The sequence below is a fragment of the Alnus glutinosa genome, chromosome 1, assembly GCF_958979055.1.
Source record: "Alnus glutinosa chromosome 1, dhAlnGlut1.1, whole genome shotgun sequence".
NCBI classification, from domain to species: domain Eukaryota; kingdom Viridiplantae; phylum Streptophyta; class Magnoliopsida; order Fagales; family Betulaceae; genus Alnus; species Alnus glutinosa.
The window spans coordinates 6,430,963-6,550,400 of NC_084886.1; the positions used below are offsets into that span (position 1 = coordinate 6,430,963).

At 36.6% G+C, this 119,438-nt stretch overlaps 8 protein-coding genes, 1 long non-coding RNA gene and 1 pseudogene across 10 annotated transcripts; 5 read left to right on the forward strand and 5 right to left on the reverse strand.

Annotated features, from left to right (window-relative positions):
• Window positions 1-16,664: 16,664 nt before the first annotated feature.
• On the forward strand, window positions 16,665-18,799 carry LOC133858502 (transcription factor MYB106-like). The gene is made up of 3 exons (XM_062293975.1): window positions 16,665-16,974; window positions 17,083-17,212; window positions 17,915-18,799. Exons 1-3 carry the CDS (start codon window positions 16,842-16,844, stop codon window positions 18,759-18,761), a joined length of 1,110 nt encoding a protein of 369 aa, XP_062149959.1. The 5' UTR covers window positions 16,665-16,841; the 3' UTR covers window positions 18,762-18,799.
• Window positions 18,800-33,029: 14,230 nt separating this feature from the next.
• On the forward strand, window positions 33,030-54,306 carry LOC133868910 (uncharacterized). Its single transcript, XR_009900408.1, has 2 exons — window positions 33,030-33,164; window positions 53,696-54,306. It is a non-coding gene; the product is annotated as an uncharacterized LOC133868910 (long non-coding RNA).
• Window positions 48,462-50,086, reverse strand: LOC133868903 (uncharacterized). The gene has a single exon (XM_062305904.1). It carries the CDS (start codon window positions 50,002-50,004, stop codon window positions 48,541-48,543), a length of 1,464 nt encoding a protein of 487 aa, XP_062161888.1. The 5' UTR covers window positions 50,005-50,086; the 3' UTR covers window positions 48,462-48,540.
• Window positions 54,307-64,874: 10,568 nt separating the features above from the next.
• LOC133868913 (uncharacterized) lies at window positions 64,875-66,605 on the reverse strand. Its single transcript, XM_062305913.1, has one exon. It carries the CDS (start codon window positions 66,469-66,471, stop codon window positions 65,026-65,028), a length of 1,446 nt encoding a protein of 481 aa, XP_062161897.1. The 5' UTR covers window positions 66,472-66,605; the 3' UTR covers window positions 64,875-65,025.
• A 1,656-nt stretch (window positions 66,606-68,261) lies between these two features.
• LOC133868919 (uncharacterized) lies at window positions 68,262-75,338 on the reverse strand. Its single transcript, XM_062305918.1, has 4 exons — window positions 75,154-75,338; window positions 73,728-73,850; window positions 68,891-68,993; window positions 68,262-68,794 (listed from the first exon to the last, which is right to left on the reverse strand). The coding sequence occupies exons 1-4, from the start codon at window positions 75,246-75,248 to the stop codon at window positions 68,552-68,554; spliced, it is 564 nt and encodes a 187-aa protein (XP_062161902.1). The 5' UTR covers window positions 75,249-75,338; the 3' UTR covers window positions 68,262-68,551.
• Window positions 75,339-75,940: 602 nt separating this feature from the next.
• LOC133868927 (galactoside 2-alpha-L-fucosyltransferase-like) lies at window positions 75,941-79,562 on the reverse strand. Its single transcript, XM_062305924.1, has 2 exons — window positions 79,131-79,562; window positions 75,941-77,601 (listed from the first exon to the last, which is right to left on the reverse strand). Exons 1-2 carry the CDS (start codon window positions 79,396-79,398, stop codon window positions 76,142-76,144), a joined length of 1,728 nt encoding a protein of 575 aa, XP_062161908.1. The 5' UTR covers window positions 79,399-79,562; the 3' UTR covers window positions 75,941-76,141.
• Window positions 79,563-81,285: 1,723 nt separating this feature from the next.
• LOC133858437 (uncharacterized) lies at window positions 81,286-83,649 on the forward strand. 2 transcript variants are annotated; one of them, XM_062293907.1, is made up of 3 exons: window positions 81,286-81,643; window positions 82,269-82,342; window positions 82,505-82,865. In XM_062293907.1, the coding sequence occupies exons 1-3, from the start codon at window positions 81,392-81,394 to the stop codon at window positions 82,587-82,589; spliced, it is 411 nt and encodes a 136-aa protein (XP_062149891.1). In that variant the 5' UTR covers window positions 81,286-81,391; the 3' UTR covers window positions 82,590-82,865. The 2 variants fall into 2 exon arrangements, with proteins under 2 accessions (XP_062149891.1, XP_062149890.1); XM_062293906.1 differs by lacking the exon at window positions 82,505-82,865 and adding an exon at window positions 83,133-83,649 and having other exon boundaries at window positions 81,292-81,643.
• A 2,409-nt stretch (window positions 83,650-86,058) lies between these two features.
• LOC133863505 (phosphate transporter PHO1 homolog 10-like) lies at window positions 86,059-89,284 on the forward strand (annotated as a pseudogene).
• A 948-nt stretch (window positions 89,285-90,232) lies between these two features.
• Window positions 90,233-91,252, forward strand: LOC133858438 (uncharacterized). Its single transcript, XM_062293908.1, has one exon. It carries the CDS (start codon window positions 90,311-90,313, stop codon window positions 90,950-90,952), a length of 642 nt encoding a protein of 213 aa, XP_062149892.1. The 5' UTR covers window positions 90,233-90,310; the 3' UTR covers window positions 90,953-91,252.
• A 2,317-nt stretch (window positions 91,253-93,569) lies between these two features.
• On the reverse strand, window positions 93,570-98,102 carry LOC133868933 (phosphate transporter PHO1 homolog 3-like). Its single transcript, XM_062305931.1, has 13 exons — window positions 97,460-98,102; window positions 97,006-97,333; window positions 96,869-96,917; window positions 96,533-96,604; window positions 96,202-96,331; window positions 95,956-96,076; window positions 95,619-95,865; window positions 94,943-95,047; window positions 94,799-94,843; window positions 94,554-94,703; window positions 94,194-94,472; window positions 93,976-94,112; window positions 93,570-93,837 (listed from the first exon to the last, which is right to left on the reverse strand). The coding sequence occupies exons 1-13, from the start codon at window positions 98,046-98,048 to the stop codon at window positions 93,738-93,740; spliced, it is 2,352 nt and encodes a 783-aa protein (XP_062161915.1). The 5' UTR covers window positions 98,049-98,102; the 3' UTR covers window positions 93,570-93,737.
• Window positions 98,103-119,438: the final 21,336 nt, after the last annotated feature.

Sequence of the window (119,438 nt, forward strand, 5' to 3'; positions counted from 1 at the left end):
AACCCTTACCCTAAACTCCAAACCCTAAATCGTAAACCCTAAAATAAAAATTCCTACACTTTGAAACCTTAAAAACCCTAACCCTAAACCTTAAACCCTAAACCCTAAACCCTAACAAACCCTAAACCCTAAAGCCTAAAAAAAAATATCCTACACTTTCTAAAAAAAGAAACCCTAACACTAAAAACAAAAGTCCTATCCTTAAACCCTAAACCCTAAACCCTAAAAAAAAAAAATATCCTACACTTTCTAAAAAAAGAAACCCTAACACTAAAAACAAAAATCCTAACCTTAAACCCTTAAAAAGAAAATTTCCTACACTTTCTAAAAAAAAAATTCCTAACACTAAAAACAAAAATCCTAACCTTAAACCCTAAACCCTAAGAAACTAAAACCCTAAACCCTAAACCCTAATCCTAGATCCTTTAAAAAAAAAAAAAAAAAATTCCTACATTTTCTATAACCAAACCCTAACCTTAAACCATAACGAACCCTAAATCTTAAACCCTAACAAAAAAAAATATCATACACTTTCTAAAAAAAGAAACCCTAACACTAAAACCCTAAACCATAAACCCGTATAAAAAATAAAATAAAATAAAACCATAAACCTATACCCTAAACCCTTAAGAAAAAGAAAAAAACCAAAATCATACATTTTTTTTTTAGAAAAAAAGCACCTAACCCTAAACCCTAACAAACCCTAACCCTAAACCCTTTAAAAAAAAAAAAATCCTACACTTTCTAAATTTATACCCTAAACCCTACAAACCCTAACCCTAAACCCTTTAAAAAAAAAAAATCCTACACTTTCTAAATTTATACCCTAACCCTAAACCCTTTAAAAAATAAAAAAAAAAATCCTACACTTTCTAAATTTATACCCTAACCCTAACCCTAAACCCTAACCCTAACAAACCCTAACCCTAAACCCTTTAAAAAAAAAAAAAATCCTACACTTTCTAAATTTATACCCTAACCCTAACCCTAAACCCTAACCCTAACAAACCCTAACCCTAAACCCTAACAAACCCTAACCCTGAACCCTTTAAAAAAAAAAAAATCCTACACTTTCTAAATTTATACCCTAACCCTAACCCTAAACCCTAACCCTAACAAACCCTAACCCTAAACCCTTTAAAAAAAAAAAAAAATCCTACACTTTCTAAATTTATACCCTAACCCTAAACCCTTTAAAAAAAAAAAAAATCCTACTCTTTCTAAATTTATACCCTAACCCTAACAAACCCTAACCCTAAACCCTAACAAACCCTAACCCTAAACCCTTTAAAAAAAAAAAATCCTACACTTTCTAAATTTATACCCTAACCCTAACCCTAAACCCTAACCCTAACAAACCCTAACCCTAAACCCTTTAAAAAAAAAAAAAAATTCTACACTTTCTAAATTTATACCCTAACCCTAAACCCTTTAAAAAAAAAAAAAATCCTACACTTTCTAAATTTATACCCTAACCCTAAACCCTTTAAAAAAAAAAAAATCCTACACTTTCTAAATTTATACCCTAACCCTAACCCTAAACCCTAACCCTAACAAACCCTAACCCTAACCCCTAAAAAAAAAAAAAAACCTAAACCCTCCTAAACCCTAACAAACCCTAACCCTAAACCCTAATCCCTTACAAACCCTAACCCTAAACCCTTAAGAAAAAAAAAAAAAAAAAAAAAAAAACAAAATCCTACACTTTTTTTTTTTTAAAAAAAAAAAGCCTAACCATAAACCCTAACAAACCCTAACCCTAAACCCTTTTAAAAAAAAAAAAATCTTACACTTTCGAAATTTATACCCTAACCCTAACCCTAAACCCTAAACCCTAACCCTAAACCCTAAAAATAAAAAATAAAAAACCTAAACCCTCCTAAACCCTAACAAACCCTAACCCTAAACCCTAAACCCTAAACCCTTACAAACCCTAACCCTAAACCCTTTAGAAAAGGAAAAAAACAAAACCCTACACTTTTTTTTAAATAAAAAAAAAAAAAAACCCTAACCCTAAACCCTAATAAACCATAAACCCTAAACCCTAAACTCTAACAAAAAAACTAAAACCCTAAACTCTAACCATAAACCCTTTAAAAGGGAAATAAATTCGTACACCCCATGTTGCGTGACATGCTCAACTTTTTTACACGTTTATTTGTTTGACGTATGATTTGTCTTGTCCTCTTAACCCTATACAGAGGAATATGGACAAGTCTTGGATGTCAGCACCTAGGGGTACGACAACGTATAACGACGGGTGTAGGGCGTTTGTGACATTTGCCGTTCGTAACTGTACGGCCGTCGATGGAAAAATTTACTGCCCATGCAAGTATTGTCGAAATAACCAGCGTCACACTCCTGATTACGTTCTTGCCCACCTGACTGGAGGTCGGGGGATGAATCCGGGATACCATTTGTGGTATATGCACGGTGAGACTACGACTGGGTCCGCTATTCCTGGTCAGTGTTCGAGTTATCACAGTGGCACAGAGGCCGCTGACCATAGCACTGAACATGGTGAAGTCACAGAACAGGAGGGTGTCGCCGTGGAACAGGATGATAACATGCACGCCATGTTGCGTGACGCCTTCGGCGTGCACGATGTTCCTGAAGCCGCCAGTACTCTTCCGCAACAAGTTGATGAAGATACGTCGTGCGGGGACGCATTGAAGTACCAAGAGCTGTTAAAGACTGCCGAGAAGTCCCTTCACCCTGGTACAAAGCACAGTAAATTGAGTGCTACTGTACACATGTATAACTTGAAGTGCGTTGGAGGTATTAGTAACAAGATTTTTTCAGACATTCTGGAATTCATCAATCAGTTGTTGCCTCCTTGCGATGAGGCATTGCCAGATAACACGTATGAGGCGAAGAAGTTCCTAAGTGGCATGGGTCTGGGGTATGAGAAGATTCCGGCGTGCCGTAACGACTGTATGTTATTCTGGAAAGACAATAAAGAATTAGATTCATGTACCGTATGTGGAGAGTCTAAGTGGAGGGCTGATACACATGTAGATGATGATGGTGAGATCATATCAGCGAGAAAAAAACGCCCGGTGAAGATCTTGAGGTGGTTTCCACTCATCCCACGGTTGCAGAGGTTATTCATGTCTGAGCATACTGCGCCCCATATGAGATGGCATGCAGAAGGCCGCACTAGGGATGGCGTATTGAGGCACCCGGCAGACGGTGAGGCATGGAGATCGTTCGACATTTTACATCCAGATTTTATGGCAGAGAGTAGAAACGTCCGGCTTGGTTTGACAGCAGATGGATTTAATCCATTTGGGAACATGAGCACATCCCACAGCACATGGCCCGTAATGCTTGTGCCGTACAATTTGCCACCTTGGATGTGCATGAAACAGTCGTCCTTCATCCTTTCCTTGGTTATCCCTGGACCGAGCTCACCAGGTATGGATATTGATGTTTACCTTCAGCCATTGATTGATGAGTTGCTGGAACTGTGGAATGTAGGGGTACGAACATTCGATGCTTCAAAGAAGGAAAATTTTATTATGCGATCTCAGTTGATGTGGACGATAAACGACTTGCCAGCGTATGCAGATTTATCAGGTTGGCCTAACAGGGGTGCGAAGGCATGTCCTTGCTGTATGCAATCGACGCGTTCTATACGCTTAAAGAACGGGTGCAAATTTTGCTATATGGAGCACAGGAGATATCTGCCGCCTGAACATCTGTGGCGGCTTAACAAGAGGACATTTGACGGTACCGAAGAATTTGCCAGCGCACCGATTGTGCCATGCGGATACGAGGTTCTCCAACAGTTGGACGGAGTTGCGTTTGGAGATGAGACCGCGGGTAAGAAGAAGAAACGGAAGAAGCGGAAGAAGGGTGCAGGGAGTTCCGATGTTATATGGAAGAAGAAAAGTATATTTTTCAGATTGCCGTATTGGAAAGACAATTTGCTTCGGCACAATCTTGATGTTATGCACATAGAGAAAAATGTCATGGACAATATACTTGGCACTATTTTGGATATAAAAGGGAAAACGAAGGACAACTTGGCAGCTCGGCTGGACTTGCAGGAAATGGGGTTGAGACCTAAGTTGCATCCGTTCACGGCCGCCAACGGTAAAACGTATATTCCCGCTGCCTGTCACACAATGTCTAGAGAGGACAAAGAAAATTTTCTGAAGGTTCTTCGAAATGTTAGGGTCCCGGACGGATACGCTTCGAACATTTCACGATGTGTTCGGCTCAAGGACCGTACAATTTCCGGCTTGAAGAGCCATGATAGCCATATACTGATGCAACAGCTTCTCCCAATTGCACTGCGTAAGTCATTGCCTGATAAAGTGGTTAGACCTCTTGTGGAGATTTCTGCATTTTTTAGAGGCATATGCTCAACAAAGCTATCACAAGAAGATATGGACCGACTGCATGGTGACGTCTGTATCACTTTGTGCAAGCTAGAACAGATATTCCCTCCAGGGTTTTTTACCAGCATGGTCCACTTGGTCGTGCATCTTGTGCGCGAGTGTAGACTGGGCGGACCCGTGCAGTATAGATGGATGTACCCGGCAGAGAGGTAAAATTCGGCGTAATATGTAAATAAATATTTTTATTTAATTGTAATCCTAATTGACGACAATTAAATTGTCGTGTATGTGTTTAAACCAGGAGTCTGGGGAATTTCAAAAATAATGTGCGCAATAAAGCAGCTCCTGAGGGGTGCATTGCGGAGGGGTACATAGCGACCGAGCTGGTAACGTTCTGTTCAAGGTATCTGAATAACGCACCAACATTCCACAACAGACCTCAGAGGAATCCTGATGGATCCAAGGGAGCGGGCACGCGTGTTACCATGAACCGGTTGATAATGCACCAGATTCATCGTTATATTGTGTTCAACTCTGAAGAGTTTCACAATTTGCGAACGTAAGTAGTCCTAACCTTATATTTAGCAGAATTCGAGTAAAAGTATTAATAACAATTATTACATAATTGTATACGCTGAATGTAGGATGCACAAAGACGCGCTTAGGCAATCATGCACTAGGGGTCGCATTACGGAGGCTCTTATTGAAGCACAACATCATGAGCAGTTCTGCGAATGGTACCGTGCATATGTAAGGAAATAGTTGTAAATTTTAAATTGGATAAATTTATGCGGGTTCAGGATTATAACCCAATGTGATGTTTACTATTTGTAATTAAAACATAGGTCGATGGCCTGGACGATCAACGTAGGGAGGAATTGGGCCACAAGTTGGTTATGCGTTGTAGAGGGCTAAAGGAGACAGCGGTGAAGTACAACAGGTACGTGGTAAATGGAAAATTATTTCGCACGCTTGCTCATGATGTGGGAAGGAGGACTCAGAATAGCGGCGTCTGTGTTCCTACCGTTGAAGGCGAAACGTACTACGGACAGTTAACCGATATATTTGAGGTCGAGTACTATGACAGGACTACGTACGTCTTATTTAAGTGCAATTGGGCAGACCCCACAATGGACAGAGGATTCACAATAGACGAGTATGGCCTAGTGTTTGTCAACTTCAATCACCTCGTCCACAGGGGAGAACAGATTCAGGACGAGCCGTACGTGCTTACATCTCAGGTGGATCAAGTATTCTACGTAGAAGATGGAAGGAACCCAAATTGGGTTTGTGCGGTTATGACCAAACCGCGCAACGTGTACGACGTTGGACAGGGGGATGGGAGTAATGAGGATGGTACAACCTACCATGAGTGCGTACCGCTCGTACTAGCCACTGCTGACCTACCAGATACGAATGACGAATTCGAGTACGACAGGCCCGACATAGATCCTATTGAAGCTCCCGTGATACAATGATTGATGTATTTGTTGTGAGTATAATTAGCTTGAACTCAATACACTTGACTGATATATATATTGTTTGTACAATTCGCTTGTACTGAATACAAATTTTTATTAATTGTATAAATTTCGTTGTTCTTTAGTATGTTCATTAAAAATATATTAAAAAAACATATTCTAATTAATTTGTCTGCATTTGTTCGCAGGTATTGATGGACCAGAGACCCCCTCATTATGCGTATCGGGCACCTAGCCCACCCGTGCCCCCCATGACCACGCCCACTGTTTCGACGGCATTGTATTCTGCAGCGTGGCCACACCACCCAGACGGGCCTTATAGACCATTGTTGCCGGGTACGGTGGCCGTGCCCACGTCAGATCACGGACAGAGCAGCACAGCTGGACCTTGCAGCTCTCCATTGTCGGAGCTGCCGACATTATCTCAGATAGGGTTCACCCAACCGGGTAACGCATATCGATGGTGACTGTGAGAGGGGATGGGGTCACAGGGTTATGCGCCGTACTTTCCGTATACGTATAGTGGACCTATGACGTGTAACCCTGATAGTGAGACACAGGATGGTGGATTTCCACTGTCACAGACCGGGGAGATGCAGATGCCGGCTATGGGGTTGGGACAGATACCGGCACAGGCGGCGATGCCTGGCCAGATTTTGGGGCCGAGACAGATGCCAGCATCGGGGGCGAGTCAGGGCCCGGGGCAGAGACAGATGCCAGCATCGGGGGCGAGTCAGGGCCCGAGGCATGTAGAGAGCCAGATGCCTTTATCTGGTGAGAGCCAGATGCCACTTTCCAGTGAGAGTCAGATGCCACTTTCCGGTGAGAGTCAGATGCCAGATGTGGGGGGGAGCCAGAGTACCCATGAGGAGGACGTTGCGATGTTGGGTACCGATCAGTTGCCCTCGGTAGTCCCCAGGATATGGATTCAGATGATGATCAGCAGGATCCACAAGCCGGAGGGGTTGGGGAGGAGGTTGCAGGCTACCCAGCGACCCAGCACATACGGATTTAGCAGATTCGGTTGATGGGTAAGTACATATTTAGACATCCTTAAAACTCAGATTCTCTTACCAAATTTTTTTTTTTTTTTTTGGTTTTTAAATAAATAAATATTTGATTAGAAATTGTTTTATATATATATATATATATATATGTTCTTTAATCTTATGATTAAATATTTAACATTAATGTTGAATATTTCTTTCATTAGGGTACAACCCAGACGGGACCATTTATTATGAGGTGATTGACGACCCAGCGAGAAACTGGGTCCTCCCGAGGTGTAAGAAGGTTGTATTGCAGTACAATGCTGCTATACAACCTGTAGGACGGGCCTGCAATCGATTTCGGCGGGCTGAGGGCAAGATGATCAGGAGTGGATCCTACATACACATGCGGGACGAATGGGCGAAGGTAAATAGGCAGATTAAGCAGGCAATGTGGGACGCGCTGATGGTATGTCTATGAATATAATTTAATTATTTATTTGAATTAAACTTGAGATTAATGTATTTCTTGAAGTTTTTAAACCTATAAAAATGTGTTGAATGTGCAGGAGGAGTTCTATGTACCTGTATCAGTAGACGCGCGCAGGGCACAACAGGAGGCTTTATGTGATATTGGCCGTAAGCACCGCTCGTGGAAGTCGAGGTTCAAAACCAAACTACGTATTAGAGACGGTGACACGCCCGAGAGTATCCGTGCGAGAATGCCGGACAATTTTTTTGGCAACTATGACGCAGAAGATGTAGAGTTCCTGCTGAGAGATTGGTGCCGTGAGCAAAAAATCGTATGTAGGCCAAGAAAATGTTGTGGTTTTTTAATAACAGTTTATTTAATTTTAGTTTTAATTTAAGTGTGTCAATGCTTACATTTTTATTTTCATGTTAAATGCGTAGGCAACCTCTGAACGGATGAAGAGGCTGCGCGAGCAGAATGACCTTCCTCATTGTACGGGATCTAAAAGTTATGGCAGATTTAATCACGAGGAGATATGAAAATATATATGTTTATGTTATATATATTTGTTGATAATTGTTTTTATTTTTATTTATACTATTTTTATCGCTATCTGTTTCTTATATATGTCAACTGCATGACGACAGACATGTACATCTGGCACGCCCCCCACTCGCGCCGCGTCGTTCGTGAAGACCCACACAAGGAAGGACGGCACTCACGTGAACGAACGTACACGGGTCCTATGCGTATGCTACTGATTTAATTTACTATTATTTTTAAAATTATGTGTGATTTGTCATTATTCAATATATGACTTGTTCATGTTGACGACGTACAGGAGAGGATGACGCAGAGTTTATCCAGTGATCCAGCCGCCACGCAAAGCGTCTCCGCAGACACGGTGCGTTGGGCACCGAACGACGCTTACGAACAGGCGGTTGGGAGGCCTGAGTATGCAGGGAGGGTTCGGCAGGTTGGGCCGAACGTCACACCTGTTCGGGGGACATGTTTCTCATATAGGCCTCGGTCACAAGGGGGACCATCTCAGGGCACGTCTCGGGATTGGGCCGAAAACACTCGGAAGATGGAAGAGATGCAAGCGGAGCTACAGGCTGAGCGAGTGAGGAATGACCTGTTGGAGCAGCGCCTGCGACAGGTTGAGGTCTTCATGTCCTCCATGGGAGCATCAGCACCATGTCTTGGTACGCCTTCACCTGCACACGTAGGTAGTACGTCGTCTGTTAGTAGTGCATCTGCAGGTATGATTTATACTGTGTGTAGGACAAAATTAATTTCAATTTGTTTTAATTACCCCTTTAATTTTGCAAGTAATATTATATACTTTAATTGTCTATATGATTTGCAGGTAATTCGACAACGGTTGGTACGTTGTCGCCTGTTGGACGACGGCTGACCCAGCATTCCATTGTCGCTACACCTTCGCCCGCTACACCATTCCTTGCGCAGCAATCGCCGGTTGGCGATAACACGCCTGGGACGGTACCTCCTCATTCGCAGGGACGCCCTTCAGATTTGTAGATATTTTGTGTAATTAATTTTTATGTGTAAATATTTGCTTAGTTAACGAATACGTTATTAACTTATGATTTGTGTAATATTATTTTGTGTAGTTTTTCGGTAAAATCAATATTTTGTTATTTGTGGTCGGAAATAATAAAATTTGAAATAACTATTAAAATTATTATACCAAATAATTTTAAATAACCAATACCAAAACTAAATTGAAGAAAAAAAATCCAAATTGGGTTTTTTATTTAATTAAATTTTTAATTTAATTAATTAATCGTATTTTTAATTTAATTTAAAAATACAATTAAATAATTAAATTAAAATTTTATTTAAATGAAAAATTCGATTTGGATTTTTTTTTTAAAAAAATATAACCAATTTGACACGTGTATCTAAATACACGTGTCAAAACACTTTGACACGTGTATTGAGATACACGTGTCAAATTATTTAAAATACTCGTGTCAAACGGTTTGACACGTGTATCTTAATACACGTGTCAAAACACTTTGACACGTGTATTGAGATACACGTGTCAAATTTGACACGTGTATCTCAATACACGTGTCAACTTGTACACTTAATGTCGTGCACATTTGACACGCGTCTTACGCGTGTCAAAGTGCACGTGTCTAAATGTTTGACACGTGTACAGCACTGTACACGTGTCAAACTGCACGTGTCAAAGTGCATACATTTTTGTAGTGGATATACATTTGAGATAATACTAATTTAAGTATCGGAGTGGAATTGTTGAGTCTTCCAACGCTAAGAGGTTCTTTTAGATTGACAAGTCACCAAATCAGAATCTATTCTGACATTTGAGACGCTCGCCACGCGAATAAATGCGCAATAACGCGCGTTCTGGAAAAACAAAAGCTGGTTATAGTAAAAACCATGCATTTGCCCCCAGTGGTAAAAAGAAAGAAGTACCTGCCTTCGATCAGTTGGTAGAGCAGAGAAACGTCCCCAGCAACCATTTGCTAATTAGGATGTGACTACGTACCGATCTGCTCGAAATGACTGTTTATTTAACTCAGGCCTTCATCTTTGCCAACCAATATTTCTTTTAAAGTACTGATCATCTGGCTCTACATCTCAGACACACCTGCCTCTAATAAAACCCATTGCCTAGCCTCCACCTTCCTTCCTTTACTCGATCGTTCTTATTATTATGAATGTCAGTACCGCACATGCATCTTCTTTAATTTGTTCTTAACTAGTTAACTTCACTTACGAGTTACGACCGACTTTGGACGTACGTGGATAACCTACTTTATCTTAATTACAACCTAAATCTAAATCTTAGGCTCTGCTTGTTTTGATGTAATTTATTTATTTATTTTTTTTAAAAAAAGTTTTATTTATTTTTAGTCAAACCAAAAATATTTTCGGTTGATCTGGAAAACCTCTTTTAATTAGCTGCATAAAATTGTTTTTTTTTTTTTTTTTGTTTTTTTTTTTATTATATTTTATTTTCGGGAAAAAATTATTTTTCAAATTTGAGCTTCTAATTCTCAACCTACAGTACTCGATCTCTCCTTCTCGCACCCGCCACTCTCTCCCGTAGTTCATTCTCCATTGCCACAAGAGGCTGTCGATTTTCCTTACGAACTGAACGCCAAAAACTGTTTTAAGCTAAAATCATTTTCCAACAGAAAATATTTTACATCAGAGCCCTAGCTAGCTTTAATTAGCTCAACATTTTAACATAGTGAATGAGAAAAACTAGTATACACATCATAATTAAGGATTTATGCCAAATGCTTGTTAGAGTATAACGTGAAAATTAACCAGATGCATAGATGGATGAGTAGTGGGTTTTAATATATAATATTTGAACTTCCATTTTTTAATTACATAAATTTTATGGAAGTTGTTTATAAGAAAAGCATGTCCCATAATTTAAATGTTCACAAAATTAACTAGAATGTTAATTAAACTTGATTTGAGACTATTCAGAAATCCAAAGCACCATATGAACACAAGATAATTTAATTGTCTGGATTTTACTTCAATTCAGTTTTTAAAATTAAAGGTAGAAACTGGCCCATTTAGTTGCCAGCAAAGAGGACACACATAAACACCCATGGCCTTAATTAGAGCAACCTCGCAACTTCCCCCTCGAGGTAACATTAATGTACTGCACTTAGAGCACTGGTTACAACAGTTTTTCAACTATTTTTCTTAAATATAAGAAACAAAACTACTTTTTACTTCCTTATAAAAAAAACACCCCGTAATACCTTTACTTTACCTTTCCCAATATCAATTAAATATTATTTACTCTTTTTTTATTCTTTTTTAGTTATAATTATTTATCTAAGAGGAGAGAGAACTTTTTATATGAATATAATAATGCATTGGGAATGCTACAGTGCATTGGGAACTGTAGCATTCCCAAGGAATAGAAAAATATAGGAAAGCTGCTAGGTGGCTTTTTATGACTTTTTTGAAATTTTTCCTAAAATTTAGGGAACATCCCTTTTAGGGAAGCTGATGTGAATGTTTTAAGAGTGCAATAACCCATTGGGAATTAAACAAGTGTAGAGCTAGAAATGATTGTTGTACAGTTTTGTACAACTTTCGTACAATTTTTGTATAACTCTAACAATTTTTTTTTTTAATGATAAACCATTAATTTGATCTGTTTTCCTATGTGTGGACCCTAAATTTCTAATGTTTGATCTCAAAAAAAGTTTGGGGTAATTACCTTTCCCCCTATCAAATACCAAAAAATGCGTCATGCCCCTATGAACTACCAACTTGACCAAAATAAAGCATCCAACTACCAACTTTACACATTTTGCCCCCTTCCGTCAGTCAAACCCGTTAACATGGACGAAATATGCCGGTTTTGGACGTTAATTTTGATTAAAAGACAAAAATGCCCTCAATTGATAAAAAAAAAATGGTTTATTAATTTGGTTTAAATTTATTAATAAAAAATATTAAAACTATTATATTTAATAAAAAAAGCAAAAAACCAAAGGAAAATGGGGGTGGTTGCCGGAGGGGTGACCGTGAGCCACCTTTAGGGGTGGCTAGCAGGCCACCCCGAAAAAACCTAGGGTGGCTGTGAGCCACCCAAAAGGTGGCCGGACCCACCTCTGAGGGTGGGTCACAGGCCACCCCCTCCGGCAGCCACCCATTTTCCTTTGGTTTTTTGCTTCTTCTTCTTTTTCTTCTTTTTTTTCTTTTTTTTCTTTTTTTTAAGTTGAGGGCATTTAGGTCATTTTTAAAATTGAGTCAGGGTATTTAAGTCTTTTTATGAGTTAGGCTGACAAAAAGGGACAAAACTTGTAACTGTGGTAGTTGAATGCTCTTTTTTTGTCAAGTTTGTAGTTCATGGGAGCATAGCGCATTTTTTGGTAGTTGATGGGGGAAAAATGTAATTACCCCAAAAAGTTTTTAGAATTGTGCGAAAGTTGTTTAAGAAACATTACCCATGAGTGTAATAACTCGTATATAATTTTTTATCACATGATACTTTAATATATATATATATATGTTATGACATTATTGAAAAATTAAACAATTCAATATCGAGTATATAGATAGATAGATAGATATGCATGTATGCATTCGCAAGCGCGCGTAAAAGGACAAAAATTAAATTATATGAGTTTATAAAAGTAAAATCAAACTTATATGAATTTGACTCATGTAATAAACAAGCTTTAAATTTTTGTTCAAATTCAATTAATTTAATAAACAAATCAATCTCTTTTAGGGTTCATAAAAGTCGAGTTTGAATTGTATATCATAAAAAACTTTATTTGTTTACAGCGCTAGATATATCATAGCATATGCTTTAATTATGAATTTAATTTTTTTAAAGGGAAAAATATAAAAAAGTTTCCTTGAACTAACAACCAATTTTAAAATAACACCATAAATTTTCAAGTGTGCTAAAGTTATCCATCAAACTACCAAAATGTGCAAAAAAATGCCACTTTTTATTATATTCCTATGATACCCGTATTCTCTTTAAAAACTAAAAATAACTAAACTAAACTATTTTTTTAAAAAAAAAAATTGATAAATGCAAAATCAATTACGAATCGCTCATTGTGAAATAAAAAAATAATTTAAGGTCTTCAAAGTAGGCAAAAAATAACAATTTAGTCATTGTAGTCAAATTCCGTCAAAATACTTGATAGATTATGTTAGTGCATGTCAGCGTCAACACCAATAAAATAATAACATGTGTCACTTTTTCTAAAAAAAATAAAATCAATATATTAAATCACTCCGGCCTGCAGTCAAATTCTGTCAAACATTTGACGAATTTCATTAGTATGCCACATCAGCACCAGTAAAATGAAAAACAAGTGTCACTATCAATAATAAAACTAAAAAGTTAAAGAAATTAAAAACTTAAAAATAAATTTTTTTTAATTAAAAGAAAAAGAAGAACAAAAAATCAAGGGGTGGCTGCCGGGTGGCCCTTGATTGTTCCTATCTTCTCTTTCAAAACATATTCCGAGTTTAATTTCTTTAATTTTTTTAGTTTTATATTAATAGTTTTTTTATTAATTAATTTTTTTGTTGTTTAAAAAATAGGTTTTTTTATTAATTTTTTATTTTAGTTTTTAAGAGATCGAATAAGGGTATTATAGGAATATAATAAAAAAATAACATTTTTGGCACACTTTAGTAGTTTGATAATTACTTTAACACACTTGAAAATTAAAATGACTGGAAAGCCCTTCACCTGTATGGCTACCCTACTACGTACTCCACACGTTTGGCCTCACCGGTCTGCAGTCACCGTATATAATATGTGTATATATACACACACTTGGTGTTGAATTTTTTCTGAATTAAAAAATTAAAGAACGAGATGAGTAAATGATACTCATTAATTATATAACCCTAAATTGATAGCAGAATGAATACTCTATTTATGTAGTGTTTAATTTTCTGGTGGTTCATGGCCTCACCACTCACCACTCACCACTCACCATTGATATCAATGATATGTTCGGTACCGGTGCTGAATAGATCGGTCGAGCATTTATTTATTTCTTGAGTTTTTTTATTTTTTTATTTTTTGATTTTTGATTTTTAATGAACGAGACGATCGAGTAAATGATACTCGTTAAGTGTAAACCTAAATTCGTATCAAAATGAATACTCTATTTATTAAGTTTTTCATTTTCTGGTAGTTCATAATTTTCATCCTGGCCAAACTCTTGAATTTTTTTATTCAATTCACGGTATTTGTTTTTTCTTTTAAGATTGAAAGTAATTATTATTTTTGTAATGATCATAAGCTTCAAATTAGAGTACTTTATGACAGTAATTTTTTTTTTTTTTTTTTTTTTTTTTTTTTTTTGTAATTCCAGTAATTATTTTCTTGTGAATATGTATAACTAGCGGTTTTATACCTGATTTTCAACTTATCTCACAGTAACTATTTTTTTGGTGCTTTTTCAATGGTTATCTATATGCTCTTAACCACTAGAAATATTTTATAGGAAAAAAAAATGTAAAATCAGTCTATATAATTTACCTGATTTGCAATTAACTTTATATGGTATCAAAATGAACTTAGAAGTTCATGAGATATGCAAAAAATACAAATCACTCACTGCAATAAAATTATATCAAATTAAAACACTTGATAGATTTTGTTATATATATAAAAAGAAGAAAGAAGAAAAAAATAAATAAAATCAAGGGCTGGCTCGGCAGCCACCGCCGGCCCAAGCTCGAAGGCCACCCCCACCTCAAGTGGCCTGCGAGCCACCCTAGAGACCTGGGGCATGGGGGTGGTAGCCACCCACCCCCAATGGCTCATAGGCCACCCCTTGGTTTTTTTTTTTTAAGAATTTTTTTTTGAATTTTGTAAGTTTTTAATTTCTTTAACTCTTTATATATATAAGGTTAAATATATTTTAGCCCCCCAAACTACCACCCTTTCTCTGGATGGCCCCCCAAATTACCAATGCTTAAATTTTGGCCCCCCAAACTACCACTTTCTGATTTTTTGGTCATATCCGTCTATTTATGCCGTCAATTCTAACAGAAATTGGTCAAAAATTCAAAAATACCATTCCCTTAACCGTGAGAATTTCAAAGTGTAGGAGGGGTATTTTCGAATTTCTGTTTAGAATTGACGGCATAAATGGACGGATGTGGCTAAAAAATCAGAAAGTGGTAGTTTGGAGGGCCAGAATCTAAGCATTGGTAGTTTGGGGGGCCATCCGGAGAAATAGTGGTAGTTTGGGGGGTTAAAATATATTTAACCCATATATATATTAATAGTGACACGTGTCATTATTTTATTGGTGCTGGCGTGACATATGATTAGATAGAATTAATTGCAAATCAAATAAATCACATGAACTGGTTTTATATTTTTCCTATTTCATAACAATGCGAGACCCTTATAATTATATCAGTTTTGTTTGTTATTTTAATTTTCTTGTCATAAACAAAGAACTTAATTTATCAAACACCGAGGAGGGAGCAAATCTGCTCCCTCTTCCTCTTCATTTTCTTTTCTACTCGCCGCTTCTATCCTCCCCCTCCCATTCTGATTTTTTTTTTTTTTTTACCAGATCAACAATTTTGGTATCTCCGCTATGCATTCGTCAATCTACCTTTGTGTTATGCCATTCATCTCCTCCATGGTCGCTGCTATTGTTTGCTGGTTGTGTTTTTGTTTTGAATAAGAGTTTTATTCTTCATAGATCTGCCCTCATGGATGATCTATAGAATGAAGGATCGTCAGGTGTGAATGGTTGTTCCTCACGGCCTGGATAGTTTGTTGTGATGTGTTATCCCTCACGACCTAGATAATTCGGTGTGAGAGGTTATCCTCTCACAGCCGGTTTAAATAAGTTTTTGTATAATATTTGGCTACCTTTATCTTAGATCTAGTCTGCTTGGATTGGAGCAGATATACTTTTTAACTATTTTTGTACATGGGTTAACCGGAGATAAAAGTTATAGATAGTACTTTATTGTAAGAATTTTGTTTGTATCTATGACTTAATTTGTGACCTCATAGCATGTGGTTATGGTTTGGCAGAGTTTTATGCTTTGTGACGTAAGAGTTTTATACTCGTGATCTTTGATGAATGAATACTCAGATCTTTCGTTAAAAATAAAAAAAATAAAAAAATATCAAACACCCTATTTAATTATGACTTGAACCTTTTTACGCTATTGCATAATTTAAGAGAAAAAATTTGAGAAGTGTAGGGGTTTTCATTTGGAGGACAAGTTGATTTGTTTGGGTTTTATACATTTCACTCAAAATCAAATGTATCCAAGCAAATTGTCGGTACGTCATAACGGTAATGTTTTCTCCGCAACAAATATACATATTTTGTATAACAAACACTGACGTGATCAAAATAATTTATTCATTTTTTATATGCAGGAAATGTTACTTTTTTTTTATTATTATTATTGTGAAAATTATTTTCACGTCAGCGTTATATAAAGTATATACATACATTTGTTGTGCGGGAAACGAAGGAAAATGGCTTCTCTCCCTAGAGTTGTCGATAGTGATCGAACGCAATCATGAACCTGTATGTGTGGCAGTCTCGGCATTAATTTGGCCAAAGGGAGCATTACATCAAGAGAGTAAATAGAAATCTGCTCTGCTCTTTCATGGAATTGATCACAACCCCAACCAAGCATGTATGACAACCAAACTGTCAATCTTCTAGCTCTATATTAATGAGACAAACGAACCCACATTTTTTTTTTATTATTATTATTATTTAATTACCTAACTGAACACTAAAATTAAAAAGATAAAATATATATATATATATATATTAGAGGATGATAGAATCCCCCTTAAGGTGGTCGGATGCCTCTCATCCTTTGAGTAGATGATCAACCAACTCCTCTGCTTCTCAACGATTTCCTTGTTCCCATTTGCTCTTTTTCCGACTCTCTCTCTCTCTCTCTATCTCTCCCTTCCCCACTCTTTGTGGGTACCGTACTACTTTAGAGGCCTAAATTAAGTTCTTTTATATACTTGGTCAGTGAAATGGGCAGGTCTCCATGTTGTGAGAAGGTGGGATTGAAGAAAGGGCCATGGGCCTCTGAGGAAGACCAAAAGCTTTTGGATTACATAGAAAAACATGGCCATGGAAGCTGGCGAGCCTTGCCGGCAAAGGCTGGTAGGTTTACGAGGACCCTTATACAGTAAATAACATAGTTTTACGACTAGGATGACTAATTGGTGCTACTTTTTCTTTTTCTTTTTCTTCTTTCTGGGTGGGTTTTAGGGCTTCAGAGATGTGGGAAGAGCTGCAGATTGAGATGGACTAACTACCTCAGGCCTGATATTAAAAGAGGAAAGTTTAGCTTGCAGGAAGAGCAGACCATCATTCAGCTCCACGCTCTACTCGGGAACAGGTAATAATATTCTTTAAAGAGAAGCTAGTCAATATATAGTTCCTACAGTTTCTAAACATTATAACTTACTCCAAATCTCCAATATCATCATTCGATCTGCTCGCACTCTTTCTTCCGTCTACGACTCGTCGAATTTTGACCTTTAATTTTGTGTAAGATTATAGTTGAGAAACAGAATCAGAAAAGAAAAAAAAGAAAAATGCATGTAAAAGAGCTCCAAATTATGGAGTACAAAAATTTCAAAATATTACTGGCTGCAAAACCCACTGTCACTGGGTGCATGTATCATTTCACTAATCACTACGTATACTACTCTTGATAACGATAATGAGATTGAGCTATATAGTACGTACATTGAGAGCGCCATTGAAAATATGCATACGATAAGATCCCTGCCCCATGCATTCACACACACACACATATATATATATGGTTTAGGGAAATGTTAGTTGGACTCAAACTATATATTTATCTGGGGTCCAAAGCTTAGTTTTAACGAATGCCTCTTTCACTTGTAAAGTGGAAGGCATGAAAGCCGAACTATATATTGTGCAAGACCAGACACAAATACGACCATGCATCCCTAGCTACCTTTTATCTCAGCCTTTACTTTCATTATCATCTTTTTCATTCTGGAATGTTCCATGAAAACGACATAGCACCTCTTTTCCAATATTACACGTACATGATTTTTCCTTTCAGATGGTCTGCTATAGCAACTCACTTGCCCCAGAGAACCGATAACGAGATCAAGAACTACTGGAACACGCATCTCAAGAAAAGACTTGCTAAGATGGGCATCGATCCCGTGACCCACAAGCTCAAAAGCGATGCCCTGTGCTCCGGCAGCGGCCACTCCAAAGGCGCAAACAGTTTAAGCCATATGGCTCAGTGGGAGAGCGCACGGCTGGAAGCCGAAGCCAGACTGGGAAGAGAATCCAAGCTTGTGTCTTACCCTATCCAACAACAGCTCAGCACCCCTTTTCCGGCTCAGCTCATCAGCAAAAACCCAACTCAACCCGCACTACCTCCATGCCTTGACGTACTCAAAGCATGGCAAAGGGTATGGTCGAAGTCGATGAGTGCCGGCATTTTCCCAATCGCCGGCGACGACCTCGAGTCTCCAACATCAACGTTGAACTTCTCCGAGAACGCACTCCCCATCCAAACTATTGCATTCAATGAAAGCACAAAGACTGCAGCACTTGATTTCGCTAAAAGCTCAGTTACTTGCGAAGGGGGGTTTACCAAAGAAGTCCGTCAAATGGCAGAACTCAAAGAAAGATCGGATGACGCGATGGTATTGCAGGACATGACGTATACTATGGAAAGTGCATGGTTTGAGGACTCTTTTAGGGATGGGAATGAAAACATGCCTCTCTCATATATCATGGAAGGTTTCACGAATATCTTGGCTTATAGTTGTGACGGACAGAACTCATCGATGGCTGGAGAGAACTTGGATAATGGGGAGAATAACAAGAATTACTGGAACAGCATACTCAATCTGCTGAATGCTTCGTCATCTGCAGGTTCGCCTGTGTTCTGAAAGTGTCGAACAATTTTCTGAGATCAGGTTGCAGGATAGTTAGGGGTCATGTTGCTCTGCATCACAATGTAATACTGATCAGGATCGACTTCTAAATTAGAAAAAAAGAAAAAAAAAAAAAAAAAAAAAAAAAAAAAAAGACTTCTAAATAAGAATTTATTTAATCACCACCTTTATTCAAAATGATTTCTTCTGAATTATCAAAAAAATTGAACACCGCCCTTTCCATTTGATGTATTGCTCGTTATCACAGAAGATTAAGAGATAGAAAGGGTTGAATTTAATTATTTTAGGAAAAATTTTACTTAGCTTTTTTATTTTTTATCACTTTTATAATCTTCTTAAACTTTTAAAAAGTATCAATACTGAGTTGCGTTTTTGTAAAAGTTTACACTGCCTTTGTTAAGGTTTAAAGTAAAATCAGACGCCAAATAGGTCAAATGTCCATTATATCTCAGTAAAATTAATAAAAAATATATATATAAAATTACCCATAATTTTTTTTTTCTAAAAAAAAAAAGAAAAAACAATTATGGCAGATACGAAAAGCTAGAGGAAACTCCAAAACCGATACCAACAAGTAATTAATGGGCCCACGGACCGATGGATTCATGTCACACTTTAACACGTTTTTTTTATTATTATTATTATTAAAAAAAATGTTACCTTTGCAAAAAAAAAAAACACGTTTTTCAATTTTTTTTTTTTTTTTAAAAAAAGAAATTGGGTTATTTATTTCAACGCAGATGTAGGCCAGAATGTTGTTACGAATACCTAAGAGTATTCCGCTTCCCAATAGTTCATTCTTTTTCTTATATATAAGAAAATTGTTAAAAAAAACACACAGTAAATACTCTATTGATTTTTTAAACATTGAAAATAATATAATTTTACCGTACCTAATGTGTAGAGTTCCAAAAGAGTTTTCCTATATATCTATTATTTTAATATAAAATATTTTTCTTTTCTTTTCCATCTCTCATCAAAAGCCTTTTATAGGGATTGTGTTGAAATTTTGTGAAAAATGTAAAAGTACGTACAAACTTATATTAGTAAATAAAGAATATTTAATTGATATAAGGAAAGATAATGAAAACTATCGTGGAGAAGTAATGATTCAATACTATTTAAATATACAACTTTTCACCACATTGCCACATTAGTAAGGTAATCCTCTACTATTTTTTAAAAATAAATTAAGGTGATAGATGTGGCAAAGTGGTGAAAGATTTTATATTTAGATAGTGTTGAATTATTACTCATTATGGAGTGTATTTGAATTAAAAAAAAAAAAAAAAACAATTGTGTTCTAAAATTTAAGTAAAATCAAAGAAGGTACTGGGAATCCTCTTTAAAAAGAAACAGATCGAAGAGAATTACGGACTTTGTTTGGAAAGAGTGTGCAATTGAAGATGCTTTAAATAGATCTAGGCCTTGGTGCAGGTTGTTTTTTGTGAGGGTAGTGTTCCCTTCCCTAGGTAGCTCTCAGTTTAATGTCCCTGATGGAATGCTGTGGGAGAGATCTATCTTTCTGCTGTACATACATATATAGAGGGAATTATCCATCGCAGACCTAAAAAAAGAAAGAGAAGTAAAGAAGAACGAAGAACCAACTCCATCATTGTTATGTATCACATGGGACAAAGGACGAGAACAAAAGATTTATCAAACAGTCATATATTTTTGTTATTTATATTCCGTTTGTTTCGCCGTAAAATAATTTCGACATTTTACGATGTTTAGTAGGGGCGAAAATAATGATCAATGAAAATCATTTTCGGTTTGACGGTAAAACTTTCTTTAATTTTTGGAAAACGATTTACGGTTTTAAAAACTGTAAATCGTTTTTTGAAATTAAACTTTTCGTCCTTACAAGCATGTTTGATATCCGATTGTCGGAATCAAACAATGGTCGGTTGTCGAAATCCAGGCGGCACCGAAATCCGGTGACATTCGGCCACCGTCGCCGGATGCCGAAGGACTAGATTCCGGCCGAATCTGGCCGGAATCCGGCCATGGTCAGAAGCCGGCCGAATCTGGCCAAAATGGCCGGGATCCGGCCACGAATCCGGAGGAGCCCGGCCGGAATCCGGCAATTTTGGCCAGATCCGGCCAAACGTGCTCGCCGAGATCCGGCAACGGCGACCGAACGTTGCCGGATTCCTGCGACAGTTGCATTTTCAAGAAAATTATTTTTTTTTTTAAATGATTTCTTCGAAAATATTTTACGACGGAAACCATTTTACATCGAAACAAACGGAGCATTAGTTATCATTTATCTATTAGAGTCTATCTTTAAGTAGGAAATAAATGAATAATATGTTATCTAGGGACGGAGCCAGAAAGTATTTTGGGCAGGGGCCAAGCCGTTAAGGCATAAATTACAAATATATTAAAATCGGAGTAGGGGTCAAAACATGAATAAGAAATATATAAAGATTGAAGATGAAATAAATATATAAAGACAAAATTAACATCAATTTCGTTTTGACAAAAAAATAATAATAAACAAAAGAAAATATACAAAATATGTGTTTCATAATACATTAAATTTCAGCCAAAACATCTATTAAAATGGAACCCGTCGTGTTTTTGAATCGCAAAAACCATCTATGATTGAATCTATGCTAATTGTAGCAGCAACTTCTCTTTCGATGTACACCATTAGAGAATCCGTCAAAAACTCATCTTCAATTTTGTTGTGAAGCCTAATTTTGACAATATTTATGACTGAAAATGCTCGTTCTGTAGTTGCGGTAGAAACGGGAAGAGTAAGTACAAGTACAATAACTCGAAAAACAAGTTGGTAGATAGTTGATTTTCCGGTACTAACCAACCATTGGCACAATTCAAAAATATTTGACAGTGCTTGAAAACTCGAATGTTGAACTACATTATGCTTAGGGTTAAATACTCCTTTAGTCCCTGAGTTTTGAAGACTTTATTTTTTAGTCCCTAAGTTTCAATTTGCATCACAGATGATACATCAGTTTTGAGAAATGACTAAATTAGTACCTTGGTTAACTTCTCCGTCTAAAAACTAACTGTCCGCCACGTGTCAACCTCAGAAGTTGACACGTGGCACTATATAAAAAAATTAAAAATAAAAATCTTTCAAAATTAATTAAAAAATTTAAAAAAAAATTGTAAATTTTTTTTTTTTTTTAAAAAAAAAAAAAAAAAAAAAAAAGGGGCTTGGCCACCCCCATTTTGGCCAAGGAGGTGACCGGCCGGTCTGGGGTGGCCGAACCAACCCCATGGGGGCCACCCCTGGGACAGAAAAAAAAAAAAAAAAAAAAAAAAAAAAATTCCTGGAAGATCGGTTTTGCCCTTGGGGGTGGCCGAACCACCCCCGTGGCCCAGATCGGCCGGTCTGGGGGTGGCTGAACCACCCCCAAAGGGCAAAACGGGAAAAATAAACCCTAAAATTTGGAGGGTTTGGCCCTTGGGGGTGGCCAAACCACCCCCGTGGCCTACGGGGGTGGTTCGGCCACCCCCAAGGGAAAAACCGATCTTCCCGAAATTTTTTATTTTTTATTTTTTATTTTCTGTCTAGCGGGTGGCCGAACCAACCCATAGGGGTGGTTCGGCCAACCTAGACCGGCCGGCCACCTTCTTGGCCAAAATGGGGGTGGCCGGCCACCCCCATGGTGGCCAAAGGGGTGGCTCAGCCACCCTTTTTTTTTTTTAACTTTAATTTTTTCAATTTTTTAATTAATTTTTAAAGATTTTTTATTTTTTTATTTTTTTATATAATGCCACGTGTCAATTTTTGAGGTTGACACGTGGCGGACCGTTAGTTTTTGGACGGAGAAGTTAACCGAGGTACTAATTTGGTCATTTCCCAAAACTGATGTATCATCTGTGATACAAATTAAAACTCAAGGACTAAAAAATAAAGTCTTCAAAACTCAGGGACTAAAGGAGTATTTAACCCTTATGCTTATAATGGTTAAGTTCTATTTCCAACTGTTCATTTTCAAGATCAGTAAAGTCTTGCAGATAAAACTTGTTTACCAACAGACAAATATCATCAATTCTGAAAGATTCAGGTGCGGCTCGAGGATCAAGAGCTGAACCGAGAATAAGCAACTCCACTGCATGCTCACTAAACCGGCGATTTAATTCTTACAATTGAGAATCTATTGAGGCACAAAAAATATTCGCTCGATAATGTTGCTCAATTGTAAAGTCGGCTTGTAGATGGCGAGCTCGACCTCGTCTCTCAACACAACGAGCATTCATATCTAGGACATCTATATTGTGTTTCTGGCAAAATGACTTCACATTAGTAAGTAAATCATCCCATTTATCATCTCTATATTGTCGGATATATGCTTTAGTGGATGAAACAAGATTCATGGCACTTAAAATGTCTTGATATTTTGATTGCAATTCTTGACATAGATGATCAGTGATCTGCATTGTTTCTTTCATGAGGTGCAAGATGAAAACAAATTCAAATGAAGTCATCACCTGGTAAACTGAATCTGCTTCTGCTCGTTGGGAAGAAGTAGTTCCCATATCAATTATTTTAAGAAGAACTTCACAAGCTGGACTAAAAATTTTGATCAAGTTAGAAACTGATCTCAAGTGAGAACTCCAACGAGTATCTCCAACCCGTTGTAAATTACTAATTTGATTAAGTCCCATTCCACTCTGAATCTCATCAATTTCAATTAGGCAAGCAATTTCAGCAGTTTGGGCAATCCGCAATTCTTCAAATCGATTGCACGAAGCACAAACGATATTGACAATAGAAGTCAAATTAGTAAAAAATTGATGAACAAAAATAATTTCATTTGATGCCGCCACTAATGCCAATTGCAAACGATGTGCGAAACAATGAATGTAGTAGGCATATGAACAATCATTTGAAACCAAAGCTTGCAACCCATTCCACCCACCTCGCATGTTACTTGAGCCGTCATATCATTGCCCTTGAATATTTTCAATCGCTAACTTATGTTGAGACAATATAAAATATATACCATTTTGTAGGGTTACTGCCGTAGTATTAGAGACATGAACAAGCCCAAAAATGCGTTCCCGCACAAAACCATCTTTGTCAACAAATCTTAAAATTATAGCCATTTGCTCATTCATTGACTCATCACGAGCTTCATTAACAATTATGCAAAACTTTGCATTACCAATTTCTTTGCAAATTGTCTCCTTCACTTTGGTTGAAAAAATATGTAAAATTTCTTTTTGTATCATTGGTGATGTGTAAGAGGCATTTTTTGGAGTTTTAGCTATCACTTCAGCAATTTGTTCATTATATGAAACTATCAAATTCAATATTTCAAGAAAATTTTCACGATTCGTTGAATCCACACTTTCATCCCGACCTCTAAAAGAAATACCCTGAAATGCCAGCATTTGAACAACTTCAATTGAAGCTTTTTAACTGCAGTCGATTGTTTGCAATTTGTTTATAAGTGAAATTTTCAAACACATTTTGTATGTGTTGAGACTGGTTCTTCAAGTCTTCGTATGATCTCTCAGCAATTCTATGAAATAAATTATGATCTATTCCTATATGATTGAGAAAAGCACAATTTTTTCCATCTATAACTTTCTTCCAATTTCTGAATCAATTTATAGTGAATACACGTTGCGTAGGATGTCTAGATGGCTTATTAAAGAGAAAGCATAGTAGACAAAATGCTGCATCTTTTTTCTTCGAATATTCAAGCCATGTAGGAAATAAATTGAACTATGAAGGTTGAAAGCTACGAAGATGATTTGGATTTCCAGATTTTGGATACTCTTTAAGGATAAATTGGTACGGACCAGCTTGAATGTAAGCTCGTCGAATTTCATCCCGTTGATTAACATTATACTCCTATATTTGACGACACAATCCATGATCAAACTCCAATGAACTAATATCAAATTCACTGACGTTAATTCTTCGAGATTTTTTAGAAGAATTTTCAGAAACTATGATATCAGAAGTTGGCGACGATGTATCACTAACATTGGCATTTGAACTTTGTGCATTTTTTCTTTTAAAAAAGTCAAGTATTGTATTTGGCTTTCCCATCATCTACAGATAAATTTACATGGTTATATTGGAGTCTTTAGAAAAGTAAGAAAAAAATATTTGTAAGTTAGTAATTAATGAACTCACATAAAGAATAATAGAATATAATAGCTTTCACATGTCAAATTTTTCAATTAATTGTTTAGACTTACAAATTATAATAACAAATATTCACAATATTTAATAATCATAATATTCTAATTACAATACCACTTATATTAGGAATTGAGCTTAGAAAACTAACCTCAAAAAGTGCGATCTGCGTTGAGTGATTTTACATCGCTTCTGTGTTGCAAATTAATTATTGTTTTGTATCGTAAAATCATATCAAATCAACCATTTTCAAAATTTTATCTATACACAGTACAAAAAAACAATTAACAAACCTATTAAAAAAAAATTGTAAATTTTATCTGCACACAATAAACAAAAAAATTAACAACCCTATTAAAAAAAAAGAAAACTTTGTACCTATCGCTGTGATTTTTTGTACCTATCACTGTATCACAGCATTTCTATCAGCTTTTTGGATATTGAGAACAAAAAAATAATTTTTTTCTTTCACTCTCTAGGGACAATTGGACAAATGTCAAAAGCTTAAAGCTTTTTCAATGGACAAGTCAAGTCAAAAAAGTACACAAATCCACAATATTTTTTCACTTTTCTAGTGTCTAGACACTTCCATAAAAAAAGAAAAAAAAAAAAAAAGAAAAAGAAGTTGGTTTTCACTCTCTCGGCTCTCCTAGTCTGAGTAGTCTCCTCTCCTTCCTCATACAGGCGAAAGCCAAATGGCCCAAACACAAGTTCAAGAATCAAGTTGAAAACAAAAAGCCATCAATAGTTATCATCACCAAAAAATATGAGTACAATAGATTACCATGGTGTCATGGACCTGGCGTATAAAGCGATAATATTGTGCTTACTGCAGTGCTTGGCCGTGGTGTCGGATTTGGTGTGCAAACTGGAAATTGCAGTGGGTCGGCTGAGGGATGGAGAAGAGTAGAGGTATTCCGTATTCTTGTTTCAAATTTTTTTTATTATTAAATATTTTGTTTCAAAATTTGAGTTGTTTGGCTGTGTTGAAACTGGAAACGCCCCCCTTAATTAAGTGCTTGCCTGCTTTTGATGTCTAGAGACTACAAGTTTACAACAAATCTGTGGATTTGGGATTTTTTTTAGGTTTATTTGGTTAATGAACAAAAATTAATTGGGTAAGGGCCAACAAATTGAGAAGGGGCCAATGGGCTAATTATTTGTTTTTTTTTTTTTTTGGAATTTTTTTTATCCTTATAATTTTTTTTTTCAAATAAGTGGGGGGCCATGACCCCTGCCGGCCCCCCCTTCCTCCGTCTCTGATGTTATCCCTTAAAAGTTTTGTATTATCTTTATTAATAGTTATTAGTGATAGGATAGTCATAGGATACATCTCTATAAGAGTAGTTTATGTTTATCGCCTTTGTTTGTAACTCTATATAAACCTATTGGGTTGATGAATAAATGAAGCAAAGATTATTAATATTCAACTCTTGACTTGATTTGGGAGGTATTAGGGTTCCTCGAACTACCCTTATTTATCCGTTATGTGTTTGAGTAATTAGACACGTAACATTGGTATTAGAGCCAGGTTACCACGTTTCTTTCGCCATATTAGAGAAGTAGCTGAGATCCATGAAATCCGTTCAACAAGAGATTTTGACCAACATGCGTGTGGGACAGGAGAGTATGATGAAGCAAATGGAGAAGATATCTGTTGAAATAAAAATTCATTCGTAGCGGTCATTTTTACCGAACACCCACAACGACGACAACCACTCTATTGACCCTCATGATCCAACGACCACAAAACCAAAAATTCAATCGCTCCAATTACAGAACCAGCAACCTCTTGACCAAAACCACAGGCTACCAATCATAACCCAAAAAATTCATCAGACCCACCTGTTACAAAACCTTTATCCCTCGACCCAAAAAACAATTACCGTCTCCAACCCACATAGAACCATTGAAGACCACCGACCGGTGCAGATCTGGACGCTCAATGACAAACAAGCGATTCCATCTGGTGAACGACCGCCTAGGAAGTGAATGAAAAAGGCCAAATTTCAACTTTCAGATGTATTGTTGCTTTCGAATATGTCTAGTTGGTTAGGTAGTATTTGTTTTATGTTGGTATTTTATTATTAGTTGTAGTTGTTATCTCCTTTGTTGCTTTAGGGTATTTAGTATTTGTATTTAGGTAGGAGTTGTTATAGCAACATATATGAGTTATGTTTTAATTCTAAGTATTTAGTGTCAGTATCTAGTGTTAGTAGGAATAAATTTCTTTTTGTTAGTAGTTAAGTTGTAGTCCACCTTGAAGTTTGTTCTTGTGGGACTCTTTTATGTGTGCTTCGTTTTTTCTTAAGAGAATCTAGAGAAAATGAAGGCTACCGGTTTGAAGATAAGTAACATATTCAAGATTCCAAGTTCACGACATCTCCAAGTTCAAATCCACTTCCTGAGATTTCAAAATTTCTTGGACCTTGAGGACAAGGTCCAATTTAAGGGGGATAGAATGTTACGTATCAGATGGGACAAAGGATGAGGACAAAAGAGTTCTCAAGCAGTCATGTGTCTTTGTTATTTAGTTATTATTTATCTATTAGAGTCTATCTTTAAGTAGGGAATAAAAGTATAGTATGTTATCCCTTAATAGTTTTGTATTATCTTTATTAATAGTTGTTAGTGATAGGATCGTCATAGGATACATCTCTATAATAGTAGTTTATGTTTATCGCATTTCTTTGTAACTCTATAAACCTATTGGGTTGATGAATAAAGGAAACAAAGATTATTAATATTCAGCTCTTGAGTTGATTTGAGAGATATTAGGGTTCCTCGAACTACCCTTACTTATCCATTATGTGTTTGAGTAATTAGGCACGTAACAATCATCATCAGTTAATCCATCGGATCATGCGCGCAAGAGGGCCAAACATAAATACCATGTGGGGTAAGTATGCCACTCTTGTCGTAGTACTGGTAATAATTAATGTCTACATTGACTGCATATCCTCCCTCGTCTCCTATTAATATGGCTGATAGGCTTGTGTTATTTGTACACATATATTTTGTACATAAGTATAGGATTCATGCACACATGTGGGATTTATGTGGAATAAATTCTATATGCATAGGTTTTACACTCATTGTGAATGTGTATATAATGTGTGTACAAATATCATCATTTTTCTTTCTGATAATGGATCCGGACTTGAACAGAGAGGAGCTGGTTTTTTAAAAAAGAGAAGGTAAATTTGTATTAAAAAAAGTGAAATAATAAATTTGTTTTTTTTTTTTTTTTTTAAATAACCAGCTCTTTTCCGATTCAAATCCACTTTCCTACATCTTCACTAATATTGTTGTGGTTTCTACAATAAATCAGCGTAGGGTCCAAGCAAAAAAACTCATTTATAAAAGATTCATTATAGTAGTCCACTACATAATAATAATTAGATAACTCTCAACCCGCCAGATGCCAGGTATCTAGGGAGTATATTTAGCAAGTCCCTAGCTACTTTAAAAAGGAACAGTACTCTCTCCAAAATGGGGGAGACTGTATTACGCCTCTCTGTTGAAAAAACTCTCTATTCAGTTCTCTTTCAAACACTATACAATTAAACTTAATCATTAATTGGACTGTTCTCGATCCCCTCACGGACCGATAAATTCCGATGACTATTTTCTTTATTTTGCATGAACCTCATCATTTGTTCGATCGTCTGAAAAATTACTTCAATGGTTGTCCCCTTATGTGGGGACGAGATTCCTCTTCTCTTTGAACAATTGGACGAGATTTCTCTAGTTTAAACTTTTTAATTTCTTGATTGTTTGTACAATTTTTTCTTTGGGAAAAACATTTATGAGAAATCTTTGTTTGTTTACTTTTGTTTTTCGAGTGTTAATTTAATGATGTTGCAGTTTCTTGTATAACATAATTAAATCTCACATCAAAGAAGAAGAATTGCGTAACGTGAAATGTTTGGGAGGGAGAGGAGTTTGGGAATGGGTTTTGGTGAAAAGAGGGAGAAAAATAAATAGAAGAGAGAAATGATAAAGAAATAGTGAGAGTGAGAAATAAAATCATAAAAAAAACTTATGCATTTATCTACGGTGCTTTTTTACATTTTGGTGAGCACCATAAATGAAATACAAAATGCATTTGATTTAGAGAACCGGATGCAGATGTTTTTTAGGGGTTTGGTTAGCAATTTTATATAGAAATACAAAATATGTAAGCTATTGTGAATGCTATTACGTATATGTCACTTTCTATTTTAACTATTTACTTTCACTACTTTATTTAAATTTTTTTTTTCTTTATTATTTCTTTCCAACGATAATATTTAAAAAATAAAAAATAAATTGTCTTTTCTTTAACGCTCATATTTTAAAAAATTCGTTTATTTCCAACCCTATGAAAACTACATGGCCAATAGTAGGAACTTGAATGGATGATTAGTTTAAGGTTGCATTATTTATGTTAAGTTAGTCTTGATTGTAATTTGAAATTCCTTGATCATTGTAGCTTTTGCCGGTTTGTGCCTAATCTAGCTTATGCGTGTTCATTTACCAAATAAAAAGCATCCAAAAGTTCCACCACAATCTTCCATATACAAACAATAAAATCGAAAACAACTTTTCATACCAAATACCATAACCAAAGGCAATGAATAGTTTTAAATAAGGGGTAATTATCTTTTTTCCCATGAACTATCAGTTATTGTCAATATACCTCCATAAACTGACACCCTCACCAGAAGAGAGCATTGAACTACCATACATACCAAAATCGCCATTCCGTTAGGGAATCTCGTTAAATCGGATTGAATATTCTATTTTTAGACGTTAAATTTTGTTTAAAGATAAAAATACCCTCAAACTAGTTTAATAAAAAATATCAAATGTAATCTATATTTTTTTTACAAAAAAAAAAAAAAAAAAGGAAAGAAAGGGGTGTGGCCTATGTGCCACCTCGGAACCTGGGGTGGCCATGCGCCACCCCCGGGTTGCATTTGAGGTGGCCCGCAGGCCACCCCAGAGCAAGCGCGGCCACCCCAAGCTTGCTTAGGGGTAGCCCGCATCCAGGGTGGCTCGCAGCCCCCCCCAAATTTTATTTGTTTAATTTCGATTGTATTATATGTAAATTTTGATTTTAAGTTAGAGTATTTGAGTTTTTTAGTGAAGTTGACTGACAGAATGTGGGTTTTGGTATGTAAATGGTAGTTCAATGCTCTCTTTTGGCGATGATGTCAGTTCATGAGGGCATATTGACAATGACTAATAGTTCATGAGAAAAAATATAATTACCCCTTTAAATAATGAGTCTTAGTATGACAATGAGGTTGGTAGGACCGTTGTTTTACAAACAACCATAAAGAGAAGGCACCATTGATAAATTTATGGGGTAATTACCTTTTTCCCCCATGAACTACCAACTCGACCAAAATAGAGCATTCAACTACCAAAAACAACCATTTTCTCCCCTTCCGTCAGTCAAATGGGTTAAAACAAACGGTCAACGGGTCATGTGCCGTTTTATATGGGGGCATGTTGGAAGATCATGGTAGTTCATGGGGGGAAAAGAGGAAGATGGTGGTAGTTCATAGGGGGAAAAGAGGAAGAAAATGAGGGTAAAACGGCGTGTGACTGACGGAATGGGGGAAAATGGTTATCTTTGATAGTTGAATGCTCTATTTTGGTCGAGTTGGTAGTTCATGGGGGCATCGCGCATTTTTTGGTAATTCATGGGGGGAAAAGGTAATTACCCCTAAATTTATACATGTCAACTAATTATATATAGCTCTCACTAAGCACTAACATATATCTAGTAAGGTTTGTGCTTAATGAATCCTTTTTATATATACGACATGAAAATTCCGATCTAGACTCTAAATTTAATAATTCAGAAAAATCACAATTTTATCACGCAGTTAAGATTGTCCAGATAATCAGTTTTCAATCCAAACACTACATTTATAAATACCAAATTCCAATAAAGCATTAAATAGATCAACATTAAGATTTTGGAAATGCAGTAGAAACTTTTTGAACAACTCTTTAAAAGTAAAATTACTCTGAGGATCAACAACCAAAGCTATCTACTATAGAAGCTTACGTTACAAATTGTTCTTATTTACAAAACATTTGTAACCCTAAAATCCCAATATTTCAACCCTGATAAACAACATTTTTACCTCCAAACATAGTGGCCGATTCTAGAACCTCTGGTCTTCTTTCATAGGAATCGCCTTCACGAACAAACATTGTCTGCTACAATCCCCAACTTTGATGGCTGGAGGTTTTCCTGTGATTTGGTTGATGAAAAACAAGGAGAGGAATCAAAACTGTTTAGGCTCAAAATTAAGGTGTTTAAGAACCTCTCTGAGAATAAAGAAAAATAGCCTTTAGGTTTTCTAAAAATTGTGGCTTATGATGCTTATATAGATGTAAGGCAAACTGAAGTTTTTAGGCTAAGTCGGCTAGATTAAAACAGTTTTCTGCAGTCTCAGTCGAACAAGTTTTAACCAAGCCATCAGCAAAGCTTCTCGGGTTTCAGTATTGGGACTTGATGCACTGGTTTGGCCGACCAAGCTATCAGCCGGGCCATTTTGTCCTAATTTTTAAACTTTTATTGATATCTCGTTTTGGCCTAATAAACATCGAATTGAAATTTTTTTTGAGATATACAAAATTGTAACCCTTTGAATTTGGTTTCTAACGCCACCAAAATTTCCTTCGTATGATGTTATAATCAAAAGATATGGACGTTTTACTCTGACTAGGCTTGTGCCAAACTATATTCATAAACTTGAATTCTTGGTATTTTGGACCAAATTTTACATCTACTTAATCCTTAACTCAAAAATGGGTAAGAAATTTACGAAAAAAAAAAAAGGTAATTAAGAAGAATTAATGAATGAAATAGTAGATGTAGTTTACTATGATTCTCAAGGTTGTGCTTGTAATGTGCAGGCTATCCATGCAACTTGTGCATTTTGGATTCCGATGTGCTTGGGGCCTGTTGTGTTTTCGAACTTTACGTAGAGGTGAAGTTGAGTGATGTCCTCGAACAGAATACCTACAATAAACAAGTACATATATAAAAAATAAATTAAAAAAAGGATTGAATATGAACCCAAAAAATAAATAAATTAAAAACGGATTGATTTAAGTGTAGAAAAACCAATAAATGAATGAAATTACGATTTTGTTTGTTTCGCCTTAAAATGTTTCCTGTGTTTTCAGTATTTAATATGACCGAAAATAATAATAAAAGCAAAGCATTTTCAGTTTGATTAGAAAAACTTATTTAATTTCAATAAAATGGCTTCCATTTTTTAAAACTATCAACCATTTTTTTTAAAATTTTTTAATTTTTTTTTTTTGAGCTTGTTCTTCTTAAATCGCTGGAGTTAACTGGACCACTGTTGTAATTTGTCGGAGCAACACTGAAAGTTGGCAAACAGCCATCAGAAGCCTTCAGGAAGCGTCGGAGTTTTTTGGACCATGAACAAAAGCTATCGGATCTCCACTAGGGTTCACTGAACCATCACCAAAAGCTGCGGACCACCGTAGGGAAGTTGTTGGACCTCCATTGGTGTTCATATGACTACCACTAGAAGCTTTCTGACCACCAACGGAGTTTGCCCAACAACCTTCGAAAGTTGCCGGAAGTCACAAGCTATTTTCCGTTGTTCCTCATTTTTCATATGAGCCAAACGTCGAAAAACATTTTTCAGAATTTTTTTTTTTTCTCAAAAATATTTTCGTTAAAACATTTTTTTAAAAAAAAAAAAAAAAAAAAAAAAAAAATTAAGTAAAAACAAACTAAGCATGCATGTTTCTTTTCTTCAATTCCAATGAACGAATGAAATTACATGTTTCTTTTAATTTCTTCAATTCTTACCGGGGCCAAAGATTGATTTCTCTACATACTGTTACGAACTTGCGAGCCTGTACAGCCTCTTTTGGGAAGCCCGTTATCATGACCCAGCCCCCTTCTATTGGGCTTTACTTAATTTTGCCTTTTTAATTCGTTTACTTATTTTAACTGTCCTTTTTCACATGTTCAATTAGGGACACCCAGCAATTCGCTTTCTTTATTCCGCCGCGCGTGGATGGCGACGTGGCGTCCAATATAATTTTCTTTATTAATTAGCAAAAAGACAATTAACACGCTCAGTAATTGCTCCACAACTTTTAACCCCTCTCTGTCTCTCTCTGAAGCTTTGCTTTTGGAGTTTATAGGGAGCTGAAGATTCTGCAACGAGTTCGGAGTTGCTGATTCTGCAACAAGTTCTCATCGCAACACGGTAAATTGGATTCCGACTTATCATTATTTATTGCCTTTTTATTTATTAACTGAGTATGGAATTTGGATAAACCAATATTAAATCCATTTTTGTGTTTGAGAAAGGGTTGAGAGCCTTTGTGAAATTCGAGTTACACAAGTCGAAATTCTATAATATGCTATTTTCGGGGTTTATGTTCTTGTTTAAATGTCTCTGCCTCTGGAACTTATCCAGAAGAACAGAAAGTAACAATATTACGTTATATCGACAAACTTCATAATTACGTCTTTCTACTACACATCTCTTGTCCATCTTTTTTTAAAAATTCACCGTTGAATCTGTAGATTCAATGGTGGATTTATGATGAACCAGAGATGTGTTGGTGATGAAAACAAACATTTCGTTATCTTTAATCATGCATGACCCGAAGTTATAGATATCATGATATGGTAGTTCAATGGTGGATTTACGATGAACCAGAGATGTGTAGGAGATGAAAACAAGCATTTCGTTATCATTGATTATACATGACCCGAATTTATAGATCATGATATGGTAGTTCAATGGTGGATTTACTATGGACAAGAGATGTGTAGGAAATGAAAACAAACATTTCGTTATCATTAATTATATATGACCCGAATTTATAGATCATGATACGGTAGTTTGTTATATATGCATTGTGCAATATTCATAAATCAGTAGAACTTATCTAAAAGAAGTTTTGCTTTTCGTGAACATTCACTTGTTACCCGACAAAAAGAAAATCCCATCTCCAAAATTGTTTACTTTTTAACCAATCTCTAACTCTTAATGAGGTAAGGTTTAGAAATTGATTTAAGAAAGAAAACCAAAGGCTTCCCATACAGAAATTTTTAGCGAGCCAAAAGGGTGCATAAATGTAATTTGCGTTTTTCCCCAACAATCAAAGTGGAATTTCTTCATAATCAAGAGGGCTATGGTTGCTCATCATTTTATCTTTGATTTTAGTAAGGCTTTCCTAGCCAAGCTATTCAACGATCATATAAATTCAATCAAACTGTAAGGAAGGCCTCAAAGAATACGTAGATCTTTAATTTCTTCTTTTGATATAATCTCTCTTCATTTCTTTACTTCTTTTTCATCAGAACTCTATATGATGGCAAGATTACAATTCCCATTTGTAAAGTTGGTATCTCTAGATTCTCTTCTTTGACAAATAAGCCTCCGTCTTAAGAAAGGATAGAACCCAATAGGCTACCATGCCTTGTGATATATGAGCTACTATGTTCTACTGTTGAATCCACTACGTACCTTCTCCGCTCAAATTGCATATTTATCTTCAAGACTTTTAGTGTGACATGAATGGACCTAAGTCAGTAGCAACCTTATGGCTTGGTGGTGTCTTGAGGAGCTCAAGCCATCTAATCTTTGTGTGCTTGCAGCCACTTATTAGGAACAGGAGTGAGGTTGGCTTAGGCCTAGATCATCCTTTTTTTTTTCTTTTTTTTTTTCCTTTTTTTTATTTTTATTTTTTATTTTTATTTTATTATTAATTTTTTTTTTTCGTTTTTGCCCACCCAAAGCAAGCTTCTGAATCTAAAGATTCAATAGCATGGCTTCCCCCAAGATGGTGCTTATTTGCATAATGTAATTTGTCAATATAAGGAAGCTAGAGAAGCAGTTAATGTTTGTATGGGATCCAGAGAGGAGGTTGGTGTTCAGAGGAAGCTCGAGGGCCTTACGGGGTGAGTCTTTGGAGGAATATTTGAAATGGTTGGGAGTGTTTCCTTGATTCAATTAAACAGCCCTCTCTCTCTCTCTCTCTCTCTCTCTCTGCCCTAGCGTCGGTGCGTGAGAGTGCGTCTAGCTAGGGATTCATTTCTTCTCGTCGCCTACCACTTCCTCTATCTTTCTTAGTCTTTCGTTTGGCACTTAGGTTTTGAGTTTCCGTTTTACTAGTTTGTTGGGGTGTGATTCTCGCAAGGGAGTCTGTTAGAGTGCTCTTTGGTTTGGGTGGTTATTTTTCCGGCGATGTAATTTTTGGCTTGGCTTGGTCGTCGGTGCTCCGGGGGTGTTGTGAAATGGATAAGAAATTTTTAGTGGAGTCGAAGTCTTTTGCTTTCTCTGTTTTGGCTGGGGCGTCGGCGCTGAGGGTGGAGGAGAAGAGGAAAAAATTTCTGGCAGTGGTCATATTGAATTCTTAGAGCTCTGAATGGCTTGCGTCGATGTTGGAAATGTTGTTGGGTTTACCGGAAGAGCAAGAAATTGTAAAGTCGTTCAGAGAGGGATTGAAACTTCTGATTGCTTGAAGAGGTGGGAACAAGGATGGGCACTTTTTAGAGGTTTCTTCTTTCGGGTTGGGTGGTCGGAAAGGGTTCATTGTTATCCCCAAGGGTCGTGGAGGGTGGGGTTGGATCAAATTCTTTGATGAGCTGAGAAAGGTTGTTGATTTTCTCTCTGGCTCGATGGGTAGTGGGAGTGGTTCCTCTCCTTCTTCGGAGAAGAAGGAAGTGAAGGTTGTTCAACCGAGTTTGGGTTTAGCTCCGAAGTGGACTGGACCCTCTTTTGCGGAGGTGTTGAGGTCGGTTTCGGCCATTGCTGTGAAGGAGTTGTCCATCGTGGGTGGCGTCGTTCCAGGTCAAGGGCTTCGTTGCCGGAGCCTTGTGAGCTTGATCTTCTTCCGACAGTGTGGCATGCATAGTCTGTACAGAGAACAGCAGTGGATTGCTTCTCGATGGAGTTGCATCAGCTCAACCTGTTGGACAAAGACCGTCCTCTTCGTCCGTAGGGTAAGAAGCGTCCCTCTTGTTCAAATTTGAAAATTGAACATTCGAGGTTGCGGACGTGGCGTAAGTTGGGTAACGGGTTTTTTTTTTTGGCTTTGGGCCAGGCCGTAAGGAATCTTCTAGACCGTTTTGCCGGGTCGGGGCTGAGTCGTAAATCTTCTGGCTTCCACGTGGCTCGTCTCATGCCGAAAGCTAAAGTCTCCCATCCGTCGAGTTCGTCGTCGAAGGTGTCATCTGGGCTGATTCTGGTTCGACCTCCTCCTGGGGGTTTAGAGGTTGCTGCTTCGGTAGCCACAGAGGGCGCGGGTCCGGCGATCTCGATTTCTATTGGGGGTTCCATTAGGTCAGAGCCCTCGTCGTCGACAGTTACAAGGACGACGTCGTTTATGCCTTCCACTGGGGGTGAGTCGAGCAACGTCCATACAGTGCTTTCAAGCCAGACTCCAGCCTCTAAAGAATCTTCTGAGGGTATGGGTATGGTGTCATCGGGTTCTGTCATCCTCCTCTGTCGGCACCGGAGTTGTTGCTTCTGGTGGCTCCGGCAGCTTCTTTGGGTTCTGTCTTCTTGTTGGTCGGTTCTGAGTTGAACTCTTTCCCGGTGTCCTCCTCCTCTCTAGTCCTCCCTGCGGTTCCTTCTGTGCAAGCCCACGCAGCTTCTTCTTTACATGTCTTTGCAAATCCAATAGAAGAGAAGAAGTCTGCTGAAGATCCTAGTCGGATTTTAGAGTTATCCACTGGTTCGACTTTGGAGAGAAAGTCCGAGATGCAGTCTATTGGTGGAGGAAGGAGGTATCAAAGCTTCAAGAGAAGAAGGATCAGCCTATTGTTTGCGATCAGAATTGGGAGAAGGATTGTTGGAGAATCGAGGCAGAGCTCTGGGGGAAGATCTTCGAGGTGTATCCGTTGGTGACTAAAGAACAGAGACAGAAGCATCGGGAGATTTGGGGTGAGATGATTGAGAATAAGAAACGTGAGAGTAAGAGGGAGCTTCGGAATCTACAAAGTTTCGTAAATTACGGAAACATCAAAGCTTCTTCGAGGTGTAGGAGAGACAAGGCCAATAGGTCGTAGGGTTGGGTTGTTCTCAGGTTTTCTTGGTTTTTTGGGTGCTGTTTGGTTTCTTTTGTGGGTAGTATTTTAGTTGTTTCTTTGTTTTCTAGGTTTTGTCTTGGGGGCTGTTTCGTGGTTTTTTTTTTTTTTTTTTTTTTTTTTCGGGTTTTTCGGGTCAGCTGTGGTTTTTCTGTGTATACTTTCTGTATACGTAGAGACGTCTTATGCTTTCTTTTCACTAAAATCTACTTATCAAAAAAAAAAAAAAAAAAAGTTAATGTTTGTGCATGTGCTTTTGTAGAAAGTTATTAAAAAAAATTAGAAAAACAAAAAAAAAAAAACCCTCGAGTGTCAAAGGGTTTCCTCTTCGTCGGCAAAAACCTTGTTTGATGTGTTGATGTTTTGGTTGTTCTCGTTGATTTGATTATTTTTATCACAATAATAGTTTTAATTTTTTAGTTGATATAACTTACTGCAGTTTGATTGTTGGATATTGTGTTTGGGGTCTAAATTGGTTTTTCACTTGATATTAGAGTGAGGTACACTCTGTTTGGATTAATTTCCTGAGTTTGATCCTGGACCCCTGCTGTTATGGAATCAACCTTGCAAATTGCTTTGGGCATGAGCAATGGTATGAAAAGTGAGAACATTGGGGTTCCCACTAAATATGCGAATAATCTCTATGAGTCTTATGATTCTGATTCTATAGAGTTATTTGAGGATGACTCTAAAGAGGTTGATGATATGCAGTTATCCAACAACAATCTCTTTGAGAAATTTTCTGGGTTATCAAATATGAACATAATAATTTCTAAAAAACTGAGATTGATTGTGAGAGAGATTGCTTGCCTTTTGAATTGAAAAGATCATGTGAGATTTGTGATGCTTTGGAAGCGGAAAACATCTTGTTGATGAATAAGGTCAAAACTCTTGAGAAGGAATTGATTGAAACCAAGAATTTTTTTAATAAACTCTCAAGATCATTTAAAAAACCTACTTGGTGTGCACCAACAAAGTAAGAAATGAGACTCTGTAGGTGTTTATACATGCTTGTATGTCTATGAATGAGACCATGTTTGTCAAGCCTGTGAATGCGGATGGAGTTAAGGCTAAGGTAGCCTGTATGGATTAGGGAAAGTCTAGTTGCATACATGATCGTGTGAATCCCAAATTCATGACTTCCTCTAGGAAACAAACTTCAACCAAGTCTGTTCCTAAGAGTTTCCATTGTAGGATCAATGGTCACATTAGACCAAACTGCTTTCTCTCGAGATCCCAAAGGCCTTGGACCAAATGGAATGTTCCTAGGCAAGATAAACTTGGTTATGGGAATCAAGTTAGATCCCTTACTAAACAAGTCAAGCTCATTAGTGAGAGACTTGATGAGTTGTCTAATTCTTCTTCCATGGATGAGAAGAATACAACTCAAGGGAACTATGATCATACTGTGACCACATCTTAGCCTCAAAAGTTTGGGTGACGAAGGGTGACCACGTGTGTTTGGTTGCCCACACTGCACTTAAAGTGCTTAACACGTGTCATTGGTACCTCAACAGTGGCTGCTCTAGGCATGTGTCGGGGGATAAGTCGTTTGAATATAGGGTTAAATACCTAATTGCCCCCTTGTGGTTTAAAACTTTATTTTTTGCTCCCTCAGTTTTCATTTTCATCATAGGAGGTACCTATGCTATGGGAAAAGACGGAAACGGTACCTCCGTTCATTTTTCCGTCTTAAACTAACGTCTCGCCATGTTATCCTACACGTGTCGGCGTACCTGTGCGACACCTATCCCTAGAGCCATGTCAGCGTTGACGGGGCTACTATATATATATTTTTTATTTAAAAAAAAAATTCCCCCTTTGAGCCACATCCACCCCCATTTTGGTCAAAGGGGTGGCTAGTTTTGGGGGTGGTTCGGCCACCCCCATTTGGCCAAAACCTTTTCTTTTTTTTCCTTTTTTTTTTTTTCCATGGGGGTGGTTCGGCCACCCCCATATCGGCTGGTCTAGGGGTGGTTTCAAGGCAAAAGTGGAAAGAAAAAAAAAGAAAAAGAAAATAGGTTTTGGCTCTTGGGGGTGGCCGAACCACCCCCAGGCCAAATGTGGCTCCCCAAACCAAATGGGGGTGGTTTCGGCCACCCCCAAAACTGGCCTTGGGGGTGGCTCAGCTACCCCCTTGGCCAAAATGGGGGTGGCCAATCACCCCTATGTGGCCCAAAGCCACCCCTAGAATTTATTTATTTTTTTAAGTCATTAAAATAATATATATATATATATATATATATATATATATATATATATATATATATATATATATATAGTAGCCATATCAGCGCTGACATGGCTCTGGGGACAGGTGTAGGATGACATGGTAGAACGTTAGTTTAGGATGGAAAGATGAACGGAAGTACCATTTCCGTCTTTTCTCATAGTACAGGTTTCTCCTATGATAAAAATGAAAATTGAGGGGGCAAAAAATAAAGTTTTTAAACCACAAGAGTGTGTAAGGTATTTAACCCTTAAATATATTGATAAGTGCAACGGTGACAATGTAACCTTTGGTGATGTCAGTCACGAGTAAAGGGCAAGGGCACAATTGAGATTCCAGGGCTTCCTCTACTTCATGATGTGCTCTATGTCAAGACCCAAGGGTCTCAAGGCGAATTTGCTTAGTATCAATCAGATTTGTGATGATGATCTCGTTGTCCAGTTCTCCAAGAAAGAGTGCAATATTTTCAACAGCAAAGGGGAATGGATCATGGGAGGACTGAGGACAATTGATAACTGTTATAGGGTTGAGCCAAGCACTACCTGGAGTTGCAATAAAGCAAAATTGGATGAAGTGGAGTTGTGGCACAAATGCTTGGGACATCTCAACTTTAAGGACCTTGGACCGCCAAAATTGGGTAAGATAGAGAAGACTGTGTGTGGACAGTGTTAGATAAGAAAGCAGATCAAGTCCCAGTACAGGAAGACAAATTTCATCCACTCTTCTAGACCTCTCGAGTTACTCAACATGGATTTGATGGGTCCATCAAGAACGAAGAGTATAGGGAAAGAAGTACATTATGGTTATTGTTGATGATTTCTTAAGAGTCTCATGGGTCATCTTACCCTAATAGAAGTTAGAGGCCTTTGAGCAAGCCAGAGTTCTATTCAAGAAGATACATAATGAGAAGGGCTATTTTATCAAGAGAATTCAAAGTGACCATGGCAAGGAATTGGAGAATGTAAGTTTTGCAGATTTTTGTGAGGAGAATGGCATCATGCAAGAGTTATGCCCCAATGACTCAGCAGAATGGAGTGGTTGGAAGAAAGAATCGAGTAATCCAGGAAATGGCTCAATCCATGAAGCACTGTAAGAATTTGGCCAATTATTTTTGGGGAGAAGCCGTCAACACTGCTTGTCATATTATCAACATAGTCTATCTAAGTGCTCATTGTCAAGTACTTCCATGTGTTAAGAAGTAAGTGCTACATACTGAGAGATAGGGAGCATCTTGGTAAGTTTGACGGTAAGAGTGATGAAGGAATTTTTATGAGGTATTCTTCATCAAGTCGGGCATACAAGGTTTACAACAAGAGGACTGGAAAATGATGAAATCCATAGATGTGGTGGTGGATGATGACTCTTCGGATGCAACTTGTGATGAGGAAGTGCCTGTGGAAGAAATCAACAAAGACTTGGCTGAGAGTTCAGACACTGAGAAGCCCGAGATGCTTGCTAGAGAACCTCCATCCCGAGAAAGAGTGAATCATCCCAAGGAGAACATTCTAGGTGATCTGGATGAAGGAAAGAGACTGAGAAGCCAAGTGATCAATCAGGTATCTCACATGTGTTGCCATCTACGCCTAAACCTAAGAAGGTAGAAGATGCGTTGAATGATGAAAGTTGGGTGGAAGCAATGCACGAGGAGGAACTCTATTAGTTCACTCGGAATGATGTTTGGAGCCTAGTACCTAAGCCTAATGACCATAATATCATTGGTACTAAGTGGATCTTCAAGAATAAATATGATGAACATGGTATGATTGTGAGAAATAAGGCTCATTTGGTGGAACAGGGGTACACTCAAGTGGAGGGTATTGATTTTGGCGAGACGTTTGCCCTAGTTGCTCGCCATTAGTCTATTCGAATTCTTTTGACCATTGCATGTCACATGAAGTTCAAGTTGTATCAAATGAGTGGTGAAGATTGCATTCCTGAATGAGCTTCTACAAGAAGAAGCTTATGTGGCTCAACCAAAGGGATTCATTGACCCGCACCATCTAGATCATGTCTGTAAGTTGAAGAATGCACTCTATGGCCTAAAGCAAGCGCATTGAGCATGATATGAGAGGCTCATTCCCTATCTCTTAGACCATGAGTTTTCTTCAAGACATGTTGATCGGACCTGCTTCACTAGAAAATGGGGGAATAATTTTGATTCCGCAAATATATGTGGATGACATTGTGTTCGGCCACAATTGATTCTCATGCTCATGAGTTTGCTACGGAAATGAAGAAAGAGTTTGAAATGAGCATGATTGGGGAACTGACTTACTTTTTGGGCCTTCAAGTCAAGCAATTCGATGAAGCCATGTTCATATCCCATGAGCACAAGTGCCAAACTTGTTGTCTGTTGCTACGGAAATGAAGAAAGAGTTAGAAATAGTCAGTGATTAAATCATTGCAGAAATAGACAATCACTAAAGGATATTGATGTAACTTGTGCTAAGTTTTAGGGGGAGTGTTTGGATGAGGGTATCTAGGCCCTAGTATGAATAAGGTTTGACTTTTGATTTGATATACTTGTCAACCTTCCTCATGAGGTTTCTTTCATAGCCTATGCCCTCATCAAGTTAAGGTCTTAACTTTGCTTGTGAATTGGATCACACACTTTCACACAACTCATGATGCTGGTGATTCTGCTTTATCTGCGTTGAGTTGATTCTCTCCATCTTACACTCTCTTAAGTATGAAATCGATACATGTCATGGACAAAAGTGCATGAGTGACGATTCAAAGTACCACATGATATTAGTGATACATTGTCCTTGGTGTCACTTATTGTGGTGCATTATCACTAAAGCTTATTGAAGCTGGTGCCTGGACATGGAGAACACATGTCTGGACGGAACATGTTCGCACATGAGCAAGGTTAGGGAGCTCATAATTAAAGCTGATGTTTGAACATGGATATTGATGTCAGGACATGATGGAGATCCAAGAGTGCATGTTCCATGTTGTGTTCAATGATGTCCGGAAATGGTGGCTTGATTAGGCATTAAACCCTAATCATGTTTGGACATACTTATCTCATGCTTGGACGTCGCCATGCAAAACTGAAATCAAATTTTCATTAAAAGGCTGATTTTGGTTCTTACTGAAAGGCTTTCTTCCGCACGATTTTCAAGAATATAGAAGAGTTCAGAGAGTCGTTTGGTACTAAGCACCACTGTCTTTGTGTTCATAATACAAGGTGCTTAGGGTTATGTGCCAGGAATCCTTTCATGGTCTAAGCTTTGAAGCGAAGGTTCTTGGAATAGAAATCAAACCACGTTGCTGCTGCAACATTGTTCAACAAACTGAAGTCTACCGGTGGGTCGGTAATGTTAGGGAGATTGATACATCGGGGGAGTCTATTTATTGAGCTTATAATATAGAATGTTGAGACACCACTCAACCCAATAGCTTAAGCCTATGGGTTTAGGCCCAACTATGTTATATTAACCACTCACACTTCTTATATTTTTTCAATGTGGGACTCAATCCTTTTACACTTACACATGTATACTCAACAGTCTTCTCATGTGTGAGTCCATCACCACATTGTTATACTCCCCCTCAAACAGAGGCCTTTTTTTTATCAATTTTATGGGCCCTTTCCAAGATCACTTGTGGGCTATGTGGGTTTTGCCCGCTCCACGCACCTTTCTACTCCATGGACCATCGTTTGTGCCCCGTGCCATGAATCCTTGCTCCTTACTCCAGAGGCCCTTGTTCATTGATGCAATCAAATAATAAAAAGGAACAAAAGAAAAGATATGGGCTACTTCGAGAGAGCCGTGATCTCCAATGGCTACTTCGAGAGAACCTTGATCTCCAAAACAACCAAAAAGGTCTAAGTTTTCATAATATTCAGCATGCTTATTCCTTGGGTAGGATTACACTTAAATAGATGACGGCTAGGTCATAAGACATAACCATTAGGTCTAGCCGTCATAACACAATGTAGGAAAATAAACTAAGAAGGAAATAACTAATGGAAAATACATTCTTTATTAAACTAAATACTTAAGGAAATAATATATGGAGAATTAAACTCCTTATTCCAGCCGGCTTGGGGTTGCTTGGTGGCTACGGTAGTGCCACCTAGCCCTAGGAAAATCTGAACGTATCATTCATGCTCACAACTTGCACCTTTTGTTCATACTCCAAGAAGTCTTGTCAAGCCCATGCCATGAACCTTTGCTCTTCACTCCAAGGACGCTCATCCATGCTCGCACTTTGCACTTTTTTATCCGTACTCCAGTGACCTTTGTCCGTGAATGCGCTACTCCACCATACTGCACACCATCATCGGCTCTAATACCACATTGTGGAGTCTTTTTAGTAAGTCCATAATATAACATGTTGAGACACCACTTAACCCAACAGCTTAAGCCTATGAATTTAAGCCTAACTATGCTATATTAACCACTCACACTTCTCACATTTTTTCAATGTGGGACTCGATCCTTTTACACTCACACATGTACACTCAACAGGCAAGGGAATCCAAAAGAAGATAGGCTAGTGAGGAACTGGAGGCTACTGAGGAGGCAGGGAGGGGAGTGAGGAGCTCGTCTGTACATAGAGTGTCTTAGCATTACAAATGCATGGTAAGTGTCAATGTTTGTGTATCGTTCTTCTTTTAGTGATGTTCAGAGTTTGGCTATCTCATAGAGGTTTTACCTTTGAGTGTCAAAGGGTTTCCTCTTTGTCAACAAAAACCTTGTTGTTTGATGTGTTGATGTTTTGGCTGTTCTTGTTGGTTTGATTATTTTTATCACTACAGTAGTTTTAATTTTTTTAGTTGATATAATTTATTGCATTGTGATTGTTGGATATTGTGTTTGGGGTCAAAATTGGGTTTTCACATTGGGAATTTTGATTTCGATGAGGAGATTCATCGGAAGACTATGGTTGCGCGCCAAAAGACCAAAGGTATGAGGGAGCTGTTGAACTTGAAAAGCTCCATTACCTACGGTGATGTAAGCGCACCCTCTTAGCGTTGGAAAGGGAAGGCTCACATGATGTAGTGTTGAATGCCTCATGTGGGTCTTGGGTTTTAGGGTTGAGTGAGTTTGTTGGTTTTCTTTCTTTTTTTGGGCTAGTTTGGTTGTTCCTGTGTATACTACATGTGTACTTAGAGGCGCATTACGCTTTCTTTCTTTTTTTTTAATATATTTTTATTACTTATATAAAAAAAAAAAAATTGATTTCATAAATAATGTAAAGAAGTTGTCAAATAAAAGAAAGACACATACTGCACTAATTTTATTTTTTAATTTCTAGATACGCTCGATGGTGAGGGTTTACAAAGAAGCAGTGCGGACTGAGTTTACAGGTGTAAAGATATATTGCGGAAGTATTGCAAATATTGGAGGACAAACAAGTTGATGTCCTGTTACAAAAAAAAGAAAAAAAAAAAGAAAAAGAAAAAAAGCTTATATGCAGGTGCAGCATTGAGTCATTATCCTTTTTGCATTAGATAGATATACGCAACGTCCATGGAGTACAGGAGTAGTAACTAGGGACTGAATTGTTTCAGTTGATGATGTTTTGCAATAATCTTATTGCTTTGTCAGGTCAAAAAAGTTTCAAAGATGAGTAGATTCACTGAAACAATGATTGTGGAATGAGGAACAATGAAAATTCATGACTAAGAGGTAATCAAAGTCACTGTTTCAGTTGTCTTTACATATACTCTTCACAAAACAGCAAAGCGATGTCATCCAACAGGAGTTTGCAATTGAAAAGGTCGGGGGTTTTTTGTTCCTTGGACATAATTTTATTTTTGATAGGTAATAAACAAAATAGCATTAAAAAGCGAAAAATGCGCCCCTAAGCATACATGAAGTATACAAAAAGGACACCACTACAAAAAAAAAAAAAAAAAAAAAAAAAAAAAAAAAAAAAAGAACACCCGAAAAACCCAAAAGAAGAAATTCTACATCAAACCCCCAACTTCTTGCCCCTAACCCGGCTAGAACCCACTCCCCTAGCATCGAAATTAATAGAACATTCTAGATTCTTGACCTCTCTTTTCCCCTTTTTCCTTTTTATCTCATTAACCTTCTTAGGAGGGGAATCAGAGTCATAGCGCTCATCCTCAATCAAAGTCAAAAAATCCAGAAATCCCTTCTGATCAGATCCCACAAACGAAACCCCCATCGTGCGAAAACACGACCTACTATCTTTCACTACCTTAGGGTAAACAACAACGCTTTCCTTCGGATCAATCCCCTTTGAAGATTCCCCCACCTCAAAGACCCCAGATGACAAACCAGGTAACTGGGGGCACCCAAACACAGAGGAGAACGGCCTTGGCCACTGAGGAAACAAGACCCACTGAAAAGGGGGAATGGAAGCCGAAACCCCGGGAGGACCTCCAAACTTCCCAAAAAGAGGAACCCCACCAAAACTCCTTACCAAGGCAGGGGGCATCCAAATGCACCACTGCCTGCCGAAGGAGAGATCCTGAAGGAGCACTAGAAGCAACGTCGACGGAAGCATGCCCAGCACCGCCTGACGAGGCACCAGGCTCACCATACTGAAATTCCTCAACGCCCGACTTCACCAAGATAGAGCCAGCCGACGGAAGAACCACTGCCTGCCGATGGATGAGCCCTGAACCGGAAAAACTTGAAACCATAGAAGACCGCACCCCAGAAGGAAGATCACTCAGAAGCACCGGAGGACGCAACACCAGTGCCGGAAGGGGGGGAAGAACGGTAGCCTGATTGAAGGACTCGACCACTGGAACGAGCTGCCGATCCCTAGAACCAGCCCCAGAATGTGACAGACCCAGATCCACCCCAGGATCTGCCGCCGACGTCATGTCCGGCCGAAGAGCGCTCCCATGGACTTCCGCCGAACGCTGAAGACACCCCGGACCCGATCCCCGCCCCGAAATCACACCAAAAACTGAAGACAGCTTATGGCCCGAAACAGCGTCCAACTTGGCATTGGGCTTAATCACTTTAGCCTAGCCCGAAACCCTTTAAAAACAGACTTAACCCTCTTAAGCACCCGGCCCGCCACAAAACCCACCCTATGTTTAAACCCAAACAAAGACTTAGAGCCCAACTTTTTCGAAAAGCCACAGGCCCAAACCAGCGCCTTGGAGAAGCGGCCCAGAATTTCAAAAACCTTCTCGAACACTCCAAACACGCCATCCCCTTGTAGAGAAACGTCACCCTCAACAGCTGAATCCCTAGACAAGCCAGCCGGTCTACAGACACAACCTCGAGACCTGAAATGATCATCTACACTATGGTCCATACCCAAGGGGCCAACCGCTTGCTCCTCCAGAACGGAGCAATCTCTCACCTGACGGACCGCCCCCATCTCCATTCCTCGCAGCTACGTCTTCTCCACGTCGTACCTGACTGGCAAAGGCCAATCTCCATCAATCTTTGCCGCAACCCTATTTCCTGAGACGGTTGCTGCTGTACTCACCACCTCCGCAAACGACGGACGCCCTGTTCCTTTCCCTAGCTTAACGCCCGACGGAAAACCGCCAGAGGAAGGTAGACCGCCAGAAGTCAAAGACCCAACCGTGGTTCCCAGAAAATCCAGAATTTTGCTCAGCTCCCTGGAAACACGGCTCCACCCTCTCCCGTCCCGACCTTCAGGAAAGAGAATACGTCCTCTTTGGCCTCCGTCGAAAACAACTACCTCCAAGAGCCGCCCAGACCTGTTTTCACCTCTCCGAGTGATGGTTTCCTTAGACCCCTCCCTAAAGGATTTAACGAAATCCTCGATCCCAAGATTACCCAAAACTTCTTCCACCCTCGACAACATCCACGCAGCGCAGCTCAACCCGAAAACAGCAGAGCCTGAAAACCCTTTCCTCTTTTCCTCCAGCCGAAGCTCGGCAGACCCTGTTTCCACCGAGAATCTGAAGGACTTCGCCTCCACAAAGAACCGGCTCTCCATCAGGCCGAAACCAACACCCCTACAGGCAAAGCATCCCTTCCAACAGAACGAAAAAATTAAACCCACCACCCAGGAAACTCCAAGAAAAGGCAAGAGAGAACGACGGAGAGACCCCTTGGACATAATTATTATATGCAGGTGCAGCATTGAGTCATTATCCTTTTTGCATTAGATAGATATACGCAAGGTCCATGGAGTAGTAACTAGGGACTGAATTGTTTCAGTTGATGATTTTTTGCAATAATCTTTTTGCTTTGTCAGGTCAAAAAAGTTTTAAAGATGAGTAGATTCACTGAAACAATGATTGTGGAATGAGGAACAATGAAAATTCATGACTAAGAGGTAATCAAAGTCACTGTTTCAGTTGTCTTTACATATACTCTTCACAAAACAGCAAAGCGAAGTCATCCAACAGGAGTTTGCAATTGAAAAGGTGGGGGTTTTTTTTTCCTTGGACATAATTATTATGGGATGGATTAAGTGAAGAAGTTAATCTGTAGGAATTCCGATTGTTTATTGTTCACCAAAAAAAAATCGGAGTAATTATGGAGTTATCTTTGCTTTAGGATAAAATTGCTTGGCAGTAAGAAATGACATGCTTTTAGAATTTGTAGCTCAAATTAAACATTTAAGATGGGTGAGTGGTTGTGCAAAGAAGAACTAGAAAGTAATAACATTCACAAGATGTAGAGGCAAAATAGGAGGACATTCGAAGTCTAAAATGGTTGGTCAAGCGTAATGACTGCTGCATTAAGGAGGAGCAGCTTGATTCACCTTTAGGGTGGTATGTGGGCAAGGGAAGGCAGGAAAAAATGTAGGTTGAATCAAATGAGATAAATATGATATCCTGTCGGTAGCAGCCGAATGACCCCAGATGGAGTTGGTTGCCAATTATGGATTGGATTGGTTGACTTCAAATACTAGGGGCAGAATGCTTGTTTGAGTTTATGAGTAATGCAGTGCCTGCAGCACCTTTGAAACCTTAATTTTATGAACATGAATTAGTCATTTTTTGGGGCCTTCTTAGTTGGAAAGCCATGCTGGTTGATAAAAGAATCATCAATGGTACTTGGACTTTAAATTCAAATCTAGTAAAAAACTGAGCTTCAGAAGAATTTTGGGTGTTTCTTTAGTTGTCTGGTAAAATTATTTGACATATAACTTTTGTTTGACATTAGATCCTTCTATCCTATTTTATGCTTTACCTTAGAAAGTGTTTCTAAAGTTTTCAGTACACATGGAGATGGAGTGTAGTCAAGGGATAGAGTACCAACCTTTGCTTTGTAGCTGCATTTGACACATTCAACTTGTGTGTTATGATCTTTGAGTGAAAAATAGTTGGATTGAACAATTATTGAGATATGTTGACATACACCAATACTATACATTTATCTTACAAGTGAGATCCTGCCCATCTTCTAAAATTTCTTATGTTACTGCCTTCTGAAACTGCCATTCCGATCCCAGTCATTCCACCATGCCCAATACCTACATAATACAATCTCCATTTATCTACGTTGCCTTCCATCTGAACCAGACATGGGGATCCCACTCCTTTATTATCCCATCCATCTTTTTCTGAAGGCTTAACAACTGGGTCTTCTTGAAGCCTCTTCCAATTCTTCAGTCCATCTGGAGATACTGCCAGCCCAATACTCCTCATCCCATCTGCAGAAACACCCTCATATGCCATCAAATAGTTTCCTTCTCTGCGGCTTCTCACAACACACGCATTCTTGACCCCAAGCTCGTCAAAAGAACCTTCTGACCCCCCTCCCATGATCTTCCCCAGCTTCACCCATCTAATACCATCTCTGGACCTTGCAATTCCAAGAGCAAACTGCCCATTTTCGACATCAAATGAATGATAATACATCCTGAGATCATCATTGCTGTGCACAACAACCTGAGGTGCTGCAATAAACAAAGAATCCCACTCCTTGTCAGATCCCACATCTAACAGGGCTCCGCTATGATGATCCCCTTCAATTCTGGCCCAATGCCTACCATCCTGACTACATGCCAGGCCTGGCAGAGACTTTGAAATTTTGCCAATTCTATGACATTCATCTTTCTTGTCTCCACTCTGAACTCTTTCTGGGTTTTCTAAAATGTTTAGATCCCCTGGTAAGTTAACTTCTTCAGAACTATATCCTGTATAATAAAGCCAGTAAACAGCACTGTACATTGGGCTGGACATAATAACCATCTCAGAAGGCCTAATGCTTTCTGTGTCAAAAGCCCACCAATTCTTGCTGCAATTCATCACCAAACCTGCATCCCCACACGATCTAACATGTTCTGCTCCTCTTTCCCAATGGATTCCGTTGCGTGAAACTGCTAATCCAATGGAATCGGAAGTGTTGCTACCGTCAGACCTTCCATGGTACCACATGTACCACCTTTCCTCATTGTCTCCTATGAATCTTTTCACAACTGGTGAGCCAATTTCTGTACCATCCCAGGAATTTTTTGGACCCAAGCCAAGCACCAGACCTCTTGAACAAGTAGATGTGAGTGCTTGATTTGGCATGGGAGTTGCCAAATGTTGAGATTTTGAACTTGAATCCCGTTCAATGGCAGGATTCTTATTCGTTGCGTTGTTGCTGTCAATGCCTGGTTTTGTAGAGCACTGAGTGAGAAACAATGTGCTGTTTCTAGACTTAGGACATGGACCTCTTTGGTGGCTTGGAAAGTTACTGCACAAAGATGTGCCAGAAGCATAAAGAGCAAGTGTTTGTGGTTGTGTAGAAAGCCATGGAGGTTGGATTAGATATGTTGCATTCATCATTCTCCCTAAAGAATAAGATGGAAGGGAATTAACTGTTCTGATCCTTGTGACTGCTGCTGTGTCCATTATAGGACTACAGGGGGGCTGAAAGGAAATTGGATTGATATCAATGGCAGAATCAAATACAAACTGGTTGGTGCTACATTCGTGTGGCTTTTATATGTAGTGGAGAATTTCTTTTTGGGCTATTTGAAAATTTGCCCATGATTTTCTGTATCTATAGATAAACCCTTTCATAATGCAAGTTCTATTCAATTACATCATTGACCTCTGAAGCATACATGATTATTACTTGTTAATCTCTTTTAACCTGAAAGTCTAGTGTAAAAGAACATTCTATTATGTATCGAGCTAACATTGACTTAGAGTTTGTGCATTCCAATGTTTTACATAGAGGGTAAATATTGTTGAAACTTTAGATTCTGTAAAAGGTATTAAAAAATGTCAAAATGCTAGGGTTCATCCAGAAATTTGTTAAAACATTGCTTGTATGTTAAGGGGAATAAGAAAATTCCTTATTTTTTTCGTGGTCATCTTTTAGCTAACCCTATCTGCTATTCTTCCTATGATTTTGGTAGCCCTCTTCACATTGATAATATTGGGTGCTTCTCTACCTGTCAAATGGCCAAGGCAAGACCTTAGTTTGGGTTGACTGGGATAGATCAGTCTGTTTTAGTTAAAAACTTGCCTCTTGATTCAACTAAGAAGAAGTATATATTATGTGCATAATGTTTTGCTTAGTTGGTATGAAAAACGTTTCACATGTCTCTAGATCTTTTCTGAATTATAATAAACAAGTTATTATCTGGCAAGTGTGATTCCCTAGAAGTTAGTTTGAAACCAATATCAACTTGGTTCTTTTACTCTTCTCTTCTCTTTTTCTTTTCTCGTAGTGAGAGAAGACTTTTATAGTTAATTGCTGGAAAGAGAGAATAAAATTGACAGAAGGACAAGATACATATAGGGGGAAGCAAACTTTGATTTGCTTATTTTGGTTTTCTCTTGCTTGAAATTATGAACAAATTGTGCAACAAGCATCACATGCCAAATTCACACACTCTGAATTTGTTGCATCATGCATGGCTATGTTCAAGTCAAATCTTCTGGAGCACTAGACCATTTACAATTAGAAATAGCTTAATACATGTGCTTTTTGTTAAGGACAGAGGTTTCTGGAACCATTTATTCTGGATGGATCACATCATACTTGCAACATCTTAAGGCCCGAAACTAACCTGTTTTGATGGGATGAAGCTTGCAAAATGATAATTCTGCCTTTGTTTTTGAATATGTAATTTAACAAAAGCTTGGTCTTATACATCATGCTATGCCACGTCTCAATGTGGCAATTACATTTTGTCCTTTTATTATATAGTCCCTTTTTATTTTTCCCTTTAAATTTTGTTAATTAAGAGATTATAATTTTTTTTAATGAAAATGACAATTTGCTCCAGTTGAAGTTTCATTTGTCAAATGTATTAATTTTTTTTGAAAAGTGTACTTACTTTATGTCATTTGAAACTGTGACCAAAATTAATATGATTAGTACAAGATAGATGATATTTCTTTTCCCCTGTTATTAAAATCATTATTTAAATCAATAAAAAAAAAAAAAATTGTATTTATAAAATCTCTGTTATTCACTTTCATTTTACTTGTTAAATTGTATACTGCATGGACATACTTTTAGCTAATTGACAAATTTGTGTTGGTGATGATCAATGATATGGACATGCATGTTCTGGATATTTAAAGGATTGTGGCAACTAATCGTTTTTTTAAAGCTTAAATTCATAAGCAATGGTTTAGAAGTTCCAACTTGTTTGTGCCTCGAATCATTCTGATGAGACTTAGGGTTGAGGAATGATGTTTGACCTACCTTTCATGGAGTGTGAGTCGTGGAAGGATGGTTAAAAGTTAGGAACTAATTGAATCAGATTGCAGATGTCAGCAAAGATTTCTGCTACGGTTTGTAGGTTGCTCTTCTTTTTTAAATCAAGCTTAAATGGAAAAACAAATGCCTTGAATCACTCTGATGAACCCTTGACTTAGGGTTGAGGAATGGTGTTGGACCTAACTTTCATCAGATTGCATATCATGCATTGAAGTACAAACAGCGCAGTAGAATCTGATTTCTTTTTCTTTCTTTCTTTCTTTCCAAGTAACATAACTTTTATTCTACTGCGCTGTTTGTACTTCCATGCATGATATGCCTGGGGAATGCATATATTCCTGGTTTTTCAATTTTGTAGGTGACAATTATTCATGCAAAAAACAAAGATGAATACCAAATATTTGAGGACTATCATTCTTGGTATTGCAGTTGATTTGCTTCTATTGTGTTTAGCATTTGTAAGTTAACATATCTTTTATTAGTACTCTGTGTATTATGTAGTAATTATTTAGTGTAGTACTTATTTTTTTGGGTCGTTAGGGTCGTACTTGATGTTCTAGAAATTTGTAGCATCTAGATTCGGCTTGAAAGTTAGACGGCCTTAAGAGAGTAATAAATAGGTAAGTGCCCCACCATCGTGCTTTTGGCAGCCCTATGGGCACTCCTTTTTTATGAGTCCGATCGGCTAGCTATTTAAAAAGCCTGAAAGTCAAACACTCAAAATTTCTTCGCTAATTTACTTTAGTTATACCAATGGGTCCAATCCGTCCTTCTGCCTTAGAACTTTAAGTACACAATTCTTGTTGCTCTCAGTTTCTCTGGTGGAATGATCGCTCGTTCCTGAGGCTGACTTATTTGGTGACTTGACTTAACATTGGAGTGTCTTATGGGCAAATATGTTTAGCGAGCAAAATGACTATTTTATTAAAAAGAAAAAAAGAAAAAAAAAATAGTTTTATTAAGAATGGAAGAATGTAGAATAAAATAGCTTTGGTGTTAATGTATACATATACTCTACATTTGAAATGTTCATGAGGGAATGACTATTCCTCTCAATTTAAGGAATAGCCACTCTCACGGGTCATGAGAATGGTTATTTCAAGATTATTTCATTTCACTTTCTTCAATTTTTAATAGCAGTTATTTCTTTTTTCTGATATAAATTATATAATGGTCATTCTACGGACCAAACCTAGCCTTTAGAGTTTTGTTGTCTTGGTGCATTGCTAATGGCTCATGTATTTTGGGTTTAAATGTACAACTTTCTCAGGGGTAGGGAGTCCGCATATCGCCTTTAGAATTGAACGTTAGTACCGTTTAAATGAATCTGTTAGTTTCTTTAAAAGACGATGTCATCTGCTTTAAAATTTTTGCCATTCAATTTTCATCGCCCAGTTTTCAATAGCAGATATTATGTACTTCTATTTTACAGCACTTAAGCTGGATCTCCAAAATCCACCCCATCAGCTTATGTAAAGCAAATGCAAAATGTATTTATGCTACAATGTCTCATCACTTGTGGGTTGACATAGTAGATCATTGCATTATTTTTTGGGTTAATGACTTTTTTAGTACTTGTGGTAAGACCCATTATCAAACGAGGAATGCTACATATCATCTCTTTGTCCTCACAAAATTGATGTGGCTCTTAAAATCACCATTGGATCAAAATCTAACAATGATCTATCATAAATTCAATGGTGATTTTAAAAGCCACATCAATTTTGGGAGGATAAGGAGATAATATGTAGCATTCCTCTTAACCCTAATTTTATTTTTAATTATTTCTCTTTTCTCTCTTGTTTTTTATTTATTTATTTATTTATTATTATTATTTAGACATTTCTCTCTCCCTCTTCCTAGGCTTTTTATCTCATTTGGTATCTCTCCATGGCGTCCAAGAGCAACAATTGACCAGCGTCGGCCACGAAGTCATCAATGTTGCTCCCAGCGAATGTGGTTCTCTCCTTGGGCTTGAGCATAAGCCCCATGGCATAGGCCTTGGTGCCTCTCATGGCGCTCTGTGACGACCCTTCCAAGAGTTTGAAAGTGGCATGGGATTGCTCTTGTTGCTGGGTTTTGAAGGCCACGCCGAGGGCTAGGGAGTTCGGAGCGGCTGTGTAGTTGTGAATGAAGGCTTAGGGCGGAGGGTTTGGGGGCTTGAATGAGGAGAAATGGCAGGAGGGTTTGGCCACGTGTTCGGGGTGTGGTAGACCCGGTTGTAGCGAACTGTACAATTAATCACGTGTATCTGAATACACGTGGCACAGTGGCCACGTGAATATCAGTACACGTGGCTACCCGTGTGCCACGCTCTTATGAGTGCATGTGGCTGACAGTCAGCCACGTGTATTTTTTGTACACGTGGCTAACTGTCAGCCATGTGTACTGATATACACGTGGCTGACTGTTAAAAATTAATTTTTTAATTTCTTTTGTTAATTTCTTTTTTAATTTAATTAAATTTTTGTGAATTTTTTTTTTTATGTTAATTTATTTTTGTTTTGTTAATTTATTTTTTATTGTTCATTTCTTTTTTAATTTAATTTTTTTAAAAAAAAAAAAAAAAAAAAATTTCCGTCCAAAAATATCATAGAATCTATTTTACCCAAAAATATGACAAAATCAAATTACTTAAATCAATAATTAATAACGTGTTCGTTAACTACACAAATAAACACAACAATATACTAATAAACGTGTTTGGTAATAATAAAAAAAGATTACACAAAATATCTACAAATCTGCAGAGTGTCCTTACAGATCACGAGGTACCGTCCCAGGCGTGTACTCGCCAACCGGCGATTGCTACGCAAGGAATGGTGTAGCAGGTGATGGTGTCCCGACAGGAGAGTGCTGGCTCAGCCGTCGTCCAATAGGCGATAACGGACCAATCGTTGTCGCATTACCTGCAAGTTATAAAAACAATTAAAGTATATAAATTATATGCAATTTTAAACAAGTAATCTAATAAATTAAAAATAATTTTGTCGTATACACAATATGAATTATACATGCAGATGCACTACTGACAGACGACGTATTACCGTTGTTTGCAGGTGAAGACTGCTGAGTACCAGGGCATAAATGTGATTGTCCCAAAGAGATCATGAAGGCCTCGAATTGTCGCATGCGCTGCTCCATGGCCTCGAATTGTCGCATGCGCTGCTCCAAGGCGTTATTCATCTCTCTATGTGCCTGTAGCATCGTCTCCATTTCTGCCATCTTCCGGGCATGTTCGGCCCAATCCCGAGATGTGCCCTTAGATGGTCCCCCTTGTGAGCGAACCATGTACGAGAAACACGTCCCACGAACAGGAGTAACGTTCGGCCCAACTTGCCGAACCCTCCCTGCGAACTTAGACCTCCCAACCATCTGCTCGTACGCGTCGTTCGGTGCCCAACGCACCGTGTCTCCTGAGATGCTCTGCATGGCGGGAGGATCATTGGATAAATCCTACGTCATCCTCTCATGTACGTCGTCAATATAAAATACACATGTATTGAATACATACTTTATCACACGAATAAGTTATAAATATTAGTAAAATAGATTAGTAGCATACGCATAGGACCCGTGTATGTTCATCCAGGTAAGTGCCGTCATTTCTTGTGTGCGTCCTCACAAACGACTCAGCACGAGTAGGGGGCGTGCCAGATGTAGATGTCTGTCGCCATCTAGTTTAAATATATAACAAACAGTAATATTTATTTAATGTAAATATAAACAATTAGGCACAAATATAAGGAACTTAACATATACATATATTAGTTCATACCTCATCGTAATTAAATCTGGCATAACTTTTGGATCCCAAACAATGGGGGAGGTCATTCTGCTCCCGCAACCACTTCATTCGTTCGCAAGTCGCCTACGCATTGAACATTTCATAAAAATGTAAGCATTTATTAAGTAAATTAATAGAACTGTTATTAAAAATACACAACATTATAGTAATACAATCAAAGAACTACGTACCATTTTTTGCTCTGTGCACCACTCTCTCAGCAGCTCCTCCACATTTGCTGGGTCATACTTCTCAAAAACTTTCTTCGGCACTCTCGCACATATAATCTCGGGTGTGTCACCGTCTCAAATACAAAGCTTGGTTCTAAACTTCGACTTCCACGAGCGGTGCTTACGACCAATATCAGCCCATGCTTCGTGTTGTGCCTTGTGCTCATCCACGAATACAGGTAGATAAAACTCCTTCCGCACATTCAATTTAAGCATTAATTTTATAAGTTCAACAAAAACTTAATCTTAAGTTTAATTTAAATAAATAAAACAATTAGTTTCATAAACATACCATCAGCTTAATTTGGTGTTTTATATATATATATATATATATATATATATATATATATATATATATATATAGAGAGAGAGAGAGAGAGAGAGAGAGAGAGAGAGAGAGAGAGAGAGTATATATATATAGTAATAATTTAACACCAAATTAGGTTTAGTTTTGTATAATATGCATATGCATATAGTACAATATGCAAATTAGTATTAAACTGCTAAAGTATAAAATAAGGCAAAACTTATTTGTAGTGCGTCCATAAATATAAGCGCTAGCCCTAATTAGGGTTAGAGTTTACTTATAAGTATACCATATATAAAGAACTCAGCACGTAAACTGTAAGTATACTATAAACATATTGCACATAGCCCATATACCCTAACCCCATGTATTATATACTACATATAGCCATAAACCCTAACCCTAAGTGTATGTACTACATATAGCTATAAACCCTAACCCTAAGTGTATATGTATATATAGTACTATATATAGCTATAAACCCTAACCCTAAGTGTATGTACTATATAAGGGACTAAACCATAAGTATACTATTTATATATAGTACGAAACCATAAAAATAAGTGCATTTATTACATATAGCCATAAACCCTAAGGTTAGGGTATATAAAAGTCATTATGAATGTATATAGTTAAAAAAATAAGATATTTTTCCTTTTTTTTTTAAAAAAAAAAATACAATGATTTATATGCAGTGTATAAAACGACAAAATTATGCATGTATATAGTAACATTATTATGCATAGTGTACAAAACTCTAACTAATTTTTTATTTTATTTTAAATATATATTTGATTAAAAACCAAATAGCCACGTAACATAATGCATGAGGCCATACAACCACGTGTAGTAAATACTCGTGGCCGATTGGACACGTGTATTAACACACGTGGCCGTATGGATTTAATACACGTGGCCATATGGACACGTGTAATCACTCCACGCGGCCACTTGTTTTGCTTTTACAAATAGCCACGCTATCATCAAGACACGTGACTATTTGGCCTCGTGTCTACAGTAACCGGTACTATAAACACGCGACGAACTGCGGTATTTTTTGTAGTGATAGGGAGGTAGTTGAAGAAAAGGGTGAGATTGAGAGCAAACCCATGGCCTAGTCTAAGAGACGATAGTGAAAAGTCAAGTGCTAGAGGAAGTGAGATGGGTTTGAGTGGGTTTCAACGATTTCTTTATTTTTGGTAAGAAAAAAAAAAACGCTGAAGGAAGATAAAATGAAATTGTTGAACCAGATGCAACTCCTTTTTGCTCTCATTTTAACATTCCGACTAATCAAAATAACATTTAACTAGCGAGATGAGAATGCTTGAAGAACATCCATCTCCAGCAACTTAGCTAAAACCTTCAAGTTGTCTAAATTTAGCTAATATGAACCAAAATTTGCCTCCAACACATTGTTCAGATTATCTAAAGGCAACATTTTTTAGCAAAATGTTGTGAAAATTTATTGTTTCTCACTCCTCCCTCTGCCTTTTTCACTACTCAAGTGTCTCCTCTCTTGTTTGTATCACATAATACTTCTCTTCATTCGTAACAAAGAACAAATCTCTCTCTCTCTCTCTCTCTCTCTCTCTATATATATATATATATATATATATATATATATATATATATATATATATATATATATATGTATATGAAAACGAATATTTAAATGGAATAGTAAAAGTACACCGCTAAAATAGAGTGGTGTAAGTGCTTTGAAAAAGTAGAGAGATTAATTCCAACTCAGGAAATTCTCTCAATTTTAGCTAAAAAAATCACTTCTTTTTTTGTCATATATTTTAGCAATCTACTTTTTCAAAACACCTATATCACACTCTATTTTAACTACACACTTTCCCTATTCCATTTATCTATTATTTCTCAAGGATTTCTTTGTTCTGTCTTTATTGGGAGGAGATAGAAATAGAATGATAGGTTTTTTTTTTTTTTGTTACATTTGGTCAATTCATGGGTTGTTTTCCAATGGATTGATAGATCACGAGAACTTGATTTCATGTCTATACCCTTTTATTTTAGTTCTTATCCTATTGTGTCTTCCAGAGTAAGATCATTAATTGAGATCAAATATCTTGGTTTAATGTTAAACCAAACTACTCCATTAACAAGATTATATTGAATTTCTCCAATAATAGCCTTAAGAGGGTCACTAAAGCATTTGTATAAGACCACTGCTAAGATGAGAGTATGTAATATTTTTCGAAAAAGTGACGTAATTCCTATTTGGATTAGGCCAATATGAATATACCGAATTTCTGTTTAGCTATCAGCCACTAATTCTCCTCACATGGACGCTAAGGCAATACTTCCTAAACAAGTCACTGTCAATCATAAACCCGCAATTCACTCCATTATCAATCGCAAAAATCATTCCATAGCAGTTAAGATGTCAAGCTATGCTAAGGGAAAATCAGGACACCCAACAAAGAAAGATCTCCAACCAACAAGGGAAGTTCTCATCAGAGCATTTGACAACTTGCAAAAAGGAATGCACAACAAGTCAATTATACAGAACATGGGAAGCAAGGCTGCACATAAAATGATAATCATGCTCATCAAAGGATTTTGCATACAAGACAATATGCGCATTTGTAATCATTAGTTATTTTCTGTAATTAACAATCCCACAAACATGGGATTGCCTTGTAAACATACATGCATTAGCAGTGTATATATATATATATCAGTGTATATTATCATCAAGAAATAAAAAAGTTTCAAATTTCCTTTCTTTCAATTTCAATATATTTTTTCTTCTATCTAGCTTCCTTAGGTTTGTCAAATAAAGTAAAATCCACCTTGCCTTCACCATGCTCAAAGGCTCTGATACTAATTACAAAAAACACTCAAGAGAACTACTTTTTGTAGAGATAAGTTTTCGTACAAGATATCATTTTTTTTTTTTTTTTACTAAAACCAACATCTTTAATTGGTTATCCTTACTTATTTTACTATTGTATTTGTATAGTCTCCTTTATTGTTGCCAACCGGCATATTTTTTACTTTTCACAAATGATCCACCAAGCTTTTTACACGTCATATCTCATCATTCTTGCTGGTCGACAAGATTGTGATATTTTATGTAGTTCTAATGAAGGTGAAGAGATATGGCTTTAGTTGTTACCAAGATGACATCAAGTTTTTAGCTGTTGTTCTGATTTGATATGCACTACGTGTATAATTAATTAGAATTTCAGTAATAAACAATCTTTTACCGTACCGTAAACTTATTGATGATTGTTATTTTAATCTCCTTTGCTTTGGCAGATAATAAAACGATTAAAATTTTGGTTCCAATAATTTGTTTCTTCTACATATGTAAAGTCAAAAGAATAGTTTTAACGATTAATTTGTCTCTTCTAAGAACGTGAAGAATGGTTGTAAACGACAATACATCAGACAGTCCCATTCCCATTTCCATGAGAAGATCGAACCACGTGAGCACCTAATAAATCCCTATCTTTCAGTCAACAACAGTCCCTCCACGGAAACCAAACCGAGTCGTCCTGCCGGCCACTGATTTGAGTCAGATTCTCGGCCTTCAAATTTGAATTTCCCACGACAGTCGTACCCACTGCCCAGACCCAGCCACTCTCAGCCGTTGCTTCGCTTTTCATTCCTTCTATTTTAAGTTATTAGAGAAATGCCAATTGGATATTCGTATTTTTATCATGTGGATATTTTTTTAATGCGATTATTTGTAGATTGACATCATTTTTAAGGTATCAAATCGCGGGCCACGGCTGTCATATTCACCAAAATTTCTAGGAGCATTTCTGGCCATAAGACTTATTTAAGCTGCTTAAAATATTTCTTCTTTTTTTTTTTTTCTTTTTTTTTTTTATTTATATTTTAGTTATTCATTTTTTAATACAAATTCTAGCAAAATTATTTTATCATTTACTTTCTTCAAATATTATTTTTCAATTAGCAAATTGGATGGAAATTTTTTTATTTTAAAAGCTCTGTTGGTTTAACAGAATTGTATAAATACTCATGCAATAGTGAAATGAAACAAAAAGGAATCGCATTAAGTTCATATCTACTTGGTGGGCATGTCAATGTAAAAATTACTCTCTAAAAGAAATGATTTATTAAGCTCGATCGCGATTTGGAATATTCCATTAATTTATGATGAATTTAATTTTTTATTCGTGTAATTTAATTTTTTTTCCTTCCCAACAAAAAATTAAAAAATAAAAGAAGTGTACACGAGTTAAACACCAATTTTATAAACTATTTTAATTTTATTGGACAATCATTGTTTCATCATCGTTTGCATGTGCACGATTACATGGTATCTTCTTTTCTTTTTTCCTATTCGTCGTTCATGATATCTTATTATATGACCGTCCACTAGTTTGTCTTTGTGTGAGGTGCGGTGGCATAAAAAAAAAAAAAAAAAAAAAAATTATGAACGATATCTTTCGTAATCTTTTATCATATCTTTTTGAAAAATGTTTAGGGTAATATAATTTTAATATAAGTATATATTATATAAAATGAGAATCACGGAATTACTATGTGTTGGTTTGTAATTTATTAGCTAATAAATGTCGTTTAGACTGCCATATCAATTTATAAGCGTAATAAATATAACATAGACTATTAAGTGATAATATGTATTTTAGTGATTGACGTGACAAATGCCATGTTAAATGTCATGTTAATTTGTAATAAAAGTTATAATTTTCTTATATGCATTTTACCTTTTTATTTATTTATTTATTTGTTTTTTTGAACATTTCAAGATGGAATCTGGAATAATTTATTCTTCATGATTACCAACTAAAATAAAGTCTTCTTTGGTTTTCCTCAAATAAAATACAAAAGAAAAAGAAAATATATGCTCAACATATTGGTCTTCATTGACATGTGATAGATTTGACATGTGAATATTATAATTTATAGAAAAATATAAAATCAATCATTCTGATTTTACTCATTTGCGATTTGATACTTAGGGTATAAAAATTGACTTGGAAACTCATTACCGAAAGCAAAAATCATTGTAGGTCCCTTCATCCAACTTTGGTCTAAAATTTGGACAAATCGAAAGTGTGTTATGTTAGCTCTAACAATATTATGACACATGTCATCCTATGGTCATTGGGAGTGGTTTGGCCACCTCTCATTTGGCCAAAGGAGATGGCTCACTACATACCCTCTCTCTTCTTCTTTCTTTCTTTCTTTCTTCTTCTTCTTCTTCTTCTATTTTTTTTTTTTTTTATTTTTTTTATTTTTTTTATTTTTTATATATTTATATTTTATATTTATACATTTTTTTTTTATAAGTTTTGATTTTTTATTGTAACTGACATGTGTCATAATAGGATTGATATTGATGTGACATATGACGATTTTCATTAAAATTTTGTACAAAAGTTAAATGCACAAACTTATTTGTATTTTTTGCTTACCACATATAAAATTTTATAGCCAATGTTTATATAGATAATTCTACATGTACGTTAAGGGTCCATCAAGTGTCCATAAAAAAATAAGGTGACTTTTAAAATCACCATTTGATCAAAATAATTATTTGATCAATCACACGCCCAATAATAGTTTTAAAAGTCACCTTATTTATTTTCTGGACATTTGATAGACATTTAATATACATGTAGGATTACTCTATTTATATCTCAAGGACTCTTTTGGGAGCCAGGACACGGATCTGGCTTGCATGCGGTAGTGAAAACTACTGCATGCATGCTATAGTAGAAAACGATACCGTTTTCCATTAAACGGTACCCTTTTTCACTTAAAAAACGTTGATTTAAAAACTAAATAATAAAAAATTTATTAAAACTTAAAAGTTAAACCAAAAAAAAAATTAATATGGGGTGGCCGACCAACTTTTTTTTTTTTTTTTTTTTTGTTAGTTTTTAATTTTTTTGCTTTTTAATAATTATTTTATTATTTTTAAGTTTTAATAATTTTTTTTATTATTAAGAGGGCATGTTGTAGTTCCACCATAGCACGCATACAGTAGTTTTCACTACCGTGTGCTTTAATATGGGTGGCCGGCCACCCCGTTAGCCAATCGGCAACCCCTTTTGTTTTGTTTTTTCTTTTTTTTTTTGTTTTTAATATATATATATATATATATATTAATTTTGAAGTCTTAATAAATTTTTTATTATTAAGAGGGCACGCTATAGTGGAAAACGGTATCATTTTTCACTTAAAAAATGTTGCTTTAAAAAATTTATTAAAAATTAAAAATTATTAAAAAACAAAAATATTAAAAACAAAAATATGAAAAACAAATTAATATTTTTTATTTTTTTTTAGTTTTTAATAATTTTTAATTTTTAATAAATTTTTTATTATTAAAATGGCATACTGTAGTGGAAAACGTTTTCCACTGCAGCATGCATGCAATAGCAAAAAACTACCGCAGGCAAGCCGGATCCCCAAGACACCGACCTCCCTTGCATATACCTTACTCAAAATGTTAGATGAACAGGTTTAGACTCAAAGTATTGACGATCGAATATATACATATTGGGATACTTTGAGTGAAATCACAGACTGATTTTATATATATATATATATATATATATATATTTTCCTATATTTTATTGGCCACTTTGCTAGATGTTGAATAGTAAGTAGAAAGTACCTCCGAAGCTACGTACGATCTGCAATTCAACTTGAGCGCATCCAGATCGCGACCATTCGACGTGCCAACTTTTATAAAAAAAAAAAAAAAAAAAAAAGACGAGTAAAATAGTGGGACATTATTTTGATACAGAAAATGGCTGCATTGATTGGGACTAATTATTAATACAACTTAGAATATCCCAATTATCATTCCACGTTTGCTTTCCTCTGTACTCTTTATAATTTATAAGGATACAAATAATATATAATATATGCTTTCTTTTTAAAATTAAAATATGAAGTTACAGCCAAGTCAGGGCTAGTTGCTGCCTTGCTGGTGCTACAGAATAACGAACCCATGCTTCTTCCACGAAAGAGACAAATATATAGGTTAATGTCTTTGATTGTATAACATTCTCGTGCTTACATTGATTTTATGTATACAATTAAATGTATCAATTTTAAATTTTTATCGTAAATTAGTGAGATCCTACTCCCTTTTAAAAATCCATTTGACAAATTAATTGCACCCGTTTTATGTAAATATCTCCTTCAAAATTAATTTCTTATCCTCCTCTAAAAGATTTTTTTTTTTTTTTTTTTTTTTTTTTTATGGGTTCCCATACAGGGTGTTCAAGCAGCGGTTAAAAACAGTCACACATCTACTATCCACCTGTCTCTTTGGGTTATAGGCAAATTTTCAACCCTTAACCTCATGCAAGCGGATATTGTATCTACTATACCTATATATATATATATATATATATATATATATATATATATATATATAAACGTCTTTTCGAGATTTAATCCAAAAAGGTCGGTGTTTTGTCTAGAGAAAGTGCCTTCTAAAAGTCTAAAAAACTCATAAAAAGCTTGTTTTAAAAAACATGCCCATATAAATTAAGTGTATAGTTAAAAATAAAAAAAAAATAATAAAAAAAAGCCTTAAAAAGAGCCTAAAATGCAAAGTGGATGTTGATTAGTAAAAAAAAACTGTCTACTCGTGTGGTTATGGGTGGGCGGTTATTAAAATCGGCCTTCCACATAGAGCTGATGGGGCTATGTGAGAGTTCAGCCCATCACATAGTGCGGGCTGAACTCTCAGAGTTCAGACCTAGCCCAATCACATAGTGCATTAGGGCCCAGATCCTGAGACTGAAGGCATAAAAATAAACATGGGCTGATGGGCTTAACTCTCGCATGTTGCCTTCACAACTTACCTTGTAAAAGGTCACTGCTGCAGTTTATACGTTGGAGAATTAAGACCAAAAAAAAAAAGATTATTTCTAGGAAAATTCTCTCACGAAGTTGCAATAATTTTTTTTTATTTTTCCTTCGATGTTTAAAAATTAACAATATATTCTTACAAAGTTTTTGAAATTTTCAATGTAACCACTACGTTAACAATTTCCGTCTTCTTTGATGGAAGAAGGCTCACATGCAATGCACTTGTGTTTTTAGGAGATGAAAAAGATTAAAATGCCCCAATTTTTCTCTTCTTATCTTTTTTATTTTATTTTTATTTTATTTTTTTATTTTTATTAAAAAAAAAAAGAAAGTTGTAGCTATAACCACCCTTATATGACCCAGATGGTGGTGATGAGCCACTACAAGAGACCAAATGAGGGTAGTCGAAACCACCACCAAAGGATTTAGGAATAACTTGACCATCTCATATGGTTGAAACATGGATGGATGTAGCCACCCTCTTTTTTTTTTTTTTTCCTTGAAAAAAGAGAGACATTTTGAGAATTCAACGCGTGAACTTGGGGGCAATTTGGGGACATTTGCAGCTAAAAACACATATGCATCGTACGTGGGTCATTTTCTATTAGAGAAGACGAAAATGGCTAACTGGGTTATATTGAAAATTTCTGAAACTTGGTTGAGATACATCACCAATTTTTAAATATTGGATGCAAAAAAAAAAAAAAAAAAAAAGAAGAAAAAAAGTGATGCAACTTCCAAAAGGGTAAAATGTATTTGTCCCTTATTTCTAAATAATATTTATCATATTCAGGCTCTCAATTTCTGACCATGCTGTATATCTGTTGTAAGGATTGATATTTAGAATCACTGTAAGAGTAAATCAGAATTTCAGTGGAAATGGAATTAACTTCAGAGCTCATGTTCACAAAAACTAACAATTCAAAGAATTCTCTTCCATCAAACCTCTGTATGCATATTGCAATTAGATTGATAATGACATAAATATGAAGAGAAAAATATACCCATCTTATAAATGAAATCCTGTCCATCTTGTAAAACTTCGAATATCGCTTCCTTGAGAAACTGCCATTCCAATCCCAGTTCTTCCCCCATTTCCAACTCCTCTGTAATACAACCTCCACTCATCTACATCCCCATCCATTTGAACAAGGCATGGGGATCCTACTCCTCCATTATCCCATCCATCTTCCACCGACGGCATTAGAGCCGCCTCATCTTGAAGCCTCCTCCAATCCTTCAAGCCAGTTGAAGACACAGCCAACCCGATGCTCCTCCCCCCATCAGCAGCAACACCTTCATATGCCATCACATACTTTCCATCTTTCCGGTTTCTCACTACACGCGCGTTCATCACCCCAAGCTCATCAAAAGAATCGCTTCCTCCTTCTCCGATTATCTTCCCCAACTTCACCCACCTAATCCCATCCCTCGACCTCGCCATTCCGATACCAAATCCCCCATTTTCCAGATCAAACGAATGGTAATACATTCTAAGATCACCACTTCCATGAAACACAACCTGCGGGGCTGCAATAAACGGAGAATCCCACTCTCTTTCAGACCCCACATCAAACAGAGCTCCGCTATGATGCTCACCTTCAATTCTAGCCCAGTGCCTCCCATCCTGACTAATTGCCAAACCTGGCAAAGACTTCGAAATCTTCTCTACTCTATCAATACAAAACCTTTCTGGGTTTTCCAAATTGAATTCCAAAGTATTATCAGAAAACTCTGCCTTCTCAAAACTGTATCCGGTGTAGTAAAGCCAGTAAACAGCACTGGCAGCTCGAACCTTAGTGCTGGACATGACCACCACCTCACAAGGCCTAATGCTCTCAGTATCAAATGCCCACCAATCCTTACTACAATTCATCACGGAACCCGCCTCCCCGCTCGATCCAGTAGCTCCTCCGCCTCTCTCCCAGTGAATTCCATTTCTCGAAACCGCTAAGCCTATCGTGTCGGAAGCCGGGTTTCCATTAGACCTTCCATAGTACCACATGTACCACCTCTCTTCCTCATCGCTGAGGAACCTTTTCACAACTGGTGACCCAATTTCTGCACTGTCCCATGAGTTTGCGGGACCCAAACCAAACACCAACCCTCTAGAAGAAGAAGAAGAAGATGGTGATGACAATAAAGAAGAAGAAAGTGATTCATCTGAAATGGGCGATGTAGGTTTCAGGGTTTTTGAATTTGAGTTGGGTTCGATGGTCGAATTTTGGTCTGTTTCATTGTCTGTGTTGGTGTCTGGTTTTGTGGAGCAGCGGGTGAGGCAGAGAAGACGGTTTCTGGGGTTGGAGTTTGAGGCATAAAGAGTCAACATGTTGGGTTTGTTTGATAGCCATGGAGGGATTAAGGTAGTTGTTGGGTTACTAACTTTTTGGGTGGTTGAAACTGTGAGGGACTTAACAGTTTTCAGTGATGAAGCTGCTACTGATGCTGCATCCATGGCTGCAGATGGAGTTCAATGCTAGAGGATAAGGTGATCTATGGGTTGTAGGGTTAAGGACCCAATAAAATGTTGACACCTTTGCAACTTGAGTGGCACTGAAAGAGAAAGAGAAAGAGAAGAGAGAGACAGAGCCTCTTATTTATAGGACTTTAGCTGCAATGCTACAAGAAACTGATATCAGTGAACATTGGGTGTTATGTATTTGGATCATTTGAACAGAATACCCTCGTTAAAGCGAGGGTACAATTGTTCAACAAAATGTGAATCTTTTACGAGAATTGGATATTTTATGTTCATTTGAATTAGAGATGATCTTTTTTCAGGTGTTATGGTGTTGGTATTTTTTTTTTGTTTTTTTTTTTTGAAAAACAATAGCATTACTCATCGCATTAGATTTTCACGATAGCATTATACCGACTGATGTAAAGTGTTTTAATATTTAAGTGTTTTTCATATCAATCACGTAAAAAACTAAAAATATTAGTAGCTAAAATTACTTTTTAAGTCGGATATGAAGTTGATGTAAAAATCTAATATAAAAAATAGCATTACTATTCTCTTTTCTTGAGCCAAAAGAAAGGCATTCACAAGTCCTTATGGACCGCCCAAAAATTCGAGAATTTGCAGCTGGCAGACTTCTATACAAAAAGATAAGGGAATTTTGAGATGGTGAATGGCTCAGGAGCATTAATCTGCCCAAATTATTTTACCAAATGGAATTCATAGAGAAACAAATTTTCACCTTTTTGTTAAATTCTGTTGTTTTCCAACTCAAAAGCGAGTATTGGAGTTGTTGGGGCTTCTTTTTGTTTGATGTGCCTCCGTCTTTTCTACACAAGTACAGTTTAAGTCATCATTCCCCTCTATCTCTCTCCATCCAGCGGCCCTCTTTGGTTTAAACATGATCCTCGGTTCTATCAAAGAATCATCTTTTTCATTGCATCATTTCTTTTTGCTTAAAATAACATTGAAAATGAAAAAGGAAAAGAGTTATTTTCTTGAACCACAGGGAAGGTATACAAGGATCAATCCTTTTTTTTTTTTTTTCAGATTCTCTTTATCCTTCTGTTTTTTTCTCTTTTGGGAGTGAGGCTAATCATGTATGTTGTTAAGTCTTTCAACAATTAAATTCATCGAATTTATTTATTTATTAATTAGCAGAATAGTTATCTACAAACATATACAAAGACTAAAGCTGATTATTTTGTTTGTAATTTTTTTTTTTTTTTTTTGAACTCATTCACGCATTCCATTCATTAATGAGAGAATAAACTTGACCACAACGTTCAGCGGGCACAAATATCAATAACGCATTGAGTGCTGAGTGGCATCTTCAATGTAAAACACTTCTTCTGTTGAGAGAACGCAAGCTTTGCAAGCATTTGAGTTGCTCCATTCGCCTCCCGCCTTACGTGGGACACTCCACTCTTAAAAAGATTTCAGCACAATGTAGGCATCGTCAATTAACAGGCTATAGCGATACCAATTTTTGTCATCCTGTCTCAATTAACTGGGCCTGTTCTAGCAGTTTGTTATTTACATATTTCGCATGCCCATTTTGTTTGAATTTCCTTTCCTAAAATTTCTCTAGACCTCGCTCACGGCCAGCTTCCTTTGGTAGAGTAGACTACTTCTATTTGCACTTACGTTGGGTTCAAGGTAGGCATCTGATTCCACTTTGTCATATTGTTGTCTCTTTCCATATCTCGACCACGTGGCCGTGATGTGACCTAGCTTGCAAGATTAATATATAAAAGAATGCTACTCAGGAAAACAATTAATTAATATATAAGAATGCAAACATGATTTTATTACGTATTTGCTCAAAGCTTCAATCAACAATGTAGTTTTGCCTAAAAAAAAAAAAAAAAAAAACCCCTTGAGATTTAGAAAAGAAAAAGAAATCATTTCTAAAAAAGTACTTGGTCTAATAATTTCAGCTCATATGTGAACTAAACCTCAAAGCCAACGTAATGAGCACTCTAGTGGTTCATTGGCCATAGTTATTACCAGAACCCAGGATCCAGAAGCAAAACATGGCACTACGTTTAGAGCTCTCTCTCATGCCACTTCAAGGTTAGAAGCCACCTCCGTATCTGTCCCGTGCCTCAGCTGCCCTCTCCTCTTTCAACTTCTCCACAATTTTGAGTATGTCGGGGTTGAAGAAGCGGTCACGAACATACTTCCTCTCCTCAGCTTGAATCTCTTTGATAGCACTAGGATATGGGTTAGGAGGAGGTTTCTTCCCTTGAAGACGTGCAATCTGCTTCATTCGTTTATATGCCGCCTTCTTTGTTTTTTTCTCTGCCCGATATTCCATCTAGACACCAACAAATAACAGCAGTTATTTTTTGGGGGAAGGGGAGACAGCATATGTTACGGGAAAGAGCTAAATCCAAGAATCTACAATACATACATCAGCTACAGCCATTGCTTCTTCCTCACTAACACCCTGCTCCTTCAGGTCAAGCACCCGCAAACCAAAAACACGAGCAGAAGGGGGCTCAAAACCACAGATCCTGTAGAAACATGAAGCTTAAGTGAATTGTCACGCATTTGAATCCAGAAAACAAATTTCATGCTGCTAAACAGGTCATGATAAGACCCTAAACCTCGAGTAAATTGTACTATTGAAAAGTCCATGACCAAAACTATGGGTTTTATGCATATTTCTTTGGTAGTCAGAAATTTAATATTGGATATAGGCCCAGTAATAATTAAGATTCATTCTGAAAATGTAGCAAATGTTAGAATTCAAAGAAGATGGAGGGGAATTGAAATCAAATATGAAAGAAAAACACCACAAAAATACTAAAAAGAAGTAAACACAAGCAATGTGACTTGCAGCTCAAAAAAAATTTATTCCAAAGCGATCAATGCCCCAGGAAGCAAATAAAGGAAAACTCGAGCATCAACCAAAAGAATAAGCAAAACCAATTTAACCTTTTGACCCAAATATGGCAAGTACCTCAGTATTTACATTACATTTACTTTCTAAATGACTTATAGTGTTGTTTGTTTCTAGGGAATGGGAGGTGGATATTGTTTGTTTTCAGGAAACAAAGCTTGAAGTCACGTATTGTAGTGTTGTGCAAAGCTTGTGGGGGTGTCATCATGTGGACTTGTGTTGCTTGGATTCCAAAGGGGCTTCAAGTGGTATTTTGATATGTAGGACGAAAGGGTGGTGGAGAAGATAAACGAGTGTGTGGGGGAATTCATATTGGCTGTAACCTTCAAATTTTTTGAAGATCATTCCACCTAGGCTTTTGCGGGTGTCTATGACCCTAATTATGATAGGGATAGAATGCTTCTTTGGGATGAGTTGGCTGGTTTTCTTAGTTGGTGAAACTTGCCTTGGTGTGTTGGGGGCAATTTTAATGTTACCTATTTCCCTAGTGAAAGGTCGGGAAAGGCTTGTTTATGCCCTGCTATGATGGAGTTCTCTAACTTCATTTTTTATTAGAGCCTGATGGACCTACCTCTTGTTGGCAGTACTTTTACTTGGTCAAATAACCGGGACCATCCCGCTTGGTCTATAATTGATAGATTCTTTGTTTCTTCGGAGTGGAAAGCCCAGTTTCCTAGTGTATCCCAGAGGAGGCTCCCTAGACTTTGTTCAGATCAAATATTCCAATCATCCTTGACTGCGGAGACGCTCCGCGGGGCGGGGCGGGGGCGGTGGGGGGGGGGGGGGCGGGGGGTAGGTCTTTCAAATTTGAAAACATAATGCTAAAGTCTGAAGCTTTTGTAGACAAGGTGAAACAATAGTCGTTTCCAAAGCTCATTGAGCTTCGTTTTAGCTAGCAAGCTCAAGGCTTTGAAAATTTATTTAAAGAGATGGAACAAGGAGGTGTTTGGCAATGTAGAAAGGAAGAGAAAGATCCTTCTAGAGGAGTTACGTGTTTTAGATGTCTTTGAAGAAGAGAGTGCCTTAGGCGTTGAAGAGAAAATGAAGAAGGTAGAAGTTGTTAGCGAGTTAGAAAGATCTACACTCATGGAGGAGGTGAGTTGGAGGCAAAAATCTAGGGTATTGTGGTTAAGGGAGGGTGATAATTGTACTAAATTCTTTCACATAATGGTTAACTCTAACAGAAGGAATAACTCCATTAACTCCTTATTGATTGGCGGCACCATTTCTACTAACCGGATAGAGATTACGGCACATTGTCTAGTTTTATCAAAAATTATACACCGAACAGTTTAGTTGGAGGCTATTGGTGGATGACCTTTCGTTTGATTCCATTGAGGTGATCGAGGCTAGTTTGTTGGAGAGAGATTTTGAGGAAGAATAGTTGAGGAAGGTAGTGAAAGCTATAAATGGTGACAAGATGCCGGGCCCTGATGGTTTCTCTATAGCATTCTTCCAAAACTTGCCAGGATGTTTTAAAAGAGGATGTCCTGAAGGTTTTTCGTGACTTTCATGCTAGTGGTAAGTTTGAGAGGAGCCTTAATGCTTCGTTTTTCACCTCATTCTGAAGATTCCAAGGACTGTTGACTTCAAGGACTTTCGCTCGATTAGACTTGTGGGGGGGCATTTACAAAATTATTGTTAAGATTCTAGCAAATAGACTTAAGATGGTGTTGGAGATGATTATCTCTAAGTCGTAGAATGCATTCATAAGAGGTAGGAAAATCCTAGATCTTGTTCTTATTGCCAATGAATGCCTTGATAGCAGATTAAGATATGGTGAGCAGGGTTTTAAATGCAAAATAGCTATAGAAAAAGGTTATGATCATGTTAATTGGGAAAACTTTCTGTTGTATATGCTGAGGAGGTGTGGCTTTGGAAGGAAATGGTTTTCTTGGATAGCTCATTGCATTTCTTCGGTGCGCTTCTCGGTTTTGGTAAACAACACTCCAACGGGTTTTTTCAATAGCTCCCATGGACCAAGACAAGGGGGCCCTTTGTCCCCTTTATTGTTTGTTTTTCTAATGGAGGCCTTGGGTAGAATGATTTATGCTGCAGTAAGTGGGAGACTATTGTCTGGTTTCTCTGTGGGTAATAATGGTGGGTTTGTTTTCTCACCTTCTATTTGTTGATGATACTTTGATTTTCAGTGGTGCCAATCCAAATCATCTCCGTTGCTTATTCTTTTGCTTTGAAGCTACTTCGGGCTTGAAGATTAATTTGGCCAAGTCTAAACTAGTTCTTGTGGGAAATGTTGAGCATGTGGAGAGGCTGGTTGGTATTCTAGGTTGTGGGGTTTCCTCGTTGCTGGTGAGTATCTCAGCCTACCGTTGGAGGGCCTCCTATAAGGCCAAGAATATTTGGGATAGTGTTATTGAGAAGATAGAATGTTGGTTGGCTAGTTGGAAAATGATGTACTTGTCCAAGGGTGGTAGGGTTACCCTTATTAATAACACACTTTCCAACTTGCCCACATATTTCATGTCCCTCTTTTCTCTCCTGGCAAGTGTTCCAAACCGTATTGAGAAGTTCCAATGTGATTTCTTATGGGGTGGATTAAGTGATGAGTTCAAATATGACTTGGTTAGTTGTTCTAAGATTTGTTCACCACTCCCTGGGGGAGGGTTGGGAATCCGAAACTTGCTATTGTTCAATCGTGCTCTCTTAGCTATGGCTTTGGGTTATGTGCTTGAGAGAGTGACGATGGAATTTAAGTTTGGCAGCTCATGCGGTGGATGGCATTCTATTGACTTCTGGAGCGTTTGGGGTGGGGTTATAGAAGCACATTAGGAGGGGTTGGGGGTAATATTCTTGTCACACCATATTTGAGGTGTGAGGTAACTCCAAGATTAGATTCTAGCAAGATCAGTAGTGTGAGAATGTGGCCCTTAAGGAAGCCTTTCTAGCTTTATATGGCATTGCATGCGCAAAGGATGCCTCAATTGCAGCTCACTTGGAGTTTTATGGTGGTTCCAATCAGTAGAATTTGAACTTTGCTAGAGCGGCTCATGATTGGGAGGTGGATGTCCTTACCTCATTCTTCAGAACATTATATTTAGCTAGAGTAAGACGAAGAAGATAAGATGTGGCGGGTCCCCTCCAAAATAGGGTAGTTTAAGGTTAGATCATTCTATTGTTCCTTGGGTTGTAATGAAGGTTGCCGCTTCCCTTGGAAGAGTGTTTGGCGAACTAAGGCTCCTTTCAAGACAGCCTTTTTCGTTTGGTTAGCGTTTCAAGGTAAGATCCTTACTATGGATAACCTCAAGAAGCGACATATCATTGTGGTGGATAGATGCTACAGGTGTAAGGGGAATGGAGAGTCCATGGACCATCTTCTTCTTCATTGTGATGTGGCTTATGTCATTTGGATGGCATTTTTCAGTCGTTTTGGGTTATGCCTAGACGGATAGTCGACCTGTATGCTTGTTGGCGAACTACTGGCAATACACAGTGTTGCTGCGTGGCAGATGGTGTCTACGTTTCTTCTTTAGGGTTTATGGAGAGAAAAAAAATGACACAAGTTTTGAGGACCAGTAGAGGACATTGGAAGAGATTAAGTCTTTATTCTTCAAAACTTTGTATCTTTGGACCGTTACTTATGTTTCTCATTTCACGATTAGTTATAGTGATTTTCTTGTTCTTTTTACTCATTCTAGCCAGGTGCTTCCTCTTGTATACTTCTTGTGTACTTAGGGTCATCTTACGCTTTTAATGATATATGTCAATTACTTGCTGGAAAAAAAAAATGACTCATCTGAGTTGAACCCATAAAAATCAAAATCAACAGTCCTATCCTGAGAAATAGTTCTCTTTAGTTCATTAAAAAAATCTCCTTCCCATCAGGTCATTATCACTCTTATACATCCAAAGCAGGTAAGAAGCATGCAAAGTTTTTTGTCAAAAATGTCAGTTGACATTGAATTCAAAAGATTTTCCATTTTTCAGAATCAAGCGACTAGTCTACTGATGTGTTCCAAGATAAGTATGTGTGCACACATGGAATAACAAAACCCTTGAACACCCAAAGCAAAGTCATGTCAGCAACAAACAGGATCAATTTCAAGCACAGAGGTAGCCTATTCAACCTGTATTAAAATGTTACAAATATGAGGTTGCCAACGAATAGAACTACAATGCAAAACATACTCAGAATGTTTTGTTCCTTTTTCTGTTCACAAAAAAAATTTGGGCCATCAGTTTTTCTTCATGAACATACTGTTACCACCTTTAGAAAACCAAATTCATAACAAGATAGGTATGTTACAAGCACATTATAATGACTAAACAGGAAAATAGATACCAAATATTGCAAAGAGAAACTTGAGATATAGATACAAAGCAATACTTGATGGCATCTTCGGGTCTTGAGTCCGGATGTTTCTGAAAGAACTTATTTATATAAGGGTCCTCAGGAAGACTGATTCTTTTAACTTTTCCACCAGCACAAGGAAATGTTGCAGGTGGTGCACTGCACATAAGGTAGCAACATTCTCAAAGTTTTAAGATTTATGAAAAGAGAGTTAAAAAATATGACTAATTCTTAAACAGATTCTTAATATAGGCAAAATAGGCATCAAAATCTAAATTCTGATAGTAAAATCTTTAGGTTAAGAAATATTTTTTATTTCAATATACACGTGTCTTCATATATTTTGATTTTGTGAAACCAACTTATCCCGTAAGCATTATAAGGAAATGTTCACAAAAAAATCAGTCACATCAGCAATTACCTTTGGCATAGAGATAATAGGGTAGATAAAAACAATATTGAGGCGCTTTTAAAATGTTAAGAATTAAATGGAAACAGTTCATGGTAACGACTGACAGACAAAAGAAGAACATTGTCATCTTTTAAAATTTTCTTTTTAAGGAAAAAATTGAAACTTTTTAAAATTTTAGAGACAAAAATAAAATGTAGGCCAAACTTTAGGGAACAAAAGTATATTTCAGCCACAAAGAAATATAGAATCAAACACCTTATCCCCCAGAACGAGGAGGAGAGGGCGGGGAAGATGTTGCAGTCACAACTTTAAACAAATGAACTTGGATCACACCACCTACCTCAAAATCAGACAGAAAATCATCTTTACACTCACATATCATGGGATATATGACTGGCTTAAAGATGTTAGCAGTTATTCAGAGCTATATAGTATGATTAACAAAGGACACAGATCAATTTGGACAATAGAGAACAACGCACACATTTATAAAAAAGAGCAGACTGCTCCTTCTCTTTTATTTTTTTTCTTTTGTCCTTTTACACACTTCCTTACAACTATTTTCTTTTCCAGTGAAATAAATTGCAAAATTTGATTGTAAACTGACAACCTTCAGAAAAACGTACTCTTCTATTATAACAGCACCAGTGAATTCTTAAGTAATCCAACGTCTAAGTCAACACAGAAATCCCAAAACAAAAACTTGACAGCCTTCAAGAAGCAACAAATTAAGCAATCGCAGAAATGAAAACGAGAATTAAACTTGGATCAATCACATTTTAAATTAATAATAAACCAATTGTTCAAAAAATTAAGCAACTTTATGATCCGAATCCCATGAAGCTTAGAAGCTCCTTGCTATTTCTCTACAACCCCGCCACATTTGTATCGTAGAACAACTGAATAATATAAAAATAAAATCTGTAAAAGCACGTAAAAAAAAAAAAAAAAAAAAAACCACTCAATTCAAGCGTACGAATCCATTAGAACGATCTGTGAACCATTTTCAGACTCAGAGAGAGAGAGTGAGAGTGAGAGAGAGAAACGAACTGCTCCATGGCTTTGAGCCAGACGGGCTCGGCCTTGGCCAAGCCCTTAACCAGCTTTCTGGTTCGAGTAAGCAAATCTCCTTTCATGAACGACATGGCTGCGTCTTTGCCTCCTTTTGCTTCGCGATCTCTGCTCTATTCTCTTCCCACCATGAATAAGGTAAGTACTGAAGCAAGAGTACGACGTCGTGTGCATCCCTTTCGGCTGACATGGATCTTTGAGAAACCAAAATGGGCTCGCGTAAATGCGCCTCAATCGAGTGGGCCAACACTAACGGTGTGGATTTCCCTGTAAATTCCTACTTTGCTTTTGATTTTTGGTAACTTCTCATATACGAGACAGAATTTTCTTGTTGGGTCCCTATGAGCGAATAAACAACAGGCCCGGCAAATAAACAACATTCTCAATTAATTTAATTAAACGAGTCAAATCATTTTCAACCCTAACTCGTAAATTTCATGTTAGATTAGTGTCGGGTATAAGAGTTGTGTAAAAAATAATCAGCTCTTATGTCGTGTGTCGGATTCTAAGTCATGTATTGGTACAAATATAAGACTACTTCCTTTTAGTAGGGAGAAAATGAATACTACTATACTAGCTACAACAAGGTTATTGTAGCATAGGCATATTGATGGCCAGGCGATTTATATTCACATTTCAAAGTTGAATAAACCTAAAGGTGACATGCAAATGGCTCTCAATTATCTGATATATGATATCTTGGAAAATAGTGGTTCCAAAGAACATGTTCAATCAAATCAAGTAACCCTGGAAACAAGCAATAATGTGCCTGAAAATGGGATAATTTCCCACTTCAACGAATATATTGTCATTCCATACAGAAGTAACACCAGTCAAAAGTCTCGCTGAAGGCCGTAGCATAGATGCTTGCAGTTTTGAAAGTCCTTCAATAACAAATGATCTAATTTACATATAAATATGTATGCAAAATTGGTCAACTAAAGACACAGAATGATTAATAAGGTAGCTATAACTCATCATGACCATCGACCAATTTTAAGCCCCAGCTCATATCCTCACAATGTCTCACATGAGGAACAAGTGCACCTGTATCAGTTCCTGTCTTTGCCTTGCAATCATAAAATGGGGGAGCATGAAAACAAGGCTCCATTGACATGAGTCGACGACAAGCTGGATCAGGTGCCATCTGATTTTCAGGCTTGTAGAGAATCCATGGCTTCAAACCTCCAAGACCTTGAGCTACATAGCCAAACGTTGACCATGCACTTGTGACCAATACATCAGTCAAGCTGAGGAGATAAATTTCTGCCCATGCCTTCCTGTTGTGCAAATACTTCTCTGTCTGTTGAAACTCTTCATGGCTTGGCTGGTAAACCCCAACCACCTCCCCAGTCACTGTTGGATGTTCCCAGTACATGTTTCTTACATTCTCAAAGTACCCAGAACTTAAAGATGTCATCAGGACAGCTTTCAAGTTTCGCTTTCCTAGTGGGGTGACAATGGATCTCCTCCTATCTACTTCTGGCAGCACTTTCTCCTTTAGAGTACATGCTAAAATTTGATCCATCACATATTGGAAGGGACCACTTCCCGTTTCAAAAACTCTTATTTGAATCCCAATCCTCTCATCTGCATTGGCTAAGTAGGCTTGATAGTACCTCGTAATTAGTCCCCACACATGATTTGAAGGGTGGAAAAGATACCGACCTAAGTGGTGGAAAACAGTATCTTTCTGTGGGAATAACTTGCTGAGTTCTTGCTCAAAAGAGGGGATCAAGAAGAGAGATGGGACAAAGTAGTTATCTGTTTTCATTATCAACCAAGGGACTCGACCAAGTAGAGCTTGATCTTGATCACAGAAAAAGAGCTTATCATGGTCATCATAGTCATGAGCTAAATAAAGATATAAATGTGATGGGAGTGTTTCTATTGAAGAATTTAAGATGTTATTCTTCAGCATGTTCCCATAAGAATGAGGAGATTTCTGATCAAAGATGTTGAATTGATCTTTGAAGGAGAAGTCAGTTGGCAATAACCAAGACTTCTCTGGAAATGGCTCACAAAAAAGATCAGCCATGTCCTTTCCTGGGTCAACAAGCAGGACCCTATTAGTGAGGAGGGCATAAAGGAATGCTGATGCCAGGGTTAGAATCCTGTTACCCAACCCACTGAAAGATATCCACACAAGATACTTACACTCTGTAGAACTAGCACTCTGGCCAGACTTGAGTTGTTCTAGTGTTGTGTTGAATGATTTGGTATAGGGTCCGCAGCGTTTGTGGAGATCTTCGTAACTCCTTAGTCTCGAAAGGAGATAAGAAGAGGGTTTGTGGAGTGGACTTTTTCGATATAAACTGGATTGGTACCTGCTTAAGCAAGATCCTTCATCAAACCCAGGAGCAAGAAGCCCACCAAGCAGTTTGTCTTTAAGCGTGTCAGTAGGTTGAGAGGAAACATCTTCCAAACCTGCAAATTGTAAAGAAATGAAAGACGTTATGATTAGACAATACACCAGAAGTTCTGTACAGGAAGCTAACAACACGCCTTGCTTTGGTTGTACAGATTAGAAAGGTTTAGGCCAACACTTTCCAGCCTAAGCTTTGACGTTATCTTCAATACTCTCAACTCACAAATGTATCCAGTTTACCCTAAGGTACTGACATATGGAATTGACAACTTCAGTGTTAATCTAGACATACTAAAGCCCTAAGATATCCTGTAAGACAGTATTGAGATAGCACTGGATAACTAAACTCATGAAACCAACTTTAAGAGCGTAAGTACCAAAACAGAGTGAGATAATAATACTAAGGGCCAGAATGTGGAACTAAATTATGTGTATATATTTGACTGTAAACATGATGATATGAATGCAGGAAACATCTTTTTTTGGATAAGTATATGAATGCAGGAAACATTAACAACTTAAAACTGGAGGTTCGAATTATATATATATATGAACCTGAACTAAATTGAGTAGCTTAAGTTGTACAAATACAGCAACGAGTTAATTTGATAATAATCTATACATGTAGCAACAAGATAAAACTTCAAAATTAGTGTAGACAGAGAAGAAAACAGCAGAATCTGCATCCTAAATCTGTCAAATATTAACTTTTGAAATACTATGTTTTAGATGCCCAGCTCTTCCAAAGTCTATGAGTTGTTCTGTGAATTTCCTAAAAACAAAAAGAGAGATATCCCAGCATAGCTTTAAAATTAACTCAATACAAATAGCAGAAGCTTTTGCCTTCCTTCATACAACAGATTATTAAAAAATAAATAAATAAATAACCTTATTTTGCCCGTTTAAGCAATTGACCCCATACAGCAGCTTTGGCACCCAGCACCTATCCAGATAATGTATACTAATATTCAGTGACATTAAACAAACACAGCAAACAATACTACTCAAACTGAATAATACTAATATTCAGTGACATTAAACAACGAAAAATCAAATTCGAACACATCTTACATATACTCGTCAAGCTATCTTGATCAAAAGCACATAGCTTTTCATCTGAAAACTAATCAAACCGAACACGTTCTATCAAGCAGCATAGAAACACGTACAATTATATTCTTCCAGTTCTTTTCCAAGTAAGCGTCTACGTACCTACAGTTTAGTGACTTATGACTGTTGAAAAATCATCAAACGGGAATGAGGAAATCATTGAAAACAACATAAAGGGTGACCAATTTTACATAAATTGAAACGCCTAAAGAAGCAAATCTCTAATTGTGCTCGAAAACCCAATATTTCAGAACATAGTGCTTAAAGAAAAAATGATAGTAATATGAGGAAAAGAAACCAAATCTTACAGAACCATACAAACAACAGAAACATGAAAACCAAACCTCAATAAATTGTAGTTAAACTTCTACAAAGCCAAAACCGCACAAAACACGAGATTCACCATTTAGTTCCATTTCCACAACTTTCTCAGCGGCCAAACAGAAAGCATATCATCAAACAACGTATTTTTTCTTACCTACACCCACTGACGTGCCGTTGTGAGCTACTCTTTCCAAAGCCCTGGCTTCAGCTAAGCCAGCGATGCGATCGGCAGGTGGGTTCCGAAGAATGAGCGTGAGGGTGACGAGAACCGGGAGTGCCACCAAAGAAGCAGCCAAGATCTTCAACAGCTTCATCGTGGTGAACCCAGATTTTGTAAGTGCGACTCGGGCGGCTCGGAGAGTTTGTGGTAGACCTGCGGGCTTCGATTGAGATGATCGCCTCCTGAACGCTTTCAGATCCATTCAAACTGTCATTGAAACATCACGGGTTTCACTCCCATTTCCTGAACCTTTTTTTCTTTGAGTTTCATGGATCTGAAAGCAACGAATACTTGTGCTCGGACAGAGAGAGCTATGTTGCGAGAGGGTTTGGACTTCAGAACGCGAGGACCAATCAAATCGAAACATATTTATAGTATCAAATAATGACTGCAGTCTGCAGTTCAATTTTTTGTTCTTCTTTATTCAAAAAAAAAAATTTGTTCTTCTATTTTTTTTCATTTCTTATATCATACTTGTACAGTTGTACACATTTTTTTTTTTTTGTCAGGACAATTATTAAGTCAAATCATTGTCCCTTAAAATTCCATTATCATATTATTGCAAGATAAAATATTAAATTTTTTTTTTTATAAAGAATTTGGGTGACTGCGCAGCCTTTGGAGAGTGGCAGCGTGGTTACCCCGATCCCCTGGGGTGGCCACGCGTCACCTCTAAGAGAAATGATATTTGGGGGACGTTTTATCGTCTCCCAGCCGGCTATTTTAATTAAAAAAAATATTCTTTATCAAAAAGTGACTTCTAATGTCACATCAAAAATTATTTTTTGATAAAAAAAAATATTTTTTTTAATTAAAAGGGACGGGTGGGAAACCTTTTTACGTCCCCCGCCAATCACTCCTCCACCTCTAGATCTAGAGGATGACTTTTGGGCCACCCCTAAGGAATGGCCACCCCATATCTCTTACTTCTTTTAAAAAAAATAAAATAATAATAATAATAATAATAATAATAATAATAATAATATTTTAAATTATTAAATTATTAATTACATAAAAAATAATATTTTAAAATAATGTGACGAAAATGTTAACAAAAAATGAATGAAAAATGACAGAATGACCTGTTTTAAATTCATGAAAAAGTTAAGCATTAGATACTTACTTTCAAAAAGTGAAGGATTGAATTCAAATGCCACTCCGACTTAAAGATTCATTAAACATTTACCTTAACTATTATTACATTAATAGAACATCTTCCAAAAGAAAAAAAAATTTAAATTCAAATATATATATATATATACCATAACTGATCGACATGTCAGGCTTGTCAGCAACCCATGTGATGATTTTTTTTTTTTTTAAAAAAATAGAAATAAAAAATAGGTGTAAAAAATAAAAAAAATAAAAGGTTTTTCAAAAATAATTTTTAGAGTTATAATATTGTAAGAAATTTAGTCAATTATGTATTGTTATGATCATTCTCATTAGAAATTTAGTCATTTAATTAAAGGAAAAGAGAAAATGGGTAATGTTAGGTACCATATTTTTATCATCTTAAAGTTGAAGTGACTTTTAAAATTATCATTAGATCAAAATTTAATAACAATCTACCATACATTCAAGAATTTTAAAAGCCATGTTAATTTGGAAGGATAAAATGATAATTGTTAACATTACTTGAGAGGAAAGAGGGAGAAAATGGAGAAAGAAAAGAATAAAAAATTACTTTAATCGGCTACATTAACAATTTATATGTAAATGTTTATTGTAACAAAAATTTTATTTTGAAACATATGTTAGAAACTGAAAAGAGCTAAATATAATTATTATCAACCTTTAAAGCAAGAGGTGCTCCTCTTCATGTTTGAGAAAAATTAAATATTTAGGATTTGTTTGGATTTGTGCTTTTTTTGAAAAATATTTAAAATTATAAATATTGAGAGAATTTATTTTTTTAAATTATATTAGGATGGTTTATTTTTTTTAAAAAAAAGATAATAAAAACTAAATAAAATTTAAATTCTAAAAAACAACATTTAAAAATTTTTTATTTTAAAAAACAAAAATCACCCAAACATGCCTTTAAAATTAACCGAAGTATTAAATGGATTTTTCAATTTTGGCGTCATTTTCCACTTGCCCTTTTCTGGTTATTAACCTACGACGCCTCTATTTCCTACTGTGGCTTAGTGGCCGACCAACTAGCAACTAGTCCGTGAGCGGTGGCGGTGAGAATGGCGGCGATGCTAAGGAGCGCCAGGGGGAGCATGAGCTGCGTGTTAGGGCTTCGGAGGTTGAGCCACGCCATGGCCCTGCCTCCGCCGTTAGATGGGGTCATTCACCGCGGGGTCACATCTCCACCGTGCGTTTTGCCTGAGTTCGATCAAAACTGTGACGACAACAACAACAACATCGGATTCGGATTGGGGTTCTCGAATTTTCCTTATGGTGGATCTATGGAGCTTATGGCTGTTCCCAAAAAGAAGGTAACTTGTGACTCATCAGTTATCATTATCACTTCAGTTTCTTCGTTTTCTACTTCGGCACTTCAGAGTTTGATTCTCTCTCTCTCTCTTAAATGAACATTTGTAAGTATTGAGTTTTTGGATTTGGAGGTCTGGGTTTGGTGGATAATGTGGAGTATGGTTGTGTTTGGGGTTTAGGGTTTAGGGTTTAGGGTGTTAGAGTCGAAGTTTAAGGGTTTTGAGTATTGATAGTTTCAGATTAATTTGGGTTAAGATATCTGAACGATTACTTTCTGTGTTCTGAATTATTAGTCTTTGGATTGTTATTAGTGGGTGATGATTATTTGGTATGGTTTTATCAGTTTCTCTCTCTTTCATTCTCGTTTGTGTGGGTTGGGGTAGGCATTATCAGAGTTTTTCTTGGAAGCTTTCTTTTAACGACTATATGATTCTGACTTGCCTGTTGGACATGTCCTTTTTTCCATGTTTATCTTCATCTGTTTCAGCCAACGAGGGTTGGTAGCTTTTTGGTGCTAGATTAGTTTGAGGTTTCTTTTCATTCAATGGATAATTTTCACTGCCTTAGTTTGTGTGTGGAGATTTTGAATATGAAAATGATACTTAAAAGGCTTTGTATATAATGCAGACTTCTCCCCATAAGAGAGGCATAAGAAATGGACCAAAGGCTTTAAAACCTATTCCTGTGATAATGCGGTGCAAGTAAGTATTTAGCCAATACTTTTTTTTGATAAGTGTGTTTTTCCAATATTGGTATCTGCAAATGTTTCATGTTTCATGTGGAAGTCATATATTCCAGAAATATATGTATTTTTAAAATTACATGATGAAATTAGGTAACAATGTTTGATTTTTTTTATACAGTTTAGCTCAGCTTGCCTTTCCGGACAAACAAATGAATCTTGGAAATTTGGCTTCCGGTTATGATTGGAGGATTTTCATAATTTAAAACTAAAGCATGGCAGATTGTCATTTACTCAAGTTTCTCCTGTTTTAACGAGACTAAAGAACATTCTTGGTTTCTGTTATTGAGCCTCGTTTGGTTCATGATCTTCACACTTGAGAAGCCTCTGTTTGAGTAGACGAATAGAGGTGACAAAGCATTTACTTGAAAAGGTTTGGCTGCGGCTTTGCAAAAGAAAGGGGTTGATTTTCATAAATAATGACACGAACTGAAACAAGTTGTTTATTGAAAGCCATTGACGAAAAGATGAATTTGAATGAATTTATGGCAAAGAAAGCATGGTGCAGTGGTGCACCACCTTATGCCTTTATTTACTAAAACAATCGATCTCATACAACAACCGTGTGCATAATAATGACTAAAAATTTCAGGTTTGCTTATGTATAAATCCACCACCTCATGCTTGTTTTGGACCAACAATTATGATACCTGCTTAAAAATTAAATATTCACTTACATTGACAATTAAAAAGTGAATTTGTAGTTACATTGATTTATCGTTTTTACAATGTACAATGCTCTGTTGCAGGGGCTGTGGTCGGGTCAAGCTGCAACACTTCTACTGTTGCAGTGGAGATAGGGGAAATGTTGGTGAGCAAGATGATTCAACCAGATGATCAAGTTCTCTGCTATGAAGATCGAACCTTGGTGGCCTCATTCGAGTTTTAAATTCTCAGTTTCGAACATATCTTCATGAAGTTGTTGGAGTTTATATTGGATATTTCTTCCCGGAGTGCAGGTTATGTTGAGCCTGTTCTTTTCATGGTCGATACACTTTTCTACTAAATGTTTATCAGTGTGAGAACATCATCCACTGAAGCTGGGTTTGTGGATAAGCTAATTGGTTAAATAGTTAGAAGGGTTCCATGCAAATGGACTAAATGGGAGTAGATATATGGGAAGAATAATACGGTATTTTAAGTATTAGGATCTGCACTTCTGCCTGGGCTCAAGGTGCTTAATTGGCTATGCTTGAAATTTTGTAATTATCATAAAATTGTTTGGCTTCTTTTGGTTGTGTTCCAATACACTAACATTCTTAGTCAGGCAGTTCTTGCAAAAGATCAACAAAAAGTCTAAAATTGGCGTAGGCTGCTCTCGGTGAAAAGCTACATCGAAATAAAACATTTCCTCACCGGCAGATATTAGCTATTACCAGGAATTTCGTAGAACTTTTTTCTTGGCCAGTTCTGTTATGGTATTAGAATTTGCATGCTAGAGGATTTAGCAAGACAGAATATCTCATGAAAAGTTATATTTGTCCTAGCTTATCTTAGAGAATGAGTAGTTTAATTAAATAAGGATAGTTGTAGTTATCTATCTAAGTCAGTCTTTTAATTAGTTATAGCACTATGGTGCATAAGTTATTTAATAGTAGGTTTTTATTGTTATGTGTAAGAGTCTCCAAGTTAGAGTAGGAATTTATCTTCGAGTCTTTTAGTTTGATTTAGTTTGAGTTGTGTAGTTATGTAGTTTCCCATTTAAAGGATTATCAGTTAATAAATAGTAGGTTAAATACCCCATTGATACCTAAGCTTTAAGCGTTTTTAAATTTAGTACTTGAGTTTTCATTTGTATTATAGGTGGTACCTGAGTTAAGGGTAAAAACTCATTTGGTACCTCTGTTAGATTTTTCGTCTAAATTTTAACAAATCGTCACGTGTCAACCTCAGCAGTTGACATATGGCACTATATAAAAAAATTAAAAATCTTTTTAAAAAAAATGAAGGGGGGGGGGGGGGGGGGGGGGGGGACCAGCTGGCCACTCCCATTTTGGCCGAGGGGTATCCCATGGCAGAGGAAAAATAAAATAAAAAATGATTGGCTTTGGCCCTTGGAGGTGGCTGAACCACCCACATGGGCAAACCTTTAAAATTTTTTTTAATTTTTTTTTTTTTTTTTTTTTTTTTTTTTTTAATTTTTTTTTTTTTTTTTATGGGTTTTGGTCCTTGGGAATGGCTGAACCACCCTCTAGGGCCATAGGGGTGGTTTGGCCACCCCCAGATCGGCCGAGCTAGGAGTGGCCGAATCACCCCGTGGCTCCCAAGGGTCAAAACCCATAAATTATTATTATTTTTATTTTTTTGCTATGGATGGGGTAGTTCGGCCACCTCAAACTGGCTAAGAGTCACCCTTCTTCTTCTTCTTTTTTTTCAATTTTATTATTTTTAATTAGTTTTTAAAGATTTTTATTTTTTGTTATGTAGTGTCATATGTCAACCTCAGCGGTTGACACGTGGCGAGCCGTTAAAATTTGGACGGAAAATCTTACAGAGGTACTAAATAGGTTTTTACCCCTAACTCAGGTACCACTTATTATACAAATAAAAACTCATGTACTAAATTTAAAAACGCTTAAAATTCAGGTACCAATAGAGTATTTAATTTGAAATAGTAAGCAAAATTAATTTGTGTTTGAAAAGGGTTTAGGTTCCTTTAGAATTTAAAAAGTCTAAGTTTTCTCAGAATTTAAGTTCTAGGTTCTCTTAAAACCTATTAAATTATCCCATTGTGTATTTGCAAAATCATTAAGAGAACAAGTTCATAATCATATTATATGGTTTGGTTTCTTCAAGTTTCAAGTTATACTTGTTTTGAATTGCATAATCCCGTGAATCATCATGCAAGTGTGCTTAAAGGCATTTGATCGAGGGCACTACCTAGGTGTTATGTATTGTATCCCCAGCTCCCTGCACGTAAAGAATGAAGTAAAAAATGAGTAATGCAAAAAAAAGATTTATGTCTTCTTTGTTTTTTTTTTTTTTATTGATGAGGTTTTAATAATTATTTTTGGATCAAAATTTAATAGTGGTTTATTGCAAATTCAATGGTGATTTTAAAAGTCACATTAATTTTGAAAGGACACAAGAGAATTAGAGAAATACGGGTCTTTCTTTTAGCATTACGTAAAATTAAAAAAAAAAAAAAAATGGTAAGAAAAAAGCATACAATTTATTGGATTTGACATGTCACACTATCGGAATCTATTAAATTGATTGCATGAAGTAAATTGTGTTTTGGCATACTTTAAAGACCTCTGAGTTTATTTTAATACCATAGAAAACTAATTGCAAATTAGATAAACTACGATGACAAATTTTGCATTTTTCCAAATATAAAATATGGCTTAAATTGTCATAAATTTTTTTATAATTATTACATAAGTAATGCATCATCAACGATTATGACAAATGCTACACTTTTCAATTTTTTTTTAAAAAAATTTACTTTTCAAATGATGTGTTGCAATCTTATGTAATTTATTATTTAAAAAAATGTGCCATCGTCTCTTATTTGAGAAATTTATTTTGAAAAATTTAACATTTTTAATTGAGAGATTATTGCACCCAAGTTCACATCGACATGGCTTTGACAATTTTGTATATGCTTTTTCAAGGTTGAGTTGTAGTTGTGGTTCTAAGGCCTGCATTAATTAACTTTCATTTTTCATCTTGTTAACTTTGGGTTTCTTTTCGGGTTGCTCAATCGCTCTACTGGTTGCTATTGTTTTAAGAATAGAAGCTCATAATCTTATGGATAAGGAGGAGGGCACCGAGTACATGGAAAACATTTTCCCACTATACAAGTAACTAAAAACCTCCCTGAAACTTGTATCCACTAATCCATATGAATAAAGCCCTTTTTCAACTTTTCATCCAGCCTGCTTTTCTCTTTAACAATGTGAATTTCCTTTCAGTTTATTTGCATATATTGTTCTACATATGCTCATGTATACATATGCTCGTGTATGGGGCAAACATATACTTCTGGAGACTGGAGGCGTTATCGGGTCAACCATCCATTTATATTTGGTTTCAAGCGAGGAACTGAGTTGGGCTATTGAGAAGTTTTCCTCCTCAGCGCTGGTCTTGAAGTACTTTCATCAGCTGGTTTCCTTGCAAACTTGCACCTGGACATGGACTCAAATACTCAAGACTACAAGACAGTCACTGAACTGGTTCCTCTGGGCTTACTTACTGTAAGACTTATAAAGTACGAAATTTTTTCTTTTCTAGAGTACTTTAAACGTGTTTGTCACAACTAATTGCTGCTACATGATTATGGCCAATTTTCTTTTTCTCACCAAACTTTGGTCTGGTGTTCCAGTTAAATGCATAATACAAAACTTCCCCAGATTAACTTCAATCTTCTTGTCTGCAGTTTGTGTTTGTCATCACCTTCTGCCCTTTCAACATCATATTCCGTTCAAGTCGTTTCTTCTTCATTAAATGTATCTTCCGCTGTATTTGTGCCCCTCTCTACCAGGTAATGGAATGTCAATTACTAGATAACATTCCTAAGATGAATTAGATATCATTCTCGATTGTCTTTCCTTGCAGGTTACTCTACCAGATTTTTTCTTGGCAGACCAGCTTACTAGCCAGGTTTTTACACTTCCATGCATTTAATTGGCTGCAATACTGAGTATCTATGACTTTATATTTTTATTATGCTGTTTGCTGCTGTTTGACCTCAGGTCCAGGCCTTTAGGATTTTTGAGTTATACATTTGCTACTATGGATTGGGAGAATACTCAAGGAGGCAAAACAAGTGCCGTAGTCATGGTGTCTATAATACCTTCTATTTCATTGTCTCTGTTATACCATTTTGGCTGCGCTTCCTACAGGTATCATTGAACTTTCTTTTCTTTATGTTCCGAGTGTGCTACTTATGATGCATTGTGGAAGTGGATATGTGATAGAATCCCATAATTTTGATGAGTATAGAATCCCATAATTATAAGGTTAGGTTAAGTATATATTATGTTCCGTTTAAGTGCTATTCATCCCTTGAATTCTTTGATGATTCTATAACTAGTTTAGAGGAGACTTTTATTTCTGGGTAGAAAGATGTCGTGCATGATGCTGATTTCTCTGTTCTACTTGCACCACTGAAAATACATGTGTCATGAAATTCAAATGTGCGAGTGTTTGTTTGTTCTTAAAAGTGGTTGGCTTGCCTTCCCCCTCCCCATTGGGCCAATTACTTATCAAAAAAAAAAAAAAAGTGGCTGGCTTGCTGTTTGGAGACCACTGAGCTTGACTTATGACTCAACCTCCGTGGGTCATGCATTCGTTCATACTATCTGACTTTCCAGATTTTGACTACCAATATCTTGATTAGTACTGCATCAATCACGTTTCCATTTAAGCTTGTATAATTAAATCCTAGCGAAACAGAAACAGAGGCATAGGTGCAGCTTAAGAGGATTTTTCTTCCCCTGTTAGAAACTAGTTCATAAAATATGATCCCATTCAGAAACTGCAATGGCTCTATGTCCAACTACCTAATGCTCGTGCATCCAGTTCCATTGCAGGACTAAATACTTGGGATTTTTTTTATTTTTTTTAAAAAAAAGAGAAGTAGAAAAACACTGACAGATGGTGCATGTCATTTTGTAGTGCATTCGACGATTTTGTGAAGACAAAGATGCAATGCACGGGTTCAATGCTTTAAAGTACTGCTCGACCATTGTTGCAATTCTTATTAGAACAGCTTTTGAACTAAAGAAGGGAATGACCTGGTTGGTGTTAGCTTTAGTCAGCTCTTCTATTGCAGTAACGTTAAATACATACTGGGATATTGTTGTAGACTGGGGGCTTCTGCGAAGGCAATCAAAGAACAAATATTTGAGAGATAAACTTCTAGTTTCACACAAGAGTGTCTACTTTGCAGCTATGGTATTCTTCATTCTGGATTTGAGAAGATTTAATTTTTTTGTCATTGTTCTTCCCATTAACCCAATTTGTTTGTGGGCTTTCATAGCAGGTCTTGAATATAGTGCTGCGACTTGCTTGGATGCAATTGGTGTTAGGATTCAGATTGCAATCCCTCCATAAAATGGCCATAACAACACTCATTTCCTGCATAGAAATTATTCGCCGTGGCATTTGGAGCTTCTTCAGGTATTGTATCTTTTTTGAGATCAGAATCAATGCATATTTGTAGAGTTTGGTTTTGCTCTTAAGTTCTACCAACACCCTCCTAAGTGACCAGTTTGTCTTAATCTCACAACACATAAAAAAGCCATCATTAAAGCACATAGAGCTCAAGTACACCACTATTTTTGAGTTCTCATGCAATCAATGGCTAGAGGGCTGATACAGTTATCATATGTAGCTCAAAATCGTGACAATCTGATAGAGTAGGCTTTAAGGAAAGCCAAATTAAGTGGTTGTTACTAACTTGTTTGTGCTTGAACCTTGTTTATTCAATCAGGTTGGAAAACGAGCACCTAAACAATGTTGGCAAGTACCACGCATTCAAGTCAGTCCCGCTTCCTTTCAGTTACCAAGAGACTGATGACGATGAAGAAGAAGAAGAAGAAGACAGATGATTAAGCATCAACACAATGAAAATGCAGTTGTCCACCAAAGGCCATAGGCCATGATGCAAATGCCTTTGCGTTGAGGGTGATCCCTAGTCTTGAAAAACTTTATTTAGTCTTTGGTATCTCGATATATACATAGAAAACCTCCTGTTATGGACGAAGGCCCAACATTTATGCTGTTGAACATGGATTCATGGAGCAACAATTCCTAAAGCCACTACGATCTTTGGATTTCACTAGCCTTAGGCTCATGTCATGCCTTGATCTTTCCGATAACTTGTGTTTAAAATCTCGTCCGAAAAAAAATAAATAATTTGAAGTAGAGATGTGTATCATGTTGTCATTCTCTTTGCAAATTTAATATTGAATTATGTGGTCCAATAGATTCAATGGTAAATTTGCACATCTCTTAGATGGAAATTAATAAGGGATGTGATCCCATAGATTCAATGGTAAATTTACACATTTCTTGTGCGGAGATGGATAAAAGATGTGTAAGAGAATTAAACCACTTCTTCATAAATCAATCTCAGTTTATTAGAAAGCAAATCAAAGGATCCTAGTGCACTTTTTTTTTTTTTTTTTTTTTTTGACATGTCCATACAAAAGGGGGAGGGAGGATTCGAACTAGTAAACTCCGCTTCATGAGACATGATTTTTAGCAGATTGAGCTATCCTTTGAAGACAGGTTCTTAGTGCACTTAGTGAAGATGATCATTTGTTAGTCTGCTCCTTAAATTAAAAGGATCCTCTTTATAGTGTAATATCATGTTTTATCTTTAATATATAGTGTAGTATTATTTAAAATTTTAAATAATATAAGATATTAAGAATGTAATAATATTTACACAATTAAATACATAAAATTTAAGTAAAATAGATCTATTTCTATTTCAGTTGAAATAAAGAGAATTTTATTTCCGTCCAAATTTTTTCCAAAAAAAAAAAAAACAAGCTGAAATAATTTTAGGGGCTATTTTTTCTATCTTCAAAAGTTAATGTGATTTTTAAAATTATTATTAAATTTAAAATGAAATATTATTAAATTTTAATTCAAATGTAATTTAAAAAATTACGTCAATTATAAAAAGATAAAATAAAGAGTACTCGGAAAAAAGCCGACCAAATTAAAGTGGACGGCTGAGAGACTTGCGTGGTAAGCACGAGGAGTCCCTGATCCCATTGCCTAGTACGCATAGCGTAAACCCTGGAGACTTGCAAATAAATTCTGCTAGATGTCCGTTTGTTAATTCGCCATGAAAGAAACGAACTCAAAAATTAATAACAATAATAATAATAATAATAATAAAAAAAAAAAAAAAAAAAAAACGGAGCTCGAAGACCTTTCGCAAGGGTTTTAGAGGTTTTAAGCAGCCATGGGAAGCGTGTTCTCTTCCACCACAACAAACCCTAGCGACAGTCCCAGCGCTGACTCAGCGATTCCCAGCGACTCTCAGAAGCCCGACTCGCCGCCCAACTCAGAAAACAGTAGAATGTCCGATTCTAATTCCAAAACCCTAGACCCTAAATCGGAAACCCCCGAATCCAATACCCTGGAAAACCCGGCTTCAGCTGAGCCCTTGGATCCGTCAATCGGCACCACCCTAACCCCAGAAGAAGAGAAAGTCCAAGAAGAATTGGAGCAATCGGAGAAGGAGGTCCCTGAGAATGGAGAAGAAGGCGAAGAAGAGGGAGAGTGTGGGTTCTGCTTGTTCATGAAGGGAGGTGGGTGCAGGGAGAGCTTTATAGCGTGGGAAAATTGCGTGGAGGAGGCCGAGAAGAACAAGGAGGACTTGGTGGAGAAGTGCTCGGAGGTGACTGGGGCGTTGAAGAAGTGCATGGAGGCTCACGCCGACTACTACGAGCCGATACTCAGGGCCGAGAAGATGGCCGAGGAGGAGGTCGTGAAGGAATTGGAAATGGAGAAGGAGAAGGAGAAGGAAGCTTCTTCTGGGGGTTCGGACCTAAATACGGGTTTGGATTCGAAGGTTTCGGAGAAGAGAGAGGCTTCTAATTGACAATTGAGGCGGTTAGGTGCTTTTTCTTTTTTTAATCTGTTTCATCATAAATGAAAATATCGATTTCTTGTACTTTTTGGGTTCTATTTTGCCGGTATGAGCAGCGATAAAAGAGAATTATTTCGGAGTTTTCTCCCCTTTTTTAGAGACAATTAGGAAATCGTGGTGATTGGAAGTGATTGAGCTTCTATCACTTTTTTTTGGCTTCAGAATAACAAAATTGAAAATTTTTATGTATGTTGGTACTTACAAAGTGCAAAGATATAACAGAAAGGGTCTCTTGCAGTCTCATTTTATTCAGCTTACCTTATTATTGCTTCTTTGTTCAACTGTTCGTGTATACTGTTTCTGTTATATTACTTCCATGCTGCTGGGGTTTTTTTTTTTTCTCTGATTTCATTTGGAATATCGAAAGGAGCTTCTTGAAATTGTTATAATATTTGATGGTGTATTACTGGGTTCTGTTAGGTTATTTGCAATTTGATGGTGTTTTTTAGAGACAATTGTTATAATACGTGGCAATTCGATTTCCACGGCTAGTCCGTACATCTCCCTTCTCTGTGCTTTGACGCACTTCTGTGTCTCGTCTGACTTGTTGGTTATCTTGTGCGGGTTGGCATATTGATTGAATTTTAGATTTTTTACTTAGTAAAGATTAGTATGTTAACCATCAGCGGAGACTGTATTTGTATTAGTTTGTTGGAACCTGTCTGGATCCTTCTCTTTCAGTTAGTTGTCTGGGCTCTTTAGTGTGTCTGTACCATTTGATTGCTTTGAAATTGGTAACCTGTAATAAAAACAGGTGTAAGAACCATGTCTTTGCTTAAATTTCATATCAAATGATGCACTTCATATGTTTGCTGGATGCTTTTATCGGGCATGTTAGTTTATGCAATTGCTTGGTGAATATTCGCATCTTAACCATTCCCTTATGGGCGTCTACTGCATTTCACGTGTTTAGCATCGCTCTGAGCTTGTTATTGGGGGCTGTAGTTAGTTTATGAGTTTCTGCAAACCTTTCACGTCCCTTGCCTTATAGCGTGACACTTTATTTCACATTAATTTTCTCTTGATTTTAGACTTTTGGGAGTTTGATTTTCTGTCACGTCCTGCATTTAACGTTACTAATGCTGTTCCAAGCTATTGTTGTAGGTTATTGTGGATATGATTGCTATTATAGGGGTGGGGTTTCTGTTCCAAATATTTCATGTTGCATGAGCACATTGTTTTCCCCTCCCCTTCATAATTTTCTCTGTTTTGTGTTGAAAGTAATTAAAACTTAGCTTGTGTAGCTAAGGCCATCATGTGTACAAAAGATTCCATGCTGCTTAAACTGACAGGTGTTGCTTGTGGGGTTTGCGAACGCATCAAAAGTAAAAAATGAGGATTCTACTGGTCAACTGCAAAGTTCTAAGTTATTTAGGTAATTAGACTGTCCATTGTTGCTTATCTCTGTTTTCTTTGCATGAGTCATGGAGATCTACTACAGGTTGATGTTAGCCAGAAAAGAGTTTTAGTGTTATTTTGGATTTTTAAAAGATATGTGCCCTTTGAATTTGAGCTAAGGTTTGTCAATTGTAGTGAATGAGAAGTGCTTGTTGCAATTGTCGACAATGTTATGCTTTCTGGAAAATTAGGTCTTTTGGGATTCTGGGTTGTAAGAATGATCTGCCAAGGCCTGCTCAGCCTGGTCAAGTATCTTGTTCTACCTTGATTTGGGATCCTGCTTGCAGCTAAAAAGGCAAATCAGTTATCTTATAGTATGCTACAATGCTTCCATATGGCTGCTTGAATTTATGGAACTCTCGGTTTTCTTTTGGCATGGTTCTTTTATGATTTACGTCATCTGGTTTTAACTTTCTGCGACCTTGAAAGTCACAAAATACCTTGATTTGCTGTGAGAATGCAATCAGCTTGATTTGAAAATCATGTCACAAAAAATACCTCAAATATTTCTTCGAGTGAATCTCTGTTACGTTAATGTCCTTTTTTATGCCTTTAACTTTTTATATTTTTGTGCTTTTTCCTTGTTCATGATCTTATGGAGTGTTTTCTCTTGTATACTTTCTTGGGTTGTGCCCTATGTGCTTCTAATAAATTTGGTTTACTTATAAAAAAGGAAAGATCATAACTAAGGTTTTGCTCAACCAAAGATTAGAATTGGGAGAAGAATTGTTGGAGAATCTAAGGCAGAGCTCTGGGGGAAGATCTTATAGATGTATCCGTTGGTGACTAAAGAATAGAGACAAAAGCATCGGGAGATTTGGGGCGAGATGATTGAGAGCAAGAAAAGCGAGAGTAAGGGAGAGCTTCGGAATTTGCAAAATTCCGTAAACTACGGAGACATCAAAGCTTCTTCGAGGTGTAGGAGTGACAAGGCCAATAGGTCGTAGGGGCGCCTATTGGCCTTGTGGGTGCCATTTGATTTCTTTTGCTGGTAGTCTTTTGGTTGTTTCTTTGTTTTCTAGGTTTTGTCTTGGGGGCTGTTTTGCAGGGTTGTTCGGGTTTTTTCGGGTCAGTTGTGGTTCTTCTGTATATACTTTCTATGTATGTCGGCGCGCTTTTTTTTCAATAAAATCAACGTACTTATCAAAAAAAAAAAAAAAGATTAGTGGCCTTATGATCATTGGCTTGTTTATTGAAAACAAATTGTCATTTAGATCCCTAGAGAAAAGCTTTTATTTGCTTTTTCAAATTGAACAAATCATTAGTACACTTGGTGCTACAACCTTGAGATAAGTAGTGTTTGCCCCTTTTTTTTCTTCTAAATGCAGTCCGCGACAGCCTACTCATCCTTGTCGTCGTCTTCATCATAGTTGAAGGGTAGCGGTACAGACTTGAATGCTCGGTACTTGCCAACATTAGTCAAATGCTCATTCTCCAACCTGATAAATCACCAAAATTTAGAAGCTCATAACTTGCACCAACTCTCAACAAGCCATCCCACATCTTATGCATAAATCTTTAGCCTATATTAACATGTAGGAATATAATATCAAAATTTGACTGAAAATGTTGGTTACCTGAAGAAATTCCATATCCCACGACGAATGATCTCTAGGCTGGCTACAATGGTGATTAAGGACTCTGTATGTAAGAAAGACACCTTCAACTCCACTACAGTTTGCAACCAAGCAAACCTCAGTAAAACATTCAACACCTGCATTGTCGTGAACTTAAAGATTGTTAGTGTCAGAATTTTTTATGCAAACCCTCCTAATGTAAAGTCATATTTGCTCACCATGGCTCCAAAATATACACTTTTGTGAGGTATTAGGAGCTTGTCTCTCAACCAGCGGTTCTTCGATTGCCGTTGAAGAAGCCCCCAGTCAATACAGAGGTCCCAGTACGTACTAACAATTGCTGCACCGGCTGAGAAAATCCAGGCTAAAGCTCTCCAACCCAATCCCTTGTTAAGACTGTAAGCTGTCCTCATGCAAACAGCCACAATTGTCAGAAAATATTTCAGCCCGTTATATCCCTGCATAGAATCTCTCTCTTCATACAGGCGACGGATGCACTGAAGAAGAAAAAGGGATGTATAAGTGTCTGCAGCAATAATCATATCATTCGAGTAGAAGAAGGTAAGTTCAGTGCATGCCTGAAGGAGTCGAGACCAGTATGGAATCACAGCAACAATGAAACAGAAAGTTTTGAATACGGTGCTTTTTTTGCAAGTGTTGTGTCTATGTTTGTAGTCTCCCCAACCATAGTAGCAAATGTAGAACTCAAGACTTCTAAGGGCTTGCACCTGAACAAAATAATGATCAATAGAGCGAATTTCTTGATGGGCGAAAGAAAAAGGAAATTTGTAGATTGATTCAGAGCATATGCCATTTTGCTAACCTGGCTAGTCAACTGATCTGCCAAGAAGAAATCTGGGAGTGTGACCTGCAGTGGAAAGAAAGTCGCAAATGTTAAATAATACACACCCACACCCACCAAGTCACCGCAGTTCAATTATAATTATCTTTATCGACCATTTTTTACCTTGTACAAAGGAGCACAGATACAGTGGAAGAGACATGTGAGGAAGAAGAAACGACCTGTGCGATACATTATGTTGAATGGGCAGAAAAATATGATAAGCACAAGCTGCATGCACAGAAAGACAGGATCAGGTTCAGTACGTGTATGCATTAGAAGTTAAGGCTCCTTTTGTTTCTGAGTAAAATATTTTTTGAAAAATATTTACTATATTTTTTTTGATATTTGGTACGACCGAAAATAACAATCAAACAGAAAATATTTCCAATTTGACCAAAAAAACTTTTTTAATTTTGAAAAATAATTTACATTTTTAAATTTTGTAAACCATTTTTCGAGTTTTAGTTTTTCATTCTCAAACCGTCGTATCACCCCATATACCCCCCTGAGCCACTGTTAGCCACCATCGGACCATCACTAGACCACTGTCGGGAACTCAAATTATTAGGTTAATTTTTTTTTAATTATTTATATTTTGTGGATAAAAATTAATTTTTATAGGTTAATATGATTGAATGAAAATAAAAAATAAAAAATTTGAGATTTTCTATACGCGCCAAACATCATAAAATAGTTTTAGTAGAAAACATTTAAAAATTCTTTAAAAATATTTTATACCTAACCAAACGGAGCCTAAATGTGAAAAAAAAAAAAAAAAAAAAGTAGTATATAATCTTACAAAAACCAAGTTGAGAGGTAAAAGCTCAGTGAAGGCATTGTAATGTGGCGAATGCATGTCAAGGTTTGAGAGCACGCTGGCGAGTGCAAGCGCCGCAAGACCAAAACTGAGGAGAAGAACTTCAAGGTAGCCCACCTCGGTTCCTTCCTTGAATCCAAATATGAATGAATAATTGACTCGGTACCGCCTCCAGAAGTATATATTTGCGGCGTACATCAGCATGTGCAGAACTATAAACCCAAACAAGCTGCAGATCGACAAGAGCGTACGTTTTATATATTTTATTTGGAAATTTAATCGTACAAGTTGAGATTAAGAAGAAATCAAATTAAGTTACCTGTAAAGGGGAAACATGTTCTCCATGTACTGGGTGCCCCCCTCCATATTCATGATACCGCGGGCACGTATGATCAAAACAAGAGCTACTATCAGAGCTGCTGTGCACCCAGCAAAAAAACCTGATTTTTTTTTCGAATTAATGACCAGATTCAAGGGAAAGAAATGGATATCCGAATTTTCCATGAAGTTCAAAGCATACTATATATATATATATATATATATATAAATTAGAGATCGATCTTACCCATGGAAAATGTTATCCTATGTTTGTCTCTCTTTGCCTTGGGTCTTAAGATGTTGATGGCTTTAGTGCGGTTAGAGTTGGAGAAATGCTTGATGAATGTAGCTTCAACCCTTTCCATAAGCTTGGTGACCTTCTCCCAATGGCAAATTATGGCATACCAGATTAGAAGGAAATTAATTAAGCCTAAAGTTTGAGTAGTTTCGAGATTAAATGGTCTGCGCGCATGTCTCCCCATACATCTCTCTCTCTCTCTCTCTCTCTCTCTCTCTCTCTCTCTCTCTCTCTCTCTCTCTCTCTCTCTCTCTCTCTCTTATGAATATAGAAATCTCACCTCATCAGAGCTGCCAAGGAAGGAGTTATCCACCATTTTCATGTAAGATTTTGCTGCATGCCTTGAAGTGATCTGCAGTATTAGGCTAAAAGTATTAAGAACCAAAATCAATTTCCAATATATATATATAAAAAAATCAACTTCCAAACCCGGCCTGTAGGAAAAGAGCAAACGACTGTAGCTTTTTGTTCTTCTTAATTTCCTCTTCTAAGCTTGCAATATCTTAATTGTTTGTAAAATTCTCTAAATGTAATAATAATGCTCGATATCAATTGTAAGAGAAATTTTCTAATTTACTTTTTTTTTTTTTTTTTTGTTCTTGTGGGGCAGGAGTACCTTATCATATTTCTTCATGATCTTTGAAAATGCCAGTGTATTCAAGAAGCTGCATCATTCATAGCAAATATTATCTGAATTTAGAAGAAACAGAATGAAAGCTAATAAAATATTAATACAAATTAATTAACAAGCACCTATAGCTCCTTAGAAGCCGAAGCTTCTGGTAAAATTCAACAAAAGCCAGCTTAAGTTTTTCTTCGACTTTCTTGAGATTTTCCCTGCTGAATTTCAGCTCTGTCTGCATAGGGTAATTGAGGAATCCTTTAATGGTTGAGCGAGGAGTCTCCAGAGTGTTGTTCATCTTCACATGCTTAAGTACTTCAAGTGGAGCCGGTCTAGTGGCCCTGATGTTGTTCGGCGGCTTCAAAGACTTGACATCTTTTTCGTCACTCGATTCATCTGATTGTCCACGGCTGCTCGGCCCACTCTCTTCAATCACATCCATGCCCATGGCAACTCTTCCTGCTCACACACCATTTAGTTTGGTTAATGCAGAATTCTAAAAGCAAAACAAAAACTGTCTTAACATGATCAGCAACATATATATCAGATCGAAAATAGAATAAAAGCAAACTTCACTATATATACTTGCTCTGGCTCCACTTGGTGTAGAAGCCGACAACGCAGCTGTTGAAGCTGCAACATCTGAAGCGAGACGAGTCATCTCCACTGACCAGTCAAACCCACCTCGAGGATTCTCCACTTTGATTCGAAAAGCAATCAAAGCATCCATTTGCTTATTCAGCGTCGCCGCTTCCTTCATCACCTCCTCTACCATGGACCTGTAAAACTTGTCCACTTTATTGAATTCATCATCCAGCCTCCTGAAGTAAACTAACTCATATTCTCCGCCATCTTCAGCGGCCATGAGAAACGTAGTCTGACAGCTTTGGGAGCCATCCCGGTTCACGGATTTAACCAGAATGGCTTGGGTTTCAATGTCATGATCAGGGGTGGATGGGCTGGGGCTCTTGGGTTGGTTGTATCTTTGTGTCAGGCCACTAAAAGCTCTGTAAAGTGTGGCCTTTTGCTTTAGGCCGGCCGGTGTGGCTGGTGGCCGGTTTCTTTGCTTGAAGCGTTGGATTTCTTTCAAAAGGGTTTTGAGATAATTATAATCCATGTATGCTTCTTGCCATTCCGGCACCATTTGTGCCGTGAATTCCTTCCCAAATTTCATGTTTTTCTAGCCTCTAAGTGCAGTAAAACAGTGGGATGCTGGATAGTTTTTTGATTTAATGTGTGGGAAGAGAACCCCTTGATAACTAACGAGATTTATATGCACAAGTTGAGATGAACTAACTTAAATTGACTTGTGTTTTCTATCAACTCAAAGTCACTCAAGTGGGTCAAATTTTTGCCTTCAGATTTTCTATAAATGATATTCCGTACGTGAGATTTTTCTATACATGCTGTCTGCCAAGAACGAACCGTGAGACTTTTCCCTCTCTTTTTTTTTTTCTTTTTCACCAATTTTCCGCTGGCCACGAGAAGATCGAGAAGGACGATCATAGAGAGAATTTATAACACGTCTCCTTCTAAAAAAAAATGATATTTTGTATGAGAGTGAAATATGGAAATATTAATAAATCTTTGTATTTGTCTCCGAGGGGTAGGTCAATTGGCTGAAAACCACGCCTCAAGAAATGGAGGTCACTAGTTCGAATCTCTCTCCCACCCTCCTGCTGGACATGTAAAATAAAAAAAAAAAAAAAAAAAAAAAAAAATCTTCGTATTTTGATGTGATTGACTTATTTTGTACCTTTTTGGTGATTTGAAAAATGAATTAGTCATAATAAATTAGTATCAAAACTTGGGTTTTTTTTTTTAATTTTTTTTTTAATTTTTTTTGCGTTATGACATTCACAAAATTTGAAATATAAAAGTTTGATAATTAGAATAGTTTCAGTCTTTGGCGCATCAAATGCATGCTTTTTATTTTTATTTTTATTTTTTTTTAATGGAGAAACAAAGCTACTAACATTAATTCTAAAAGTCCGAGGGCACATTACAGTGGGTAGAAGCACACAAGCACCCTACACAATAAGCCAGAAGATCTATCCTGGGTGTTGCGTACAAATACACAAATATTACAAGAAACATGCGTTTGAGCCACTCTCTGACAATAAAGCTCCATAACTAAAGAAGAGATGGCAAATCCGAGCTAACAAGCCCTAAAAAAACTGACCCATAATATTTGCAAATCCATAGACAGACTTTGAAAAATACTTACAAAATACAAGAACAGAAAGAAATACAACAGAAAACCCAATACAGAGCTGGCAAACAAAGAGTGCTAGAGCCACTGGAGATGGCATGTGGTTGACACGCGCCAGCCTCGAAGATCTGCCCACTGCAGACCACCGCCATGGACCACCAAACGCTAGCCACCAAGACCTAGAAGATGGGGCGTGGCCCTCACGCGCCGACCAGGGAGGTAAAACGAGGCCGTGGAGAGCAACGGTCATACCGGAAAACGACGGCAAAGACGACAACGGGGCGCATGTCAAGAAAGGACCAGTGGAAAATCCTAGATCTGGCTTCAAACAATGCATAAGAACGAAGAGAAGAGCGGCCTGATATCGTCGGAGACACGACTGGAAAAACGACTCCCAAAGAACGTCTCTTGTTGCCTTCCTGCCAGAGGAAAAACAAGAAAAGAAAACACAAATAGCCTCCACCAGATCTATCCCGGGAGGACCAAAACTCCAAAGCCCTGATGGCTTGGAGACGTACACCTAACCTGACGTAGCGTAGGCGGATAAGAGTGAAGAGAATCTGTGTTCTCTAACAATAACGTTCAACTCACAAGTTGAAGAAGAGAAATTTCAATTTTCCATTGCCAAAACACCATGATCTTTCTTCTTACATTGCCTCCTTATTTATAGTGTAGCCCTAGTGGCTTGTAAATTAATAAAATAATAGTAAAAAGATACCATCAAATCCTCATTATTGAGAGGAGATTGGATGGACATGGTAATCCCATGATTTAAGGAAAAGTATGACAAGATAATTATCAAAAATATTAAAATATGGAAGTCAACAATTCTTCCATGATTTTAGCACAAAAATATCTAGAAAATCCGCTCGGCTGCTCCTTCTTGAAAATCTTCTCGGCTGATCCTTCCGCAGGAGCCTTCTGCTTCGATTTACCGAGCTGGGTCTCGGTTATTTGGCGAACGGGACCGAGCTGGGCTTCGGTTATTTGCCAAAGTTGGATCGCAGCATTTTACCAAGACGACTCCCGCCACATCTCGGTTATGTGCCGATCCAAACACCCCCTCTCGGATATTGTCCGAGATAACTCCCCCATCTCAGATATTATCCGAGACAACATTATGAACCTTCTGAGGTGCCTCCTTTGTTTGTCCTTCATCATAACCTCCAATGGATCTAACCATGGAGGAACAAAAGAACCAACCTAGCCCAGAAAGACTAGGTCGTTGGAGTCCAAAACTGGGAGGAGGGAGGCATGAAGCCTCCCCCCCCCCCCCCGACAAGCAGAAACCTTTTCTTAAACTCTCTCTAGAAAACTCAGAGCCTCTCTCTCTAGAAAACTCAAAACTACATGCTTTGTTGCAACAATAAGGCTTAACAAAAATTTTGAATGGCGAAGCAACATTATCAAAGGTAGAATATCATAACTTGAAGAAAGAGCTCACAATGCTTTCTCTCTTTCATATGAAATCTTAAACGAAGTCTTCGATGAAGAGTCTATCACTAGTCTTTAGACAAAGTTAAAAAAATTTGTACATGAGGAAGTCTCTCACTAACCAATTGTATTTGAAGTAAATGTTATATACCCTCAAAATGTAGGAATATACGTTTCTTTTTAAGCATTTAGATGAATTTAATAAAATTATTATAGACCAGAAAAATATTGACATTAGAATTGATGATAAGGATCAAGTCTTGGTTGTATTATGATCACTGCCGAATTTCTTTGATAATTTCATTAATTCAATGTTTGTACGGTATTATGGTCACCCCCTAACTTGTGTTTTTCAAGGGTGGCTGGACCACCCCCTCATTTGAAGGTCGCAGGGGTGGTTTGGCCACTCCTAGCGTGGTTTTTGGGATGGCCCGAGCCATTCCGAAAACTCCTATAGGAGGTGGTCGGACCCTTCCACCCTTAGGTGAGTAGTGAGAGGGTGGTCTAGCCACTCTCAAAATGCGAAGAGGGGAGAGCCAACCCCTCCGCAACATTTTTTTTTCCTTTTTGGTTAGGTGTTAGGTTGATGTGACAATTTATACTCGCAGCACCATTTAATTGGTGTTACAAGGCTTTTTATACATTTAGTAAAGTTCTCAACCAATAGATGGATGGAATCATGAAATTGATAAACTTGTAAAATACATGTATCAATTATGTCACTTTTTAAAACGTACCCTTGCACCTATTTATAAGGAAGTAAACTACAGGTACCAATCATGCATTTGACAAAAAAAAAAAAAAAAAGGCACAAATATTACCACTTTTTTAGTACCAACACTAAATAGTAAATACCATGAATAAATAGTATGAATATTTTTTCCTTTCTAGCTACCTAGAAAGTTCCGCAAATACAATGAATTTGGATCCTCGGTCAGTTCCAAAAATGTAGCAGTCAAAGAGGGACAACCACCCTGGCCAAAATTTCCCGACTGATGAAAGGCAAGATGGTCGGTCAATTCCAATGAATACATTGAATAGTACTCAGATAGCCTCATCGCTGAAGAGAAAAGGGAAGTAGGGTCGGTGTTTTGATTTTCTCCTCAACTATGGTCAGACCATTCCCCATGGCTTAAGAGGAGGGAAAGAAAAATGGACTTAATCAACTCATAATTTTACGTGAACTTAAAACTAATATATTGATTAAGTTTGTTCATTAAAATAATTTTTTAATATAAAGTAAATTTTTATTTTTGCACAAATTAAATTATGCATAAAAAAGAATTATATGTAACTCAACATAAAATATGACATTTGTTGAAATTAAATATCTCCTAAGAGATGGATTTTTCAAGTTGTTTGGAAAAAAAAAAAATATAAAATTAAAGGCAAAAAGCAAGAAAAATGATTTAATTAAATATTTAAATATATTAAAAAAAAAAAAAAAACACTCCATCTAAATTTGCCGCTTAAGCCGGCCCTGATGAGATTATATGTGGATGGAATAAAATGTTCTGAATTATTTTTTACTCTTATATTTTATGTAGTTAACGTGACAAAATCTAGGCCTTGTGTGGAAGAAAACAGGAAGAAACTGTTAGAAATAAATACGTGGGAACTACATAAATTAATGAAAGTAAAATAAAATTTTTATGAAAAATCACTAAAGTCTTGGACAATAAGGCAAATATTGATATTTCTCTTAAACAAATATTTTCTCCCACTTATTCAATAAGTTTTGTAATAGGAGAATACAACAATCATGGCCTTGAGATACAATACTACCTGAATGTAATGTGTAGATTGCAAATTTTGAACACTACTCTAGATAAGAAATTCTGTAACAACAGAGAAGAAAAAAGATATATACCATCAAATATGCTGAAAAATATATTTTATAACTTACAAAAGCAGTTTATTACAGTTTCTGACAGTTGAAAAAATAGTTAAATATTTAAAAATACGACTATTAGAATAGCAGTTGTACACATTAGAAAATGTACATGTAAATAAAAAGCTCTTGGCTCGAGTGTAACGATGCGCACGTGCACGTCAATAGCGACTATGTGACACGCGTGCATGCAACGGTCACTGCTTCGTATTGGGTGACACAAATAGCATGTATGTGCCCAAAATCCAATATAATATAAAAGTAAGATGAATGCTTATAAAGGGTGCAAAAATAAAAAAAAAAAACAAAAAAACAAAAAAAAAACTCATAGCCTTTCAATGCGAGACAAAGTATAATTGAAAAAAATAACAATGCGCACGGTAAAGTAGTTTTAGAAAGTAGTTGACAGACAGATATTTTTTTATTTGTTGCAAATCTTATTTTCATTTCTAAAGCTCCGTTAATGTTTTTCTTTTGTTTTTTAATAATGCTACTTTTTTATATTTATTTATCACATATCTTTTTATATTGATTGACATGACGCATTTTAAATTGGTTTTCATGCCATGGCTTAAAAAAAAAAAAATTATTTAATTAAAAAATATCACTTCAATCATTATGAAAGTAATGTAATATGTAAGTATAAATAAATTTGGTGGTGTTCTTTGATTTGTATTTCTTGTCAAGTAGTTCCCGAGTTCCCTCTTTAAGTCTTTCTTAAATAAATTTGGTGGTGGCCTGGTGGGGAATTTTTTTTTTTTTTTTTTTTTTTTTTTTCCTATGATGGCTTGTCACCTTCGGAAAGGAGCCAGACATTTACATAAGAGGAGGCCAAACAAAAAAAATATATATTAAAATATAAATACAATTTTTTTCTTAAGTCCAAATGGAGCAGACATTTGGATGAGAGGGGCCAAATAAAAAGTCTATTATAATTTGTGGTCAAAATATAAATACAAATTTGTCTTAAGACTAATTTTTCTTGGGTCTTTTTTTTTTTCAAATGCACTGGGGCCATGCCCCTACCTGCCACCCCCAATTTCGTCCCTGGTCACCTTCTTATCTTTTTCATCATTGAGAGTTTCAAACAGATATTCAACTCAAGCCTATAGTCCACAGGAATAGTCAAACCTAAGCCTAGAAATCTTTGATAAGAAATTTCTCGAGTATTCTGTCCGAATTTATCTAATGTTAGTGGGGTCGGAACAAAGGTTTTCGTCATTTACTTTTTATTTTAATTAAATATTTTAAGTTATATGCCTCATTTATTAAGAAAGAGCTAATTTAACCTATATAAAAAAGAAAAGGAAAAAGAAAGAGCTAATTTAGACCCGCACGTGAGAAATTTTTGTAACAATTGATAATTTAATAAATAATTTAGGCACATTGACCACGAAGTCCATGAACCAAATAAAACGCAAGTAGAAAAAGCGTCATGTCGAAGAATTTGAGGAATTTACATTCAAACTTTCAAACGCTAGCTCGCTCATGCATGGTAGCGAACTAGCGACGTAAACAAGAATAATTCAGACAATACAAAGCTATCAAAGCTCAAGCGGATCTAGATGATGATGAAAATTATTTCATAAAAATTTAAGTTTTTTCTAATTTGAATATTTAAAATTTTTATTTTTATTTTTTTAATTATTCTTAGTTTTATATTGAAAAGTTATGAGTTTTTAGTGTGCTTTATAAGCATTTATATTGCTCTTATACTAGATAGAATTTTGAGTATACATGGGCTAATTGTGTCACCCAGTCGCACGCATGCGTGTCGCTTTGACGCTTCAGACGCACTTAGCACGTGCGCATCGTCGCACACGAGTTTACTTGTGTATTTTTCTAATGTGCACAACTAATTTTCTAACAGTAATATTTTTAAATACTTAACTGTTTTCTCAACCTTCAAAAACTATATTTTTTAACTGTTTTTTCAATAGTCAGAAACTGTAATAAACTGCTATAAACTGTTTCTGTAATTTATATAAAAATATATATATTTTTTCCTACATATTGAGTTAATCTTTTTCCTTATCTTCTTCTTCTTCTCTGTTGTTACAAAAATTTTTATTCAGAGTAGTGTTCAGAATTTGCAATTTGCACATTACATTAGGGCAGTATTGTATCATGAGGACAAAATTGTTGTATTTCCTTTTGCAAAACTTATTGTTTAAGTGGGAGGCAATATTTGTCTAAGAGAAAAATTAATATTCGTCTTACTGTCAAAAAATTCAATAATTTTTCGTATAATTTTTATTATTACTTTCTTCGATTTCTGTAATTTCACATCTTTATTTCTAACCGATGATATAGATTGTAGATGGCGTGCTTTCGTTATCATTTACCTTATCATAATTAATTTATTTATTTATTTTAAACAGATTAATTGTACGAATTTTAAAAATTATCCCTCGACCATGTGCCAAAACAGGCAGACTCCTCTCCTATTAACGGGGGAGGGATAGTAATATGATGGCAAATTTGGACTGATCTCCATCCATAGGAAACGGTGTACAACCATACTTCTAATCATGTACCATCATATGTTTTTTTTGCAATGTCGTCACAATCTACAATGAGAAATGATTCATACACTCATTTCTCACAACAGCCCCACAACAAGCTGACGTGGCTGGTAATATTTTATTATTATTTCTGTTTTCTTTTTGTAAAAAAATAATAAAATATTACCAGCCATGTTAGTTTGTTGTGGGGCTGTTGTGAGAAATGAGTGTATGGATCATTTCTCATCTACAATTGAGTTTGCAATATCCTCATTTCACACGAATGTAAGATATTATCTCCTTATATGGCCTTTATATCACATATTATGGTGTTTATTATATTGTTAATAAATAAATATAATATACGGTATTACGGTTATGGTAATTTCTATTAATTTAGATTACCGGAATAAAATCGTTTAATTGATTTTAAAATCAATTATTAATATTGTTTTCTTGATGGGAGAAACAATACGGTGTTTACCATAATTGAGGGTCCCCGATCTAACCTATAAATAAGCAGCCTGTGTACACCATTAATACGGCAATACAGTAAGGCATATGTTAGAATATCCCTCAAATAATATGTTTTGTTCTTCAGATCTTTGTGGAAACGCTTAAGCAAATATGACTAGAGGTAAGCCTATATCCTTATCTTTTATTTTCCGCTACGCATATTAGTTGAACATAATATGTTTATTTGTTCTAACATATGGTATCAAAGCAACCTCTATGCTATTTTGCACAGCATTAAGTTTTTGTTGAATCAATAATTTCTATGAACATAGTATGTTGTTTATTGTTCACGTACAGTCGTTAAACATTATTTTGTGAACATAGTTTTCTTTTTTCTGTGAACATAGTATCTTGTTTATTGTTCACGTACGGTCGTTAGACATTATTTTGTGAACATAGTTTTCTTTTAATCATATTTACTGTTCACATATGGTTGACAAAACATTTGGATTTAAGGGGTATTTTTTTTGTTTATATTGTAAAGCTTTTCACTCTCTAAGAGATTGTTTATATTGTAATTTATAGTGAATATTGTTTTGCCTTGAGATATGAAGAGCATTTGCAGAACATTCTAGGACCCATCGCAAAACCTATCTTGAACACATTGTGAACTAACCCGAAAAATTGCAGCAACACGCACCAGCCGTGAAGCCTCCACCGACAATTGCTCGATCTCTTCATTACCTAACAAGGCCACTGCATGCCGACCATATTTTTAATGATAATTACATCAGGATTACACGTATGAACATTATAAAGAATTTTATTAAATGTTCATGAATTGCAGCATGATTATTATGATTTTGGGAGAACCACAACATCTTGATTTTATAATAATTGCATAAAGATCATACGCATGAACTTCATATAGAAAAATTAACATTATCTTGTAATTAATTCATAAATTTAATTACTTATCCTCACATGAAAGTTTTTATTTCTATGACTTAATTAGAATAAGATAACAAATTCAGTATTAAAAGTAAAATTTCTCTTGGTTGCCCACAGGTACGGCGAATTTTATTTATTAATATTTAAATGTGCTTTTAGTCTTATTAATAAAGAATAAATTTCATGCATGATGCAGCCTTTGCCCACAGGTAAGTTCAAATTTACTATTTAAATTGGCATTGGCTAATTTAAAATAAAGTTACTTCATAGCATTAAAGTATTATTTTGTTTATTTTTCTTGGTCATTGCAGCTATTCTCATTACTCTACTTTTGTAGTTTTATGTTCCAATACTTTATGGTAATATTTTTTTGGCAGGAAAAATATTAATTTGCTTTTTCGCTTCAGGTGTTAGAAATTTGGCGCTTCATGTGTGCAAACCACCTACTCTCACAGAATTAAATACGTCATATGAGATTATTAAGCATGAACGGTGAGAGTGATTTAATCACCTAAGTTTCATGAAATCTCATGTCACCAACGTCATCAGGAATTTATTCTTGAATGTTTTAGGGTCAAAGTTTTATAAAGGTTGTTTATGAACATTTAGTTAGTTCAACCAATACTTGGCCAACACCCTAATAGAAAAAGCTTTAAAGACAAATTTTTTACAGTTTCTAAAGTGTTTCTAATCCCGTTATGGGAATTAAGGATATTATAGCTTAGTTTAAGTCCCTAAAGGTTGAAATTTTTTGAATCATTATTAGTCTATTTCATTTTTGAATTCTCTCTTCTAAATGTAGAATTTTATCTTGTAACACACGTAAGGATAATTGGTCAGTAAATAAACTTCTAACCATGTATGTTCAAAAATATGAGAGAATCCATAAAGTGTTCACATGGTTACTCATGTTAAGGGAAAGATCAATAAATGCAATCATGCCCAACAGTTAAAGCATGAAAATAAGGTGCCAATAAAGTATTATGGCAATCAAGATACCTATTTCTCCTGCAATAAGGAAAATTAATGGCATATAAAGAAAGATTGCATAAAGATAATCTCATATATCTAGTATGTCGTGCATCTCTTTTAGTGACTCATTCAAATATGTTGTGGATTGATTATGGTTTAACAATCCACATTGTCAACAAATGTAGAACACGTGTTTTTTTTTTTTTTTTTTTTAATTGGAGGTTGTTGGGATCTATAGGTTATTTTTTAAAATTCAGTTATATTTTTTACCTCAAAAATGATTTATATTCCATAATCTTTTAGAAATTTATTTTCTAGTTTGGTTTGTTAAAAAATTTCAATTTTATTTTAAACTTGAAATTTTTCTTATTTTGGGTGGAATATTGATTGAGGGTCTATTTAAATTCTATTTAAAATTGACCTATATCCCAACTTTTGAAACAAAATTATTTCTGCATATTGATGTTGACATAAAGTGGAGTCTTTGTGAATTTTAAAAAAATGCTCTTATTATGGCATTGGCGATTGAAATATATCTCCATACAGAAAATAAAAGCCAATAAATAATAATTTACTGACTTTGGTACTTGTGTAGACTGCATAAGGGAAAACATACCAACGAGACCACTAAAGGTGCCGAAGAGAGCCTTTTGAAATTCTTGAGATCATGTACATTGAAAGGTGTTGACCTTGTCATACCCATTGCTTAAATGGTCAGAGATACTTTTATCTCTTTTAGTGATGACCATATAAGGTTTATGTATCTCTGTCTTCTAAATGATTAAGTCTGAGGTATTGAAGGCTTTCAATACCTATAAGGAAGAAGAAGAGAAACAACATGAAGATTATAAGATCTGATATAGGCAAAGAGTATTATGGTAAGTACACACAAAAGGGAAATGATTAGTAATACTGATCTTCTATTACCTTTATAGAGTAAAGTTTTGAAGACCGTTGTGTATATGTTAAATAGGATTCCATTTAAGGTTGTCCTTAAGATACCTTTTATGAAATAGATGGAAGCCAAGTTTAAATTATTTACACATGGGTTTGCCTTACTAAAGAGAGGATTTACAATCCTCGCTTGAGGAAATTAGATTCAATGACAACCAGCGGATCATTTACAAGCTATACAATAAACTCTAAGAGGTTTTTATGTTTTATTATCCGTCATATAATCCTAAAGTTGTTGATTGTAAAATTTCTAGAGGATGTTGAACCTAGTGGGAGTGTTTATCCTCAAAGGTTTTACTTAGAGGAAATACGAGAGTTGACTAAGGCTCCTTCATATGAAGGATGTTTGATTGTACTTATGGAAAATTAAATTGATTACCCTGAGCTACAATCAGTTTTAGAATTGTCAACTCATGAAGAATAGGTTCAGTTTGAATCTACTTAGACTTTGCAAAATGCAGAGGAAGTAAAATTAAAAAAATCCTATAGAATAAGGAGATCAACAATTCTTAGTGATTATGTTGTATAACTCTCAAAGTCTGATGTTGACGTTGGACGTAAAAATGATCCAAAATTGTTTTCACATGCTATGAGTGGAGAAAACTCCACATTTTTGTTCAATGCCACGAAGTAAGAAATAAATCCATGGCTCAAAAGTCAAGCTAGACTCGTAGCCAATGGTTTTACTCATAAGGAATGCATTGATTATCATGAAACATTTTCTCCAGTGCCTAACAATTATTTATTAAGATAATTATAGCATTAGTAGCTCATTTTGACCTAGAGCTACATCAAATGGATGTGAGAACAACTTTCCTGAATGGAGATCTTAAGTAAGAGGTTTACATGAAACGAACAAAATGTTTTATAAATAACAGTAAGAATGCTTGCAAATTAAAGAATTCTATTTATGGGCTGTGACAGATCTCTCATCGGTGATATACTTTTTACAAGGTTATTGCTTAATTGTTTATTGAAAACCTTGTTAATTAGTATATATACCTTAAGGTCAGTGGGAGTACAGTAATCTTTCTAAACCCATATGTAGATATTATTTTTGGCAAATGGTGATTTGGGTTTGCTACATAAAGTTCATTTCACAAAACTTTGAAATGAAGGATTTAGGTGAAACCTCTTATGTCTTTTGACATAGAGATTCACTAAGACACAAAGAATATTAACACAATTGTCTCAGAAGGCCTACATTAAAAAAAGTTTTGGGAAGATTTAGAATGAAGGATTTTGCACATTTAGTAGCAATTAAGAGGGACCAATTCAATACAGAGAAATGTCCCAAAATGTATTGGAACAAGGGCAGATGAAAAGTTCTTTGCAACCAAAATTTAAAAAATTGCAATGTACCCCCTTGAAGTTCCAAAAATTTACAATTCAAGCATTCTGTCACCCTTAGCAGTTAAAACCCGACGGAGAAGTTAACACGTGCGTGTCATGTGCCATGTTCGAAGATAACGTCCCATTTATACCCTTGTTTTAGCACGTTAAATTACCTTAATGCCCTTGAAAAACAACACATGCCTTTTACGTTAAAAAAAAAAAAACACTAAAAGCCACAACCTTCGAGAACACTTTTGTTGTCTTCAAGTTGACAAGGTCACGGTCTGAGCTGTTAGGGTTTCTTCGAAAAGAAACCAACCCATGGAATCTTCCACTGAAATCAGCACCTTCGGGTCCACGCAGCGCAGCAGGGCCACATCTTCAATTGAGCGAATTTGTTTTTGTGAGCAGCCGATGATGGTGAAAACTGCCCACACCATCAAAAGTTTCTATAGGAGATTTGTGAGTTGTAAAAATTGAAAGGTAAGTTAGTGACTCGATTGTTTTTGTTCTTGTATTTTTGTGGTGAGTATATAATGATTATTGGTTGTTTGTGTTCGATTCTAATGTGGGTCTGTATTTCTTGGTCACCGTACATCAATGGTTGTTGGTTGTTGGTGTTCGATTCTTAGGTTGGGTCTCTACTTCCGTGTTTAAGGCCTTACAGCTTGACTCGTTTCTTGCATGAAAAGCATTTTGTAACCTAAAATTTACTGAGTAATGCGTTGATGAATATTAGGTTTTATTTTTCTTTTCTTGTTGTCATTTAGAAAATAGGTTGAATGTTCTTCTACCAAATTAATTAACTAAATCAAATTCTTAAAGAATGTACATTGTCACATCACTCCAAAAAACAATGGAAATCCTATAAGTGGTTTTGTGTATACATCATGCTTAAGTTTCCCATATTCCAAAATAATAATGAGAATCTTCTCATGAGTTGAAACCTGCACAAATTGAAGAACATATAATTCCTTGGGATTTAATGTGAGAAACTCAGTAAATAAGTTGAAACCCAGTATAGATTAAGCTACTGTTAATGCATTCCTGATCTTTTGAATAATGGTCTCAAATTGTGTAGGTTAAGCTATCTATGATTTCTCTACCTTCTTCGTGAAGTTGTTGAGGAGCTGCATAAAACTCACTCTTATTGAATAATGGTCTCAAATTGTTGTGGTGATTAATCCTTGTTATTGGTTTTACAGATTAACTGTGATTGTGGGTTCTTTGAATGGCTTGATCCTGAGTTGTGTCAATATGGTATGAGGGTGGCAAGACAATTGCGGCGGAGGCACGAAGTGTTGGTAGCAGAAGCAAAGCGATGTGAAAGCATGGTTGCAGATGAAGTTGGGAAGGTAAAAGCTGAAATGGGACAGAGATTGGGCAGCTCAAGGCATTAATTGAGAAACGGTCTAAGCAACTGAAGTCAGAAGTGGAGATTGAGGAGGTCAAAGTCCACACAGTGAAGAAGAAGTACCAGAAAGTCCTTGTCTATTCATCGATCTTTTGCGCACTTTCACTGTTTTTGTTTAGATACACTTACAAAGGGATGCACAATGGCAAAGTCTGTTGTATGTCATTGCCTTGAATCATCCATATGTACTGGTTTAGTACTTTTGTGTTTGTAATGAAGTCTATGATGTACCCCATGTTTTGTAATGAATGTTTATGTAACCCATGTTTTGAAGCTACTGTTATTATTGTGGGGTAAAAGACAATGTGTTCAATGTGATGTATTGTAATGAATTGGAGAATGTGTACTCCACTTTTGTTAATATTCTTGTTAATGTGGTGTTAATATCCTTTGTGTTATAAGGTCAATGGTTGCAGCCTGTGTAAATTCAATAAAAAATATGGGTAAAAATATGGATTTGGTCAAGCTAAAGATGGTCGTTTTGACATCTTATTGTTTAAGCATGACCATATTTATGAATATTGACCATAACTTCCTTAAATGACACAAACTGAACATTAGTATGGTTGTCTAGTAGATGTTTTCATGATTGTTTGTTTGAGACATAAAAGAAGATAAGTATAGGGTTAAATACAATGATGGATCAAATATTAGTTATACTCCAATCATTGCAAATGATGTACTTAGGTTTTGCAAATGAAGTCTTATAATAAGCATCCCTAAACTTTGCAACACACTCTAACTATTAATTTTACTCTTTCTTTTCTTCTAAACTTGGCAACACACATAACCTTGCCCTCTAACTATTAGGTGAAATTCAACAGAAAAGTGAAGATCCTCCAAATACATCCCTCCAGTAAACTGGAATACAACCAAAAGGTACCTTTGCAGACCTCAACCTATTGGTGCATATAGTAGCAAAACCTTTTACAAACCAAGTAAACCAACCCAAACTACAACAGCTAACATCCAATCATAACAAGGATGGCAAATTCTTACGATATACAAGAGACATGTGCTTAGACAACTCCTTGATATTGCCTGTAGTAATATGTAATTTCCTAATCAACACAGAATTGAAAAGAACCAAAGCACTATCATTTGGAAATGTTGAAACAAGCCTGGGAAAATGCCTATAGAACCTTCAACTACATATACATATTGTATCAAAACAGAAGCCCACATATTTCCTTACAAACCATGCCTTACATATTGTATCTAAACACCACATAAACTGGTTTTTCTCAAAACAACAAACAACATCAGTTTTTTTGGTTCTTTTCAAAACAACAAATAACATCATTTTTTTGGTTCTTCTAAAAACAACAAACAACAACAATTAGTTCTTCCAAATTTGGTTCATCCTTTTTTCCTTCGCTTGCATAATTTGAATCCCTTTTTCAATGGTTGGCACAATATTTTTGCCTTTGCCTTTGCCTTGGACTGCCGAGGCATGCGATGCACTAGTCTCTACTACACGTTGAGGTTCTGAATCACTATCAAGGTCAATGGTTACAGTGGGACCTATTTTAATGGGAGCACTGCGGAACATAGCCTTCAACTTAGCAGACTGTCGCTTTTTTGGAGCAACATATACTGCTTTCGAAATTGCTTGTGTTAGCACTCTGCCCCATGCTAGATTTCAGATTGAGTGTTTCCCAGTGTCCTTGCAGCAGCAAATGGACTGTTTCATAGTGTCCTTGCAGCCTCAAATGCTGGCTGGAAACTCCTTGTGGCAACAGATGAACTTGGGTTTGCATTCTTCTGCCAATTTGTTAATAGTGACAAAGTTAGCCATAAAGTTAGCCATAGCATGACAAATATTAACTAACTATGACAAATATTAACTAACTATAGTACCTTCATACCAACCCTTCTTGCAGGGATTTTGGTTCTTCTACATATGCTGGAACAACCACTTTGTGACTGAATAAAATACTATAAAACCAAAAATAAATATAAATATATATGTCAGTCATAGAAATTATTTGTAAAAATAAACATAAGTAATAATGGCAATGAATATAGTCAACTCACACTTGCTGCAGGCTCGACCTCTGTTGCATATTGTGAAGCTTGTGTGGAGGGTCCAGCCCCATTTAGTGGACATGCCCTTTTATTGTGCCCAATTACCCTACACTTGGAGCATCTCATCCTTGCTCCAAATTTTCTCATTATATTTGGATTTTTAGGGTCTCTACTCTCATCAGGACCTCTCCTTTGTAGATTCCTAGGTCTACCTGGGGCGACTTTTAGTCTTGGAGGTTCCAATATGTCATGCCCGACAGCACGAACTCATTGTTCCTCACTAGGCATAGGATATATTAGTGGGGCATATGCTTTTTTGTACATCTCTAAACTGTAATATTCATGGACATAATCCTCAGGTTCCCCATAATCAAACAGTATAGCACAAACTGCATGCGCACATGAGATACCAGTCATGTTTCATTGTCTACAACCACAAGTTTTTTTACACAAGTCCACAACATACTGCAACCGTCAAGGAGCTTCCACTTCAAAAAATTTCTCACCAGCAAAATGGGGAACACATTCCATTGCATCTAGCCCAATTGACTCCAGCTTCTTTGCCACCTTAGGACATAACTTCCCAGTCAATTTTGAAATGCCATCCCTTTTGACCTGATACCTCCTCATAAGTTTTATTCTTATCATCTCCAACATGGTCAATATAGGCTTGTCACGAACTTTCAGAATGTAGGCATTGAAACACTCGCACATGTTGTTCACAAGAAGATCACACTTAAGGTAATCGTGGAACCATGCTCTAGACCACCCACTTGGATCAATCTTGTCCAAGTACTCAAAAGCAGCTGGGCGCATTCTTTTCAACTCCTGCATATGTGCATTGAACTCGGCTTCGGTATAGGCACATGTTGCAGCCCATAGTTTATCCTTCAGTGCAACCCCTCGATGCCTTTCATCTCTAAAGTTTGCCCATAAATGTCTAACACAAACTCGATGATCCGCCATCGGGATCACATCCTCAAAAGCAGGCATAAGACCTTACAAAAACGAAGTAAAGAGTAAATTAGCAATAAATAAAATGACTAGTTGTATGTAAAAAAAATTATATATATATATATATATATATGAAGTAATGGTGTACAAAGCAATCACCTTCTGTCGATCAGATATAAATGTCAGCCCGGCATGCCAGTCATGTGTTCCAAGATCTGAGACCAGGGTTTCCAAGAACTAAGTCCAATTGTCCTTGGTCTCAGCTCCAACAATCGCATATGCAATCGAGTACATATTGTAGTTGCCATTCCGACCAACAGCAGCCAAAAGCATTCCCTTAAATGGCCCTTTTAAAAAGCATCAATCTACCCCAATAACTGGCCTACAACCATCTAGAAATCCCTTCTTCATGGCTGCAAATGACATATATAGCCTATGAAATTTGGGTGGAACCTCAGGGCATGGTCTTTCCACCTTCATCAACACGGCACTTCCTCTATTGGTCATTCTCACAGTTTCACAATAATTCCATAACCTCTCATACTGACACTCTAATCTGCCATAAATTTGTTTTCCAGCCTTCCGCCTAGCCCCATACATACAACTTGCACTCACATCTACCATTCACCTATCCTTCACTTCATCCTATATCACATCCAATGGCATGTTGGGCTGAACTTTGAACTTGTCAATTAGCTTGTCAGCTATCCAAGTTGCATTTACAATTGAATTTTTATATTTTCTGCCACACACATGTTTCGGCTGCATAGATATTATTTAGAATGATTGTTCATCTACCATCTGTCGGCCATACACACGATAATGACATATGGGATCTCTACACACCACTAGGGGTGTAAACGAGCCGATCCTGAGCGGGTATTGGCTGTTCGGGATCGGCTCGTTTATGTAACAGTGAAGCTCGAGCTCGACACCAGCCAAATTTTGATGTGCGAGATCGGCTCGCTAAGAAATAATTACTGATCGAGCTCGAACTCGAGCTCGATCATTTTGGTCGATCCCAAGCTTGAGTACTTGGCTCGACCTCGACTGGAGTGAAAAAAAAAAATCCTAGCAAGTAGATCGAGAACTCTAAAATCAAAACCAATCAACCAACAAATCTGACTTTAAAAATAAAAAATAAAAAATAAAAAATCAACCAACAAATCCCATACACAAAATCTAGAAAAGCAAAGGACAGAAAAGTAGAAAACAAACCAGATGGAGCGGAGCTGAAGCCAGAAGCGCCATTCTCAATCTTGAAAGCTTGGAAAGAAATGATTTTGGAGCAAGTCCTTTTTCAGAGTTGTGGATCGTTAAGGCTAAGATTCATGAGTCATACCGAAATTTTGTTAGTTTTTTCAGGTGATTTCGTCAAACCGTTAAAACTTGAAAGCAAAAAAATCAAGCAAATGAGGTTGAAGATGATGCACCTTGAACTTGAAGGAAAGAAGAGACAGTGTCAACCACGATAAAAATTTTCCTTGAGGGGTAAATATGAAGAGTCAGTAGAGAGAAGAGGCGAGATTTGTAATTGTTGAGGATAAATTTGGAATAAAATTGGCTGATATTTTTTGGAGGGAAATGTTTACGTTAGGCGAATAGGAGTCATTATTGCAAGTGATAGGCGCACTGCTCAAAACATTTCTTCACGTTTTTTCCTGACACGCGGACAATTGTGTCAAAGCCAAAACACCTCGTTTGACTTAACAAAGGACAAAGCTTTTTACCATTCAGGAAAAAAAAAATTGGGAGAAACGCGTTTTCCTTTAAATCAAGAGTTCGGATGTGAATTGTTTTCTTGTTTTTATATATATTGGTTGAAAGATAGGTCTTGAGTCAGACAAGTCAAAAAGGAGATAGTGTACATGGTCAATGGTCATATTCATATAAAGGGGAGTGTTATATATATATAAAGGGGAGTGTTTGAAGGGGTGGTATGTGCATGGTCTGTAACTGAGTGGTTTTTTTGATCATTTTCCTAATATAAAACTCCATTTAATTCTTGAGTGTGATCCTTATCTCTTTTGTGACTTCTATTTTTTTATTACACCTTTTACCATGGATTTCTCTCAGTTATCTGAAGAAAATTATGATATTGAGCTCTCTAAAGTTTTTGCTAAATTTGATAAAATTGTTTCTCCAAATGAGCTCAAAAAGGTGAAGCAAGAAAAAGAGTCTTTGATTGTTCAGTTATCTGAATCACATGCTTTGATTGACTCTTTGAAATCTGAGAATACCATGCTATTTGATATTATTGATACACTTGAGAATAAATTAAAAGAATCTGAAGATCTCTTGAAAAAAATTCTCTAGTGATAATTTAAAGAGCATGTTTTATATTCATTTAGATATTTTTAACAAGCCTGGTTTAATTGTTGATGATTTGAGTGCTTCTACTTCACATGCTTCTGATTCTGAATTAGATTCCATTATTATTAAGCCTGTGATAGTAAACACTGCTTGTTTGGATAATTCTTACTTGAATAATTTTGTGATGCCAAAATCGAAAGATACAGGTACACAAGCTCATGGTAAGTTTGTCCCTACTTGTCATAATTGTGAGAAGATTGGTTATATTAGACCAAATTGTTATTTTTTGAAATCTCACAGGCCTTGGATTAAGCAGGATGCTCTGAGGAAAAGTGAAGTTGAAGATTCTTACTCATCAAAATATGTCCTTCCGCATAAGAGACATGTAAAAGGTAAGGGCAATATTGTTTGTAAGAATGCTAATCATATTTCTGCAGAGAAAGTCAAGTAGCATTCCAACAAAAGAAGTCTGCCCACTTGTCATCACTGCAGCATCATCGGTCACATCCGACTAAAATGTCCACAGCTCCAGGCTCAAAAGTTGAAGGTTCAGAAGGAGTTGCCAACAAGAGCTACATTAGGCACTCTACCTCTGACGGCACTTTAGGCTCCACGGCATCAGCAGCGACAGCAGAAGTTTGTTCCTACTAATCAGAGTGGCAAACCAAAGAAGAACAAATCAAGGCGCTACAAGAAAAAGCCACAGAAGCCTAATAACAACCATGGCTATGAAGAATTAATGAGTCTAATGCAAGGTATGCTAAGGAGTATGGCCAACATTGACATCACCTGTAAATCATCTCCATGAGTCAAGCAAGTTTTGGTCAAGAATGATGAGACCATTCACCCATTGAGGGGGAGTGGACTCACCTAGTAAAGGTAAAGCCTTACCATGCCTAGGATTTTGGTTCTTAAATCCTAGTGCATGTCAGGTATGTTTGGATTGCATTGTTTATCATGTCATATCTTATTCATGCCTTGCATTCTGTTTGAGGAACCATTTATTCTATCCCCATATTTTTCTCTTGTTATCTTGAGAATCTTCTGCAGATATTTTTTTGGGGATAACAGTTAAAAGCACGTCAGGCGGCTGCTTTTCTGTCTTGATATTTCTGAACCTCTCTCCCTGAGGACAGGTTTGATTTTACCTTACATGCTGGGACTAGATGTTATTTCCTTTTCAATAAGCATGTCCTTGTTGTTTTTATGTTTTATTGTTTTCAACATTAAAAAAAAAAAAAAAAAAAAAAAAAAAAAAAAAAAAAAAAAAAATTGGGATAAAATGCAGGGAATTTTATTCTTTTCTTTTCTTTTCTTGGCATGTCAGATATTGTGTGTATTTTTGCATGATATCTCAGTTCATTGTGCATTAATTTACTCTGTTTAGATATGATTAAGAGTTTACGACTATATATTGGTTAAGTTTCTTTCCTATGCATGCAAAAGTTGGATAGTTACTTTCCTCAAGCGATGAAAATGTGCACTATCAAAGGCTCCCTTAAGGTACATCTTTTTCCTCTTTGACTTTTTGCTTCTAAAAATTCTAAATAAGAGGGAGGTTTTTGATAAGATGGTAAAATTGACCAAAATGCTAGTTGAACCTAGAACCTAAAAATTATGGCATTCTATCTAGGTTGCAGCACCAAAAGAATCAAACAGTTACTCTTATGAATTTTGTGTCATATGCTTATATTCACGGCTTATGTGCTGAATTAGCAATATACCTTGTCCTTCATGGTGCAAGTAAAATTTTACCTTGTCCTTCATGGTACAAGTAAAACAATTGGGTGCTGCATCTTAGGGGGAGTGTATCAGATGAAGGTGGCTAGGCCCTAGTACCTTATAAGGTTTGACTTTTGACTGATCTTTCATTGATTTTCTCTCTTGATTAGAAAATCTAGTTACTTTTTGTCATATCAGTAAACTTCATACCTTATTGAGAAAGTCTTCACACACACACGCATTGCATAAGTTGGGTAATCTATTTAAATTTTCTGTCTACAAGAAGATTCTGTGCTAATTGAACTCTAAACTCTTTCTTATATCTCTGCATAGTTTTGAGATGCTATTTGACTGTTTTACCAGTTGATTATACATGCCTATTCTGAAGCTGACATTAGGAAAAATATTTTTTCTGCAATTTTTCCTTCAATTTCTGTTTTTTCAGTGTGAAGCGTCCAGACGCGCGCGGTCTGTTGCATGCTTATGTGGTAACGTGCATCCGGACGGGTTAGTGAGCCGTCCAGACGGGGTCCCCCCAGGTTTTAAATAGTGTTTTAACCTAGCTGCCGCATTTTCCCCTACCCCACTCTGTTTTTCTCTTGCACTTTTGTCCTTTTGTGCAATTTTCTCGTGGATTTGTGCATAATCTCAGCTTATTTTGCCCTCTTATGCTTACATCTCTTCTCTCCAGGTTTTTTTTTTTTTTTTCAGCTCTTATTATTCCTTTTAGTGATTTCTTATCTATTGGAATAGTTTATCTTTGGGGAATGTTTTTGAGATTATAAAGTGTATATTTGTGATATCTGATGTATTGGGATTATATGTTTCGCAAATATTTTGGGTTGTATTGTGATATTTGTTGTTTGTAATTTTTGGAAAAGTCCATTTTACTACCATTATAATGCCGAATTTCTTTTGGAACTAACAAGAGTCTAATCTTTTTGAGATTATTTGTGGCAAATCTTGTTGGTTATTTTTGCAGAAATATGTCTGCCGGCAGTCCACAACGCAAAGTTCGACAGAGGACAAAAGGAGATAGGGTAGCCCTGAGAACCAAAATCATGAACAGAACTATCATTGCCGAACGAAACGTGGTTCATGCAGATATTATGGTGGCCCCCTCTAGACAGCATCCATGATATCATCCAGACCCATCACTGGGGCTACCTCCACAACTGTGCCTATGTTGTGCTCACCAAGCTAGTCAGATTGTTTTATGCCAATCTTGAGGTCGTACAAGATGATGACCATGGGTTGTTTCTTTAGTCCTCTGTGGACGATCACGTCATTATGGTTGATCCTCAGGTCATCAGTCAGATCATTGGGGTTCCTGTACTCAAGCTACATGTTAATAAGTCTTGAATTATTCGAATCAAGACCCCTTAATTTGCATTTGTTAGACCTAGTTTGTGTTGTATATATAA

Coding starts and splice junctions, on each gene's coding strand:
- LOC133858502 (XM_062293975.1), top strand. CDS start 16,842: ATGGGCAGGTCTCCATGTTGTGAGAAGGTGGGATTGAAGAAAGGGCCA. Junction 16,975..17,082: donor AGCCTTGCCGGCAAAGGCTG/GTAGGTTTACGA, acceptor GGTGGGTTTTAG/GGCTTCAGAGATGTGGGAAG. Junction 17,213..17,914: donor CACGCTCTACTCGGGAACAG/GTAATAATATTC, acceptor TTTTCCTTTCAG/ATGGTCTGCTATAGCAACTC.
- LOC133868903 (XM_062305904.1), bottom strand. CDS start 50,004: ATGGACACAGCAGCAGTCACAAGGATCAGAACAGTTAATTCCCTTCCA.
- LOC133868913 (XM_062305913.1), bottom strand. CDS start 66,471: ATGGATGCAGCATCAGTAGCAGCTTCATCACTGAAAACTGTTAAGTCC.
- LOC133868919 (XM_062305918.1), bottom strand. CDS start 75,248: ATGTCGTTCATGAAAGGAGATTTGCTTACTCGAACCAGAAAGCTGGTT. Junction 73,851..75,153: donor TGGCTCAAAGCCATGGAGCA/GTTCGTTTCTCT, acceptor CCTTATGTGCAG/TGCACCACCTGCAACATTTC. Junction 68,795..68,890: donor AAGCAATGGCTGTAGCTGAT/GTATGTATTGTA, acceptor GTTGGTGTCTAG/ATGGAATATCGGGCAGAGAA.
- LOC133868927 (XM_062305924.1), bottom strand. CDS start 79,398: ATGGATCTGAAAGCGTTCAGGAGGCGATCATCTCAATCGAAGCCCGCA. Junction 77,602..79,130: donor CGGCACGTCAGTGGGTGTAG/GTAAGAAAAAAT, acceptor TACAATTTGCAG/GTTTGGAAGATGTTTCCTCT.
- LOC133858437 (XM_062293906.1), top strand. CDS start 81,392: ATGGCGGCGATGCTAAGGAGCGCCAGGGGGAGCATGAGCTGCGTGTTA. Junction 81,644..82,268: donor TGGCTGTTCCCAAAAAGAAG/GTAACTTGTGAC, acceptor TATATAATGCAG/ACTTCTCCCCATAAGAGAGG. Junction 82,343..83,132: donor CCTGTGATAATGCGGTGCAA/GTAAGTATTTAG, acceptor GCTCTGTTGCAG/GGGCTGTGGTCGGGTCAAGC.
- LOC133858438 (XM_062293908.1), top strand. CDS start 90,311: ATGGGAAGCGTGTTCTCTTCCACCACAACAAACCCTAGCGACAGTCCC.
- LOC133868933 (XM_062305931.1), bottom strand. CDS start 98,048: ATGAAATTTGGGAAGGAATTCACGGCACAAATGGTGCCGGAATGGCAA. Junction 94,844..94,942: donor TCTGTGCTCCTTTGTACAAG/GTAAAAAATGGT, acceptor TTTCCACTGCAG/GTCACACTCCCAGATTTCTT. Junction 94,113..94,193: donor GTGTATATTTTGGAGCCATG/GTGAGCAAATAT, acceptor ACGACAATGCAG/GTGTTGAATGTTTTACTGAG.